The sequence below is a fragment of the Mytilus californianus genome, unplaced genomic scaffold (assembly GCF_021869535.1).
Source record: "Mytilus californianus isolate M0D057914Y unplaced genomic scaffold, xbMytCali1.0.p SCAF_11, whole genome shotgun sequence".
NCBI classification, from domain to species: Eukaryota; Metazoa; Mollusca; class Bivalvia; order Mytilida; family Mytilidae; genus Mytilus; species Mytilus californianus.
In genome coordinates, this window is record NW_026262593.1 from 8,013,069 (window position 1) to 8,157,247 (window position 144,179).

At 31.7% G+C, this 144,179-nt stretch overlaps 3 protein-coding genes and 1 long non-coding RNA gene across 6 annotated transcripts; 3 read left to right on the forward strand and 1 right to left on the reverse strand.

The window, feature by feature from the left end:
* Nucleotides 1–7,277: 7,277 nt before the first annotated feature.
* On the forward strand, nt 7,278–96,226 carry LOC127719478 (zinc finger transcription factor lin-29-like). The gene is made up of 5 exons (XM_052225627.1): nt 7,278–7,290; nt 16,835–17,019; nt 65,728–65,988; nt 88,926–89,110; nt 91,764–96,226. The coding sequence occupies exons 2-5, from the start codon at nt 16,845–16,847 to the stop codon at nt 92,688–92,690; spliced, it is 1,548 nt and encodes a 515-aa protein (XP_052081587.1). The 5' UTR covers nt 7,278–7,290; nt 16,835–16,844; the 3' UTR covers nt 92,691–96,226.
* On the forward strand, nt 42,846–50,579 carry LOC127719479 (uncharacterized). Of its 3 annotated transcripts, XR_007990325.1 has the most exons (4): nt 42,846–47,341; nt 47,660–47,776; nt 47,812–47,879; nt 47,948–50,579. It is a non-coding gene; the product is annotated as an uncharacterized LOC127719479 (long non-coding RNA). The 3 variants fall into 3 exon arrangements; XR_007990326.1 differs by lacking the exon at nt 47,812–47,879 and having other exon boundaries at nt 42,852–47,341; XR_007990324.1 differs by lacking the exon at nt 47,812–47,879 and having other exon boundaries at nt 42,855–47,341; nt 47,914–50,579.
* A 20,686-nt stretch (nt 96,227–116,912) lies between the features above and the next one.
* On the reverse strand, nt 116,913–118,907 carry LOC127720772 (cytochrome P450 1A1-like). The gene has a single exon (XM_052227525.1). The coding sequence runs from the start codon at nt 118,905–118,907 to the stop codon at nt 117,402–117,404; it is 1,506 nt and encodes a 501-aa protein (XP_052083485.1). The 3' UTR covers nt 116,913–117,401.
* A 13,040-nt stretch (nt 118,908–131,947) lies between these two features.
* On the forward strand, nt 131,948–135,555 carry LOC127720947 (uncharacterized). The gene is made up of 2 exons (XM_052227677.1): nt 131,948–133,222; nt 135,272–135,555. The coding sequence occupies exons 1-2, from the start codon at nt 131,985–131,987 to the stop codon at nt 135,363–135,365; spliced, it is 1,332 nt and encodes a 443-aa protein (XP_052083637.1). The 5' UTR covers nt 131,948–131,984; the 3' UTR covers nt 135,366–135,555.
* The last annotated feature ends 8,624 nt before the right edge of the window (nt 135,556–144,179 follow it).

Genomic DNA, 144,179 nt, shown 5'->3' on the forward strand with positions numbered 1-144,179 from the left:
AGTTGAACTTAGCAACCCCCATGCATATGTACATAATTTGTTTCCATTTTTTAGAATCACTTAGGTAGCAATATACAGTTATGAAAAAATATTAAATTTACTCCCATAAATTTTACCATCCCTTTTTCCTTGCTGTCTTGCAAATCAAGCTTACTGTTTGTGTCATATATGTGCATATGTATGTAATCAGTATCTTTCATAGATTTGATATCAATTAGTTAAAATGGTAAAATATAATTTCTTTTTTGTGTATCCATGGCAACAATTTGCATTTATTTGCCAAAAAATATTGCAAAAAGGGAGGTAAAGATGTCACATATTTCCCCAAAATTTGGGCAGAAGTAGAATTTCAATCCCTTGGAGTGATACCTTTTCTGAAACTGTTTACATATATCTATCAAGATATCAAATAAAAATCAGATGTCTTTCATCTCATTTTTTTGTAAAATTGCATCAAAAACTTTTTGTAGAAAAAAGGGTTTGTAAACATTCCATTAATTTCTGAACCTATGGCCGGTCTAGCTTTGAATATACAGACAGTCAAACAGAAAATAGCCCATAAAACATGTAAAAAATAATCTTGATGTTCTTAGTAAACAAACTTTGAAGGCTAATTAGTACTCAGCTGTCTTAAAATGAATTTTATTGCACAATAACTTTCATATTTGAAAAATCCACAGGGGCCAAAATGCGAAACCACACTCCTAATTGTGTATTGCTACCTTAAAGGTGCACCAGTAGAATTTCTGGTTTCTGTGAGTATAAGCTATAGATGTTTAAATGGAGTAATCCTGATTACTTTGAAATTGCAATACAATTTACTTATTTACTCAACTGGAGCCCTCTGTGAGGCTAGAAACACTATCTTGTAGTTTCCATTGACAAGAGATTTTGACAATAGATCATCTGAATGTTAGAATGGCCAACACTAAATTATCAACTTTTATTTTATTTTAGTTATGATTTTAATGGTTTTTGTTTAAGACATTATATTTCTGAAGGTAGAAGACTCAGATGCTTCATACTTTGTATATAGATGCCTTATGGTGTAATACCACCAAATCGTAGTACGTCACATTCAGTTTCATACGAAAAAGGGTTGAAAAAAAATATTCGCTTGAATTTGACAGTTTTACGAAATTAATCCTACATTTCATTGCAGTAAAAAATGTCTGAGTCATAAACATATATTTTAGGTGTTTCAAAAAACCATTCTTTTTTATTTGGTATTTTTATAAAATATTTGGGAAACTTGAGGTTACATGGTTACTAAAGCTTGTAAACAGGAAAAAAGGGGTGAAATTTTCGTTAACTTCCAGTGTTTTTATACGACCGCATTTTTTGCGGTCATATATTGGTATGACGTTGGCGTCGTCGTCCGGTGTCGTTGTCGTCGTCCGAAGACACATTGGTTTTCGCACTCTAACTTTAGTTTAAGTGAATGGATCGCTTTGAAATTTTACCATAAGGTTAAATACCACAAAAGGAAGGTTGGGATTGATTTTGGGGGTTATGGTACCAACAGTTAAGGAATTAGGGGCCAAAAAGGGGCCAAAAATAAGCATTTTCTAGTTTCCAGACAATAACTGTGGAACGGTGTATGGATCTCTGAAATTATACTACAAGTTTCCATACCACAAAGGGATGGTTAGGATTTGCTTTGGGGGGTTATGGCTCAAACCGTTTAGGAATAAGGGGCAAAAAAGGGGGAAAAACGAGGTTGTCCTGGTTAATGGACAAATACTTTAGTACAAAACATAATTTAAAGCAATGTAAGGGAGATAAATCAAATACATCATTGGAATTACCTCCCTTACACTGCTTTTAAATTATGTATAAAGTAATGGTTAATGAACAATTAAGATAATTTAAAACAGTGTAAGGGAGGTAATCCAAATACAACGTTTTGGTTACTTCTCTTACACTGCTTTTAAATTATGTTTAAAGAAATGCATATTTATAAAGGAAGACCAGTAAAAATATCTGCAAATGTTGCATCTTTTTTTTTTTACAAAAAAATCCATATGAAAGATTTGACACTATATTTTAAATTCTATTATAAAATAGATTAAGTTAGCACTATGGTAAATTTAAATGGGTAATTATGGTTGCAAACTCCATTGGAAATTTGAATTGAGAGTATGACCATATCTTGAGGGAAAGAATTTTTTTGGGGAAAAAAGGGGGGGGATAAAAAGAAATTGTGGGGGGTCAATTTTTTCTCATTTCAGTTTCAGAAATTAAAAAGAATTATTCTTCAAATATTATTTTTTTTTCAAATATTGAAAAATTTCAAGAAGTAATCTTTAATTGCACAGTATGGCGCATTAGATTTGTAAAATCTTTGACCACATTTATTTATTTGTTATGCCGAATCTAACCGTGTATTTAGATTTTTAATTTTAAGTCTGTTTTCAAATTGGTCTACATTAAGGTCTAAAGGGTCCAAAATTAAACCTTGTTTGATTTAACAAAAATTGAATATATGGGGTTCTTTGATATGCTGAATCTAAACATGTATTTAGATTTTTGATTTTTGGCCCAGTTTTCAAGTTGGTCCAAATTGGGGTCCAAATTTAAACTTTGTTTGATTTCAACAAAAATTGATTATATGGGGTTCTTTGATATGCTGAATCTAACCATGTATTTAGATTATTTATTTGTGGACCCCGCTATCAAATTGGTTCATATTGAGGTCAAAAGGGTCCAAAATTAAACTTCTTTTGATTTCATCAAAAATTGAATTATTGGAGTTCTTTGATATGCCAAATCTAACTGTGTATTTAGATTTTAATTTTGGGGACTGTTTTTTAAATTGGTCTACATTAAGGTCCAAAGGGTCCAAAATTAAACTTAGTTTGATTTTAACAAAAATTGAATTCTTGGGGTTCTTTGATATGCTGAATCTAAACATGTGTTTAGATTTTTGATTATGGGCCCAGTTTTCAAGTTTGTCCAAGTTAGTCCAAAATTAAACTTTGTTTGATTTCAACAAAAATTGAATATATGGGATTCTTTGATATGCTGAATCTAAACATGTATTTAGATTTTAGATTTTTGGCCCAGTTTTCAAGTTGGTCCAAATTGGGGTCCAAAATTAAAATTTGTTTGATTTCAACAAAAATTGAATACATGGGGTTCTTTGATATGCTGAATCTAACCATGTATTTAGATTCTTTATTAGTGGACCCCGCTATCAAATTGGTTCATGTTGAGGTCAAAAGGGTCCAAAATTAAACTTTGTTTGATTTCATCAAAAATTGAATTATTGGGGTTCTTTGATATGCCAAATCTAACCGTGTTTTTAGATTTTTAATTTTGGGTCCCGTTTTTTAAATTGGTCTACATTAAGGTCCAAAGGGTCCAAAATTAAACTTAGTTTGATTTTAACAAAAATTGAATTCTGGGGTTCTTTGATATGCTGAATCTAAACATGTGTTTAGATTTTTGATTATGGGCCCAGTTTTCAAGTTGGTCCAAGTTGGGGTCCAAAATTAAACTTTTTTTGATTTCAACAAAAAATGAATATATGGGGTTCTTTGATATGCTGAATCTAACCATGTATTTAGATTTTTTATTTGTGGGCCCCGCTATCAAATTGGTTCATATTGAGGTCAAAAGGGTCCAAAATTAAACTTTGTTTGATTTCATCAAAAAATTGAATTATTGGGGTTCTTTGATATTCCAAATCTAACCATGTATTTAGATTTTTAATTTTGGGTCCCGTTTTTTTAAATTGGTTTACATTAAGGTCCAAAGGGTCCAAAATTAAACTTTGTTTGATTTTAACAAAAATTGAATTCTTGGGGTTCTTTGATATGCTGAATCTAAACATGTGTTTAGATTTTTGATTATGGGCCCAGTTTTCAAGTTTGTCCAAGTTGGGTTCCAAAATTAAATTTTGTTTGATTTCAACAAAAATTGAATATATGGGGTTCTTTGATATGCTGAATCTAACCATGTATTTTGATTTTGGACATTGGACCATAATAGGTAAATTAAAAAAAATCAAGTTCTTAGACCACATTCTTTCTGTGTCAGAAACCTATGCTGTGTCAAATATTTAATCACAATCCAAATTCAGAGCTGTATCAAGCTTGAATGTTGTGTCCATACTTGCCCCAACTGTTCAGGGTTTCGACCTCTGCGGTCGTATCAAGCTGTGCCCAGCAAAGCATTTTATTTCTCTTTATCTCTTATATTTTGCTATAACAGAAAACTTTTTCCTAAGTAATACTTTAAGAAATATACAGTTATAAGTAAATGAAATTATTTAAGAAGCAGTAACAACAAATTATTCACTAAAAGGGAAGCATTTTATGTCCCTCTTTGGAGCGCGCCTTAAACCTAAGTTTTACGCAAGGACTTATTGAAACCTCCATGGAGACAGTAAACTTTTATATGGATAGTTTATTCAGCTTGAACACCTCAATTACTCATTTAATATCACACTTCTGGCATAAATGTGTGATAGTTACCCCAAAATTCTGATTTATTGGCCTAAAAAGTTGAAATTTTGAGGAAATGAGAGGTATAAATGGACCAAAAGGGACCTTATAATGAAGACTAAGAGGTCCATTAGAGGTATTTATCATCCTAGAGTCATCTTTTGTATCATATTAAACTCTTTGTATGCAGATGAGATGAATATTTGATCATTTATTGGTCCACACTATATTCTATCATGATGCAGTGTGATTTGGATTTTTCAAAGAAATATTGCTCAATTCTCTCAAACTATTGAACTGATTATGACAAAACTTGACAGTAATGCTTTAAATAGCCAGTAGTACAAAGGAAAAAAATCACATTCAGTGTATTGAACAATAAAAACTTCTTAGGGTGTAATACCATCATATCATAGTACGTCACATCTAGTTTATACCCCACGCAACGAGTTACGGAGGGTATAATGTTTTTGACCCGTCCATCTGTCCGTCCGTCAGTCCGTCAGTCCTGTTTCTTGTCATCGCAACTCCTCTCGAAGGGCCAAGTGAGCTTTTCTCATCATTCAAATTTAACCAAACTTGGCCACAATCATTATTGGGGTATCCAGTTTAAAAAACTGTGTCCGATGACTCCACCTGCCAACCAAGATGGCTGACATGGCAAAAAATAAAACATAGGGGTAAAATGCAAGTTTTTTGTCTATTATTTTGAAAACCGTTATAAATAAAGAAAATCTTAGATAGCAAATATGTTCTGAATGTTGCGCTCTACCAATTGTGTATATACGTCAAAACTGTCAGACTACTTCTTACAGGAGTTATTGCCCTTAAATGACAAATTTTACCATTTTTTTCACTTTTGCCTATTATCATGATTATCTTGAAAACTATACTAGATAGGGAGAAACTTTAAATTGCAAAAATGATCAGCAAAACAAGTTCTACAAATAAGGCTCATGGTCGAAATCGTCAGTCGATCCTTGTTAGAGTTATTGCCCTTTGATGATGATTTTTACCAATTTTTTGCACTTTTGCCTTATATCTTAGAAATTATAATAGATAGATAGAAACTTAAATAAGGAAAAATGATCAGCAAGACAAGATCTACAATTAAGATAAATGGAGGAAATCGTCCGACAACTGTTTATTGGAGTTATTGCCCTTTAATGACCTTTTGGAAACTTGAGGTTACAGGGTTACTAAAGCTTGTAAACAGGAAAAAAGGGTTGAAAATTTGATTGGTTAACTTCCAGTGATGGATATCATCTTATTTGCAATGAAATGTTATGTGAGATTTGGTCTGTAGTACTGGACAGGATAAAACTTTACTCATGCCTAGTATTTCTTTATTTGAAACAAAGATAAATTCTGCAAAATGTTTTGAAAAGTGCCAATTTAACAAAGACTAATTAGGGGAAAATCAATGGTGGTATTACTCCTAAAGTTACGAAGTTTTCGTCTGTCATATGTTCATTTTCCTTGACCTCATTTTCATGGTTCAGAGACTGCTAAGCTTTAAAAACTTTATAGATTTTTTTGTCATATAATTTTTCCCTTATAAGTAATTATATTTGGTATATACGATCATTGCAAGGTCTACATGTCTGTATTAATACGGGTTTCATTTGACCTCAACCGCATTTCATGGATCAGTGATTAAGGTGAAAGCTAGGTGATTAGGTCAATTACACATATACTTTAAGCAGTAGGTGATCTATATTTGGCATATAGATGATTGTAAGATGAACATGTCTGACTGGCAGTTTTCATCTGACCTTGACCTCATTTTCTTGATTCACTGGTAATGTTAGGTTTTTGTGTTTCATCTGTTTCTCATAGACTAAGTAAAATGTCATCTTTAATTGGTGTATGGAATGATTGTAAGGTGTACATGTCTGTCTGGAAGGTATTATCTGACCTTGATCTCATTTTAATGGTTCATTGGTCAATGCAAGTTTTTGTGCTGCTGTCTTTTACTTAGATACTATAAATAATACATATAGGCCAATGTACCGGTATTTGGTGTATGGAAGGATTTTATGGTGAACATGTCAGTCTGGCGGGTATCATCTGACCTTGATCTCATTTTTATGGTTCATTGGTAAATGTTAAGTTTCTATAGTATGGACCTTTTCTAAGATACTATAAGCAACAGGTCTACTGTTTGGGTGTATGGAATGATTGTAAGGGGTACATATCTATGTGGCAGGGTTCATGTGACCTTGAACTCATTTTTATGATTTATTGGTCAATGTTAAGATTTCTTGGTTAAGTCTGTGTCTCAGATACTATGAGCAATAGGTCAACTAGTCTATATTTGGTGAATGGAATGATTCAAGGTACATGTCTGTGTGGCAAGTATTATTTGACCTCATTTTCATGGTTCAATGATAAACATTAAGTTTAAGTGGTTAGCTCTGTTTCTATAAGCAAGAGGTTCACTATTTTTGGTATATGGAATGTTTGTAAGGTGTATATACCTTTCACTTTTAAGAATCTTATTATATGATACAATGGAAACCTACTTTTCTTTTTAGTTTTTTTTTCTATCTCAGTAAAACATGACCATTTACATTTGGTTGTACAATATGGATGAAAGAAGATGATGGGTATGAGATAGCAACCCAACAATTTTAAGATATTAAACTTAAGACTATATTTTAAACTTTCATATGTATTCTTTTTTATTTGGAATGAATGATAAAGATTTACACCGATACATTTATGTCAATTTAAGGAAGAAATGAGAGTAATTCTCTGCAATAAGGAACTATAAATCTGTGATATATTAGTTTCTTTGGCTTTTACCTGTAGATTTATATATAGCTATGTACGCATTACAGTAAGTTCAGAAATTATTTTTTTAAATATTGAGAAAATTGGGACAGAATGAAAACTGAAATCAAAACTTATATTTTAAATTTTGCTATTTTTATCATAGTTCATTTGAGTTCTATAATTCTTAGAAAAATATATATAATTCTTCAACAAATATGTATAATTAAAAAGCTTGTATGTGGTAGATGAATTTTATATCTATGATTTTTTATTGTTGAAAATAGGAACCCTGACAATTTTTTAAATGAAAGTATTGTCTGTAAATAAAAAAGCTGACCATTAGCTCTCTGTTGTAAATATGGTTTACACAATCTGTCCCCTATTGTTAAACAGAGAGAGGTACAGGTTAATAATGACCTTTACAGCCATTCACAAGTATGAATGAAAGTCACTCTTGACAAAGATCATCTCCATACATATTTAAATTATACTGTAGAATTATCAAAAGAAGAACACCTGACCAGTTGCTGTCAAGGTCAATTCATTCACTTAGCCAGTTATTTGATGTCCGTTAAAGAAAGTAACATTAAATCAAAATTGGACAACGTTAAATGTTTAATTACTTGAGCAAAAATTCTGAAATTTATGATCAGCAATTGCCATATATTCTTAGATGAATATATACTCCAAAATAAACAACATAATTTAAAAATCTGATTTTAATAAAAAAAAATTGAAGATTTATAGAACTCAAACACACTATACTACAACTTAATGTGCAGAGTTTTAGCATTTAACAAATTTGCATTATTGTTAATTGTAAAAAGTTATACAATTATTATAACAAATTTCACATGAAATAGAATTTATTATATTAAAAATTTTCATTTGCTACAAGGGAAACATTTTAACCTATCTGAACACAAAAAAAGACATAGTATTATTGGGTTATCTCCCCTATACCATTCAATTAAACTGTATTTTTGAGGAAAGTATTGGGTCATAGTATTGTGATGCAGAAAAAAGATATACAAACTGTTGATAGAAAATATATGACAAAATCTAAAGTTAATTGTTCAAGTGAGGTGATGAAATTTAAAAATTATTATCTTAGTTATAAATATTCAAAGAATCCAAAATGAATTAACTAATCAGCACTATCTTCTGTAATCTTAATAGAAAAGGATAAAGTCATATCAATAATAAATGCACTGTTCTGTAACTATATCTATATTATAATTTCCAAATATAGTTTGAAAGTGTTGTTTTTATATATCTGAACCATATTCTTTTTACTCTCCATAGGGAATATAGGTAGTGTTAATTACGATGATGGTTGGTGATAATGAACAAACTATATATTATCTATGTCATTAGTCAGTCTCAGTAAAGTGCAACAAAGTAACAAAGTTAGGGAAGAACTATTAGATATCCCCCCTGTGTCCATATGTGCTTTCATGTATAAATCTAGTCATATCTTGAGAACTTCTTGGCTTACAACCATCAACTGTTGTATGTATTAGCTTCTAAATGAATACTATATGAAAATAAGGAGATGTGGTATTATTGCCAATGAGTCAACTATCCACCAAAGTTCAATTGAAGTGGATGTAAGCAATCATAGGCAACCGTACGGCCTTCAACAATGAGAAAATCTAGTATGTGATATAAAGAGAAGGGCATTTGATTGCTATTTTATGGATTGTTGACTTTGGTAAATATTTATAACCTAAACCATACTTAAGTTTTACGTTTTACTACATATCTCAGCCAATATTCATACTATGATCATATAAGCTCGTGTACAAATGATATAATGAATGTTTTATCTAAGTGGATATCTCAGTGGTTGTTGTTTGTTGATGTGGTTCATAAGTGTTTCTCGTTTCTCATTTTTTATATAGATTAGACTGTTGGTTTTCCTGTTTGAATGGTTTTACACTTGTCATTTTTGAGGCCCTTTATAGATTGCTGTTCGGTGTGAGCCAAGGCTCTGTGTTGAAGGCCGTACTTTGACCTATTATGGTTTACTTTTTACACATTATGACTTGGATGGAGAGTTGTCTCATTGGCACTCATACCACATCTTCTTTTATCTAATCACTGCTGATGAAAGTCCACAAGGGTGATCATCTGACCAGTGATTCAATTTAAAAATAAGGAGATGTGGTATGATTGCCAATGAGACAACGTTCAAATGTCATGGATATAAGCAATGTTGAGTCACTGCACGGCGTATGGCCTTTGACAATGAGAAAACCCATACAGTATAGTCAGCTATAAATGCTGTGACATAGGTCCAGAGTTATAGAGTTGTTTTACACATTTAATTTTTTTTTATAAATTCTATGCTGATATTATGTTAGTTCCACAAAAAATGAGTTTATAGTCCTTTTAGGGAAATTTAATTGAACTTTGGAATGATTGAGCAGTGCTTAATGTTCAGTTGCAAATATTTCATGCATGTTCAGGACGATACATGTATGAACATTAGATATATATTTGGTTATTATTTTTAGTCTGAAGCTGAGCTCAGTATTAATCCAACTTTTGGTTTTGAAATTTTTGATTAGCTTTAATCTGAAAATGTACATCAAACATTATACAAAAACTTTGATTTATGAGAAAATTGAAATTTATTTTATAGAAAAAAAGACTTGAAGAAAATTAAGAAGAATCTGTGAATATATAGAAATTTTAGTTCCTAAAGATTTGCACAGATTTTCTGAAAATTCATTCAAATTCAAAAAATAAAATTCATATAAACATAGAAAAATTTGAAGTCATTATACAATTAAAAAAAAAAAAATGTCCATTTATTTTGGCATGATTGTTGGTCACATTGTCACATTTTTTGTTAACCAGTGATTTGTGTTGATACTGCCCATTGTTGGAACTCTCTTTCTATTTTTGTTCTTCTTGTATTGTTGGGTTTTTGTAAACTAATTTTATAGACTTATATGTTATGTATAGAAGTGCAGATCACCATCTAGTGTCAGGAGTAACACAATTCACCATCTTAGCAGTATCAGGGGTAACACAATTCACCATCTAGTATCAGTGGTAACACAATTAACCATTTAGTATCAGGAGTAACACAATTCACCATCTAGTATCAGGGGTAACACAATTCACCATCTAGTATCAGGGGTAACACAATTCACCATCTTGTATCAGGAGTAACACAATTCACCATCTAGTATCAGGAGTAACACAATTAACCATTTAGTATCAGGAGTAACACAATTCACCATCTAGTATCAGGGGTAACACAATTCACCATCTAGTATCAGGGGTAACACAATTCACCATCTAGTATCAGGAGTAACACAATTCACCACACTGTAAAAGTCGTGCTTAGAAATTAAACACTTGTATTACATGTTTAGATCTAAACGTGTTTAGGATTGTGTTTAATTTCTAAACACATTTCTCAGTAAGCACATAATATCTAAACATGTCTTGAATTTAAACACTTTTAATGTGTTTAAAAATGAAAGTGTTTAGAAATTAAACACTTTTTCTAAGCTAAACACGATTCTAAACACAATCCTAAACACATTGTACTGAGACACGTTTAGATCTAAACATGTAAAAAAAAGTGCACAAAAGATGTGCTTAGAAATGTGTTTAGGATCTAAACACCATTTTTACAGTGCATCTAGTATCAGGAGTAACACAATTCACCATCTAGTATCAGGAGTAACACAATTTTTGCCATATATGGAGCAGGAATTGCTTACCTTTCTTGAATACTTAAGTTCATGCAAATATTGTTTTTTTGTATGGTTTGTGTTGCTCATTCTTTTATTGTTATGTTTTAGAGCATTATTTGTCTTTTCTCTTTTCTTGTGTTGTCTTTCCTAGATCAATTTAAGACTTAATACCAGCCCCTAGTTATCTTCAAACTTTACAAGAAAAAAGGGGGATAATCATTAATTTGTTGAGACAAGAAATAGATTATCTTGGGTACAGTAATGTCATGTTTCTATCAAGGGACCATTCATTGTTATGTTTGATTATGTTTATAAGATTGGTGTTGTTATGTAATATATTGCTGTAGATCAAATGATCAATATGAAATGTATGAATTAAAAGTTTTATGCAGGACACAGTCAGGAACAAGATTTCATCTGTTTATTGCTATTTAATGACAATACTGTGTCATATGTTTGATAGTGGTAGTATAACATATGGTTATACATTATTGTAATTTGAAATTTGTTTTTGTATGTGAAGTTACTTCAAAAGGATTGAAAAATAATAAAGGACTGCTGTTATAAGAAAGCTGATTGATTAAGGATTGGGTGTTTTTTTTCTGTCTATTGAATGTCTCTGTTTGTCTGTCTGCTGACCCTGTATGTTTGGCAGTTTGTCTGTTTATAAAGTGTCTCAGTCTGCAATGACTGTCTGTCTGTTTAGTGTCTGACTGACAGTATATCTGACTGTGTCTGTGGAGTTATTCTTTCTGTCTGTTTTGCTGCAGAATGTATTTGTGAGTGTCTATCTGACTGTCTCTGTTGAATGTATCTGCCTGTCTGTCTGTCTGTCTGTCTGTCTGTCTGTGGAGTGTCTTTATCTGTCTTAGGAATATGTCTATATGTAATTCTATGGAGTGTCTCCGCCTGTCTGTCTGTCTGTTTGGCTGCAAAGTGTTTCTTTATGTGGGGTGTATCTGTCGATCTGCAGAACCTCTATATCTGACAGTTTGTGTGTTTACATATGGAGTTTGTCTGACTGTATTCCTGTTGAATGTCTCTGTCTGTCTGCTGTAATGTCTTTGTCTTCCTATAAATATATTCTGTCTGTGTTCTATGTTGCATTGTATAACTACAACCATGCCACAAAATATTGAAAGAAACTGTTGCCTATATCTATAGGTCTGTCTGTCTGTCTGTTGAGTGTTTCTGTCTGATTGCCTGTCTGTCTGTGGTTTATCTCTGTTTGTGGTTTATCTCTGTCTGGTTGTGTTCAATATGTCAATAGATACCTTTAAACCTGTCAGCAAGATATTGAACCAAACTGTTTTAATGGTCTTCATTAAATTAGTAAACATATTTACCATGAGGTAAGGATAACCTTATTCGGGTTAGAAGTCAAAGTTCCAGCTCAGTTTAAGAGTCAGATCAAAATGTTGTAAATACATTATAGACTTACATATTGCTAAAATAATTTGCTTAGAGACTTAAATATTTCTGTAAGCTAGAATTCATTTTTATTATGCAAAGTGTTTAGACATGTATTAAAGTTGTGCACATTATCAGAATTTTGATTTTCTTTTAAATTACTTACTCTTCACATGATGTTGAACTTTGCTATTTCTGTGCCCCCCATGACTAAAAGTCATCTAGTTTACCTTTGTCATTACATAAATAAGTAAAAATGCATTTACGATGACTTTTCATGTCAAAAATACACTTTTGAATTAATGTTTTATTAGTCCAACTTTTACTTAGAACAATTGTTAACTGGATATGGCACTCTAAAATGTACATATAAACATTCACAATATTTTTAATTCGTTATAAACTTTATAAATCTTGAGTTTTGCAGTTCAAAGGGAACAACAAAAATAAATTGTACTACATTATGGAATAAATCAAAACTGTTGTCTTTGCATCAAATCTGTCTATCAGAGGCCAAACTTTTAACTTCAACATCACTATTTACTGAATCTTTAGTCCACTACACTTTATTCAAGCCTGTTGTGGGGGCATCATCTTTGTCTAGTTAATTTTTTGTGTCAATTGTAACCTGTATTTTTGAAATTGTTAAAAAGTTGAATCATACTCTTTGTCATTATCAAAGGTGCCTCAATGGTGGAGTGGTTTATGGTAAACATAGATATTTTTCTATTCATAAACTTTTCACACAGGCAGGGTCATATTAGCACTTCTAACACACCCTTCACACTAATGCTGCTGTTTTCTAAAATTTTCTCGCTTAAATATTCTAGTGTATTTTCTATAATAGAGAAATAAGCGAAAAAAAAACCATCTCGAAAATTTTCATGTTTACAACTTTTACCGTTGTTGATCTACAGTGATTACTAGATCTACAGTGTCAGTGATTACTAGCAAGTCAGCACTGATTACTAGATCTTCAGTGATTACTAGTTCTACAGTGATTACTAGGTCTACAGTGATTACTAGGTCTACAGTGATTACTAGATCTACAGTGATTACTAGATCTACAGTGTCAGTGATTACTAGCAAGTCAGCGCTGATTACTAGATCTACAGTGATAACTAGGTCTACAGTGACTACTAGATCTACAGTGATTACTAGATCTACAGTGATTACTAGGTCTACAGTGATTACTAGATCTACAGTGATTACTAGATCTACAGTGATTACTTGATCTACAGTGATTACTAGATCTACAGTGATTACTAGATCTGCAGTGATTACTAGATCTACAGTGATTACTAGCCAGTCAGCACTGATTATATGAGTTTCGAACACCACTCCTAGAAAGCTGCACATGTTCTTGACTTAGAACTTATTTCATAAAGGATTGCCAGTTTTCCTGCAGAAACTCCATGGTAACCCCTCTCCCTCCACCAATAAAAACTAGGTAACCCCTCTCCCTCCGCCAATAAAAACTAGTTAACCCCTCTCCCTCCCCCAATAAAAACTTACTGTCAAAGATTGATGCTAGTGGTGGTTTACACCAATAGTTAATCAATCAAGGACAAAATGAATATATGGTTTAGTCCTTTTAAAGGCAATGCATACATTCATATTGTTAAATAAATGTGGCTGTTGTTTTGTAATAGATGTCAAATCAAAATAAAAAACTGTCATGTAAGAGGAGAAACAAGGGTGTGGCATGAAAAAAAAACCAATTTCTAGGATTAATTTGACAAGTCCAGTGAATTAAACACAATTTCCACTGATTTGTTAACAGCTGTTGTATTGTACACTTGTAGAATTAAACTACTAAATCATTTGTATAGCCTGATTGCCTACATTTCATGTACATGGAGATACATGAAAGTAAATCAGCTGTTGTTTTTTAGTATGACAAATGTAAAAGCATATCGTAAAAGTACATTAAAGTTTATTTGAATACCATAAATAGATTGAATTTTTCACTGTTCAAATCATTATTGTAATTGCATTTAATGAAATGTACATGTATATTACTTCAAAACCAATTTGTCTACCAAGCCTACATTCTGTTCTGCAGGATAATCACCCTAGTTTTATAATCAGAATACATTTGTCAAAACACATACAAGATTTGAGCTATTTTACATATTATCAAACCTTCAGGTCAAGTTAGACCTGAACATTTTGTTTTCTGTGTCCTTACGCTTGAAGTTAGGATTAAAACAAGATGTAGATATATGTGTGGGCAAGGATTTCTACCTCACGACATTTTTTAACCCACAACAGCAATCATTCTTTTTTTAAATTCTTGGTACAGATAACTTTTTTTGGAAAGCAATCTTAAAAAGACCCAACTAAAACCTAACCCCCTCCCCCTCCCTTAGAATTACATTGCTGCACCCTTAGACTGATGTGACTGTACTGCTTTACTTTTTCTGACATTTGGTTGGTTGTCTGATCTTAAACTGAACTTTTGACTTTTTTGGATTTCCAATTGTTTGCAGGGATGGATCCATGGTTCTCAGAAAGAGGGGGCCTATGTGTCTATAATGTTTAAATTCATTTTTGCAGATTTTATCAGAAAAATTTTTTTCCCATCAAAAGGGGGGTGCATCCCTCTATGCCTTCCCCCCATCACAACTGATTTGGTAAAATCCAGTATGATACAGATAAGACACAAATTGTCAAAATATTTATAATAAAGGACATTTTGTATATATACTTTATATCTAGTCTAGTGATCAGTGTTGTCTTTTCATTTCTTCAGCAGAGTAACTGTCTGGTGACAACGTTTTTAAAGCTTTTTGCTTTTCACTTTGATATAATTTTTGTCTGTTTTTTTTACTTGGTGCAAACATTTTTTTTCATTTTTCAAAAAGATGACTTTTTCCCTATCCATTTCAGGGTGAAATTTTAATAGAGGCCTTGTAACCAGATACCCTAAAGAATTAAGATTGGGTCCTGAAAATATATAATGGCCACACAGCCTTGAGTTACTGATAGACTGATACCAATAGTCTGTCTACCTTAGAAAATATTTGTATTATAAATCTTATTCCTTCTTCTCTCTCTCCCAACAATCCTTCATTTTATTTGTTTTTGATTTCCCATTTCATATTCTTTTCTTTGTAACTCTACAATTTCCTTTTTTCATTTAATTTCCTTTTCATCCTCATTTTTAATTCCCCACACATCAGGGAATTCCGTTTTCTTCATTTTAAAACCTTTTACATTAAGAATGTTTATTCTGATAATGAAGATTACATTATCTTCCATGACATAAATATTAAAATTTCATATTGAATGTTTTATCCATCAGAATCATGCTTGTGTGATTTAATAGTACACAAAATGAAAAGAAATGCATACTAAAATGCAGTTTCTTTGTATAAAACAAAATAATTATTTTAACATGAAATTGTATTCCCATTAGTAATTTTCACATCTAATTTTTTTCTCAAATATTGTTTCAATTGTATAACAATTTATTTCAAATCAATACAAATTTTAACATTTATCCCAACTGAATAAAAATTTGCAATTTTTATGCATATTTCTTTTCAATAATTTAAATGATTTTCATCAATAAGTAATTAAATCTTCATATGTGCAGGACTTGAGTTATTGATCCCATCTAATAAATGTTGTTACGTAATATTATATTTTTCTGTTTATCTTGTATCAAAAAAAAAAAATAGTTGGCAATAACATTTTAGTGGAAAAAATCATCTAGCTTCTCATGACTGCACAAAATGCACATTAAAAAACCCTAATCATTCAAATTTACATTCTATAAATAGAATTACACCTTGCACTTCACCATTTCCTGGTTTGGGGGATTTTAAAAATCTACATGCATGTCAAATTTTAACACAAAATTGATTTTTAAAACTTTTGGTTAGCTACTTGACTGCAAATGTATTTTTTGCCGTAGAGCTAGGATTGATTACGTAATCGTACTTCTGTAGTATAGGAAGACAAAATTGCAAACTCTATGCAGACCTGTGTTAAAATTGATTAGATGCACATTAAATGCAGAATTTATTATTCACAGTAGGGCATTTCCTTTCAATACGAACAGATGAAATTTACATTCAGATGATGGTTCTTTTTTATTTGAACTAGATCTTCAGTTAGTAATTGTTTAATTGAAATAGAAATATTAGGAAGGACCTATTAGTACTGTTATGATACTAAATATGTGTACAAGACATAAATCTATATAAGGTTGAATTAGTTCACTGTGTAAATTATGTGTAGTGCAGAAAAAAATGTGTGCAGCTGCAACGAATGCATGATTGGATTTAGTGAAATTACAAGTGCATTGCAGATCTGAATCGTAACATTGATTTTTCTTAAGGATATATTTAGTGTCACTTTGAAACTTTAATCATCTTACGCAGTAGAGAATAAGACTGGGTCTTAAGAGAATGAGATGGACCCATGGTTTGAGAACTTTAAATTGATGTTAACATATTGGTTGATGTCTAACAGGGATCCGACAATGGCTGAGGCAGCTCTGACGTCTAGAATGGCACAGCCCTATCTACAGTCGGCGGGGATGGACATGCAGCCGTCCACGACATCGAACCAAAACATCACAGCTGGAAACTTTCCCATCCCGACATCTGTTCACCACCGACCACCAACACCATCACAGTATCATCGACAAGATTCAGGTTTGTCTTCTCCTTTTTTTTTTAGAAAAAGGGGGGGGGGGATTTAAGGGGGACAGGCTTTACAAGAAATATTTTTTTTATTATAGAGAGATTAACTCTCCATTTATAAGTCAAAAAGAGGAACCTATTTGATATATGAAGTGTTTTTTACCAAAGAAAAAGTATGTCATATGAGTGATTTGAAATTACATAATCCACTTTACATTATGAAATATTTTCTCACCAATTTTATAAGTATTTTTAAACAGGTAAACTATCTATATTCTTTACTTGAAATTGATTTCTTGTGTAAGAACTGTCCCTGTTACTTTCCACCTCCTATATATTTAAGTTTTTTGAATTTTGAGAACAACACTTTTTTTTATATTTTACATATTTAAAAATTTTAAAATTAGAAAAATATACCATAGGTATTTTTGTTTATTCAAGATTCTGATAATGGTCGTGAACCTTCTTTTGATTTTGCTTTTATATTTTCTGAGTTATGTCAAATAAGCATGATATTTAATTAACTAGGGTATATAGATATATGTTTACGTGGATCCACCTGTCGGACATTGACCTGTGCTGTTGGATAGTCATTTTCACCCTACATTATAAATATGCTTTTACTTCTAGTCTGTTTAAGTACTTTTAAGTTAAAGTCGCTTGTTAAGAGAATAGGACCCCTCAAGTTAAACAATCAATGCCACAACTCTTTAAAGAAGAGTTTGAAATATCCCTCATACTGTTAAATTATAAGACATACACATGACTTTCATGTCTTGAGATATTTATCTATTAATGGAAAGAGATCTGATGAAATTGCTAATCAGCCGCTCTATTTACAAAAAATCTAAAGAGTAAAAGATCTTGTAAGTCATACACATTTCAGTATTACTTACGATTAATTTCAATTGTAAGATTTTTTGTGAAAAGTGTCGCTGCTCTTAAATTTGTAGAACATGGTGTATCCTTTAGTTTATCTGATAAGTAACTACAAGAATGTTCTGGGATATTCTCCCTATTGAAATGAGTCTTTTCAATATGTTAATAAGCCTGTCACATATATGTAGAAACCCATTTGGTTGTTTCGGGCTCCTCTTACTTTATTTTATTAGCTTGTTACATAAATACATTTGATATCCCAATACAATTTGACTGTTTAGAGCTCCTTGATTTTATTAGCTTGTTACATAAATACATTTGATATCTCCATACAATTTGAATGTTCAGAGCTCCTTGATTTCATTAGCTTGCCACATAAATACATTTGATATCTCTACAGAATTTGACTGTTCAGAACTCTTTGATTTTATTAGCTTGTCGCATAAATACATTTGATATCTCAATACAATTTGACTGTTCAGAACTCTTTGATTTTATTAGCTTGTCGCATAAATACATTTGATTTCCCAACACAATTTGACTGTTAAGAACTCCTTAATAATATTAGCCTGTCACATAAATACGTTTGATATCCCAACACAATTTGACTGTTCAGTACTCCTTGATTTTATTAGTCTCTAATGTATGATTCCTCAGAATATTGGACTGTTCTTGGGTCCTAAATTGATTTAATAATTTTTGTTAATTACCATGTAACATTTATGTTCAATGTATACAATTTTGTGAGGTTCTTTCACCTATCTTAACATGTACTTAAACATTAGTCTTTCATTGGAACTGTTTTATTACTAACTTTATTTTAGTCGAGTGAATTTTCAGAAGACAAAATGTTCCAAATGAGTGCAAGTCAGACCCATAGAATTAATAATCAGTTCATTATTGACTGAAATAGGATATAATACACATGATAAGGATGTGTTGATGTATGGAGGAACCAAATTAGAATTGCAGGTTTTGTTTGTCTGTATGATTAGCTGCTAGTGATAAAATTGTTGGTTAACAAGCAGGCCGAAGACTTGCAGTTTTCCTTAAGGGTCTGTTAAAATGGTAAAAATTATAATCATATAGACCTGATATCTGTCAAATAAATCTGGAACTAGGGTTCCTTAGAAATATCAGACTCTGGTGATAAGGTATACAAATTAATACTTTTTCAAGCTGCAATATTTGTTTTGGGAATGCAACTGAGCACTCACACCTTGAGTAAGTATCAATTAATAGTATATCAGTTCACATGTACCAAGCATCAAATGCTCGTAGATCAACTCACATCCACTTGGTAAAAAATACTGGAAAATCAACTCGCATGGACCAAGTATGAGATACTGGTAGACCAACTCACATGGACCAAATATCAAATACTGGTAGATCAACTCGTATGGACCAAATGTCAAATACTGGTTGATCAACTCATCTGGGCCAAGTATCACATACTGATTCATCAACTCACATGGACCAAGTATTAGAAACAGATAGATCAACTCATATGGACAAAGTATCAAATACGGGTAAATCAACTCACATAGACCAAGTATCAAATACTGGTTGATCAACTCACATGGGCCAAGTATCACATACTGATTCATCAACTCACATGGACCAAGTATCAAATACTGGTAGATCAACTCATGTGGGCCAAGTATCACATACTGATTCATCAACTCACATGGACCAAGTATTAGAAAAGTGATAGATCAACTCATATGGACAAAGTATCAAATACTAGTAGATCAACTCACATGGACCAAGTATCAAATACTGGTTGATCAACTCACATGGGCCAAGTATTACATACTGATTCATCAACTCACATGGACCAAGTATCAAATACTGGTAGATCAACTCATGTGGGCCAAGTATCACATACTGATTAATCAACTCACATGGACCAAGTATTAGAAACTGATAGATCAACTCACATGGACCAATATCAAATACTGGTAGATCAACATGTATGGACTAAGTATCAAATACTGGTTGATCAACTCATGTGGGCCAAGTATCACTTACTGATTCATCAACTCACATGGACCAAGTATTAGAAACTGATAGATCAACTCATATGGACCAAGTATCAAATACTAGTAGATCAACTCACATGGACCAAGTATCAAATACTGGTAGATCAACTCACATGGACCAATATCAAATACTGGTAGATCAACATGTATGGACCAAGTATCAAATACTGGTTGATCAACTCATGTGGGCCAAGTATCACTTATTGATTCATCAAATCACATGGACCAAGTATTAGAAACTGATAGATCAACTCATATAGACCAAGTATCAAATACTAGTAGATCAACTCACATGGACCAAGTATCATATACTGGCAGATCAACTCACATGGATCAAGTACCAAATACTGGTAGATGGTCACATGGACCAAGTATCAAATACTGGTAGATCAACTCACATGAACCAAGTATCAACTACTGGTAGATCAACTCACATGAACCAAGTATCAAATACTGGTTGGTCTTGTGTAGGCCAAGTATCACATGTTGATTCCTCAACTCACATGGACTAAATATCAAATACTGATAGATCAACTAATATGGACCAAGTATCAAATACTGGTAGATCAACTCACATGGACCAAGTATCAAATACTGGTTGATCAACTCACATGGAGCAAGTACCAAATATTGGTAGACCAACTTACATGTTCCAAGTACCAAATACTGGTAGACCATGTTACTTATACCAAATTTCAAATACTGGTAGATCAACTCACATGAACCAAGTATCAAATACTGGTTAGTCTCGTGTAGGCCAAGTATCACATGTTGATTCATCAACTCACATGGACCAAATATCAAATACTGATAGATCAACTCATATGGACCAAGTATCAAATACTGGTAGATCAACTGACACGGACCAAGTATCAAATACTGGTTGATCAACTCACATGAAACAAGTATCAAATACTGGTTGGTCTCGTGTAGGCCAAGTATCACATGTTGATTCATCAACTCACATGGACCAAATATCAAATACTGATAGATCAACTTATATGGACCAAGTATCAAATACTGGTAGATCAACTGACACGGACCAAGTACTAAATATTGATAGACCAACTTACTTATACCAAATTTCAAATACTGGTAGACCAACTTACATGTACCAAGTACCAAATACTGGTAGACCAAGTTACTTATACCAAATTTCAAATACTGGTAGCACAACTCATATGGACCAAGAATCAAATACTGATAGACTAACTCATATGGACCAAGTATCAAATGCTGGTAGATCAACTCACATAGACCAAGTATTACATACTGGTAGATCAATTTACATAGACCAAGTATTACATACTGGCAGATCAACTCACATGGACCAAGTACCAAATGCTGGTAGATTGTCTCACATGGAGCAAGTACAAAATACTGGTAGACCAACTTACTTATTCCAAATTTCAAATACTGGTAGTACAACTCATATGGACCAAGAATCAAATATTGGTAGACCAACTCAAATGAACTAAGTACCAAATGCTGGTAGATCAACTCACAAGTATCACTTACCAGTATGCCATGTGGCCACTGACCAAGACAAAGTACCACATTCTGGAAGTTTACATGGACAAAGTTTCTCATATCAGGAGATTGAGTGGCCAATCACCTGAGTATACAATAGTTTAAGGGCACCTCATTTGGACCAAGTATCACAAAGCAGAAAATCAAGTGCATCTTTCCTTACATTTACCTTAACATAGCAGTGATAGGCTGTAATTCTCTAAACAGGTAGTTGGCAACTAATTAACAATTAACTACTTAGTCTGAATTCAGATTTGTACATGTACCAGAATCTTAATCTGAAACTATCTCACAATAATTGCAATGAATTTTGAATTGAACTTAAAAGTTTTAAAGGAGTAATCTGATTGTCAGTCACTGTAGCCCATTTAATGGTTTTCTTGTGAGTCCTCTTTTTATTTACTGCCCTGTCAAATTTTGGCTTCTTTGAGTCCTAGCAGTTACACCAATTCTAGAGAGTTTAGTTTTCTTTCTGAATTAATTTTATATTGTACATTCTGTTTTATGTTTCTTTTGTTTTTCCAGTGATCAAGATAAAAAGTGTTCAGTACTAAAAACCTAGTTTATCCCCAACACTTGTTTAAGTGCTGTCTCCAGATAAAGATTGTATGTTTCCCTCTTCTGGATTGCATTGGGATGTTCTGTTTCTGTCTCATTGATGTATATATTATATGTCCTTTTATTCATATAACATTAAAATTATATGTATTAGTTACTTATGTGAAAAATTAATTCTTAGCTTATTTATACTTTTTCCAAACCATTTATTATTTTTTTATAATCGACATGATTTTCTTTTGATCTCGGAGTTCTTCATTGGTCTTAATTCAATTAAGACGTAAAATTTTCTTGCCTTCCTCTAAATTTTCTATTGTGATGTCACGAAAAAATGCACCCATGTATGCCTGATGATTTGACATCAAAAGAACACTTATTTTTGCAGATCATTGAAAAGGAAAGATAAAGTTTGCCAATATATTGTCTATAAATCATTAGAGGAAGAGATTCCACCACCAAATCGCATGCAATATGATATTTCTCTACTCTATTTAAAACACTCATCAAGTCTCGTCTTTAAGTTTTAACATTTAACTGCCACAAGTAGAGAGATGTTGTATCACACTGGTGGCAGTAGTAGAATATTTATAAACCCTGCAATTGAGAAACTGATTTGTTCAGTTATTTATTTTTAAAAAGCATTTAATGACCCCGGACCTTAATTAAAATCAAAGCATATTTATGTTATCAACTTTATTATTGACAGAGTTTATGATACTAAGTATGAAAATTGCAAAAACCTGTTATCAAAAGAAGTTTATTAGATGACTGCTGAGGTTTTTTATGCTTCCAGATGTCATAATGTTCACTTTGCATAGATCATCTGGGGCTCTTTGAATAATCATATGATCAATATTGGGCAACATTAATTCTGAAGACCAAAATCTACAAGTTCTTACAAGATATTGGCATTGTAGATTAAAGACTTTACCAGTTAAAAAAAATTGAGTCCAGTGAATATTTATTATAAATTCTTTATAACATTATCTCAATTTGGTTCTTAATTGATATGGATCCGAGTGAGTAAACAAAATCATGTTTAAATGGAAATTTAGAATTTGAATATTATTCTCACTTTTGAATGTAAAAAAACATAGTGACCTGCCTTTACTATGATAAAAAGTTGTTAATTTGATTCTTTTATACCTTTGTCAACCCTTCACATTTGTTATTGGAAGCTTTCAATATTTTTTTTAAGTGGTAGGTGTATAACAAGAGACCTTTAGTTATTTGAGGACTTTGAAATAGTAAAAATTGTAAAATTCTTCAATCCTTTCAAACTAAGTTAATTTTATTGATATATAAATAGGATTATACAGTTTGGTCACATTGGTGCAGAGATGTCATTTATGATGTTTAAAGACATATGATATTTGACAAAAAAGGCTGAGGGCTATTGTATACACATTAGTTTTCCACCCCCTTTAAACATCATGTTGTGACTATATTTCTAAACTTGAAAATGTTAACAGGATCATTTGTGTTACAAAAAAGGTGAAGGATACTAAATGGCATTCAAAATTCATAACTCGAAGAGAAACTGACAATGCCGTGTATATAAAAAAAAAATGACTAAAAGGCATGCAATGAAGTCCACAAAACACTATATAGAAGACTGAAGACTGAGCAACACAAGCCCAACAAAACAGGGGATGATCTTAGGTGCTTTTAATATAAGAATGCCCAGACTATATAAATCATTTTGGATAATTTCAAGTTTATCAATTAAAGAATTCTTTCAAAATGAATAATGATTTTAGTGCTAATAGTAAGATAAAGTATCCAAGAAAACAATGTGAAGCTGGTTCTGCAACACATCTCTTATAAAAAAAATACTTAAGATTTGAAAACTTGGCACTTTTGTATAAGGAATACTTGCTTTTTTATCTCCTCTAACTTAATGCTAACTTGATTCATGGTAGATAATAGATTGATTGAATGATGGGTGTTTGACATCCAGCAGGGAAATATGTTTATTCACTTCAATGATATAGATGTACCCTTTTCAGTACTTAACTCACAGATGAGCCTGATTTTAAATGCACAAGGTAACACACAGTAGGAAGACATGTTAACCTTTAACACTCTGCAGGGCAAGTTGTTTTACATCGTACACTGTGCCAAACAGTCTTTGTTCTATTTCTCCAGACCAATTATGTAGGGTTCTTATCAGAGATGCAGAAATACTGATTTCTTAAATTTTTGTTTGACCTTATAATTTTGACCTTTTCTTGTGTGATATTAAGATTGATTTTATGTTTCCTTAACTGCCAGTGGCAAATATTTCAGGCATGTTAAGAGATCAGCTGTTTAATTACTTTATATATTTGTTAATTAACATGTTGAAGGAATTAGTTGTTATAAACTGTATTTTTAGGCCCCCGCCTTAGACAATGGGGGGCCATTAAGTGTTTACCCTTGAAAGTCTTTCCTTCCGTCCTTCCATCCTTCCATCCGTCCCATTTTTGTTTCCGAACTCTTAATTCAAGTTTTACTCATCTAAATTTCATGAAACTCATACACAATGCTAAGAACCAAAACTCACAGACAGAGTTTGAATTTGGGCAGTGAGTCACTTACCGTTCTAGAGTTATGCCCTTTTCCAACTTGGAAATTTGCAATTTTTTTCATTTTCGCTCTCTAACTTAAGTTTTCTACATCCAAATTTTATGAAACTCATTCACAATGCTGAGAACCACAACATGCAGACAGTGTTGGAAATTGGGCTGTGAATCGTGTACCGTTAAAGTGTAATGCTCCTTTTTAACTTGTAAAATTCAACGCTTAAGTGGGGACATTCGTGTCCTCAGGCACATCCTTCTTTTATTTCAAATCTTTTTTTAAACTTCATTTAATTAAAAGTGTTAAGAATGAATCTGGTTGAACATAAAGGTAATTGTTAAAGAAATAGGGGCATTATTTTTCTTTTAAGAAATAGAGAAATGAAATCTGTGATGTTAAAATACTAAGTATGGCAAAGAGATTGTGGAAATATAATCCAGTGTGAACAATACACCATATTTGTTATGTAATATCTTGTACACATGCAATACTAATCCAACACATATTGATGTATTTTAAAACTTGACAATATAGGTTTAGATGGAACTAAATCAATTTTAAGATCTGTCATATTTCGTTCGTTCTTGTCAGCCTGGGAAACTAAACTATTTTGTATGTGGAAACTTTTATGTTTCAGGGGAGACTATTTATTGTGAAATTTTGAGAACTAAATGCAAGAGATGAATGATATACTGCAAATTCAGATATTATTGTGATCTTTAAAACATGGACAAAAATGAGAGATTTGTTATTGCAATTTCAGGAACAACTGCATCAAGATATATAATGTATCAGATATCAGAATTCAAGTTCTTATTATTGCCATCTTAACCCAGCCACATTATTCGCATAAATTAACACCTTGCAATAATTTCTGAATTTACAGTCATATTGGAAAGTGTTGTATAATTAGATGTGTGTATATTTTCCAGTACTTTAAATTTTAATTATTTACATGACTTTATTAGTGTAATCCTACATTAAGATTTTTTGCTTAGGTCATTTGGTTTTTATGAGCACTTAAGGTCAACTATGATTTGTCTGTAGAATTATTGTAAGGTGTATTTGTCTATTTAACAGGGATCATTTGATCTTTGACCTAAATTTTAATGGTTCAGTGATCAACAAAGATTTTGTGCTTTAAGGTTTGGTTCATAGGAAAACTATATTTGGTCAATATAATTGCTGTAACATGAATATATAATTCTGACCATGACCTCATTTTTATGGTTCATTGATCTACTTAAGTTTTCTTGATACATGTAATACAATCTTTATATCAAAACCTGTCAATAGCATCAATTTAGCAGGCATTAGACATTTCAGCATGTGCACTCTTAACTGTAACTAATGATTATGTGAATTTGTTCTCTTTCATAAAGTCATACTGTGCCAAGGTGGTGTTTAGAAGCCAACATTCAATCTGAGTTATTTGAGAAATTAGAATATAATCACTGTTATAAGATCAATAAAATTTAAATTCAGGTGGGGGTGTTTGATTGCCAAAAAATAACTTTTGGAATAAAAGTTCCATAAAAAATTTGGCTTTTGTATGCTTGCCACTATTTTTTTAGCATTATAGACAATTACACTTCACTTTCCTCAATTTCCTGATCTACCACTGTCTTGATCAATGGACAATTCAATACTGAATGAATTCATTGCATTATTTAAAGTCCAGTACTATAATATAAAGATAAGGAGATGTGGTATGATTGCCAATGAGACAACTATCCACCAAAGTTCAAATGAAGTGGATGTAATCAATTATAGGCAATTGTATAAAAGGCCCTGATATGAAAAATGTGAAACAATTCAATTTAGAAAACTAACGGCTTTATTTATATCAAAACAGACATGAACCAACAACAACTGAACTACAGGCTCCTGACTTGGGACAGACACATAAAGAATGTGGTGGGGTTAGACATGTATGTGAGCACTCAACCCTCCCCTAACCTGGGACAGTGGTGGAACAGTACAACATAAGAACAAACTATAAAAATCAGTTGAAAAAGACTTAACTCATCAGATGGATACAAAGCAGAAAAACATCTAGCAAAAACACAGATTGAATGTGGCAGGGTATTTATACATCCCTACCAAACAAACCAAAAAAAGACACAAAGTACAGATCTGAGAGTACTCACAGTTACTGACAGCTAGTTCAAAGCCAATAACACCTGATAAAAAAAAATCAGTTAACAATACAGAAATGATGTTGCATTATGGGGAGGTCACTGTTTTGGACATTCTGATTGGTACAAACATTATTTTCAAGAAAGAATTGTATTTTCATAAAGGAGGGGGTGGACAGCTTTTGAGGGAGGTGGGAGGTGGGGGGGCGGGAGGTGGGAGAGAAAAAAAGATTCTAAAAGTAGGAGGTGGGAGATAGGGGTGCAGGAGGTGGGAGAAGGGTACCCACCTGTCCATCCCCTCATAAAGACTTGATTTCGTGATTTTGACAAATTCTAAATAAAACCATATAGGAAATTGGTATTTTGATGGATGTTTAAATTTATAGTTCACCTCTACTCAAATAATCAATGAAAATTAGTACCCCATGAATAATTACGAATCCTTAGTTATACAAAATAGCAATATATTGAAATCAATTTGATGCCCCACATGTGCTATTAAAAAAATTATTTCTCCTAAGCTGTGTTCGAAATAAAATATTGGAAATCCCCAAAATATTAGACGTTTAGAACAGTTTATAGATTTTTGTTTTATCCTGCATTGTTGAGCATTGGATACCAGCAATCATTTTAAGTTGATATAAATGTACCTCTTGTTTGTTCATATGCACTTTTAGTTCTGACCAGATTTTTATGGAGTTTGAAGATAGTCATAGTTTCACTTTAAAATCAACTCTAATCAAGAACTTGTGTAGGATTTCTACAATTTAAAAATATATGGTAGTCTTGCCTTGTTAGTGCATTAGATCATCATATAATGGTTCAATAAAAATGCTATGTAATTAGTCATGCCCTGTTACAAGAATCAAACTTGAGCTAGCAGGGAACTGAAACCTTTGAAAGTATAATGTTTCCAAGTGTAAAATTTAATCAGCAAACAAACCTAATTACAACTTTAGGGGCATATGATTAGTGACCTTGGAAATTGTATTTTTTTAAGTATAATTCTGATAAAATGATATGGAAACTGACTATGATATTTTAGCACACAGTGTCATACCAATGATCCTTATTAAATCAAAAATTACATTTAGGCAGTTAGGAAAGTTGACTTTTTTGAGTTGAGCCATAATTTTGTTTAGCTTCACTGGAATGACACAATAATACGATTCATAGAATTCAACATGAAAAACTTTATTGTTTCTGAAGCATATTTCAGATCTTTGGTATATATGAATTAATTTACTTTAAACAGTAAATAAAATAAGATATTTATATTCATGACCAAAGTTAAATGATTTATGAACCTGCTGAGGTACCCCCATACAAAGCTAAAGGGTGCACAGGGCTTTGACAGGTTTTGTACATTTATTCAAGTGTCTGAGGACGCACAACTGAATTTACTAAAAATGAAAAATAGTAGATTATTTATTGTTTGACACAAACTAATATGATCAACCAATAAACCCTTCCCCAATTTATTGTGCCCCTAACACAAGATCCTGGATCAGCAACTTTATTGTTTATTACTAACAGAAGAATAATTTATTGACATGCAAGAGATGATCGGCCTGCCATAAATTTTAATGACAGTCTGGTATATGAGTTTTATATGGCAAGGTATTTGACCAATCAAAAACTTGCTATTCATTTAAGACAAAATAATAATGCTGTTTGAACTTTTTTATGAAAGACATCAGCCCTGAAGTGGAAATCAAGAGAAATAAGGCCTATAATTTGAAGAATTGTTTAGTAAAATTATTACAAGCTTTATGAAATAGATTTTAGAGGTTCAATTACAAACTCAATGTGTTATAAAAAAATATGAGGGGTATAGATTGGTGGCATATCATATCCTTCTTTTGATATTGACTAGGTAACAGTATACAAGCACTGTATTCTGATTAGTGTCATATCATATCCTACTGTTGATATTGACTAGGTAATAGTATACAAACACTGTATTCTGATTGGTGGCATATCTTATCCTACTTTTGATATTGACTAGGTAGCAGTATACAAACTCTGTATTCTGATTGGTGGCATATCTTATCCTTCTTTTGATATTGACTAGGTAACAGTATACAATCACTGTATTCTGATTGGTGGCATATCTTATCCTACTTTTGATATTGACTAGATAACAGTATACAAACTCTGTATTCTGATTGGTGGCATATCTTATCCTTCTTTTGATATTGACTAGATAACAGTATACAACTTACAAGCACTGTATTCTGATTGGTGGCATATCTTATCCTTCTTTTGATATTGACTAGGTAACAGTATACAAACTCTATTCTGATTGGTCGCATATACCTTATCCTTCTTTTGATATTGACTAGGTAACAGTATACAATCACTGTATTCTGATTGGTGGCATATCATATCCTACTGTTGATATTGACTAGGTAACAGTTTACAAGTGCAAAGTAAATATGAGGTTTTTAATAATCATGGGATTTTGAAATATCCACAGAATTGCCCTATTCATTTCACATCATATTACTTCCCCCCCCCCCCCCCCCCAAAAAAAAAAAAAAAACAACAAAAAACAAAACAAACAAAAAACACACACACATAAAACAGTTCAGTTAACAGGGTTGTATTATGTCCAGTATCAATGTTTCTACTTAATTAAGAGCTTGCATTTTATAATCAATACAATGTCACCTACAGCTGCACAATATCAAGGATGTTTTAACATGTCCATCACAAAGCAAAAGTGTCAGATAAAACATGTATACAATATGTTATTCATAACTTGTTCACTAATATTTGGGTTTTTTTTTTTTCATTATCGTTTCTGAATACAACAGGAAAATCTCATAAAGTCAAAGTGCTTAGGTATTTCAAGATGATTTATTTAAGGAGAAAACAGAAAGAGGAGTAAAGGATGAATATAGATTGGCTTTGATCAGGAATGAAATGTTTTCTTAACAAACTACAACATGTCCTTTTACATATCAGCTCTAATTTCTAGCAAAAGAAGACTGTTTCTTCTATGTCGGCCTTCTTCGTCTGTGTGTTTGATTTTTTTGGACATGTAGACATATAATTTTGCAATTTTAGATATTATATAACTGGCCTAGCCAGTATATAAAACCTCAAAAGAATAGATATTGGCGATTCTTAAAACATGAAATAAAAAGTTGGCTTTGTTGTATGTATAGTAAAACATTACCTGATTTTTTTTTTATTATATTTGTTTGAAAACAATAATTACATTTGTATGATTGATGTGTAGCCACACCCACCTAATTAATTTGTCATCAAGGTTATTTACATGCTTGGAATGTCTGGTCTGAGGGTCTGAAGACTTTGTTGATGTCTACATGAAATCTTAGTAGACAAATGGATCTGTTGATTCTTCAAGGTCAATATAAAATTCAACCTGACACCAAATTATTATATTCTCCTTTAAAAGAAATTTGTAGGAAGTTATAGCTATTGTATAATATGCAAAAATATTACTTTCCCATGCATGTTTTGCTTCAAATACATATGTACTGGTTATCGATGAATTTATCAATGAGTACAGATAAGTCACTTAGATTTTTCTGTTTGGTGTTAGCTCCTTAGACCATTATTGAAGACTTTAAGGTTTTAGCTCTTTAGATCATTGTTGAAGACTTTAAGTGTTAGCTGATTACCGTTATGGAATATCCATTTCACAGATGATAGCAGATATGTTTCAATTGTAGAAACTACAATCTTGTTTCCCTTTTCCCGAATATGACCTACAGAATAAGACTTATTACCTGGTTTGTACTAACATGAGCAACACAACTGGTGCCACATGTGGAGCAGGATCAGCTTACCCTTCTGGAGCGCCTGAGATCACCCCCAGTTTTTGATAGGACTCGTGTTGCTAAGTCTTTAGTTTTCTATGATGTGTTTTGTGTACTGTTGTTTGTCTGTTTGTCTTTTTCTTTTTTAGCCATGGCGTTGTCAGTTTATTTTTGACTTATCAGTTTGAATGGCCCTCTGGTATCTTTAGCCTCTCTTTTAGATCAGTGTTGAAGACTTTAAGGAGTTAGCTCTTTAGATCAGCGTTGAAGACTTTAAAGTGTTAGCTCTTTAGATCATTGTTGAAGACTTTAAAGTGTTAGCTCTTTAGATCATTGTTGAAGACTTTAAGTGTAATGTCTTTAGATCATTGTTGAAGACTTTAAGGTTTTAGTTCTTTAGATCAATGTTGAAGTCCTTAAGGTGTTAGCTCTTTAGATCATTGTTGAATACTTTGAGGTGTTAGCTCTTTAGATCATTGTTGAAGACTTTAAAGTGTTAGCTTTTTAAATCATTGTTGAAGACTTTAAGGTGTTAGCTCTTTAGATCATTGTTGAAGACTTTAAAGTGTTAGCTTTTTAAATCATTGTTGAAGACTTTAAGTGTAAGCTCTTTAGATCATTGTTGAAGACTTTAAGGTGTTAGCTCATTAGATCATTGTTGTATACTTTAAGTGTTAGCTCTTTAGATCATTGTTGAAGACTCATTGAATCATTGTTGAAGACTTTAAGGTGTTAGCTCTTTAGATCATTGTTGAAACTTTAAGTGTTAACTCATTACCGTTATGGAATATCCATTTCACAGATGATAGCGGATATGTTTTGATTGTAGAAACTACAATCTTGTTTCCCTTTCCCCAAATACGACCTACAGAAATAAGACTTATTACCTGGTTTGTACTAACATGAGCAACACGACTGGTGCCACATGTGGAGCAGGATCTGCTTACCCTTCTGGAGCACCTGAGATCACCCTCAGTTTTTGACAGGACTCGTGTTGCTCAGTCTTTAGTTTTCTATGATGTGTTTTGTGTACTGTTGTTTGTCTGTCTGTTTGTCTTTTTTTTTTTTGCCATGTCGTTGTCAGTTTATTTTTGACTGATCAGTTTGAATGGCCCTCTGGTATCTTTTGCCTCTCTTTTAGATCAGTGTTGAAGACTTTAAGGAGTTGGCTCTTTAGATCAGTGTTGAAGACTTCAAGTGTAAGCTCTTTAGATCATTGTTGAAGACTTTAAGATGTTAGTTCTTTAGATCAATGTTGAAGTCGTTAAGGTGTTAGCTCTTTAGATCATTGTTGAATACTTTGAGGTGTTAGCTTTTTAAATCATTGTTGAAGACTTTAAGGTGTTAGCTCTTTAGATCATTGTTGAAGACTTTAAAGTGTTAGCTTTTTAAATCATTGTTGAAGATTTTAAGTGTAAGCTCTTTAGATCATTGTTGAAGACTTTAAGGTGTTAACTCATTAGATCATTATTGTATACTTTAAGTGTTAGCTCTTTAGATCATTGTTGAAGACTCATTGAATCATTGTTGAAGACTTTAAGGTGTTAGCTCTTTAGATCATTGTTGAAGACTTTAAAGTGTAAGCTCTTTAGATCATTGTTGAAGACTTTAAGGAGTTAGCTCTTTAGATCATTGTTGAAGACTTTAAGGAGTTAGTTCTTTAGATCATTGTTGAAGACTTTAAGGTGTAAGCTCTTTAGATCATTGTTGAAGACTTTAAGGTGTTAGCTCTTTAGATCAATGTTGAAGACATTAAGGTGTTAGAACATTAGATCAATGCTGAAGACTTTAAGTTGTTAGCTCTTTAATTTGATTTTTTGATATTTGGTGTTTTTACGCCACTTTTAAGCACAGCTTTTGGGCTTGTTAGCTCTTTAGATCATTGTTGAAGACTTTAAGGTGTTAGCTCTTTAGATCATTGTTGAAGACTTTAAGGTGTTAGCTCTTTAGATCATTGTTGAAGACTTTAAAGTGTAAGCTCTTTAGATCATTGTTGAAGACTTTAAGGAGTTAGCTTTTTAGATCATTGTTGAAGACTTTAAGGTGTTTGCTCTTTAGATCATTGTTGAAGACTTTAAGGTGTAAGCTCTTTAGATCATTGTTGATGACTTTAAGGAGTTAGCTCTTTAGATCAATGTTGAAGACATTAAGGTGTTAGAACTTTAGATCAATGCTGAAGACTTTAAGTTGTTAGCTCTTTAGATAAGTGTTGAATACTTTGAGGTGTTAGCTCTTTAGATCAGTGTTGAAGACTTTAAGGAGTTAGCTCTTTAGATCATTGTTGAAAACTTTAAGGTGTTAGCTCTTTAGATCAGTGTTGAAGACTTTAAGGTGTTAGCTCTTTAGATAAGTGTTGAAGACTTTCAGGTGTTAGCTCTTTAGATCATTGTTGAAGACTTTAAGGTGTTAGCTCTTTAGATCATTGTTGAAGACTTTAAGGTGTTAGCTCTTTAGATCATTGTTGAAGACTTTAAAGTGTAAGCTCTTTAGATCATTGTTGAAGACTTTAAGGAGTTAGCTCTTTAAATCATTGTTGAAGACTTTAAGGAGTTAGTTCTATAGATCATTGTTGAAGACTTTAAGGTGTTTGCTCTTTAGATCCTTGTTGAAGACTTTAAGGTGTAAGCTCTTTAGATCATTGTTGAAGACTTTAAGGTGTAAGCACTTTAGATCAGTGTTGAAAACTTTAAGGAGTTAGCTCTTTAGATCAATGTTGAAGACATTAAGGTGTTAGAACTTTAGATCAATGCTGAAGACTTTAAGTTGTTAGCTCTTTAATTTGATTTTTTGATTTTTGGTGTTTTTACGCCACTTTTAAGTACAGCTTTTGGGCTTGTTAGCTCTTTAGATCATTGTTGAAGACTTTAAGGTGTTAGCTCTTTAGATCATTGTTGGAGACTTTAAAGTGTAAGCTCTTTAGATCATTGTTGAAGACTTTAAGGAGTTAGCTCTTTAGATCATTGTTGAAGACTTTAAGGCGTTAGTTCTTTAGATCATTGTTGAAGACTTTAAGGTGTTTGCTCTTTAGATCATTGTTGAAGACTTTAAGGTGTTAGCTCTTTAGATCATTGTTGATGATTTTAAGGAGTTAGCTCTTTAGATCAATGTTGAAGACATTAAGGTGTTAGAACTTTAGATCAATGCTGAAGACTTTAAGTTGTTAGCTCTTTAGATAAGTGTTGAATACTTTGAGGTGTTAGCTCTTTAGATCAGTGTTGAAGACTATAAGGAGTTAGCTCTTTAGATCATTGTTGAAAACTTTAAGGTGTTAGCTCTTTAGATCAGTGTTGAAGACTTTAAGGTGTTAGCTCTTTAGATAAGTGTTGAAGACTTTCAGGTGTTAGCTCTTTAGATCATTGTTGAAGACTTTAAGGTGTTAGCTCTTTAGATCATTGTTGAAGACTTTAAGGTGTTAGCTCTTCAGATCATTGTTGAAGACTTTAAGGTGTTATCTCATTAGATCATTGTTGAAGACTTTGAGGTGTTAGCTCTTTAGATCATTGTTGAAGAATTTGAGGTGTCTTAGAGCTCCTTAAATCATTGATAAAGACTTTAATTTGTTAGCTCTTTAGATCATTGTTAAAGACTTTTAAAATGTGTTACTCTTTAGATCAATGTTGAAGACTTAAAGGTGTAAGCACTTTAGATCAATGCTGAAGACTTTAAGTGTTACCTCTTTAGATCAATGTTGAAGACTTAAAGATGTTAGCTCTTTAGATCAATGTTGAATACTTTAAGGTGTTAGCTCATTAGATCAGAGATGAAAACTCACAGTTAGCTCTTAAGATTGTTGAAGTCCTCCCTCATTTGTCCAGTTGAAGAACAGCAATAAAAGTGCATGTCCTATGAAATTTTGGTTCTTTCATGGGATTTTAGTAATGTGCTTGTGCATACAAGATCCTTTCTTTTACATTTTAATGTTTGTCAATGTATTTTCAATTATTTCTAATTTTATATTTTATGCCCTATTTTCTACCACTGAGTGGCTGTGGCATGAAGTGTTACACATTTACTTATAGTTTTTTTCATAATTCTCTTGTGTTGTTTTGCTATAACATTGATATATAACCTGTGAGAGAACCACATCTTAAAGAAATTAAATCCAGCTTCTCCGATTGAGTGCTGCATCCCCTCTCCAACCCCCAAAGGGTGTTCTACAGTTTTGTAGGATGTACTTCAGAAGGGATATGTATGATTGGCCCATGTTGTTTAAGTAGTTATGCTCTTAGCATGGAAAGACCCTTGAGATATGCACCATTTATAAAGAATAGGCTTTTTTGTTTGAGTAGGTTGTTGATGCTTAATTTCAAACCTTACCCAATTCTTAACAATTACTTAGACACCCAGGGGCGGATCCAGCCATTTTTTAAAGGGGGTTCCAACTATACTTCCCCATTCAAATGCATTGATCGTCAAAAAAGGGGGGTTCCAACCCCCAGCACCACCCCCTGGATCTGCCACTGACACCTGTCTTTTATTGAATACTGTATGTTGTCCTTTAGATGTGAAATATAAAAATAAGAAGATGTGGTATGATTGCCAATGAGACAACTCTCCACAAGAGACCAAATGACACAGCTTATTTGTGTCATTAGGATGATGTTTCATTGGCTTATACCTTACATTTCCTTTTATTTCCAATTTCCATATTATATATCTTGTGGCATTCAAAAATAATTTCCCTTTTGTGTACTATTCTACCCCTTTTCTAATTCATTCTTGGTCATGTTCATTATATATATCTTTGATTTAATTTTCTCCTATAATTTACATGAATGTAATTTTTGTGCTGCTTTAGCAAGAACTAACTATCAATCACTGACATATATTCATATCTCCTTCTGAGTCGTGTTGCAAGCAGTATCAATATATAATCTCCAAAGTACAAGTAAATCTGTTTGAATATCATTGATCAATGTGACTTGGTTGTATGTTTTTATTTTAGTTCTGTTCAAGTATAATTGTCCAAGGTCAATGTCAAGAAATTAAGGTCAAATATATGGTAATGTCAAGGCATTTGAAAATTGATTCTCCACATGGAACTGTTATACCATATAATAGATATATGAAGATGTGATATGAGTGCCAATGAGACAACTCTCAATCCAAGTCAAAATTTAAAAAAGTAAACCATTATAGGTCAAAGTACGGTCTTCAACACGGAGCTTTGGCTCACACCGAACAGCAAGCTATAAAGGGCCCCAAAAAATTACTAATATCTGCTTTGGTGGTCTTTGAATGTAGCATGTTTTGGGTAGAAGCAATGACAGGTTATGTCCCTTTATAATGACTGTAGAAAAAGAACCCTCCCCAAATTTGAATTTTTTTCAGATATTTTCACTTGTGAGTTTTCATCTTAATATTTATCAAGAGAACAGTCTGCAAAAACTAGAAATAGAAAGGTTTGATGATAGATATGTAAAAAATTTCTTTGTGTAAAATGCACTGATGTGTGCATTAAATATGCACAAAAAATGCACTTTGTCTGATGTTATCAAGAGAAATTTAAATCTTCAAATATAAATCATTTTACCTGTCTTTATAGTTTTTGTGAGGTACAAAATGGGTGATTTATTTATTAGTATAAGTTTTATTTGTGGCAGTTTGTCAATATACATTAATAGTTAAAACTTATTATTATCAAATACTGAAGAATAAAAAGCACAAAATGAAAATTTACATTACAAAATTGTGGACTTCTTGCTGTAATGAATTTAAAGGGGAATTAAAAAGTATTAAATATAAAAACGTGTTATTTAAGGAAAGAAAAAAAGTTGTTTCCTGTCACCTGCCAGAAAAATATATTGTAGGCAAAAATGATTTTATATTTGAAAAATATTTTACATATACTATATGGGGAAATATTTGAGCAAGCTTAACCAAAAATTTATGAACTTTTAAAAGTGATCTTAACCAAAGATGACCATAACAGAGAGAAGAAAGATAACAAAGGGACATTCAAACTCACAAGTCGAAAATAAACTCACAACACCATGGCCAAAAAAAGAAAAAGACCAAAAGACAAACAACAATTATACAAAACACAACATAGAAAACTAAAGAAATAGAACCCCACAAAAATCCAGGGTGATCATCTCAGGTTCTTCTGAAGGGTAAGAAAATCCTGCTCCACACGAGGCACCTGTCATCTTGTTAAAATTGGCATGACATTATAGGGTAAGTGGGAAGGCAAGAATCAGCTACCTTCTTGGCCTAACCTGATACATGTAATATGAAGCAGTGATCTGCTGTTAAATAGTACATACAATATTCTGTGATGAATATGAATATTACATATCATGGCTCCACAAATATCTATGTAAGCTTTTGATTTTGACACACAGTTACTCATTCAAAATTTTTCTGTATTTATACTTTCTCCAAAAACCTTTGACTGTTCACATGAAATCTTGCAAGGAAAAAAAAGACCTTATGAGATCTCCCAAAATGGTGCTTTAATGCCAATACAATCACTGTAGCATTTGATTGGTCACATGACAATTCTCGCAGCAAATGTTCAAACCTTGCTTCTATAAAAACAATTTTACAGGAAACACATATTTTAGAACCTAATCTCCTCTAAAATTAAGGGGCAATATTTGTTGATAAATCTTGTGAATTATTGGTAGTGTCTTGGTGTTATAACATGGCTAACTATTCTGAAGTTTATATTAAAACCTGTTGGTGCAAATTTGTAGTGAAATAATTATAGAATAACTAATCTAAGAATTAAAATATCAAAAAATATTAAACTTGTGACTGAACAACACTGATAATTAACTTGTGTGCTTATAATGCACATTCGTGAATTAATATGTTGTTAGGTGACACTGGTTGAATATTTTTCTACATTTGAATTTTACGATTAGTTATTCTTTTCATTACATTGACCATTGGGCTTTTTAATGGAAGAAAAGAAGAAAATACAATAACTAACTATATCTTTGTCTTATAATGCACTCCCACTGATTTGTTTTGATGCAACGTCATCAACAATGTCTTGACAACACACATCGTTGTATGTCATCACAGGAGTTAAATTTTCGGATTTATTTCACATGTGACATTATCGGTTTTTATTTCACTGTGAAATTTGCAACCAATTTAATAATAGTTTTTAATTGTGACTCAATTTCTACATCGGTAGAATTTCCCATCACTTATTTTAGTTTTAGATCTTTAGAGTTTAAGGAGGCAACATGAGATATTAAAATAATTTTAAATAAAAGGGCAAGTTACAGCCGAATATGATGCACAATTGATTGTTTGTAATGGAGTAGAAAAAGAAAGAAAAAACGTTTTTAAAATTTAGCTTGATTTTCATGATTAAAGGAAGAGCAAATTATTGCAACTTAAATTATTTTGAAAAGTGAATCTTTTTGTGAAATTTGAATATTTGCCCTTCAGTGATACTTCTGACATTATATAAAAATATTTTATTATATAATTTGGACATGCTTGATTGAATTTCCAGAGTTTTTGTATTTCTAGATATAATTTTAATAGCAGTGACTACTTTTTTGCAATACAAAGCTGGGTATGCTGAAATTTTTAATATAATTAGAGTTCATGCAAAACAATTCAATCATTTAAAAAGGAGGTTTTTGAGGAATCACTGTCATTTAGGATAGAGCCTGATAAATGTAGGATATCTGAATTACATCATGGTGTAGGTTATGCTATCCCCCATTGGGCTAACACCTTCAGGGATATATCTAACACATACATTAACTGCATGAATAAGATGATGATGATAATGGATGGCTGTTAAATGTCCTCCAGCTAACTAAATGCATATTCAGGACAAGAACATCATAATAATGTGATATCAAAATGAACACAGCTTTGTTCTTTTTTGAAATGCTAAGCCAGATTTTCAATTTGTAGTTTACAAGGTAGCAACAGGAAGACATTTAACCCTTCTAAACACATTATTTTGACCCCAAGCTGACCAGTCTCAATTGCTCTTACTCCTTAATACTGCATGTTGATCACTCGAGGGGATCATGCTTCCACAAGACCACAGAGGCACGAATAAGAGATGTGAGTAAATATCAATGAGATAATCAATTAAGTGCACATACCATAATGTCAAATGTTTCATTGATGTTTTATCCCCTCAATTCCTTTTTATGCCCCCAACAGCAGAGGGGCATTAAGTGTTACCCTTGTCCATCTGTTCGTCCGTTCGTCCGTATGTCTGTACATCCCAAAATTGGTTTTCGTTCTCTAACTTTAGTTTGCCTCAACTAAATGTTATTAAACTTATACACATTATGCTTATTACCACAAAACTCAGACTAAATTTCGAAGTGGCATCACTTTTATTGTTCTTGAGTCATGTCTCTTTATAATGTTATATGCAATTGGGGGGATCATCTGTGTCCCATGGACACATTCTCCATTTATTTCATATTTAGAAAAAAAAGCTACCACTGACCATATGAAAAAATGAACATATGGGGTTATACACTTTATGAGACAGCAATCCATCATTACAAAGAAATATTGTTCAAGTGTTAGATTTTCTGTGTGTTTTGAAAAAAATTGTTAACAATAGACTGTTGATATAATTGGCATTACAGCTGTGGCATTATAATTCCTAGATCTTAGTTTGAATTTCACTTCAATGACTTAAATATTCACATTCTTCATATATTTTCTTATATGTGCTTATTGTAAAAAAAAACTCATGTGTTTTCTGACATGTGCTTATATTGTGATTTAAAACTCATGTGTTTTCTGACAGATGTGCTTTAATAGTAAATAAAAACTCATGTGTTTTCTGACATGTGCTTATATTATAAGTGAATAAAACCCTGTGTGTTTCCTGATCGATGTGCTTATAGTAAATAAAAACTCATATGTTTCTGACAGATGTGCTTATAATGAATAAAAACTCATATATTTTCTGACAAATGTGCTTAAAATAAATAAAAACTTATATGTTTCTGACAGATATGCTTATAATGAATAAAAACTCATATATTTTCTGACAGCTGTGCTTAAAATAAATAAAAACTCATATATTTCTGACAGATGTGCTTATAATGAATAATTAAACTCATATGTTTCTGACAGATGTACTAAAAATAAATAAAAACTCATATGTTTCTGACAGATGTGCTTATAATAAATAAAAACTCATATATTTTCTGACAGATGTGCTTAAAATAAATAAAAACTCATATGTTTCTGACAGATGTGCTTAAAATAAATAAAAATTCATATTTTTCTGACAGATGTGCTTATAATGAATAAAAACTCATATGTTTCTGACAGATGTGCTTATAGTAAATAAAAACTTACATATTTTCTGACAGATGTGCTTATAATGAATAAAAACTCATATGAATCTGACAGATGTGCTTATAGTAAATAAAAACTTACATATTTTCTGACAGATGTGCTTATAATGAATAAAAATTCATTTGTTTCTGACAGATGTGCTTATAGTGAATAAAAACTAAAGATAGACCATTGATAATTTTAATGCTATTATGCTAGCATCATAATAAATATATTTAATTCCTTATTTAATTCAAAGAGGTATGCCCTTTACACCCTCACTTATATCCTCCATTGCTTATTAAGGAATTATGTTAAAATTTAGTAACTTTTTGATTTATTAATTTCACCAGTATTATTGGCTGATTAGGGTTTCAGTGAAAATGAACTGCACCAACATTCTGTATTATTGTTCAGATGCATGGTCTAATTATACTAATTGTTTGCTTCTAAATCCTGAAGGCTATGTAAAGTATTGGACTACATACTATGCATGAGTGACTTATGGTTGAGAAGATTTTTTTATATTCATGGTGACACAAAAAAAAAAAAAACTGTTAAAATATGTACATTCTTAAAATGCATGGCGGATAAATTGCAAATTCAATTTTTGTTTTGGTTAAGATTGAAGTTTTCTTTGTACTTTATGTAAAGTTATAGGATTTTACAACAAATGAAGTTTGCATATATTTTAATTTTAAGATAATGCTCCTAAACAATATTTCTAGTCAAGAAAACATAGCACAAGCAGTTACACTAGCACTATAAAACAGTTAAGATTTTCAAAGAAATTTTTTTGTGTCAATGAACTGAATGAAGAATAAACAAAATTTAAATGGATGTAGATTAATAGCTGTAGAAGATTTACAAATCGATTTTCTTTTATAAGAAAAAGGGCCTCTGCTGGAATTTTTAAATTAAATCCTGTATCAAAAATAAAAGATAAAAGAAAAATGTTGCAATTTTTATGTGATTTGGCTAGCTTGAATAGACACAGATTTATAGTTTTACTAAAATAGAAATGGTAAAAAGAAGCTTACAAAAGATTTCATAAAAGTGCAGTTGTCCCTGTAATTCATAACTTCTAATTTTATTAACATCAACTGTTGTTCAATCCTAGAGACTGTGGAGTTTGGACATAGGATTTTGAACTGGACCTTATTTAGTTTTAGATGACATGGATTTCTTATAATCATATGCAATAGGTGAAAATTTTGACAAAGCAAATTATATTAGACAGTGACATTTTGGAGAACTGAATAAAGTTTATATATGGTATAAAAAGTCTACTTGAAGGAGATAAGTGGCCTCAAAAATGATTTACCAACAAATATTTGTCAGTTAGTAAGTGATTAAAAGAAAACCAATTGTTAAATAGAAAGAAACTTTTTACAATTGTTCACATATCAAGTTATTGAAAAGGGTCTACATTTCTTGAAATACATTTGTTTTCTTCTTCAAGTGAATAAGCTGTACAAGAGTAGCCTCCCTTTTCAGGAGTTTAAAAATATGCCCCTGTTAAGCTTTAGGTATAGAATCTGGAATAAATGCAGATATTCTCCATTCCTCAACAAACAATCAGTGACACTGAGTTCATAATCTTTCTGTTCATTACTATGTTGCATTTACTTTACTAAATATTTAATGGAGTATTGTAGAAGAGAGGCGAAGGATACCAAAGGGACATTCAAACTCATAAGTCGAAAATAAACTGTCATTGCCATGACTAAAAAAGAAAAAGACAAACAGACAAACAACAGTACACAAAACAACATAGAAAACTAAAGACTGAGCAACATGAACCCCACCAAAAACTGGGGGTGATCTCAGGTGCTCCGGAAGGGTATAAGCATGAACAGAACAGATATGAGATCAGGGATGAAGTTTGCTGAACAAAAATACATGGAATCAATAATTTGTAGGGGAGATAACCTGCTTTCTGAATGAAATCTCTAAACTTGAAAACAGAAAAGCAAACCAAATTTTACAGTGAATTTGTGGAAGCGAGATTTAGGTGTGCTGTTTCCAATGATGTCAGTGTCAACCAATGTTATAAAGTTTGTGATTAAGTCTGTTTAAGTTATGTCAATGATATTTAGTATCCAATTGTGATTAGCATTTCCATGGAGATTATTTGGCCCTATTCCTGCTCAGTCATGGTCCTTTAATTTGGAAATTTTTTTAATTTTTATTTACTATCCAAATTACACAAAGACGATACACATCTTTGTATCAAAGTTGATATGATTTCTAGAAAAGCAAATTTTATGATAAAAACTTGTAAATTAAGATAGTGTATGTTTTTATCTCAAATGTCTCTATTAATATTGCAAATTAAGACATTTATGTATACATTTATTTATTGCAATTCACAAGAGACTGCTCAAGTGTCATTTTAATTTTGTTTTTGTACAATTTTCATGCCATCCAATTTGTACAGTCTCAGTTAATGACATATGGAACCTAATACCCATCTTTTTTATTTATCTATATTCTAAATTTTATCAAAATGTTTCATAAAGAAGACAAATATGCAGTACATAATTATGGAAATATGTAGTAAAAATTTGTTTTGACATTCAGAAACTTGCGTGACATTAAAGCTTACATTAATCCTGGACAGCAGTTGCAGAATGTTGCACAGAAATCACATGGTAATGTGCACATCATTCAATTTTTAGTAAGAAATAAAAGACTTGTTAAAAATGTACACTGGGGGGTATAAATGCACAGTCTTTTGAATTTAAATGTGTAAGCTTTCAGATATACCAGATTTAAGCTTTTTTTATGTCAAGTTTATTAATGACATATTTTCTAATAAATCCCAAATGGGACTATAAAGGAAAGAGCATTACCGTATAAGGCTTGATTTTTTTTGTGCTTTTTATTCATATTTCAAATTTCCTGAGAAATTACAGAAATTATAATAGGAGTGGGAATTCCATATTGGAGTAGTTTAACCCTCTACTTTATATTACACTTCATTTTTTTTATTACAGATATTTTATTATTAATTCTCCTAGTGTGATTAAAATTTAATCTCTTCATTAACCCCTTTGGCAAATTCTCTGCATTTGTACCAAATTTTCATCTTAGAAATCATAGCAGTGACATTAGAAATAAGAAGATATGGTGATCTACTAATTTGAATTTAATTATTAATTTTTTATGTCCTGTCAGTTTTGAAAATTTGATGGCTATTCTCATACTTTTTGTATGAAATTTGAATCCTCCCTGTACTCCAGGAGTTGAAGCTCATTATAGCAATCTCCTAATTAATCCCTTCTTCTGTCTGTTTGTCCAACCAATATTTTTATTACACTTTTCTCAGAACTACTGATCAGAAGGACTTGCTATTTGGTCAGCAACTTAGTGAGCACTTTACATCTGTCAGATAGGTATTTTCTGTTTGCCGTACTAACTTTGAATGTTTCAGTATGTTAAATGATTGTAAATTTTTTCGACACACATTTCTCCAATATTTCTTGACAATGAATTCATATTTGGTCAGTAGTTTAAAAGTAATGAGGTGTAATATGTGTGCACTTTAAGGAACTGTGAGACACCTGCTTCCTGTTTTCCAATACTTTGAGTTACCGTTGGTGATCATGCTTAAAGCACAACAACGTGTGCATTCTTATTCATCTAGAAAATTTAATTTAGGTGAGGAATATTAACTGTATTTAACAAGTCAGTGCTTTTAATAAATTTTGTATTAACATTCTATTTTTTTTTTTAAACTTTATGATTGTTTAAGATAGGTTGGCATTATTGAACAGAAGAACAGGTTATTTAAAGATCAATTGATGCTAACATTAATAGACACTAGAATTTATTTGAATAGAGATAAAACAAAATTGTCATTCAAAATTTTAATTAAAAGAATAGATACTCATAGCTTATTTTTTTAGGCAATATGGAGTTCTATCTAATATGTATATGTTATACAGGGAAAATCATTCAATTATAAATCAAACAAGGGCTTATTGGTAGAGTTTGATTATACTATTCGAAAAGATTATTTAGTTAAATCTCTTGCTTGAAATAAAAGGAAAATAAAGTTACCTGTCCATGTTGTTTAAATGACAAAAAAGTGTAAAGCTGGTTCTTAAATGCACTAATATTCTGTTTTACATTCTCCATCTCAATCTACAGATTTGTGTAAATGTAACCGTTCTTGCCCAATTGTTACCTTCCTTATTTAGGTGTTATATAGTAACTTTCCTTGCCCAGATGTTACCTTTCTTGACCAATTGTAACCTTCCTTGTCTAAATGTTAAATTCCTTGCCTAGATGTTGCCTTCCTAATTCCCAAATGTTACCTTCCTTGCCCAAATGTAACATTTCTTGCCAAAAGGATCACTAATTCTTGATTAAGTTTGAATGTATAATTCTGGTGTTTATTTAACTAAAGAATTTTAAAAAAATGAATTAACTGTTTTAATCAGTAGCAAGTAAATAATAATTTCAAAGATTAGACTTAATAAATTTTTAAAGGTATGATACTGACTTTTGAAACACAGGTAGTCACAATATGATATATTCAAAATTCTCTAATTCCTCGTCAATTTTTCCCATTCTGCACCCATTGTATAAAAAAAATTTAATCAACGTGTGGTTTGTTTAATCTCAGTTCTTCATTGGTTAAAATCAGATTATGACGTCGAATTTACTTGCTTTCCTCTGAATTTCCTATTGTGACGGCATGAAAAAAGGCGACCATGCCTGATGACGACACATCTTTTTACAGATCATTCGAAAAGACGGAATAAGTTTGCCTGCATATTGTTTGAAAATCATTAGAGAAACAGATTCCACCGAGCAGCGAGCCTCGCGTTTTAAATTTGAAAATTTAACTGTCTCGAGTGGATAAATATCGTATCACACTTGATGCAGTGGTAGAATCTATATTTAACAGTATATACTTCAAATCTTCCCTTTAGAATTAAATATATAAATTCCATAACATCTAAAACAAAAAAGTCACAGGAACATAATGATCAATTTTTCTGCTGTCCCTTAATTGTTCTATATCACATATTGTCTAATAGAAAAATAAATCAGTCTTTCCATTACAGATTCACAAACTCTGATTATAATAGGAGGAAATATTTGTGTTATCAAATTATTTTCTAAAAATGTACTATATTCATGTTTGAGTGATAAAAAGATAAATAATTGAAAGATGATCTTTTAATGCATTTCTTGCTAAGAAAATGCTTGTGTTTGATTTTAAAGCATAGATAGACTAGACACAGTAGGGAATTGTAATCAAATTTAAAAGTAATTAAAGAAAAAGACCATGATTCAAAACTAGGAAAAGGAGTTGTACATGACTCCAAAGTGGTCATGTATGGAGAAGTTTGATTACTTAAAGTTATACAAAAAAGACAAAATATATTACAGGGCAGAAAGGTCATTTGTATTGAATATGTAAAACTGTTTAAACAACTATAAAAGTCCTAACCATTCACAAGCTCTGAAAGGCTCAATTCTAATTAAATGAATGAAGAAGATCGTAGATGTTTTTTTTTTTGTTTCATTCCAGGATGGCTGTCTCATAAAGATACCTCACATATCTATTTATTCATAAAGTATAAGTAAAAATAATCAATCATGAATCTGATTGAATGAATTTAACTACTGTGAATTCAGTTATTTTTCTTGGTTACCAATTTTTGTGGTCTGAGGAAAAATTGCAAGCTTGTTAATATTTTGTTATTGCCAAAGTCTGCATACAAGCCAGAAAAAAATTGTACTTCAGTGGATAATTGAATTCATGGTTTCCTTAAACCCACTAAATCCAAGAAGATTGATATGCCACAAATAATAATGAATCTGTTCAGTACTAAGTGTTAATGGTGTGATAAGTCTCTTTACAACTTGCCTAGACTTTAGGGTGATTTATTAGCTGAAATATAGTACAGATTTGCCTATTGTTGAAGACCATATGATGACCTTCAAATGTGGTTTTGGGATTTTTATATTCCTATAGACTTGTCAATAATGGACGTATGATGGTTAACCACTGTCCCTCCATCCGGTTGACGTAAACATGCCTGGAGCCATTTACGTCAAACATAACAAAATTTTTCAGATTTGTGGTCTGAGGTTGTGTATTAATTTATTGTCAGGGGCCCTTGATTGGAAAATTAAGAACTTTGAACTTTGAACTTATACTTTTTGACAATTTTTTATATGGTTTTAGAGTTATGGGACTTCAATCTTAACTTTACAGCTCAGATCAAGCTGATTAAGTCAGAAGTCATATGAATAATGTTTAGAAAATTTGGAAATAAATTATGGGATTAGTTAAACTTAACAAAAAATCCATATTTTTCAAAATTTTCACAATACAATTCATATTGATTGCTGGGGACTGACATATCACATTCATGGTCCAGCAGTTTATTATGTTTACTTTGTTCTGTCTCAGTGAGTATACCCCCCACATCTCTTAAGTTTATTCATATAACATGATAAAGGAAACAAGGACAAGCACTTCACTACAGTTTTAGATGACTGCTAGTGACAGATATATTTTGAAGTATTTCTTATCTTTATAATATTGAAATTATATGGATGGCATTCAGAGAAACTATTGTTTCTGGACATTGTATCTAGGCATCTGTAATGTTAAATATTGACCTGATTAAAATACAGATTCTGGCTTTGTTTACATTAGGATCTGACATGATGCTTCATTCTTCTTTCTGCTCTGATAATTATTATGTCAATCAATTAAATTTCTGGCTCCATAATTTTGAATGTATGTATCATTACGACAAATCCCAAGGATCCTAAAAACATTTTCGGAACAGAAAATTAATCAGATCGTTGTCCAATCTAAAAATATTATAAAGCATAACATAGACAGAGGATAGATTGTGTTAACCTATTTCTATAGTACATTTTCATAAAAAGACATTTAGCCTAAAGTTACAACGTATGACCAAACTATCAATCTATCCATCAAATAAACTTATATTACAGAAGTATTATTACCAAAAATACATTAAAATAATGTTAAACATTAAAATATTGTTTACAGCTACCATATTGTATACATAATGTAAGTCAAGAACCTTTGACAATTTTAAAGATTAAAAGATGTCTGATATTCAGGCCGGAATAATTTAGAATGCAGTCTATTTGACTAAATTGAATGATGCATTCTTGACATTATTAAAATGAGACAACTGTTGAGTTTGTTAACATATCAATGTTGAATGAAAGTATCCCTGAGCAGTATTTAGTTATTATAAAAAGGAAAAGATAGCAATATGGTTACAATTTAAAAAGTAAAAGATTGCAGTAGGGTTACAATTTAAAAAGTAAAAGATTGCAGTTGGGTTACAATTTAAAAAGAAAAAGAGTGCAGTTGGGTTACAATTTAAAAAGAAAAAGATTGCAGTAGGGTTTCAATTGAAAAAGAAAAAAGAGTTGGGTTACAATTTAAAAAGAAAAAGAGTGCAGTTGGGTTACAATTTAAAAAGTAAAAGAGTGCAGTATGGTTACAATTTAAAATGGAAAAGATTGCAGTTGGGTTACAATTTAAAAAGGAAAAGATTGCAGTTGGGTTACAATTTAAAAAGGAAAAGATTGCAGTTGGGTTACAATTTAAAAAGAAAAAGTTTGCAGTTGGGTTACAATTATAAAAGAAAAAGTAGTTAGGTTACAATTAAGAAAGAAAAAAAAGTTGGGTTACAATTTAAAAAGGAAAAGAGTGCAGTATGGTTACAATTTAAAAAGTAAAAGATTGCAGTTGGTTTACAATTTAAAAAGGAAAAGATTGCAGTTGGGTTACAATTTAAAAAGAAAAAGTTTGCAGTTGGGTTACAATTATAAAAGAAAAAGTAGTTAGGTTACAATTTAAAAAGAAAAAAAAGTTGGGTTACAATTTAAAAAGGAAAAGAGTGCAGTATGGTTACAATTTAAAAAGTAAAAGATTGCAGTTGGGTTACAATTTAAAAAGAAAAAAGTTTGCAGTTGGGTTACAATTTAAAAAGAAAAAAGATTGCAGTTGGGTTACAATTTAAAAAGAAAAAAAGAGTGCAGTTGGGTTACAATTTAAAAAGAAAAAAGTTTGCAGTTGGGTTACAATTTAAAAAGAAAAAGTTTGCAGTTGGGTTACAATTTAAAAAGAAAAAAGAGTGCAGTTGGGTTACAATTTAAAAAGAAAAAAAAGTTGGGTTACAATTTAAAAAGAAAAAAAAGTTGGGTTACAATTTAAAAAGAAAAAAAAGTTGGGTTACAATTTAAAAAGAAAAAAGAGTGCAGTTGGGTTACAATTTAAAAAGAAAAAAGAGTGCAGTTGGGTTACAATTTAAAAAGAAAAAAGAGTGCAGTTGGGTTACAATTTAAAAAGAAAAAAGAGTGCAGTTGGGTTACAACACCAATTATTTTGCTTTTGATTTCTTTTGTTTTTTAGTTGATTTGTTGTTTTTGTTTTGTTTTCTCTTTGGGGGAAGAAGGCTGTTGGTGTATGTTGTTCAAGTTGATATAATGATATATAATGTATAGTATTTCTTATAAAGTTCCTAACTGGGACCAAAATGTTTCGTATCTACAAGTCATATATCCCCTTTGTACCAGCCTGTGACTTCCATGATACAGAAAACACATTCATAGAACATCCCAGCTAATAGATTGATTAAGTCCCTAGGAGAAGTCATATTGGAACAAATTGTGTTGTAAGTTTTAGTAACATTGTAACATGTCAAAGTTTTAGTAACATTGTAACATGTCAAAGTTTTAGTAACATTGTAACATGTCAAAGTTTTAGTAACATTGTAACATGTCAAAGTTTTAGTAACATTGTAACATGTCAAAGTTTTAGTAACATTGTAACATGTCAAAGTTTTAGTAACATTGTAACATGTCAAATTCATTGATTTTTCGGAATTTTCCATAAGAAATCTGTTTGGTTTGATTCCTAGGCAGACATGCATTGATCATTGTCATTTCGCTTAGTTTCTTCTGTTACCTATTCTAACATCAGACTTGGACTTCTTCTAAAATGAGTTTTACTGCGTCTTTGTTTGTTCTACGTTGGCTAGAGGTATAGGGGGAGAGGGTTGAGATCTCACAAAACATGTCTAAACCTGCCACATTTTTGCGCCTGTCCCAAGTCAGGAACCTCTGGCCTTTTTTTAGTCTTAAGTGTTTTTTTTTTATTTTGGTTCATTTCTATGCTTCAGAGTTTAGTGTGATGTCCATTTTCTCTGAATTTAAGTACACATTTTTGTTTAGGGGCCAGCTGAAGCCTGCCTCCAGGTGCAGGATTTTCTCGCTGTGTTGAATACCCATTGGTAGCCTTGGGTTATTTTCTGCTCTTTGGTCGGGTTGTTGTCTCTTTGACACATTCCCCGTTTCCATTCTCAATTTTATGTGTATAAAATAAAGTTGGTTTTAAACTGGTGAGTGAATGCATCATTTTCAACTAAAAGTAGATCAAAGACTTAAATGGCCTGGTTGTGCATAATGTTTCTTTAAAACAATTGAGAATGAACATTTAAATGTATGGAAATGTATAATATAAAAATGTGAAAAAATCTTTAATCAACTTTAAAATGTAATGAGCACAACCACAAGATGTTTGCAAACTTTCTGAGAAGTTCCAAAGATCTAGTGAGTAAAAAAACAAAAAATGTTTACTATCTTTTGAAAATTTTACTGAAGAAATTCCCAAGTATGGAAAAATGAGAAAAAATCCTCAAATTTTAATTCCATGATAGTATAGCTGCAATATCCTTGTAAAGTTCCAGGGATCTAGGTTGAAACCGTAGGACAATTTGGTTACACAGAACTGGTGGTACTTTATTTCATAATTTTGCTGAGTTCCCAAGTCTGGAAAAATGGGGAAAATTCGTCAATCAATTCCATAATACCAGGCTCACAACTTCAACGTGTATGCAATCTGCCTGAAGTTTCAGGGATCTGGTTTGAAAACTGTAGGAGGGGTTGATTACACAAAACTGGCACCCAACCACCCACTAGGAGGGGTTGATTACACAAAACTGGAAACCCAACCACCACTCACCAGACCAATATATAAGCAGGTGCACTATTTCAACATGTGTGCAATCTTTCTGTGAGGTTTTAGAGACATAGGTTGAACATATAGGAGGAGTTTATTACACTAATTAGGTTCATACTTTTTCCCTGGTCCATCTAACTGCCCAGCTCCTGACATCACCATACAATAAGACTGTTTCAGACTTCGTCCAGCCTGGCCAAACCCTGATAGGTATCTAAATGATATTATTCCACTGTTTAAACATATTGATAGTTTAATCAATATTTGATTGGTTGAGACTATCCCACGTGTCATTGAACAAATCTTCATATTCCATTCTGAGGATCATATTCCCCTCTGAAATGTCGGGATTACTTCGTGCGACGTTACGCGCGGTTAATGTACATAACGTTTTGAACTTCTTATTCTTCTTAAAATAACGATAGCAAAAATCATTATCATGTTCAAATTTATTTCAGACGATAAAAAAAAAGACTTATAATTAAATTTTGATCGTTATTGTTTATCAATGGGTATGTCGTGTTTAGTTTGACTTACAAAAACAAGCGGATAAGAAAAAAAATGTATGTAAAATAATATTTAATGTATTGATAGTAAACAAAGCATAGGCAGTGGAATAAAACATTCATTTCCCTTTGCCTCGGGAGATATGAAGATTTGCTCACCCTCGAAAAATCATATTTCCCTCGGGCAGAGCCCTCGTGAAATATGAATATTCTTGGGTGAACAAATCTTCATATCTCCCTCCGGCACGGGAAATAAATGTATAAAGTTATTCATGACAGTATGAATCAAACTTGCCATAATGGTCGAACAAATATGATCAATGTATAATAGTGTCAGTGTATTTTACAAACTTTTTTTTCTGTGTTATCAGTAAGAATGGACCCTGAAACTTTTAGCGCTCTATTTAATTTATAATTTCTATTTCTAATTCTTAAGATTTCCAGCTATTGAAAAAGAAAAGCTGTTCACATTTTTGTAATCTGAGTGGAAACGACTTTCTTTTTTTGAAAAAATCTTTTTAGATATAAATAGCTTTAAAACAGCTCTAAAACACTTTTGTTTAGAGCTATTTTACTGCTATTGGATTTTTGGTCTCATTCAAGGAGCACCTGTGATACATTGCATTAGGTATAACCTATAAGCACTGATAGTTAATTCCATTATACTAATGTGCACAGTGACCTGTCAATGAATATATTATTGATCAAAGGACAATTGATTTGTATAAACTGTTATATAGGACACTGTGACCTTAATTTACAGTGTACTATTGTTGGAATATCAATATGCAACATGGTTGTCACTGTAACAAGCCGACCAGTTAAAAATTTGATTTATTAAATAAAAAGAAAAATTAAACAAAGAAATAAAAATCTATACACATTATATTCTAAAACTTTTGTTTTATTTGCATTTCAAACTTTAAAACACAAAGCAGACAGAAGTTCAGTGTTCTTTCGTCAAGGCTTGGTACTATGAGGATATGTATGATCGAATCGTTATGGAAGTTATTTCCCTTTGATTACGACTTTTGGCTAATTTTCATGTTTTTGCCTTTTAACTTGTTATAGATACCTGGTATATTGAAACTGTTAAAGACAAACTGATTAGCAATTTGAGATCTCCAAGAACATCAATATGACTGGAACCATTTGATGACTCTTTAAAGGATTTTTTGGCTTTAAATGACAATTTTTAATTAACCCTTACCATGCTGTGCCCGTCATATGACGGGATTACCCAAATCACCGTTATTTGGCTCCAATGGCTCTCCATACTTTTAGAGGTCAACTTTATGATACTTATTTCGAAATTGATGCATGTTCCCTCACACTGAGGCTATCTATTGTCATGTTTCTGATGTTTTAAGTTGCATTTTGAGCTCAAATACGAACTTGGAAAATTGAAATCGGATAAAACTGGGTTTTCTGGAGGGGTGGGCTTCCCTTCGGTGTCTTACACAGGAAGTTCAGAGGCCTAAAACTTTCAAAAATAGTGTAAACCCAAAGGCATATATCTAATGATCATAATTATTATTGAAATTCGCATAGGAAACAACTACTTCTGGTTTCAGGTCCAGTTGAAGTCAAAAATCAGAAAAAATCGTGAAATTCCGTATTTTTGGTCCAAATGACCTTCTTTAAACTGGTGTTCCCAGATCAGTTTAACTCCAACCTAAGAACTGTTGGGGTTAATGTGTTTACTGAGGTCCACTGTACATGCAGAATACAGCTGGATACCTATATCAGCATCCCTCGGTCTTTTGGGTCAAGAAATAGGATGAAAAATCGTCAAAATTGACGCTTTTTGCACCTGATGACCAACTTTGGGGCGAATTCCCGCCCACCAACCCCCGCTTCCTCACCTCAACCACCCCGCCCCATGATCCCTACCTTAGATTTAAAGGAATCAATATGCTTCAGCAGCAGTTTAAAGCACATTGGCATATAATTTGCATATTTTTGCAAATAAACGAAAATTAGATATTTTCTGAAAACAATTCAGCATGGTAAGTGTTAAAATTTTCTTATTATCTTGAAAAGTTTAATAGACAAACAGAAATTGTAAACTACAGAAGGGGTCTACCATACAAGATCTTGAAAATTGCTGGTTTGACTGAAACCATCAAGTGGCGGCAAAATAGAGTTATTGCCCTTTATGGTGATTTTTAAGAACTTTTGATGTTTAAGGATATTATATTGAAACAGTAAAGAATATAGAGAAACTGTAAAAAGTAAACTTGAAACATTAGTGACTTGAGATCAAAAATCATTTCATTGGTCTTTGAAAGTTCTTGATTATTACAAAGAGGACGGTCATTTGAATATAACTTATTCCCATTGATTTAACTTCAGTGCTCTCCAAAAGTTGTATATTTGAAAAGAAATAATTTTCTTCTTTTAAAAAACAATTTTAATTGTTAAAAAGGTAGAAATAAATATAAAATTGCAATATTTTAAAGTGAGCAATTCAGACTCTTTTAAAAAAAAAATTTACAATAAAAATTGATGGTGAGTTATTATACTGATATTAAGATATTTTGTGAGATGTGTCACATGCTCTTCCAGAGCCTCTTGATTGTGAAGTCATTGGGAATCAACCTAAAGTTTATTTTGTCTCCTCTAGGTCTGTAGTTTTTATCTTCCCTGTTGTCTAGACTGTTAACTGCCCAACCCAGTTGTTGATCACTCTCAGAGATCTTAAACATTATTGTTTGAATAAATATAAATAAATGTAGATGTGTGGTATTTAGGTCAGTAAGACAGCAACCAAATGATACAGAAAAGAAAAGACATCTGGAGGTTGCCATTCAGCCATTAGACAGGTGCCAAGCACAGCAAGACCAACAGACAAACATTATAGTACACAAAATACAACATAGAAAACTGGAGACTGAGCAACACAAACACTATGACAGTAACACTTAACAACATGACAAGCAGTAATTTTTACACCATAGAAATAAGAAAGCAATGCAGTATCTCAAGCACAGTATGAAAAACTCATAGACCTAGAGTCGCCATAAACTAACACGGCAAAGACAGAAAGTCAAACAAAATCATAGTACTAAAACTAAAAACCTTGAGATGCAGTAATTCTAACACCACAGACATTATAAGACATTATATCAGTATCTCAATTTTACTAAGCATATTCCAGTTTTAAAGGCTTTGGTTTGATCCTGTTGGGCATTGAACCCTGAGTTATAACCTTGTCTCACACAGTTATCTTATAATTTTAATATTATTACGTAAAATAAAGTGTAATAGATTGTCCCTTGTGTGATTCGCTCAATATGATAGTATAAATATACTATCTACATGTCGTTATTATCTTTCTGTGTCATTTCAATGTATTTTACAAACCATTTAACCAATTACCTTATCTTTTGAATTAGACTAAAATCACATGTTTTCTTTCATTAAACTGTCTATTTTTTATCTTAAAACTTAATTATGATGATAATTTTTTTTATATTCATGCATCTTTCATCAATTATGCCTGTTTTTTTTATCTTTAAACTTATTATTATAAGTATGATAAGTTAATTTTATTTTTACATCTTTCGTCAATTTGTACTTTTGGAAGCAGCATGTAGGATATCGATCTTGGTTAAGTAATCCTCACAACTTTGTCGTTACATAACATAGCAGTACAAATATTTTGTAGACTACAAGTCTGGCATTTCACCACTCCAACTAAGTTGAGTAGGTATAAAAAATGTACTGGACAACATATAGTTAGTTTAATAATGTCCCTGTTTGATTGGTAGATATCAATAGAATTGATAGACAACTTAGAAAAGAAGAGAAACATTTTCTTAAATATCAGTAATACAAAAAACGTACTCAGCAACTTTACAGCAATATGTTAGGTTTACAAATATGTCAAATAATTATAGCAGTACATGTATATGTAAAGAAATGAATTTGATAAAAATTAAACATGGTTTTAGTTGCAATTGTTATCCTCTTCTTTATTCTTACCTTTCAAATCTTAATATAGAATTACTAGATGTGGTATGATGGCGTTGTCAGTTTATTTACGACTTATGAGTTTGGTATCTTTCGCCTCTCTTTTGACTAATTCAGACAAATACTCACCCAAGATCAAATGTTGTAGATGCTAGAAACTCAACTGGCCTTCAGCAATGAGTAAATTCCATTCATTTTAGAATTAGAGAATCATGTATAGGTTAACAAGTTAATGAAAGTACTGTGTCTGATTGAATCAGAGACTAAATGTTTAACAGATCATGTACATAATGATGGTCACCCTCAACTATATATACTTGTATACTATTGAGTCATCAAGTTTGTAAAACTGTAAATTAAGAAACGGATGTTGAATGTATTGATCTTTGTAAATATAAGAAGAACAAGATGTTTTATTTCCTTTAAATGGGCTGACAAGGAGCATAGTACAATGTAAGACATTAATAAGACAATAACAAAATAAAACAACAATAGTCTTTAGTATACATACAAAGAAAAGACATGAACTACACACATAACATCATGAACTACACACATATATAAATATACGTTCAACAGTGTTTCCCTCCTTCTCAGGTACACCCCAACATGAAAAAGTTCCTAAAACAAATTGGAAATGTATTGGATATTTAACTTAACTCAAAAGCCACCAAGGGATGGTGCTGCATGGCAAGGTGGGAGATAGATCACGCACATGGTATACATGAATGTAAAATAGATAATTGGTTATGATATTATGAGCAGATGCACAAACCTTGTATGTCATCCTCGTTCCTGATGCAGAGGGGTTGATACATATTGTAAGATGACCCAACTGCAAGAGGCACCAAGGGACGATGCTAAATGACATGCCCAAGTTTTCATAGTACAAAATAGAAAAATACTTAAATATAATGTATATGGGAATAATTCTGATTGTCAATGATAAAATGAATACAAAAAGGTACATTATTATTATTATAGGTGAGGCTAGGTTACTCACCATGCCATCCTCTTGTCTGATACAGATAAGCTAGATCTATATTTTACCTTCATCAATCAGATCACAAACAGATATTAATATATCAACATTCTCTACATTAAGTAGCCAGATTAGTTTTTGGCTAGGAATCAAGTGCTTAAAGTTAGGACACAGTGAGTTGATCATGGAGTACATGCAGTTTTTTCCTTGTTAAAGATGATGTACATGAAAATAAAAAATGTTTTTCATCATCAATTTCATTTGAGGTGCACCTGAGACATATTCTGTTTAGTCGAGAAACACCATGATATCTACCTTATTTAATTCTAAGTCTATGTGATGAAATACGCAATAGAGTAAAATTTCTATATATATACTTGTTATATTTGAAAAATTAATAACGAAAAAACACAAAGAATAACATGATAATAACTGTTAACTCTTTCTGCTGTCTATCAGCTGTTCAGACAGTTTATGAACATTACTACGTAGTAATGTAGGGACAATTTGGTTTGTGACATCCTTCAGCAGCATTTTACTTTTACTTACAGTTTAGCTTTTGCTTCAATTTCCGAATAAAGTGTTTCTATTTAGCTATTCGGAAGGGCTATATTTTCAATATAGATTTTTAAAATTGGAAATATGCAGAATTTTCCAATTCCACATTGATCAAAATGTTCACTGCAGGGGGTATTTCTGACTGAGGCGTTCACTTATATGTTGTTTATACACTCTGAACCTGTCAAAGAGGGCATCTCCTGTTTGCCCTTTATAATTTTCTTTGCATGTTGGGCATGTTGCACAATATAACAGATTGGGAGTTGTACAAGTCATTCATGCATGCATGTACTTTAAAAAATATCTCTCCATATTTAAATGTCACAGAAATCAATAAAAAATTTGTATACTTGTATATATATCCTGATTTGAACTGTTAAAATGTAAAATAACAGACAAACCAACAGCTGACATTATTCTGGTCATTAAACTATATATACTTATATACCAATGGGTCAGCAAGTTTGTCAAACTATAGAATTTATAAGAGATACACTATTTAACCATCACTGACATTATGTTGGTCATAACTAAATAAACATGTTGCATTTTTCTTTGGAATTCGGTGTTTTTGTTATTTTACTTTTAACCATCTTTGACATTATGATGGTTATAACTAAATATACTAATATACCGATGGGTCAACAAGTTTGTGAAATTGTAGGATAATAGTACTAACAGTCTAACCATTTTCTAACATACTGTTGGTCATAACTAAATATAATTGCATACCGATGGTCAACAAGTTTGTTTGGATTGTTACTAAGAGTTAAAGACAAACTGTTTAACCATAGAACATTTTTAATGATGGTCATAATAGTATATGCTTGTATAACAATGAGTCAACATTAGTTGAATAAGAGATAAACTTTTTAACTGACAACTGACATTATGATATCTTAACTTATGATAAATACAGATGGGTCAACAAGTTCTTTAAGCTGTTATATAACAGAAAAACCTTTAAACTGCGGACCAACAATAAAATGGTCATAACTGTATATATATGTATACTGATACATTAACATTACTTAGTTTGTCAGACTATAGAACAGCTAAGTATTATGTTTCCTTCAGTATTTTTTTTTGCCTTTTAATCTTGCCATTTTCATGTTTTGTTTATAACATTAGTTGGCCTTTGAAATCTTATATAACACTGCACAATGTTTTTATATGTCTATTATAATTTACCACTGGCTGAATTCTATGCTGTAGATCGTGTAATCTCCTCTCTTATGAAACATCGGGGAAAATCAATGCTATTTCTTTACAAATTGATGGATAGAAAAAATAAAGTAAAAGTTTATTGCATCAAATCAGAATGACAAGATTCTGCAGAAATGTTTTTTTTTATTTTTGTGTAATATTAAGTTGCACATATTGATTTTCAAGAATAAATTCATTTATACATAACTTCAGATCCTTATATCAAGACCATCAATTCTAAATTTAGGCTAATCAATACAAATTTGTATTAATAAAATTATTATATTTTTATCTTGATTTTCATTGAGGTCAATTCTTAAATGAGTTGAGTTACAGGAAGTAATTTATATTTTGAAGGATAAGTAACTTGACTCTATGGTTTTGTATCTAAATGATTTATATTTCAAAGTTAACTTAAGAATCTCTTAAATACTAATAAAAATTGTAGTTGATTTGGTAAGTTGATTGGTTTATGCTTTCATTGAGAATTGACAGTTGTATGTATGACCTGTAATTGACCATTTTAAGAATTTATCTCAATTCTACATTATTCTTTGAAGGATTTGTAGCTGTACTCAAGGCCCCCTATATATCTATACTCACAAAAAACTCATAGTTATCAATTAAAAAAGTAAAAAAGAAAATTAATTGATAGACTATTTATAATCATTTTTACTTTACGTGTTTGCTTAACACTTCTCAATGTCAAGCATAGAAATTAAACTAAAATAGAAACTGTAAAGTGCTTTATTTTCTCAGAGATTACATTTTGCAATTTTAAGCTCTTAACCTGTTTGCAAAGATTTTTTTCACGTTTTTCTTGTCCCTAATTTTAATCCCCCACAAATATCACATTTCTGTGGGGGAACAACCCAAATAATAATTGCAGGAGATATGAAGATTTGCTCAATGTTTTGTCAACACTACTTCACCTCCCGTGTCAGTTCTTTGTAGTAAATCTTTGCCTTCTACTGTCAGTTTGTATGACTCTTGTGACACCACCCTCGTTTTTTGTAATTTAAGAGCTTATTTAACCTTTATTAGATTTATAACAGAAAGCTTCATAACCTTATTAGGTAAGATGAATGGTCATGACCTAGTGGAATTGGTTATAGGTGTCAAGAAATCAATGCTAAAGATAAAAAGGCAAACAGCATGGAATCACTTGACGTAAATTTCAATTTCTGTTTAAATTTCAATGTTAATACTACCATTAAGTTAAGAGGAGTGTTATGAGTTTTAGTAGGCAGGAAGAAAGCCGGGAGTAATAATTAGTTTTTTTTCAAGCGAACAGAATGTGCAGCGTTTAAATTAACTTAGGATCCAGACAATGTTTTAAGATCTGGTTTTTCCAGAAAATAATCACGGAAAATCCCACTCTTAATACTCGTAGAAATACTATAGGAACGCCACAGAAATCTGTAATAAACAGAAAAAAGAATGATTGCTTTTAAGTATGATAATTTAAATGTCTTTAAGATATTTGATTAAGTTTTTTTCTGTTGATAATCAATTATTGGCTTAAATTTTTTTCCCTTATGCATTTTTGCACAAAAGTTATCAATTACCCCGGGATGATTTTGCTCTAATGATGTCAATGCGTTTATTAGCTGAATGACGGAGGCAAAACTATTTAGTTAGCTTTCAGTTACAGACATCAATGCTCAGGTTTTGACAGTGAATGAATTGAAAACTTTTATGATTCTTTTATTTTTACAAAATGGATAAAAAAAAAAATCTAATTGGAAATATATTGATGATTAAAAGGAAATAAACATGTGACGAAATAAAGGTCAAGATCGTTAAATGATAAACAATCACAACAACAACAACAGATCCTGGTTTTACTAAATCCTAAAGTAAACCATTGCAGCAGAAACCATACGCCACTACCATCAATTCATTTAATTTTCGTGGGTACCAATTTTCAGGGATTAAAAAATAATTGAAATTTTGTGGATAATTGATATAGTGATTTTGTCAAAGTTTTCATACAAGCAATGAGAAGATATGTACTTAAATTTTGTCTATAATTTCACAAGAAATTCACAAAATTGGTATCCTCAGTATTTCAATTTTATCAATAGATATTCAAATATATGTTCGGTGATGAAACCTTAATTACTTAATTGAAATTATGCTAATTTTTATGGTATAAAAAGTGCAGTATTGCTAGTTATAATTTATCTAAGTGCAGGTAGTTGTTTGTCCTCCAGGAGGTGAGACATACCTAAGTGTAAAAAGTTTATTGAAATTTACACATGGAATAGCACAATAATGTACTTATCTAATTAAAATCTTGAATTTTATTTATCATTTTAAATTGTTGGTCCTTAAATAAATGGCAGATTTAAGTTTTGATAGTTGGTCCTCCTGTAAAAGTAATCAATAAATTATATCAAACAGTATATGTGTTTGAATCTCTAGGTTTTCATATTTTGTAGAAATAAAGCTAGAGTCCTGATTACTTGTACAAGTTTTCGACTTGTGAGTTTGAATGTCCCTTTGGTATCCTTCGCCTCTTTTTAGCTCACCTGGCCCGAAGGGCCAAGTGAGCTTTTCTCATCACTTTGCGTCTGTCGTCCATCCTCGTCGTCCGGCGTCGTCTGTTAACTTTTACAAAAATCTTCTCCTCTGAAACTACTGGGTCAAATTTAACCAAACTTGGTCACAATCATCATTGGGGTATTTAGTTTAAAAAATGTGTCCGGTGATCCGGTCAACCAACCAAGATGGCGGCCATGGCTAAAAATAGAACATAGGGGTAAAATGTAGATTTTGGCTTATATCTCTGAAATCAAAGCATTTAGAGCAAATCTGACATGGGATAAAATTGTTTATCAGGTCAAGATCTATCTGCCCTGAAATTTTCAGATGAATCGGACAACCCGTTGTTGGGTTGCTGCCCCTGAATTGGTAATTTTAAGGAAATTTTGCCGTTTTTGGTTATTATCTTGAATATTATTATAGATAAAGATAAACTGTAAAAGCAAAATGTTCAGCAAAGTAAGATCTACAAATAAGTCAACTTGACCAAAATGGTCAGTTGACCCCTTAAGGAGTTATTGCCCTTTATAGTCAATTTTTAACCATTTTTCGTAAATTTTTGTAATCTTTTACAAAAATCTTCTCTTAAACTACTAAGACAAATTTAACCAAACTTGTCCACAATCATCATTAGGGTATCTAGTTTAAAAAATGTGTCCGATGACCCCGCCCGCGAACCAAGATGGCCGACATGGCTAAAAAATAGTACATAGGGTAAAATGCTGTTTTTGGCTCATATCTCTGAAACCAAAGCATTTAGAGCAAATCTGATGAGGTTAAAATTGTTCATAAGGCAAGATCTATCTGCTCTGAAATTTTCAGATGAATCAGACAACCCGTTGTTGGGTTGCTGCCCCTGAATTGGTAATTTTAAGGAAATTTTGCCGTTTTTGGTTATTATCTTGAATATTATTATAGATAATAGAGGTAAACTGTAAACAGCAATAATGTTCAGCAAAGTAAGATCTACAAATAAGTCAACTTGACCAAAATGGTCAGTTGACCCCTTAAGGAGTTATTGCCCTTTATAGTCAATTTTTAACCATTTTTGTAAATTTTTGTAATTTTTTACAAAAATCTTCTCCTCTGAAACTACTGAGACAAATTTAACCAAACTTGTCCACAATCATCATTAGGGTATCTAGTTTAAAAAATGTGTCCGATGACCCCAACCGCGAACCAAGATGGCTGACATGGCTAAAAAATAGTACATAGGGTAAAATGCAGTTTTTGGCTCATATCTCTGAAACCAAAGCATTTAGAGCAAATCTGATGAGGATAAAATTGTTCATAAGGTCAAGATCTATCGGCCCTGAAATTTTCAGACCAATCAGGCAACCCGTTGTTGGGTTACTGCCCCTGAATTGGTAATTTTAAGGAAATTTTGCCGTTTTTGGTTATTATCTTGAATATTATTATAGATAAAGATAAACTGTAAACAGCAATAATGTTCAGCAAAGTAAGATCTACAAATAAGTCAACTTGACCGAAATGGTCAGTTGACCCCTTAAGGAGTTATTGCCCTTTATAGTCAATTTTTAACCATTTTTCGTAAATTTTTGTAATTTTTTACAAAAATTTTCTCCTCTGAAACTACTAAGACACATTTAACCAAACTTGTCCACAATCATCATTAGGGTATCTAGTTTAAAAAATGTGTCCAATGACCCCGCCCACGAACCAAGATGGCCGACATGGCTAAAAAATAGTACATAGGGTAAAATGCAGTTTTTGGCTCATATCTCTGAAACCAAAGCATTTAGAGCAAATCTGACAGGGGGGTAAAATTGTTCATTAGGTCGAGATCTATCTGTCCTGAAAGTTTCAGACCAATCAGGCAACATGTTGTTGGGTTGCTGCCCCTGAATTGGTAATTTTAAGAAAATTTTGCAGCTTTTGGTTATTATCTTGAATATTATTATAGATAGAGATAAACTGTAAACAGCAATAATGTACAGCAAAGTTAGATCTACAAATAAGTCAACATGAACAAAATTGTCAATTGACCCTTTAAGGAGTTATTGCCCTTTATAGTCAATTTTTACAATTTTCATAAATTTTGTAAATTTTTGTAAATTTTTACAAAATATTTTCCACTGTAACTACCGGGCCAAGTTCATTATAGATAGAGATAATAGTAAGGAGCAAGAATGTTCAGTAAAGTAAGATCTACAAACACATCACCATCACCAAAACACAATTTTGTCATGAATCCATCTATGTCCTTTGTTTAATATGCACATAGACCAAGGTGAGCGACACATTCTCTTTAGAGCCTCTAGTTTTATTATACGACCGCAAAAAATTTTTTTTGGATAGTATAATGGTATGATGTCGTCGTCGTTGTCGTCGTCTGCGTCGTCGTCTGAAGACACATTTGGTTTCCGGACAATAATTTTAGTTTAAATGAATGGATCTGTATGAATTTTTTTAAAAAGGTTCAATACCGTATTAGGGAGGTTGGGATTGATTTTGGGGATGATGGTCCCAACCGTTTAGGAATTAGGGGCCCAAAACAAGCATTTTTCTAGTTTCAGGATAATAACTTGTGTATAATTTTTTTGATTGCTCTGAAATTGTACCACAATGTTTAATACCACAAGTAGAAGGTTGGGATTCATTTTTGGGGTTATGGTGCCAACAGTTTAGAAATTAAGGGCCAAAAAGGAGCCAAAAACAAGCATTTTTGTAGTTTCAAGACAATAACTTGTGTGTGAGTGTATGGATCTCTCTGACATTGTACCGAAAGGTTCCATATCACAAAGGGAAGTCTGGGATTGAGTTTAGGGGTAATTGCCCTTAACATGCAGGAATGAGGGCCAAAAACAAGCATTTTTCTAGTTTCCAGACAATAACTTGTGTTTAAGTGAATGGATCTCTCTGAAATTGTACTACAAGGTTCCATACTACAAAGTAAAGGTTGGGATTGAGTTTGGAGGTAATTGTTCCAAGGAGGGATTCAAAAATGGTGGGGGCTTCCAATTTTTTTAAGGGCTTCATATTTTGTTTTCAAAATTTTTACAAATTTCAAATTTTTGAAGTTTCAAGAAGAAAGAAGAAACCTTAAATTGCACAGTATTGCGCAATAGATTTGTAAGATCTTTGTCCACATTTATTTCGTGTCAGAAACCTATATTGTGTCAAAAATTTGATCACAATCCAAATTCAGACAGTATCAAGCTTGAATATTGTGTCCAAATTTGCCCCAAGTGTTCAGGGTTCAACCTCTGCGGTCGTATCAGGCTGCACTCAGAGAAGCATTTTATTCCCCACTCTTTTCCCCATTTTTGATTGATTGATTGATTGTTGCTTGTTTTCATATCATATCATCCAGTGGCAAATATTTTGTGCATATTCAGGATGAGAGCAAATAAACAATTAATGCAATAGGTATGTTCTCTAAGGTAGGTCGACCAGGATGAGAACAAATAAATAATTAATGCAATAGGTATGTTCTCTAAGGTAGGTCGACCAGGATGAGAGCAAATAAACAATTAATGCAATAGGTATGTTCTCTAAGGTAGGTCGACCAGGATGAGAACAAATAAACAATTAATGCAATAGGTATGTTCTCTAAGGTAGATTGACCAGGATGAGAACAAATAAACAATTAATGCAATAGGTATGATCTTTAAGGTAGGTTGACCAGGATGAGAACAAATAAACAATTAATGCAATAGGTATGTTCTTTAAGGTAGATCAACCAGGATGAGAACAAATAAACAATTAATGCAATAGGTATGTTCTCTAAGGTAGGTTGACCAGGATGAGAACAAATAAACAATTAATGCAATAGGTATGTTCTTTAAGGTAGATCGACCAGGATGAGAACAAATAAACAATTAATGCAATAGGTATGTTCTTTAGGGTCTTTAAATGCAGACACCTTGGCACTCCCCCAACACAAGGCATCAGATTGAACATCCTCATTTTAAGCCCCATGGCTGCATATTTATACATCCTACAAGGCAAAACACAGCCCATTTTACCAAAGGTTTTACTTCTTTGGTTTCCCGCTTTTTGAAGGTAGCAGTATATAGTGATGGTCACGTTTCAGTCAGTTCCTCCATCTGTTCCACTTTTGTATTCACTACTTCTACTGCTCCTGAACTACTCGATGTTCTTTTGCACTTAAAAAAATCATATTTCAGTCCTTTATTCAAATGTTGTTTGGGGTTTACATTGACATGAAATGTCTCCATACTACATACAGTACACACATTTGTAACTGCTTCTCAACCTTAACGCATAATTAGAATTTATTGAAACTTTCTCAGAACCTTCTTCACCATATAATACCATCAAGCATCGGGGTGGGTTGTATTTTATTGTGCTCATGGTATATACTTATCATATTAGTTTGTTGTGTATAACTTTCAGTACTGTAGTGTCAGGAAGCCTAAATGAAATGTCTGTCATCAAATTATACATATACAAAGTATAATTAAAATCTTGCCAATTGTTGTGGTTCTAATCAGTGGGGGATCCAGAAATTTTCATAAGGGGGGCCTGCTCCAGTCGTGCTTCAGTGATTCCCTAAATATTCAATCAGATTTTTCCCACAAAAGGGGGGCCCAGGCCCCCTGGAAAACCCTCTAAATCTGCCTGTGCTAATACATATTAACCAGCAGCTAGACAATATTTAACTTATTCTTTTTGATGTTAGAATAAATTGTATAAGTCAATAAGCTGATCAAACATGCAAATGTATTTAGGACTTCAAAAAAATTTAAAATGTAGTGCAAAGTTACGTTTTTGGTTTATCTTTAAGAAAGTTTGTACATACAAATAAGCTTGTAACAAAGTTGACATGTTACTGCTATATCATGCAGGGATGGTACCCATTATCAATATGTTTTTTACAGAACTAGTTGAACTAAGTGTCAAATGGCAAAATGGACTGGTACATTTTTAAACCTCCAATTTCTTATTCCAATATTAAAAGTGATCGTTGTCAGTAAAATGTCACATGACAATCTTTACACCAGAATTTATGTCAAACAGGACATCACCTTACCTTTTCTATTGTTCTTTTATCATAGATGAGGATCTTTGGTTGGCTCCTCATGAAGTATACATTTCTTAGACATGTAGTTAAATATGTGCATGTTTATAGTGACATCTTAAGGTTTCAATTTATATAAAATTGTCTTTACTTAAATTCTTTTACTAATTAGCATAAATTGTTCAAATCATGTTACATAATATTTTAACACAAATATAAGGATTTAAGATTCCATTGGTAGGAATTTATTACAAAATACTATTTCACACCAAGCCACTTATGGTTATAGTGTCCCAAATTTTTCTAATCCTATCTTATTTGTTTAATAAGATTATTGCCAAAAGTTCTAAAGAAGTAGGAGGGCTTAAATTGACCCTAAGTTTTTAACGTTTTTTTAATCAGGCCAAGTTACTCCAAATTTCACAAAGAAAAATAGCAGCTCCTGGTCCAGAATTTTTTTTTCTTCTAGGGATTCCATATGATTATTGGCACCTTTCGGTTACAGAACATTTGGAATGTAGGTAGCAGCCACAGTAAAGCTTATAAGTCAAAAAAATGCACAAAATCATCATATTTTGACAGTTTGTCCAAATTGTGCAGACTTAAGAGCCTAAAATTTACTCTTATGAAGAGATTTGTTTTATCTCAAAAGGCTTTTGAAATTGGTCAATTTAAGAACCAAATTATGGCCTTTTTGATATTTTATGATAAAGTTGAAATTCAAGGCCATATCAAGACAAAAAAAGTCTGTAATAATTTCACACTTCAAGCTTGCTTTCATTAACTTGGAGAATAATCAGTGTATTATATGTTTACCATTTTCCTTCTACCGCAGTGTTTCCTTGATCATAACACTGACCACTAACTAAGCTATAAACATGTTGCAGTAGTTAATACATATTATGCAATAGTACAGTAATTAATACATATTGTGCAATATTGCAATAGTTAATACATAGTACCATGCAGTTGCATAGAGTGTCTATGTTTTCAAAGCTGTACAGGTTTCTTCAAGTGTCTAGTCATTCACCCTTTATTTGTACATTGACGGCTTATGTGTTTAATTTGTGATCATTTTCTTTATCATTATATTATACTTTCATTTCTTTTACAGATCTTCAAAGACAGCATATAACAAGCTCAGACTTGATACCTAATGGCACAGCACATCACGACTTACAGGTCCAACCTGAATCAACGACACAGTTAGATCGAAATCATCTATGTCCAACATGTAGTAAAGGCTTCAAAAGCAAGCAACAGTTAGCTCAACATAGTCTAGTCCATACCAATATACGCAAATATGTCTGTTCATATTGTGATAAAGCTTTTAAACAGTTGTGTCATCTACAGCAGCATGTCCGTATTCATACAGGTATGCTTATAGTATTAAGTGTGACAAAAGTTACATCTCAGGGGCGGATTTAGCAGAGGGCATAGAAGGCTAATGCCCCATTTGATTTCATATTTTGCATAAAATCGTCAAAATGTTTTCTTCTGCTTGCTAGCTTGGCGATATTTTTTATTTACTAAGTGACAGTGACCTATATTTTTTTTTTCTGAATTGAATTTTAATAAAGTTTACATAAGAGTTTTTTTGGTGAGAAACTCTTGACTTAAGCATGTTTATATAAAGATTCGATTCAGTACGATCAAATATAGCCACATGTTGACATTTTAGTTACTGTTAATGATGCCAAATATATCTTCCATTTCAATATTAAATGACTTCCCTGGGATTATAGAGCCAATTGAGGGAACAGTTTTGTTTTCCTTGATTAGATGAGTTTGTATTTTTGATGCTGTTATAAATACAACTTGGCTATCCCTGTTGATAAAAAAACGTGTGGCCAAGGGCGAAACTAGGTCTAGTAACCAGCTCAACTCCATCTGTCCGTCTGTACGTCTGTTCGAAAGACCTTGGGTAGGAAATTTTCATCAAAGTTTTCTTAGCATTTTTTTAAAGGGATTGATTTAATAGTTGGTCTGCAGCTTGATAATGTTGAGTTGTAGCAATTAAGCAATTTTTACATCCATCTAAAGTGAAGCCACTTCCTGTCTACCTATTATGCTATAGTTTGATATTTTTCATCTTTTATTGTACAAGGACAATTTTTGTCAAAGTTTTCTTGGCTCTTGTTAAGGGGAATGATTTAATATTTGGTCTGCAGCTTGATAATGTTGAGTTGTAGTGAGTAAGCAGTTTTTACATCCTCTGTTTGACAATAGTTTGAAATGTTACATCACTCACTGTACAAGGAAAATTTTGGTTAAAGGTTTTTTTGCCTTTATGAAGGGGAATATCTTAATAATTGTCCTGCATCCACTGCACATTCACTTCCTATGTGTCAATAGTTTGAAATTTTACAGTACTCCTTGTACAAGGAGAATTTTTAGAAGTTTTCTTGCCTTCAATGAAAAGGAATTATCAGTTATGCTCCAGTATATTGTTACCTCATTCAATTGCATGCTGCAGGTCCAGACCCGGTATTAGTCTTGTTAAAGTGTATTCTGAAACTTAAATGCAGGTATATATCTCCTGAGTGCCCTATACACATACAAAATCAAGATGAGGCTACTTAAATCCTTGAAAATAAAACTGTCATCATTTTATGTTAGATATACAGCTATGGTTAAATGGAGAATGATTCCTCCTCAATCTAAATGTCACTAGTACTGGTAAATGATTTGTTAGGGATGGCTTTGCAAAGACAAGCTACCCTCTACCTTTTGCAGTGTGGTTGTCAATAGAAATAGAGAGAAATCTTGGAAGTCTTAAGAAAAAGGATAATTGTCAACAATACAGCCAAATGTAAAAGATATCTCAGTATTTATTACTTTTAGAGGGGCACATGGGCAAGAGTAATCCCATTTAAACAAATGGTCCATCACAGTATGTGAGTTTAGGCAATTAAATTGTCAAATAAAAATATATTAGATAGTTTAAATGACTCATTTAATTTGTTAGAATCTATCAAACAATATTTTAAAATACAATACGTTTTTTAGTATTTTTTAGATTTTCATATATTCTTGCCTTGAGCACATGAAAGATACATTAATTGTCTAAATGCACATCTGGTGCAATAAAATTGGTAGTTATTGTTATTATGAAACAATCCCAAGAAGATTTACACCAATTTTAGAGTGATATTGTTTTGAGATAACATAAAGAATTGTTGTCACAGGTTGAATAGAGTGGAACTGTACATTTTTTTAGAATTAAATATACAAAAATAGTTAATATGAATTAAAACAGAACAAATTATTCCATTGTGTTATGTAACATGTCGACACAGTCTGTTGGTTCCGTTATAATTACTTATGTGTGTGACATTCAAGGACGTGGCACTGTGTAAACATGTGCTAATATGAAATTTACGATGGAGATTTTCCTCAAGCTGTAAAAAACCCATAAACATATTCATCCTCATGGTATTTTTATATGTATGACTGGCTCATCCTTATGTTACAACTTCTAAGATATTTGTGGTCTATTTCTTTTTCTGATTTTTGGTTATTTTTTGTCAAGGATTCTTGATTTTGATATAAGTAGGGCATATAGAAATTGAATGGCTTTGCGTTTAAGATTGAGTTTAAGGTTGGTCCAGGGGCTGAAACACGTGAAGGCACAATGAAAATTCAACATTTCTTTAATGGTTATAAATAAATAAATAATATTAATTAAAATTCTTTATTTAAAGAAGGTAATTCATTTAACAATGACATGTTAATCTTCCCTGAGGCCTTCAAAAACTATTAATACAAATAGAAAAAAAAATACTAACAAAACAAAATACATATATAAAGCAGCTTAAATATTGAATAAGCACATATCCATTCAATAGAAGAAGAAAAATACATTAGATTCAGGTATCTTCATTCTGTACAGTTAAAAAATAGTTTGAACATTTGATTTGATGTTAAATGTATCTAAATTATTTATTTCTATAATATTATTTGGCAAATTATTCCAGGTTATAAGACCAGAATATTTAAATGTTCTTTTAAAAAAATCAGAATTAGGTCTTGGTACATGAAGAAGTCCAGAATTTGTTGTCACCTAAGGCATAATTATAAAGATCAGTACAAGCAGTAAATTTATTAGATAGATAATCAAGTGCTAGACCATTCATACATTTTGAACATTAAGACAGCTTATAAATATTGTATCCTCGTAAATATAGTCATCCATTCAAGCTTTTTAAACATTAAAGTTGATGGAAAATCAAAAGAAACAGATAAAACTAATCTTGCAGCACTTTTTTGGAGCTTATGAATCCTTTCCGGATTACAGTTTATAGTAAGACCCCATACTGTTCAACAGTAGTAAATAATGGGTAATATATAGCTATTATAAAAAAGAATAAGATCCTTTGACGGTAAATAACGTTTCAACCGTTTTAACAGGTATATTCTGGTTGAAATAGTTTCACATATTTTAATTTATCAATTTGATTTGACCATGATAGATTTTTATCAATAAGGATTCCAAGAAGTTTTTCAACTTCAACATTATCTAAAGCGATATTATCTTGTAATAAAACACATAAACATTCATTGCAGCTTTCCAGTTTTCTGTCTGGTCCAACAAGCATACATTTTGATTTCTTGTTATTTATCATCATATCATTTTCTTTACACCATTTAATTACATTTTCTAAGTCTTTATTCAAACATGTATTTAAATTTACAATATGCAAAGTTGTATCATCAGCATATAGATCAGATTCTGTATATTCTAAAATTAATGGTAAGTCATTGATATAAACAAGGAACAATAAAGGTCCAAGTATAGAACCTTGAGGAACTCCAAAAGTTACAATTTTATATTCCGATTCAGTGGTTCCTAACTTAACGTTTTGCATTCTCTGAGAGAGGTATGATGAAAACCATTTTACAGAGTGGTCATCACATTTGTATAATTTTAGTTTTGACAAAAGGATATTGTGATTTAGAGTATCGATTGCCTTCTTTACATCTAAAAAAAAAGGATAGCAGTAAAATTTCCATTGTCCAATTCTTCTAACCATTTATCAATTATTTTAATGAGTGCTGTATGACAAGAATGTTTTTCTCTGTGTTATGCCCCCATTACATTCAAATCCTGTATTTGCGCCTGTGGTGAAACAAATGCGAAAATGTCAGAAGCAGGGGTTCACATCCTGCTGAGGGAAGACCACAAGTTTGAAGATTTAACATTGTTGGGATAAATTTCATATGAAGTTATGATAAATGCGTTATAATAGTTAAGCGACAGATGTAGTAAGGTTTGATGAGTACATTAATGTTACTTGACATTTTCAAACTTCACATGTTTATTAAGGAGGAAAAACTGGTTTATCATTGGTAAAAAAGTATTGGGATTTGAAGAGAGTGTGTTTTCTAGGCTTTACTTAAATGCCATTGACGTTTTTTTACTATTGTGTTTTATTTATTAAAAATGTCAAACCACATTTAGATTTTTCCATGATAACATCTATTGTTTAATAGTTTGCCCCAAGATCAATTCAGAAACCATTAATATAAAAACAGTAATAATCTTCTACTGTCTGTTATTTGACATATTATATAGAGCAACAAGTTTACAACTTCTTGCAAAATGACTGAATTTTTACATTAGTTTCTTGAGTTATGTCCCTTGAAAATGAAATGAAAAATCATCTTTTGTAAAGGTTCTGACTAATTATTATAATGTTGCTACAGAGCTTCAATGATATTATATTTGCATGTTTGTAGGTACCATTAATGTATATTCATATGGTGTGGAGATGATTTGCACTCCTGTAAATGTGAAAAAATACATGTGTTGGGATGAGGATCTCAACCCAACCCCCAACATACACACTCGTGCTCACTCATACACTTGTTAATCAAAATCCTGGATCAAATATGCATGCTGCTATACAAATAATGTTCATATGACAAAATGAAATAACATATATACACAAAATCATCAAATTTAAAAAGCCATTGGACTCTTTGCAGTTATCAATCCATCTATCAATTGATTGAAAAAGAGTAGTATAAATATGATCCTCAAAAACAATCTCATTCATGATGAATTACAAATTTATGATGGCTGCTGCCGAAATTCCAATTATCTTTAAGGAAGGTTGGCTTATTTCTTCAATAAAACACAGCAAAACAAATAGTTAAAAGAATAGATAATACAAATGCATAGACAATGGAAAATAGACACTATCACGCACAGAAGCAAAGACAATAGATGATAAACTTAACTTTACCATACACAAAAGCAAAGACAATAGATCAAAGACTATACCATAAACGTAGGCAAAAACTATAGATAAAAGACTATACCATACACAAAAGCGAAGACAAAAGATAAAAGACTTAACCATACAAAAAAGCAAAGACAAAAGATAAAAGACTAACCATACACTAAAGCAAAGATACTAGATAACAAAATATACCATACACAAAGGCAAAGATCATTGATAACAGACTATACCATACATAAAGGCAAAGAATAGATAACAGACTATACTATACACAAATACAATATATAACAGACTTTACCATACACTAAAGCAAAGACACTAGATAACAGACTATATCATACACAGTAACAAAGACAATGGAGAATACACTATATCACACAAGCAAGCAAAGACAATTGATAACAGACTGAACCATACACAAAGGCAAATACAATAGATAACAGACTATACCATACACTAAAGCAAAGAAACTAGATAACAGACTGTACCATACACAGGAGCAAAGACAATAGATAAAAAACTATACCATTCACAGTAGCAAAAACACCAGATAACAGACTATACAATACACAGTTGCAAAGACAATAGATAACAGACTATACCATACACAAAAGCAAAGACAATAGATAAAAGACTTAACCATACACTAAAGCAAAGACACTAGATAACAGACTATACCATACACAGTAGCAAAGACAATAGATAACAGACTATACCATACACAGTAGCAAAGACAACAGATAACAGACTATAGCATACACAGTAGCAAAGACACTTAATAACAGACTATATCATACACAAAAGCAAAGACAATAGATAAAAGACTTCACCATACACAGTAGCAAAGACAATAAATAACAGACTATACCATACACAGTAGCAAAGACAATAGATAACAGACTATAGCATACACAGTAGCAAAGACACTTGATAACAGACTATACCATACACAGTAGCAAAGACAATAGATAAAAGACTTCACCATACACAGTAGCAAAGACAATAAATAACAGACTATACCATACACTAAAGCAAAGACACTAGATAACAGATTATACCATACACTAAAGCCAAGACACTAGATAACAGACTCTACCATACACAAAGACAAAGACACTAGATAACAGACTCTACCATACACAAAGACACTAGATAACAGACTATATCATACACTGTAACAAAGACAATGGAGAATTCACTATATCACACACCTAAGCAGAGACACTAGATAACAGACTATACCATACACTAAAGCAAAGACACTAGATAACAGACTATATCATACACAGTAACAAAGACAATGGAGAATACACTATATAACACACTTGAGCAAAGAAACTAGATAACAGACTATACCATACACTAAAGCAGACACTTGATAACAGACTCTACCATACACAAAGACAAAGACACTAGATAACAGACTATATCATACACTGTAACAAAGACAATGGAGAATACACTATATCACACACTTGAGCCAAGACACTAGATAACAGACTATACCAAACACTAAAGCAAAGACACTAGATAACAGACTCTACCATACTCAAAGACAAAGACACTAGATAACAGACTATATCATACACTGTAACAAAGACAATGGAGAATACTCTATATCACACACCTAAGCAAAGACACTAGATAACAGACTATACCATACACTAAAGCAAAGACACTAGATAACAGACTATATCATACACAGTAACAAAGACAATGGAGAATACACTATATAACACACGCAAGCAAAGACAATAGATAACAGACTATACCATAAACTAAAGCAAAGACTTCAAACTCCAATCTCGATTTTCAGTCTTCAGTTTTGACTTAAGACATCTCTGTCAAAGGTCTGTTAAACAACTACAATTACATTTTGTTCTTTGATTTTGTTGCACTCTGTTGAAGTGCAATATTATAGGATGTACTTTTAATTCACTTTGTACTTCATTTCATACATGTTATGCATTTAAATATGCTCCTTAACCAGTAAAAACATGCATTTGAATTTAAGGAACATAATTGGAAGATTAAATGATGCCATTAAAACTCAGATTAATATTACATGAAGATATAAAATTTTGTAGTAATTATTACAAGTATCAAAATTAAAAATGAATTTGTTGAAGTTAAATTATTCATATAGAATTTTAAACATTTGAATATAATATTATAGAAGTAATAGTCTAGAAGCACAAAAAGACCACAATAATTAAGATATGCATTTGATTTACACCAGGGTATGAACATTATCAATTTCTTTGAATCTTGTAGGATATGGGATTATTATTAAACTTTATTGACTATGTTGTTGTTGATATATTTTTGTGAAAGAGCTTTATTTTTGATGGATACTTATATTGATTGAATTGGTACCGTATTTGAAGAGTTCCCACAATCAATTAGGGATTTGATGATTGCAAATGCAGTTTTACTGGCAAAAACACGTAGCAGATTTAGTCAAATGGATATTTACAACCGAGGGTGACAACTTGTAATTCCTATTCTAATGCAATACTCTGAAAATGCTAAAAATTAAACATTTCAAATATCCCGTAACAATTGACTGTGATTGCGCAATGTTGTTGCCAATGACTCTGGTCGTCAACCCAGGAATTGATGGCAGACATCATCCAATGAAATTTGTCGTTACCTGCCAAACTGCATTAGAATTAAAGGTACTGGATACTTTCCAATCATTTTTCATATTCAATGTGTAAAACCACAAAGAAACCCAGTGATTAAGGTATTGCAACAAACCTCAAAATTAAACACATTTATGTAATTCACAGTATGTTTGTTTGTACTATTCACATGTACTCTTCAATATTCCCAATTAAGTTACATTTATGCCTTAAGTGCTGACGGGATTTCTCATGATCACTTCTAATATAATTTTTAATTCAATATGAAAAATATACAATTCAAAATTATAAATACATATGCGAATATAATGTGCCTATTTATATTTATGGCACTGACAAAAGAGGAGAAATGACTAGGATGGCAGCCTTCAACAATGAAGCTAATTTCAGGCATATGAGAATAGAAATGAGGTCAAGGCCAGGGTAACTGTTGTTACTCAAATACAGTCATGTAATATGTCAGCCATTGTTGTTTGTTAAACATTTTTATGTCTTTGCATTTGCATTTTGTTTTTATTGATATAAATTAACAACCAAAAAGTTTCATTTGCTTGAGGCAGAAAAGGATATAATTTAAAATAAAAAAAAAAAGAAATTTGTAAATGATTAAGTTTTTCTTTCAAATATGGTCTAACAGAAATATATTCAGGCGCATTATTTTAATATATCATTGGTTTATGTAAATGAAATTATATTTTGGGTGTATGTTGATGATACAAAATCTAACAAAAAAACCCGATAGTCAACTATTTATTTGATGAAATAATGGTGATATCTATTTATTTAAAGAAATGTAGAAGCGATTGATATCTATTTATTTAAAGAAATAAAGAAAAAATTGATATCTATTTATTTAAAGAAATAACAAAACAATTGATATCTATTTATTTAAAGAAATAACAGAGAAATTGATATATATTTGTTTCTATTTAAATAAATCTTGGAGCAATTGATATGTATTTATTTGAAAAAATAAAGGAACAATTGATATCTATTTATTTAAAGAAATCAAGAAGCAAATGATATCTTTTTAGTTAAAGTAATAACAGAGTAATTGATATATATTTATTTAGAGAAATAACAGAGTAATTGATATATAGTTATTTAACGAAATAACAGAGTAATTGATATCTGTTTATTTTAAGAGATAGCTGAACAATTGATATCTATTTATTTTAAGAGATAGCTGAACAATTGATATCTATTTATTTTAAGAGATAGCTGAACAATTGATATCTATTTATTTAGAGAATAACATAGCAACAGATATCTACTAATTTAAAGAAATCCTGAATCAATTGATATCTATTTATTTAAAGAATAACAGAGATATAGATATCTATTTATTTAATGAAATATAGGAGTAATTGATATATATTTATTTAAAGAAGAACGAAATAACCAAACAATTGATGTCAGTTTCTTTTAAGAAATAACAGAGTACTTGATATCTATTTATTAAAAGAATTAAAGGAGCTACTGATATCTATTTTTTTTTTAAACAAGGGAGTAATTGATATCTATTTATTTAAAGAAATAAAGGGACTACTGATATCTATTTTTTTAAAGAAAAAAGGGAGTAATTGATATCTATTTATTTAAAGAAACAAGGGAGTAATTGATATCTATTTATTTAAAGAAACAAGGGATTTATTGATATCTATTTATTTAAAGAAACAAGGGATTTATTGATATCTATTTATTTAAAGAAACAAGGGAGTAATTGATATCTATTTATTTAAAGAAATAAAGGAGTAGCTAATATCTTTTTATTTAAATAAATAAAAAAGTAACTGATATATTTTTATGTAAATAAATAAAGGAGTAATAGATATCTATTTAATTAAACAAATAAAGGAGCAATTTATATCTATTTATTTAAAGAAACAAAGGAGCTACTGATATTTTTTTTTAAACAAGGGAGTAATTGATATCTATTTATTTAAAGAAATAAAGGGACTACTGATATCTATTTTTTTTAAAGAAAAATGGAGTAATTGATATCTATTTATTTAAAGAAACAAGGGAGTAATTGATATCTATTTATTTAAAGAAATAAAGGGACTACTGATATCTATTTTTTTTAAAGAAAAAAGGGAGTAATTGATATCTATTTATTTAAAGAAACAAGGGAGTAATTGATATCTATTTATTTAAAGAAACAAGGGAGTAATTGATGTCTATTTATTTAAAGAAATAAAGGAGTAGCTAATATCTTTTTATTTAAATAAATAAAAAAGTAACTGATATATTTTTATGTAAATAAATAAAGGAGTAATTGATATCTATTTAATTAAACAAATAAAGGAGCATTTTATATCTATTTATTTAAAGAAACAAAGGAGCTACATATATTTTTTTTTTAAACAAGGGAGTAATTGATATCTATTTATTTAAAGAAATAAAGGGACTACTGATATCTATTTTTTTAAAGAAAAAAGGGAGTAATTGATATCTATTTATTTAAAGAAACAAGGGAGTAATTGATATCTATTTATTTAAAGAAATAAAGGGACTACTGATATCTATTTTTTTAAAGAAAAAAGGGAGTAATTGATATCTATTTATTTAAAGAAACAAGGGAGTAATTGATATCTATTTATTTAAAGAAATAAAGGAGTAGCTAATATCTTTTTATTTAAATAAATAAAAAAGTAACTGATATATTTTTATGTAAATAAATAAAGGAGTAATTGATATCTATTTAATTAAACAAATAAAGGAGCAATTTATATCTATTTATTTAAAGAAACAAAGGAGCTACTGATATCTTTTTTTTTTTTTTTAAACAAGGGAGTAATTGATATCTATTTATTTAAAGAAATAAAGGGGTAGCTGATATCTATTTATTCAGTTTTAACAAATGACCATAGTGTGATAGTATATTGGAGTTGAATGATTGCTAGTAAAAGTTTAAAATATTCAAGTAAATCTAGAAGTATTTATTTAAATTATTTGATAATAATTTTTAGGTCGTAAAAAATAAATAATTTTAAAATAGTAAAATTGATTTTATGTAAATTTTGATGAGCTCCTTATTTTCACAATGTTATGTAATATTACTTTTTATGTAATCCATGAAGCATGATAAAAGCCAGACAGATATTTTTATTATGATTTTTATAATGCATCAAATCTTACAGTCAATTTTACAGTCTGTTACAACTACTATATTTAGAATCAGTTGACTACCTTGTATCCTTTGTCCCGGTTTTAATATCTGTTCAAGCTGAAAATTTTGACTTTAAGTTATGTGTAATTTTATTGGCAGTAGTTGCAAAGTTTGCATAAAAAATATATTAAATAAAATGCATGGTAAAATGCTACTATCAAGTTTACTTTTTAACATAGTCATAAATCAAATGAGCATATACTTAAGAGATTAATAAAATAAATCTGAAGATGGCCTTCGGTCATAAAACTTTTGAGTACGATTATCGTACTGACAAACTCAGAAATCAACCAATCAATAAACTGGATTTGGTGTTTTGAGCACAAATTTAATACTCCCAGTACTGAGTATAGACTCATGGGTTAAGAAAGACACCTATTATTTTGGGGTTAATTTATCAATTTATCAAAGGTCAAAGTCACAGCACCTTTTAGTAAAACAAACCAGTTTTTTTATTATTTCAGATGTCATCTTTTGAACCAAGTGTCAAAAGTTCACCAATCTTTGATTGAAAATGTTCCATGATGTGAGGAAGGGTCCTATTGATTTTTAGTTAATACATAAAAGGTCAAGGTGAAAAGCAGCAATTGGTAGACAGAAATTTGGACAAAGTTTGGTTTCCAATCTTTTGAACTATATTTCCAATTTTCACCAATCTTAGTTTGATAATTGTCCATGAAATGAGAAAGACCCTTATTGATTTTTAAATTCTATTTAAAAAAAAATTTTAAGAATCTCTCTCTCTCTTTTAAGTTTTTGCAGGGTGACTTCATGATATTAATTGTATTCATAAAATGATTAAATAACATATGTCTTATGAAAAGTGTAATAATGCAGAGGAGAATCATTTTGGGATCCCCCCCCTTCCCCTTATCTGCCATTGCAATTGTTTATGTGGTCATAAATATTTTTTAGACAATTGAATTGACTAAATCTATCATTATTATATAGCCTTTTTCCAAGAAAGACAAATGATGTGTTTAAATATTAATCATAATTAGTATGACAGATTGAATGTAACTGTACGACTTATCTTATATAGGAGAGTTATAACACTATAGGTGACACTGTCTTCATTGTAGGTCTTATTTACGTTTTATATGATAATGTATTACTAGTACATGTGTCCATATTCTGGTTTTAAAAGCTTAAATAATCAGCAAGACAAGACCAACAAATAAATCTTATGGACAAAATCCTCAGTACACTCATTTTTAGAGTGATGGCAATTTGAGTTGATCTTTACTAATTTATAGTGTGTTTCTCTATCTAAAAACTATAAAATAGATAGATTAGAAACTTTAAATTGCAAAATGATCAGCGAGACAAAAAGGCTTACCTATACATTGAATGTTCTTTTATACTAAGACACCATAAACTTTTGTGGGGGCATGGGTTTTTTCTCAAGTCAAATAATTTAATTCCAATGTTTTAAAACTCAATGTGGATTATTCCATCCCATTCTCAATGGAAACAAACTATCGTTTTCACTCTTCTTCTGAAACAATTTTCAAGAAAAATTTAGATTCAAAGAATTTATATTTAAAGAAAAACACATGCCTTCCCCCCCCCCCCCCCCCCCCAAAAAAAAAAAAGATTTTCTAATGAATGGTTGGTGCCTATCTGAGCAAGGTAATTTTCTTCAATATCTATAATACTGAGTTGGGTAAAACTTTTCAAAACATTATTATGTAACTTCTTTTTATTCTTGTTTTCAGGCAGCAAGTTTATGATAATTAAATATGTTGCTGATATGTGAAAGTGAAAATGCTCTTTCTAGAATACAATTTTAGCTACTGAAAAATACCATGTTTAGATAATGCAGGTTTATTGCTTCACAGGAAAGAAGAACTCACTATTTGAAAACTTAAATAACCTTCGTTGTCATTTAAACAGAACATGCAGTTGTCTCCCATTGATTTTCTTGATTTTTACATGTTATTTGTTTGTTTGTGTTTTATATTTTTGAAAAGTTGTAAAAAGAATAGCATTAGCATTGATGTACAGAAAGAATTAGATATCTACAAAATAGTTTGCATGTTATTGACTGAAAGATGTTTGACTCGGGCAAATAAGTCAAATTCTTACACCATGAAGTACTTTAGTTTACATTGGCGAACAAGAAAGGCTGCCAGGCATAAACAATTTTAGAAATTCATCGATATATTGGAAATAACATAACCAAGAAGACCAATCAAGTTCCAATGTTTCTTAAACGTGCCCCACTTATACAGTGATCCCAGGGAAAATACTTCCAGAAAGCATAAGGTGAAAAGCATTAGTAGGTGAAATAAGATAAATTTTGCTATAGGCAGAACATGTATAAGTGATCAGCCATTCTTCGTGGTTTTTCCTGAAGCATCTATTTGTATTTTGTTTGGAACTATGTACTAACAGGTGCTTGGATAGTTCTTGATTGATCAATCAGGGTTATTGAAGCCATTCACAAAAATCAGCAGATATATGTCAAATTGAAACACATACATCTTTAATGATCAGATATTTTGTTAAGGTGGATCATCAATATATTACCTGAAATAGAATTTTCCAAAATGTAGATTTTACTATGTTTTTTCAAAAATATATTAAAAAGTAAGGGTCACCACGCAATTTTTCAAGCTACCAGGAATTTTGCATAGATTATTCATTAAAAAAAACACTTATTGTGAAAATAAGAAATCTATGGGATGGAATTTGAAATGAAATATGAAGAGATAGGTTTTATAATATCCTTTAAGAAAAAGAAAATATGGTGTCACCGAAATTGTTTTCTTGTTACAAATAAAAAATAAAAATTTCTTTAACATTTCCTTATAAAATTTTAATCAAAAGAGTTATCTCCCCTTATATGGCTTAGTTAAAAAAATTGAATCAAACAGAAACAAATATTTGGTATTTGTTAAAACAGTCTTAAAAATGCAATAAATCACTTTAATTGCCAATCTGTCTCAAAACTTGCAGATTTTAGCAAAGAACTAGACCGATTGTGTACTGCTATTATACAACCAAAAACGGTGGTATACAATTATTTAATTAACTACAAAATGGGTCCAGTTGTGTTAAAAGATTATTTTATTTCTTGTGCAAAAAGAGGTCCCAACTAATATCGATATAATAGAGTGATTTAAAGTAAGGAGATGTAGGATGATTGCCAATGAGACAAATTTCCACAAATTACAAGCAGGTCACCTTCAGTAATAAGCAACACCTATAATGTATATAACTCATAAAATAGCTATACCTCAGGATAACAAAATGTGAAATAATTCGATAGAGAAAACTAGCTATTTAAAGTCACGAACAACTATTATGAGAGACAGTGACCAACAACAACCAGTTGACTATTAAATAGGCTCCTGGAATGAGACCGGCCTTTAAAGAATGTCATGCAGGTTAAACATATTTGTGAGCCCCGACCTCCCCCTTACTTCGGCCAGTAGTGTAACTGCACAATATTAGAGTATAAACTGTACACATCTTATAAAAAGATAAAAAGACACAAATACATACTGTGCCAAAATGTAGTTTTTATCCTTTATTTTTATATGACCGCAAAAAATTTTTGCAGTCGTATATTGGTATGACGTTGGCGTCGTCGTCGTCGTCGTCGACCGAAGACACATTGGTTTTCGCACTCTAACTTTAGTTTAAGTGAATGGATCTCTTTGAAATTTTACCATAAGGTTCAATACCACAAAAGGAAGGTGGGGATTGATTTTGGGGGTTATGGTACCAACAGTTAAGGAATAAGGGGCCAAAAAGGGGCTAAAAATAAGCATTTTCTAGTTTCCAGACAATAACTGTGGAACGGTGTATGGATCTCTCTGAAATTATACTACAAGTTTCCATACCACAAAGGGATGGTTAGGATTTGCTTTGGGGGGTTATGGCTCAAACCGTTTAGGAATTAGGGGCAAAAAAGGGGGAAAAACAAGGTTGTCCTGGTTAATGGACAAATACTTTAGTACAAAACATAATTTAAAGCAGTGTAAGGGAGATAAATCAAATACATCATTGAAATTATCTCCCTTACACTGCTTTTAAATTATGAATAAAGTAATGGTTAATGAACAATTAAGATAATTTAAAACAGTGTAAGGGAGGTAATTTAAATACAACGTTTTGGTTACTTCCCTTACACTGCTTTTAAATTATGTTTAAAGAAATGCATATTTATAAAGGAAGACCAGTAAAAATATCTGCAAATGTTGCATCTTTTTTTTTTACAAAAAAATCCATATGAAAGATTTGACACTATATTTTAAATTCTATTATAAAATAGATTAAGTTAGCACTATGGTAAATTTAAATGGGTAATTATGGTTGCAAACTCCATTGGAAATTGGAATTGAGATTATGACCATATCTTGAGGGAAAGAATTTTTTTGGGGTAAAAGGGAGGGGGTAAAAAGAAATTGTGGGGGGTCAATTTTTTCTCATTTCAGATTTCAGGAATTAAAAAGAATTATTCTTCAAATATTATTTTTTTTCAAATTTCAAATATTGAAAAATTTCAAGAAGTAATCTTTAATTGCACAGTATGGCACATTAGATTTGTAAAATCTTTGACCACATTTATTTATTTGTTATGCCGAATCTAACCGTATATTTAGATTTTTAATTTTGGGTCCAGTTTTCAAATTGGTCTACATTAAGGTCCAAAGGGTCCAAAATTAAACTTTGTTTGATTTTAACAAAAATTGAATATATGGGGTTCTTTGATATGTTGAATCTAACCATGTATTTTGATTTTGGACATTGGACCATAATAGGTAAATTAGAAAAATTCAAGTTCTTAGACCACATTCTTTCTGTGTCAGAAACCTATGCTGTGTCAAATATTTAATCACAATCCAAATTCAGAGCTGTATCAAGCTTGAATGTTGTGTCCATACTTGCCCCAACTGTTCAGGGTTCGACCTCTGCGGTCGTATCAAGCTGCGTCCAGCGAAGCATTTTATTAAATTTTAATAAAAAAATAAGTTGTCAACTTGTTTTTTTCAAGCTTCAGTATGTGAAAATTTCAAAATTCCCTTAGTTTTTGTAGGGCTATGCAGGGAAAAACACATCTATTAAAAAAAAAAGAAACTATAGACAATACAATTAAGAATATTCAGAATTTTATATACATATTTGATTTTCAGAAATAAACTTTTGTTACATTATACAGGTATAACAATTAGAGTAAAATAGGTAATCACACAGTAGAATATCAGGGAAATTAAAATCATTACAATGACCTCACCTCATATTTATTTTAATTTCAAATTTAAAAAAATGACATATCAAAGAAAAAAAGCTTTTTAATTCATGAAAATATAAGCATGTCAGATGTCTCAATTTCACTCTTAAATTCCATATGAAAATATATGCAAATTTATTGCATTTTTACATTCAAGGTTGCTCAATGCGAGTAAAAACATATACCAATAATTTTATAGTCACCCCAAAGGTTAGACTTTAAGGTCTTTGGTTGATTATGTTGTCTCATTTGAATATTTCGAATTGCTAAGGATTGTCTACCCCAGGAATAGATTACCGAAGCTGTATTTGGCAAAACCTTTTGTAAATTTGGGTCCTCAATGCTCTTCAACTTCATACTTTATTTGGCCTTTTTAACTTTTTTTTATTAGAGTATCACTGATGAGTAAAGCACATTTGGCATACAAAATTTTAATGAATTAATTGGCAATCATACCACATCTCCTTATAATGCCAATAATTATGCTACCATAGTAGAGGGCATTATGTTTTCTGGTCGTTGCTTCTGTCTGTCCAATATTTCCTTTTTCTGTTCATATATACCATCCCATATTAGGTTAAATTTTAGGTCAAGGTTCTTAACCATGTAGTTGTACTCACATCAACTTAAAACATAGTATGCATGTTTATTATGATGTTAGACATTTTTGTTAAAGTACATTTTTTGTAGATTAAAGATAATGTTAAGTTTTTTTCATCTTCATCATTATTTTATGTGTTTTTTATGGGTTTTTTTTAACAATTTTTATTAGGCATTAAGGGCTATCACTTTTCCATGTTCAAATGTTAATCTAATGAAACTAAAAGAAATATATCCTGAGAAATTAAGAAATTATTTTTGGCAGCTGGTTGATTTATTAAGCAAAAGTTTTTTTTTTCTGAATAAATTACAATATGATATGGCATAATAATTAAAAAATTGGCTAGTGGTCATAAAGCAACATCATAGATAGGGTGAGATTGCTCTCACGACGGCTGACAGCCTTTTTAGTACTTGTAAGGCCGTGAGCAATGACAACCACTAGATTGCAGGTTACTATCTTTGAACGTGAGCAATGACAACCACTAGATTGCAGGTTACTATCTTTGAACGTGAGCAATGACAACCACTAGATTGCAGGTTACTATCTTTGAACGTGAGCAATGACAACCACTAGATTGCAGGTTACTGTCTTTGACCGTGAGCAATGACAACCACTAGATTACAGGTTACTGTCTTTGACCGTGAGAAATGACAACCACTAGATTACAGGTTACTGTCTTTGACCGTGAGCAATGACAACCACTAGATTACAGGTTACTGTCTTTGACCGTGAGCAATGACAACCACTAGATTACAGGTTACTGTCTTTGACCGTGAGCAATGACAACCACTAGATTACAGGTTACTGTCTTTGACCGTGAGCAATGACAACCACTAGATTACAGGTTACTGTCTTTGAACGTGAGCAATGACAACCACTAGATTACAGGTTACTGTCTTTGACCGTGAGCAATGGCAACCACTAGATTACAGGTTACTGTCTTTGACTGTGAGCAATGACAACCACTAGATTGCAGGTTACTGTCTTTGACCGTGAGCAATGACAACCACTAGATTACAGGTTACTGTCTTTGACTGTGAGCAATGACAACCACTAGATTGCAGGTTACTGTTTTTGAACGTGAGCAATGACAACCACTAGATTGCAGGTTACTGTTTTTGAACGTGAGCAATGACAACCACTAGATCGCAGGTTACTGTCTTTGAACGTGAGCAATGACAACCACTAGATTACAGGTTACTGTCTTTGACTGTGAGCAATGACAACCACTAGATTGCAGGTTAATAACTTTGAAGTAAAGAATAAGATTCTTGTTGAAGATGTTAAATGTATTGGTTAACTTCATTCTTTTTAAATTATAGAATGTAATTTTGCAATCATCAAAATGTTCAGATGCGGATCCAGGATTTTGAAAAGGGGGAGGTGGGCTCAAACTAGGTAGCTTTAAGAATGGGACATGTAAAAAGTCTATGCATTAACCATATATGTAGCTCTATAATGGGGGCCTGATACCCTCCCCACCCATCCACCCTGTAAATCCACCTCTGATGTTTGATTAGAATAAGAATTGGAAATGGAGAACCATTTTCCAGCTAAGGATGGTTTTTATAAATATCATATAACTATAATCATGTCATATGGGTAATTTCACCTCATTTCTATATAAATATCCCATAATTATTCATATTGCCTTGGTAAAACACCTTCATTTCCTGATTACCTTAAAATTTGAAATAAGGTTATGCCTTTTTAATATGTAAAGTCATTATGACTGTACATTACCTTTTAAAAAAGATTAGCTAAAAATTACACATTTTGTTAACTTGATTGTACAATGTACCACTTACTTGTTGATACCCTTTTTCAATATTCATAAGCCCTTGGAATTGCAAAGTGAGTCTTAATTGACAATTATTTGTTTTTCAAAATGTCAACTTGAAAAGATTGATGGAAATTTTTTTATAGAAGGTACTATATACGGTGATAAGCCAATTAAATAAAATATATTGTAATTTATGGAGTTCAGATACCCTATGTTTTTGTTCTTTCATGACTTTTTCCATAATCGAAGGTCGGTGGTTTTCTCTGGGCACTCCAGCTTCCTCCACCAATAAAAACTGGCCGCCACGAAATAGCCCAAAAGCGGTGCTTAAAAGTGATGTTAAAACACCAAAAATCAAAATCAATCTTTCATGACTTAACATATCCTTTTAATTTCATGTGGCCATTATGATGTCAGATGAGCTTTTGAATAATTTCTTGTAAACTTAAAACAACAAATCAGTTGTAAATAACGTATAACATGCCATTTTGAGAAGTCAAAATATTCTTATTTTGAAAAATACCAACTTCAATTTTTAACAAAGGGAGGACTTCTAAGTTATTTCAGACTGTATCCCTGTCAATATACATGCAAACCGTATATGCAAGGAGCTCTAGTCTTTATGTACAGAAGCTGTTGAGGATTTTCATACCGTTACCTTCTATTTTCCAATATTCTTTACCATATATGACTGATGCACAAACAATGAGAAAGTTATTGTATAATTCTACACCATGCATGTGCCATAGACTTTGTATAGGCAGGGATCTAGTTTGTCTAACCTAAGGAATTTTACAAATAAATCTAAAATTGGAAATATAATTGATAATTTGAATTTGTTCAAAAAATTAAAACATTAAAATTGAATCACATTTTTCTTTGAAAGTTTGAAAGTTACTTTCTTCTTTTTTTGTCATGAAAAGAGTTTTTGTTCTTGGTATGAGAAATAAACTGTCATTGTCGAAACAGGTTGTGTTGTGCAAAATAGACAATGTAATATACTAGAAGTTCTCCTTAAAGTTATACCTAAAAACTCAAGTTTAATGGAAAATCATATAAAACAAGAAATTATTTGAATTTGGAAGAATTTTGAATTCTGGAAATAAATTGATTGTAGAAATTTATAATGAAAACATTAGTCCAACTTTATATATTTGTAATATTCAATATCTCCCCGATAGAGACACGAATTTGGAACCAGCTATATTAATACAGAAGTAGTTTTTTTATTATTGTTTCCAACCCATTAGTTTTCATTGCATAGAAAAATATGTTACAACCAAAATTAAATCTACAATACTAACAAATTATATTTAAATTTATTTCATTTTGAATAAAACAAAGCAATTTTGAAAAATAACAGCTGTTCAGACCAAAATTGCTCATACAGAACTTACATAAATATTAGGTACACTCATCCGAAGCAAGCTGTCTCTCCTAGGCAATATTTATTTAAATACCAAACAATCATTAGTACTATCAGATCTGTACTTTGTTTCTTTTATGTTTTTGTTAGATTTTTTGTGCTTTGTATCAATCTGATTTTTATAGTTTGTTCTTATGTTGTACTGTTACACTACTGTCCTAAGATGGGAGAGGGTTTGGCACCAGCAAACATGTTTAACCTTGCCTCATTCTGTATGTCTCTGTCCCAAATCATGAATAAATGAATACTTTATTCTCTTAAAACAATTGTTACAGAGAACATATACATATTAACAATATACAAACTTATAGTGCATGTGTGAATTACATTTACATGTATAAAGTAATACTAAAAAGTTCTAACCTGGAGGAACGACCTTCTCTTAGACGTTGTTAATAAATTTACACAGTTTTTTAATATTATTACATTGTTGGAAGAAAATAGCTGTTCAAACTTATAAATGTTAACATTTTCATGACAAAAAGGGGGAAGCAGATTTTGTCTTGCATTATTAAAGTAGCTACATGACTACATGACATAATATAGTGGTATTCGTCACCGATATCCATAGAGTCACAGAGAGGGCACACTCTTTGGCTTAGGAGCCTGTAATTCAGTGGTTGTATTCTGTTGCTGTATATCATATTATTATTTGTTTATTGTTTTGTACATAAATCAGGCTGTTAGTTTTCTCGTTTGAATTGTTTGACATTTGTCATTGCCTGGCCGTTTACAGCTTACTTGGCGGTTTGGGTTTTACTCATTGTTGAAGGCAGTACATGACCTATAGTTGTTTACTTCTTCATCATTTGGTCTCAGGTGGAGAGTTGTGTCATTGGCAATCATACCACATCACTTACTTTTATATTGTTGGTGATTAATGTCACTTACACCAACCTTGACTTTATCAAGGTAACTGTTATAGAGGAAGCCAGAGTACCTGAAATGAACCACAACCTTTGGCAGGAAACCTTGTTAATTAAGATCCAAGTCAAACACACCTAAGCCACCAGCAAGGGCTAGTGATCACTGTAGATGATCTACCTAGACAGTGCAGTCACTGAGGCCTAAAAAAATGTGTAAATAACATTAAATATGATCTTTTGGGGAAATTTTACATGCACACCTTGAAAGTTGGAGGATACTGATTCAATCATTGCTTGGGTCAAACCAAAAACTCTAAAAATGACATTTGCTGTGTCTGCACCAAGCATGCACCACATAGGATTAAGAGCAAATACCATTACACTTTGAGCCAGGATAGAGTGACAGTGTAGGGTAATTAACATGTGTTCTGAGTGTGAGCTAGGACATTAAAACTACCACTCAATGTTTCCATCTACTACTAAATAGCCGGATGTCTTCATACCACATTAACATGTCATTTTCCTGCATGTACATTTTGTTACATCTCAAACATTAATCATCATCAGTGAATCAAAGTATGTTTCAGATCATATGTTAAATGGGAGATAACTCTTACATTAAAAAAAAATTAATTCAGCTTTGGAATTTGCGGATAGATCATGTGATTAATAATTCAAGAAGGAATGTTCTTTAATGTTTCTATTTATATTCCAGAATCAGGGCTAAATTATCTTTCATCAAATTCATGGATGAGTCTCTTTCAACAATTGATTAAACTTGATAAGTCCAACCGTTCAGTCATAAAACTTTTAATACTCAGTACTAGGAGTACAAAATTTATGTTCAAAGCACCAGATCCTGTATTTTGATTGTTTGATTACTTAGTTCGATAATCATACTCCAAATTTTTATTACCACATGGTTGGATTACTGGAATAATTTCGGTATATAAATGATTGATTCTTTGAATTCTTTGAATCAATTGTTTTCATGAATTGAGGAATACACAGGTTTTTTTGTTATAATTGACTAGCTTTGTAAATATAATAATGGTAGTCTATTGTTTTTGGTTGAGATGGAGACAATATATGAACAGTCTCTGAATATAAGTGCATTGGTGTCCTATTTAATCTGCATTCCATGAATATCTCATGTTCCAGCTTGAAATATTCAGTTTTGAATTGGTTAAATTAAGTTATCCTTACAGAAGACATTTTTTATTTAGTATTTCTGGAAGCAATGACATATCTAGGTATTTAATTCTGATACAGGAGTTCAATTAATCTTTTTAAGGTACACTCACTTGCTTATACTACCAGAGGGTTTCAAATGACTTCGGCTATCCATGGGGGTCACACACATTCTGTAAATGCCAATATGTATACAACAATTTGATAATGATGGTTCATTTGTTAATTTAATTATGCATTTAGCATAAGTAAATTTTAAACAACTAGGCTAAGGTTTTCTCAATTGAATTGTTTCATATTTTACATGTTGTGGCCTTTTATAGCCGACTATAAGATATGGGGTTTTCTCATTGTTGAAGGTCGTATGGTTGCCTATACTTGCATATATCCACTTCATTTGAACTTGGGTGGATAGTTGTCTCATTGGCAATCATACCATATCTCCTTATTTTTATAAGGTTTTCAGTTGTATTTTTGCAACTTAATATATTATGATATTGTGTAAAAACCTTTTGAGCAACCTCTCTCCTATATCTTTCGCCACAAAATCCACAATTTCAATAATAATGCAATATTTATACTGTTAAGTATAGAACAGGCTATTATTTGAACTTGGAGTTATTTTTAATTATGGAATTTGCATAATTTCTTGTGCTGGAAATTTTTAATAAATTCCATGTTTATTCTGTACTTTAATGTTCTGTGCTGTGCACAACACTTTCTATTACACAGAAGATAGTACATTTCCAAAGAATGTATTGTGCCGCGCACAACACTATCTATACAAAATACATTTTATGGAAAGTGTTATGAACCACTCAAAACATTATAATAACAAATAAACAAGGATTTTATCAAAAAATTCAAGCACAAGAAATTATGCAAATTCCATAATTAAAAATAATTCCAAGTTCAAATAATAGCCTGTTATAGAGAAATTTTCACTAAGTTCATGAATAAGATAACAAAAAAAACGTAAATATTCTCTCATGTAAAATTGATCTTTAAGAAAGGCAAAAGTCAGGAACAAAAAAGGCAAAAATTAAGCCTTGCTGAATGATGTTTGGACTTTCAAATCACAAGACTTAATCCCCACAAGGATAAACTATTTACAGTATGTATTTTTGCTATTTTTCAGGAGAGAAACCATACCGGTGTTCATTTGAAGGTTGTGACAGAGCCTTTGCTCAAATGGCTAATCTCCATCATCATATGAGAAACCATGACGAACATCTCAAAAAGTCTCAGACCAAACAATTCCAATGCATGATCTGTCATAGGGCATATACCAACGAAAGTAGTCTCAAATCTCATATGCTCAAGGTGAGTCAGACATCTCAAAAAGTCTCAAACCAAACATTTCCAATGCATGATCTGTCATAAGGCATATAATGAAAAATATCTGATCTCAGACCAAACAATTCTAATGCATGATCTGTCATAGGGCATATACCAACAAAGTAGTCTCAAATCTCATATGGTCAAGGTGAGTTAAAAGAAGTTGCAAATTAATTAATTGCAATCAGGTCTTAAAATTGCAAAATTTAATCTGAAGGCGTTCAAGATGAGCCAAAAGTAACCTCAAATACTCAAAAGTGAGTCAAATATATGTTGAAGTTGAGACAAATGTAGTTTGAGATATCATATGCTTAGGGGAAACCAAGTGTTTAATCTTATATGTTCACAATGGGGGAAAAGTAGAAGAAGATTTTATAAGGTCATGGTGAATCAAAAGAATATTTAAAGCTATATGTATTAACACTGTCTAAAGAAAAATGTAGGCAAATTTATGTCTGATTTAGTCTATTTTGAAACTATAGAATGTCATTATTTTGATTGGGATATTTTACATAGCTCAAATATTAGGCAAAATGTAGGCTTTCCTGGTTCAAAATCTTTTATTTGCTGTAGAAAATATAACATGTACTATATTAACTTAAATATACAGTTAATGATAAATATCAAATACTATGTAACAGACAGTTTTAATATAATGTTCAAGCTGAGAAAATAATTACAATGTATAGATAGGGAATACTAATAAAAAATATTCCACATTACTTCAGGTGCTTAGTGGCCATTAAAAATATTGAAAATTGCATTGGTATATTTTTAATATCGCTGTGTTTGTTGACAAAAAGTAATTTTCTGTTTGTGCAGATCAGTGAATCACATTACCAGTATCTTCAATATAAAAATAAGAAGATGTGGTATGATTGCTAATGAGACAACTCTCGACAAGAGACCAAATGACACAGACATTAACAACTATAGGTCACTGTACGGCCTTCAACAACGAGTAAAACCCATACCGCATAGTCAGCTATAAAAGGCCCGAAATGACAAATGTAAGAGCCTTGCTCCTTTTAATTGTAGAATATACTCTTTTACATATTTTATTGATTCTTGAAAAAATTTATTGGTTAATCCCAAGAACTTCCCTAATGGAAACCTACTCACTATGGCATTGTATTAATGCATAGATAGTGACACTAATAACAAACAGGATAAATGCATTGAGAGTAACACTAATAGATAGTTTTCCATATGATCTATTTCAAGATGGGAGTTATTTCCCTTGATACCATGTTGGAGGGCAAACAAGTTAAATAAACTTTGTTTTCTTATTTGACTAACCCAATTAAAAAACATGAAGTATATTTAAGCAACTCTTGTCAAAGATTCTAACTGGATTGTAATGAGGTTTAAACAAATTAAAAATGTTCATAAAAACTTTCCTAAAGTCAAAAGGTCAATATAATAATTTGAATTTGGTTGAATCATGAAAAAAATTGAGCACTTTGACCTCTTACATGATGGCAAAAGAAAGCACCACTTAAAGATATATCAAGCAAAAGCTATCTGTAAGCTTTGGATTAGGTACCACCAATAAACAGATGGTAGGCAGAAATATTCTGCTAGTATAAGGGAAATAACTCTGGTTAAAAAAGAAGTCAGTTGACTTGGTAGCCAACTTTAAATGAATTTTTGTGAACATAACAATAATAAGCAGGAAAAATTGTGTGTAAAACTTTATTAGTATAGAGTATAAATAGATTCAGTGACTTATGCTCAAACATTCTTATCAACTTCAAAAGCTTGAAAACATTTCTAGAAACTAAATTCAAAAATTCTCAGCGCGAATTTCAGTTTTTTTTAGTTCCATTTTAGATTCAAGCAGTTGAATTAATTAGTTAATTGGGAATTTAATTTAGAAAATTTAAGCTTCTGTTAAACATTTTATGACAAATAATAAAGTTCAAAGAATTGTAAAAACTTTTAATTCAACTTAGCAATACGTTCTGGTAGATTGAAAGATATTACAATTGATATTTTTATTTGTATTTATTAATTTTCATTCTCAGCTAATTTATAAAACCACTCATTGTGATTAGATTATAACAATATTGTTAATGCAGAGGCAAATAAAGCTATAACTCAACAATTTCTAGAAACTGTAAAAAGTTCTGCTTTAACAGATTTAAATGTGATGTATTCAGATAGATTTTTTTTTTTAATTTCAACACTTAATTAATTTTAGAATTGAGTTTTATTTAAAATTGTAATAAACAACCATTCTTATTGATGTACCTTCCATCTCATATTAAAAGTAACTTATTAGATAAATATTTGTAAGGACTCTTGTCACATTTTGAGGTGATGCAACATTAGTCCGTAATCTACAAGTCATAATGACAGGCTTACCATCACTGTATATACAATGGTTTTTAGTCCCCTACCGACAAAGTCGAAGGGGACTTTAGGTTTGCACTCTGTCCGTCTGTCTGTCTGTCCATCCGTCAGTCCGGCAAATCAGTTTTCCACACTTTTTTTTTTAGTTTGTTTTTTAAAGAAATAGTTGAATATAGTGGGAAACAAAATTTACTGAATACTTTTGTTCTATGGATATATATTTTAAACTGGTCTTGATCAGAGAAAAAAATCAGTGACTTAAATCCACTTTTTTCTTTTATAGATGCATGTTCATCTAAAGGCAATAGATGGTGTTCAGTCTGATCTTATCAACCGAATTCACAAACCAAAACCTACACGATTACCTAGCAATGGTATGTCTGGCACTATAGATCTTACATCAGAAGAACGTGATGTGAACTCTGGTGACAGAATGGATGACAGAAGAGCAGACAACTTTAGATTTACCAATTCTCCGCCACTAGATAGGGCATTACATCAAAGAAATGATGAAGTTGCCAGATTCGCTCATCTTGCTGTTGCCAAAAGATTCGATCAAACAAAAACCAATGAATTCAGATTCAACAACAAAGGCGCTGAAGGCATGGAAATTGATAACAGGGGAGATAATTATAGGTTCAGTGACAAACGTTTAGATGAACGTGATTTACATAGAGCAGACAACTTCAGGCAATCTGCCGATCGACTAGATACACAGAGAGCAGATTTTAGATTTCCTGATAAAAATGCAAACGACAGACTGCAGGATCAGCAGCCAGAGAATTATAGACTATCGGAAGAAAATCTAATCGTTAGAGCAATGATGAGTCGTGATCAGCAGAATCTAGTGTCAAGTAATACATCTTCTCTGTCACCAGCAGATACACAGATCAGAGGTCAAGAGGTCAACAATAGGTCAAATGTCAACTTAGCAGATAATTCAAGAAATAGAAATGGAAGATTGAGTTTCCCTCCTATGATGCCATTTGATTCCCCTAGGGTGGACTTTTTTCAACGACCACCACTAGGGTCTCAGTCTCCTAGAGCCAACAGCTATATTAATGATATTCAACAATTCAACAAACTAAATGGTCATGGTAGCCTACCTAGCAACCACAGCAGTCAAAGATCTACATTTGATCACATGCCACAAGCAACCAATCATATCAGTTCTTCATCTTCTTCTTTTGTCAGCCAGCAACCCATGTGAAAAAAAGAATTCACCCAACTATTTCAAACTATTTATGTATTTGTATAATTTTTTATGAAATTTTAAAAGTAAAGTAGGTAACAAGCATTGATATTTTTCAAGGAACTGGCTACAATTACCCTCAAAAAGTAACAATAAGAAATAATTATTATTGGCCTCAAAATGCTACCTAAGTTTACACACTGAATGAGCAGGAATAGCCACCAAAATAAAAAAGCTAAAAGAATTCTAAATATGTATAAATGTGCTTTCAATTTATCATTGCTATGTTCAAACAATAATTTTCTATTCATATAAATTTTTTTTGTAAAACAACGTATAACGGTCAATGACACAAACACAGTGCAAAGTATCAAGATGCTATACACAAAATACAAACATTTCAACAATTAGTCACAATAGTAACAATAATTATTTCTTATTATTGCTTTTTGCGGGTAATGGTAGCCAGTGCCATTTTTGTAACTACTAGATAATATATTGAAATGAGGCTATTTTTACCAAGCATTGTTAAACTGTCAGTATTTTATCTATTTTTGTATTTATATGCAAAAATATCTGAATGTAGTCATGTCAACACAAACAGTTTAAAAAATGCTAATTAATTATTTGTTATTAGAAACCACTCAGAAAAGAAGATCTATTTTATCAGTGTTGAGCTGTAATGTCGGTTAAAACCATACCGACTCTAAATAAAGCTGATTTATTAAAACTAATGAAACCACTTTTCAAATCTCTATGACACCTACTTCTTGTAAACCTATACTCTGAATTTTTCAATATGTTAAAACACACTTTTCTCAAGAAATACTCAACAGAATGATTTATATTTGTTCAGCAGCTAGCCTGTGATGAGATCTAATGTGTATGCACTTTTAAGATTTGTCAGACACCTTCTTCCTGTTTGCTAATACTTTGAATTACACGGTATACCTAACTCTACAGTTATGTTCCAGACTATATGAGTATTTGGACCATACCTGTATGGTCATGACCATATGTACCGACATACGCGAATGGGGCTAATAATTAAATGATGATTAACTTTGAAAAAGTGTCCCATAAGTTTAGAGTTTCTTTATTCAATCATATGGTAATCATTGTTACATGATTAATGAAATGAAGCGAGTTTTATGTAGTTAGAATTATAGGAAAGTCGTTTTTTACATGGCCACTATAGATTGGTCCTTATGAAACACAATATGTCAACTTTGGAAAATAACTTCAAGAAATTCTAAACGAACTGTTAAACAAGTAGTCAATTGCTTAATAACCAAACGAGTATAATACTCATATGGTCCAACCATATGAGTATACACATGTCGTCAATATGACCTAAAAAATACAGAAATTCTTTTTTTAATGGTAAGTTATTGTTTATGTATAGTTTTTGCTGTTTAAACAAAATACAATTGCAGTTCAATGAAATTGCTCAATTTAATGTTTTGTTTAGAAACTAAAATTTTAATCTTGTTATAATCTTAAAGGGTAGAAGGATTAACCTATGAATTTATCTGTACATATGTCAAGACAAATTAAATAGTCTGTGGAAAGCAGCAGGTTTTAATTATGTTCAGAACATTTTATGTAATTATGCAGTAGCTTAAATTTATAAATTATATTCTTGTCCTCAATTATGCATGAGATATTTCCTGCTAGATGTTAAGCATACAACAATCAATCAATCATTAAGTTATGATGTGAATAGAAAAAAGTATTTGTTGAATGTAGATTTTATGTTGATATTATTTCTAGATCCCTGGTATCAATAAAAAAATATGGCTGCATCACCTAATATCAAAATTTTAAGTTAATTGGATTTTCGGTTTTCAAATATTGATAGAAAAAGAATTTGAAACAAATAGTTCCAGCACCTACAGCAATATCACTTTGTTCCTTAATCCATAATGTAAATATAAGAGGATCGAGCCACATGGCCCTTATAATAGATGGTATTTCGTGACATAAAAAGACAAACATTATTTTTTTAAATAAATCTGCACCAATTTATAAGGAAATGGTAAAAATGAAGAAAGTAAAATAATTGTGATAATCAGATTGTATATTAGAATTTAAACATTTTACATACATGCACTGTGTTTAAAACTTATTGTATTCCTAACTGTACTAGTCTCATCATGTGGATGAAATATTATCTTTACTGCAATGCTTCTGATATTGACTTTGTGTTTAAGTTTGATTGTGAAATTATATGTAACCATATTTAGCTCAAAGTACCAGTTTGAAATATTGCTATCCCATGGTTTTATCATTCACCAACATCTTAAGATGTGTTTTCCTCTTGAGTAACCGTGTAAGTTTCTTCTAAACTTGTGAACAAGAATTGAGCATTAAATTTTAAAGATGTTGCGACCTTAAGCCAACTTGGCAGGCAACCCTTACTTAAAAACAGAAAAAAGTTTATTGTTCCATAATTGGTCCTTTATTATAATAAAGCCGATTTGACCAAATATTGATAAATGTTCTTCCTTTTAACATTTATTATAGGACCCCTGTCACCTATTAAGATGGTTGCCTTTGTTATCACAACAGAGTTTTGATATCTAACTCTGTAATAGGGTCTTTTTTTTCTGCAGTGAAAGAGCTGTTTTCACCAAACTGTTGTGAGATGGCTTTTTATATGACCGCAAACATTTTTTTGCGGTCGTATATTGGTATGACATTGGCGTCGTCGTCGTCGTCCGAAGACACATTGGTTTACGCACAATAACTTGAGTTTAAGTGAATGGATCTCTATGAAATTTTACCATAAGGTTCAATACCACAAAAGGAAGGTTGGGATTGATTTTGGGGGTTATGGTACCAACAGTTAAGGAATTAGGGGCCAAAAATAAGCATTTTTGTAACTTCCAGACAATAACTTGTGTTTAAGTGTATGGATCTCTCTGAAATTATACCACAAGTTTCCACATCACAAAGGAATGGTTAGGATTGGCTTTGGGAGGTTATGGCTCAAACCGTTTAGGAATTAGGGGCATAAAAGGGGAAAAAACAAGGGTTTCCTGGTTAATGGACAATTTAAAAGCAGTCTAAGGGAGGTAATCGAAAAACAAAATTGTACAATGTTGGATTACCTCCCTTACACTGCTTTTAAATTATCTATTTAAGACTTTTATGATGTAATTATATCCCATGCAATGAGTTGGGGAGGGTATAATGTTTTTGATCCATCTGTCCGTCCGTCCGTTAGTCCTGTTTCTTGTCATCGCAACTCCTCTCAAACCACACAACAGAATTTCATGAAACCTTTTTAGATAATAAGGACATACTATGTAGTTGTGCATATCGACAGGAAATTACGATTCAATTATTTTTCTAGGAGTTACGTCCCTTTGAACTTATTTACTTTAATGTACTACTGCAACAGTTTGTCATAGCAACTCCTCTCAAACCACACAACAGAATTTCATGAAACCTTTTCAGATAATAAGGACATACTATGTAGATGTGCATATCGACAGGAAATTACGATTCAATTTTTTTTCCAGGAGTTACGCCCCTTTTTTTGGGGGGAGGGGGGGGGGGGGTCAATACATATATTCAAGCGCGAATATTGTGTCCATTTTCGCCCCAACTGTTCAGGGTTGGACCTCTGTGGTCGTATTCAGCTGCGCTCAGAGAAGCATTTTATTAAATTTGTTCCCCTTTTAAGAATAGTTTACTGATTCAAACATAATATCTTTCACAACCAAGTGAGTGAAACAGTATCTTTTTTAAAATTTTTGTTTTAGAGATTAATTAAAAATAAATTTAATGTATTCAAACGTGAATTACACATAAATGGTGTTTTGGACTGAAAATGTTTTTACGAGATAGGACTTAAGTTAGTGTTCAGAGTCTTTTTTCTCTAGTTGAAGTGCAATCTATTAATATTTTTATTTGTATAAGTGCATGGATGCTTAGTTTTATTAATATATTTTAGGGAATAGTTTATATATGAATATTTTTCATATGATTTGCATAATTATAGGAATCTCTTACTATGATTGGTTAGAAGAGCTTGTCAGGTAGTGATATTTTGGCAGATTTTTTTTTTTTTGGCAAACTTGTTTTTCCAGACTACTATCATTATCAATATAAATATAGCAGAATGCATTGAGTGTGTAGATAAAGGTATAATCTTAGGTTAGCTTGCTTGTTAGCTGAACCGTGAAGTTATTATTAGGTTAGGTATACTACCCTCCTTTCTGAGTAGTCTAGTCCTACAGACATATAGATTGGTTATCTGTCGGACTAGTCTACTCTTAAAAGAGGGTAGTTTACCTAACCTAATAATGACTTCATGGTTCAGCTAGCAAGCAAGCTAACCAAAGATATTACCTTTACCTACACACTCAATGCATTCTGCTATAACATGACTGCTTACCCGTGATGATTCCACGTGCATACTTGGGATCTGCGGATTTATTTATTTAAGTTAAAAGAATATTAGGATTACCACAATTTTGTTTGTGAGTGAATTGGTCCAGTTTACACACCAATGAACTACAGAAAAAAATGTGTTTAATCCTATTATGATATATGTTTAAAAAAACAAATGGGAATTGCCTGATCAGATAACACCATAAAATGGAAATTATACTAGTCATATGTACCAATAAAGTTAATTACTGTAAATTCAGAAATTATTGCGTGCATTTATTATTGCGATTTTGTAATTTTAGACTAAAATGCGATTTTAATTTTTGCGATTTTGAGAAAAATCCTGTTTAAGTCATATAAAAAATTTCAAAATGCGAGTTTAAATTATTGCGATTATAACCCTGTCGCATTTATCGCAATAATAAAAACTTCGCAATAATTTCTGAATTTACAGTATTGGATACTTTTTTATTTCCTCGATTAAAATCTTAAGTGAGGATATTTATTATCTCCCTTAGATGGAGGATAGATGATAAATGAGCAACATTTCCCATTCCTAAACAAAAATGAAAGTAACTTTAGAATACTTTTAATGATTGAAAAAACGAAATATTACATCATAGAAACATACAAAACATAGTGTTCTATATGACTGCCATTACATGTTTATATATATATATGCTTTTTTTTTAAAACAATCCCCATAATTTGATAAAATGAATGAAACAGCTGGTCTTCAAGTTCATCTAAGTATAAGTCGAACAACTGATCAGTGCAAAAAAAAAAGGAATATACTATTAGGGCTCTTACCATAAATAAAAAAAAGCATGCCATAGGTTAATTAAGTCTGTGTACCTTCAAGGAATATTAAAGCAATCTGTACAAATATCATTGTTTTGTGGACTTAACAGAACTTAAAAGACGATTTCAGTAGAATAAAAGATTTTTGTACTAGATGATTATAATACTGAATTATATTTTACATGCTTTGCTAGAATTTTCTTTTAAACTTTTCATATTTTTATATTGAACAGATCTAGATTTAACGATCTCTTTTAAAGTAGCAGCATATGATTAAGATTGTCTTTCTAATTTTTTGTAAACATTCTATTTCTCTCATAAAATTTACTCATATATTTTTTGTTTTAATATTTTATTCCTTAAAAAGGAGAATTTTGCATTTTTTATGTTCATATGTGATTTGTATATAATGATTGTTACCTTGGACGAAACTATGGAAAGTAGCAAATTTGTTGCAGTCAAAAAATGATTGTTTGTTTGTATATTCTCCCCCCCTTTTTTGTAAATATTGTAAATGTCCATTGTAAATCCTTTATCTGATAGAGGTACATGTTGTTCTTAAAAGAAAACATTGTGTTAATTGTCTTTGTTAATAGTATATGTATTGATGTTAAACATCTTAAGGTTATTTATTATTGAAAATATTTTCTTTGACATTATATATTCTATTTATAGTTCATCTATATATAGAAGTTTTGAAACTTTTGGTTGTTATTGTATACAATGTAGTGCTATTTATGTTTGTTATAAATTTTGTATTTCTATATATATTATTGGATCCAATGTTAATAGAATGTTACAGAAGCTCATTTTGATGGAGTTCAACTAGAAAATGAGTCAAAATGATTTCTGTACATAACCACTTGTATGTATACACTAGTTATATATTAGATCCTAAACAACATATTACTTTTGAAATCGGCTGATTGCTCTAAATTGGGAAATAGTCATGAGTTTTTAGACAAGGTGTAACAAAAACAGTAAACAAAAAATCTTATGGAAAAATCAGGACATTAGTCACAGAAACTTCAATTTAACTTAGAATGAAGTTTAGTTGTCTAGAGTTTTATTGGCGAAAAAAACAGAACTGCTAACATTGTAGTTGTCATTTTGCTGTGTTGTATGAATAAACAAATATTTATTTGAAGAAAGGCTATAGATCTAAGAAAGTTGATGATGTCACAGATTTTTTTAAGATTTTTTATACCACAGGCATGTTATAACACTTGTCTTCTTTTCCAGTCTGATTTTAAAAGTAATATATATTTGTATGAAAGAATGGCAAAACTATGAAATAGATTGTTTTTGTACAGTAATTTATTTTGTTTATCTATAGTGCTGTAAATTATCTTCAAAAGATAAATGTAACCTGCTTTTACTGTAAATAATGGTGTAAATGTGTAGCTACAGTAAAATCTTTATATACAGTTTTATTTGTGTTCCTTGTACAAATGATAGGACCTAGTATTGAGGTGGAGCTGAGTCTGAATCAGTAACACACGTTTATGTTTAGTTTGAAATTACTGATGATGTCTAAATATGAATCTACGACTAAATGTTTCAAAGAGAATATAAGTTGCGTTTCAAATATTTTGAAAGAAATTAGAAAACGCTTATTTTTCATTTTTTTTCATTGATTTGTTTTTAATTTTCTTTTTGCAAACTGAACCGGCTAAAGCAGTTCATGGATTTAGTTTAAAAAAAACTCAGCTCCAACAGGCATTTAAAGTTGGTGTGTTTAAAGGTCTGCTTTGGTTTTTGTTCTCCCAGATGTTACAATATTTTTTTTTATTTTTGTAGGTTTGTGCTAAACATCTCTTTGAAATTTTTTTGGTGATTCCAACTGAAGAACCCATGATGACTGCCATATTGGAGCAAGTTTTTTACATTTGACCCTATATATAGAAGTACATGTAAATTGCATCTCCCTTGATAAGATTATGGTTCTTCATGAAAATTGGTTAAGTTTTCAATTACAAAGCGAAATTAGCTGTAGCCATCAGAAATAATTTACATAACACGTACCATGGGTAAATTAATATATTTATGATATGTATGTATCAATAGCACACCTATGCTTAATTCATACATAATTATCATGGACAACATCTATTAGATGTATTATTGTTGTTCATTCCATGTTTCTATAATATAAACCCACTAATACATAGCCCCATTACTTTCTATGTTAAATTTGGCAATTTCAAGCATTCATAGCTTATTTGTTTGATGTTTAAAAAAGTGACTGTCATTTCTTGTCAAAATCCTACCTTATCCTGGTTTATGCTGAAAAATCTAACATACCTTTGATTGTATATTTGTTCCGGAAAGTGTGGAAGTATGAAAACAAGTACTTTTGATCTGAGCAACAGGCTAAATATGGTTCATTCCACTAGTTTTACTTTGCTGCATTTTGTTCGTTTTATTACCAAGTGATGAATAGACAACATTTAAACATATAGTGCTCCTTTAATAATTTTTTAAAGACTTTTTTCTGAAATTTTCTAATTTTGCGTGGACATTAGTTTTTAATACCAGTGATGTTTATCAAAAAAATATCACATTACAAGTTTTGACTTTATATCAGGATTTTACTGTACTTTTGGAAGTGCTTTAATGTCATGTTTGTTTTTATATATACCGGGAATCAAGTTTAACCTTGTTTAAATTTAAATGTAAAAAAAAAAAAAAACATTTTTAATACAGATAAGTTAGATGTATGATTAATTACATTGAATATGTGGAAAACTATGAACAAATTATTTTTAATATTTATGTACGACTTAATTATAATTAGTTTTGACACTTTTAAAAAAAAAGACACTCAGATGCCAAAGTAAAAAAAAACAATAATACTTTAGGGAATATAGTTTGAATATAGTGTCTTGCAGTACATGTATTAACCAACAAATTAAGAAAAAAAAACATATTATCTATTAAATATTTTTCATAAATGGTTATGAATGTAAGACAAATATTTTATGCCTAGATCTGTTATTGATATTGAAAACTCCAAAATAAGTATCCTATTCATATTTTAATATCGTAAATAAAAATTGTATAAATTTTCTCTCCTGTTGTTCATCAGTTATGACATTACTCATTATAATTTGAGGAAGTTTATCTAAATATTATGACCTTGGGAAAATATTATAACCTTGAAGGCATTTGGACTTTACTATTATTCTCCTGTTATTTTATTATTCATTCATTTTTTAACATATTTTACCCTTAAAAACATCTAGAGTTATTTGACATTTAAAATTGTTACTTTTGGTGAATTACATTATATTTCTTAGTAAAAATTTTCTCACTAGAATATATGAATTTTTGTGAAAAAAAGTCCAGGTTCTTAATTAATCTTTTTGGTTTCATTTACAGTTTATAACCAACAGTCAGACAAATTGTTATTTGTAACCACACTATAGAGAAGATCAACCAGTAATAGGATAAACAACCTACTCTTTTATTTATTAATTATAGAATAACTAATCGAAGAATTCAAATAGAGAAAAATATTCAACGAGTGACCGAACAACACATTAATTCACGAATGCGCGTAGCGCATGAGTTAATTATCAGTGTTGTTCGGTCACGAGTTGAATATTTTTCGATATTTGAATTCTTTGATTAGTTATTCTTTTTATTACATTGGCAAATGGCTTTTTTAACGAAATTAATGTAGAAAATGTAAGGAACTATATCTTTTTTCTACGCATTCACAATTTGTTTTGATCCGACGTTATCGACGTCTTGACAACGTCTATTGTTGTATGACGTCAGAGAGTGAAATAACCACATTTATTTCACATGTGAAATTATCGGTTTTTATTTGACTGGGAAATCAATGTAATTCATTGCTACCAATGTAATAAGATCATATAAAAAAAAGTTTTCAACAGATATAATTTTTTTAGCCTGTTATGTTACTATGGTTACTGATTGTTTGTGTTAATGTTTGCTTGTCTGAATGTAAGAAAATAATATTAGATCTATTTCAGCTCATAGTTCTTGACTTATTCTTGAAAAAAGATATACATGATAGATATATTGAGAACAAAACAATCACAGCTTACCTACATCTTTCAGCAGTAGTGTCTATATGTTGTTGTTTTTACCTGTTTTGCCAACAGCAAAAGCAGCTCGAGTGACTGCTTGACTCTGTATGTCATTCTGTCTGTCCGTCTGTCTGAAAGACCTTGGGTATAAAACATTCATCAAAGTTTCCTTGCCTTCATTAAGCAGGAATTATTGTATGTTTGGTCTCCAGTTTTATAGTGAGTGGTAAAGTGTGTAGGCAATTTTTACATCTGATTTGCAAACACTTCATGTTTGCCGTTAGTTTGAAAATTTACAACACTAATCGTAGAAGGAAAATTTACATCAAACTTTTCTTGGCTTCAATGAAAGGGAATGCTTTCATATTTGGTGTGCAGCTTGATAATATTTAGTTGTAAGATGTAAGCAATTTTCACATCTGCCTTGCAGCCACTTCTTACTGGACGATAATTTGAAAAATTGATTCACTCATTATACCTTGAAAATTTTTGTCAAAGTTTTCTTGGCTTCAGTGAAAGGGAATGATTAGTTATGCTTCAGGATACATATTAACTTAATCAGTTGCATGCAGTCAAGCAGGTCCAGAGCAGGTATTGGTCTTGTTCATCCTTGAATTATTTGGCACAGCATAGGATTCTGACACAGAATGAACGGGGTCAAAGAACTGAAAAATTTAAAATTGGACTTTTACCTGTTATGGTCCAATATCCAAAATCTAAATACATGGTTAGTTTCAATATATCCGAGGACACCAAGAATTTTATTTATTTATTTATTAATTGACAATATTAGCTAATTTTTTAAGGGGTTTGCTTCATCAAAATATAGCATTCTGAAAATTCTGATTTATACAGAATAACAAACAAACTTACCACAAAGCTCTATAAAAGATTCACAAAAAAAATGAAAAAACAATTGCAAAATTTCATTACTCATTAATACAATGTCTTTAAAAATTTTATAAAACTTACCTGTAATTATTTTTCCAAATATCTAATAATGAACAGTAAATTTTAAACTATATTTTATGCCAACGTACACCTATTTTGTTAATCTCAGTTATTCTTGGGGTTCCCCATACCAAATATAAAAATAAGAAGATTTGGTATGAACTCGCCACCAGAAACAAAATGATATAGCAGGTAACAATTATAGGTCACCGTTCAGCCTTCTACAATGAGCAAAACCCATATCGCTTATAAGCTAGAAAAGGCATGGATTTTGCAAGGGGTGGGGTATATTTTTGTGAGCTATGCTCACAGTAGGCCCTACCTCTTGTTCTTCTTGCACTGCATCAGTTCATGCCTCCATCACATTTTTTAAAACGAATTACACCAAACTTTCTAACATATATATGCACAATCAACTATACCCAATAAACTTTGATACATGGTTAAATAGTACATAGTGCAGGTTATTGTATTTGATGTATTCTCTAAGTTATATAGATATGCTGGTATTCGCGGGTTCAAACCTACATGGGAATCTTTCCATGTCTCCACTTATTTGTCATATTTTGTTGGACACTAAAATAAGTGGATAGATTCTTATTGTAAATGGATCCAACAGTTATCTGTTGAATTCAAATTCATGCTTTGGTGATTTTAAGAAGTATTTAAAATTTGTTCAAAAGTGAAGTATCAAAATAAGGGGATTTGGTATGATTGCCAATGAGGCAACTATCCACAAGAGTCTAAATGATGGGGATGTAAGTAACTTCAGTCTATACTATAAAGTACAGTTATAAATAAGCACTAACGCTAGACCATTGCTAGATTAATTGTTGTTTACAGAATGTCCATTAGCAAATAATACATGCATATTCTGTATGACATTGATGTTTGACATGACGCTGCATTTGTAATTACATATAACATTGATATGAATACGGCATACATTATAACCAGTGTTTGGGACAACAAACGATCTCATTCCTCTTCTATCATGCTTTACTCCAGTATTTGGGACAACATAAGATCTCATTCCTCTTTTACCATGCTTTACTCCAGTGTTTAGGAGAGCATAAGATCTCATTCCTCTTTTACCATGCTTACTCCAGTGTTTGGGAGGACATATTAAGATCTCATTCCTCTTTTACCATGCTTACTCTAGTGTTTGGGAGGACATATTAAGATCTCATTTCCTCTTCTATCAGGCTTTACTCCAGTGTTTGGGAGGACATATTAAGATCTCATTCCTCTTTTACCATGCTTTACTCCAGTGTTTGGGAGAACATAATATCTCATTCCTCTTCTACCATGCTTTACTCCAGTGTTTGGGAGAACATAAGGTCTCATTCCTCTTCTACCATGCTTTACTCCAGTGTTTGGGAGAACATAATATCTCATTCTTCTTCTATCAGGCTTTACTCCAGTGTTTGGGAGTACATATTAAGATATCATTCCTCTTCTACCATGTTTTACTCAAGTGTTAGGGAGAACATAATATCTCATTCCTCTTCTACCATGCTTTACTCCAGTGTTTTTGTGAACATACTATCTCATTCCTCTTCCATCATGCTTTACTTCAGTTTTTGGGAGAACATAATATCTCATTCCACTTCCATCATGCTTTACTCAAGTGTTTGGGAAAACATACGATCTCATACTTCGTCCATCATGCTTTACTCCAATGTTTGGGAGACTATAAAATCTCATTCCTCTTCCTTCATGCTTTACTCCAGTGTTTGGGAGAACATACTATCTCATTCCTCTTCTACCATGCTTTACTCCAGTTTTAGGGAGAACATATGATCTCATTCCTCTTCTACCATGTCAGAACATAATATCTAATCCCTCTTTCATCATGCTTTGCTCCAGTGTTTGGGACAAAATAATATCTCATTCCTCTTCCATCATGCTTTTCTCCAGTGTTTTAGAGAACATAATATCTCATTCCTCTTCTACCATGCTTTACTCCAGTGTTTGGGAGAACATAATATCTCACTCCTCTTCTACCATGCTTTACTCCAGTGTTTGCGAGAAAATAATATCTCATTCCTCTACCATCATGCTTTCCTATAGTGTTTGGGAGAAAATAATATCTCATTCCTCTTCCATCTTGCTTTACTCCAGTATTTGGGAGAACATACTATCTCATTCCTCTTCTGCCATGAGTACTCCAGTGTTTGGGAGAACATAATATCTCATTCCTCTTCTAACTTGCTTTACTCCAGTGTTTGGGAGAACATACTATCTCATTCTTCTTTCATTATGCTTTACTCCAGTGACTTGGAGAACATAATATCTCATTCCTCTTCCATCATGCTTTACTCCAGTGACTTGGAGAACATAAGATATCATTCCTCTTCCATCATGCTTTACTCCAGTGTTTGGGAGAACATAATATCTCATTCCTCTTCTATCATGCTTTACTCTCGTGTTTGGGAGGACATATTAAGATCTCATTCCTTTTCAATCATGCTTTACTCCAGTGTTTGGGAGGACATATTAAGATCTCATTCCTCTTCTACCATGCTTTACTCCAGTGTTTGGGAGGACATAAGATCTTATTCTTCTTCCATCATGCTTTACTCAAGTGACTGGGAGAACATAATATATCTCATCCCTCTCCTATCATGCTTTACTTGAGTGTTTGGGAGGACATTAGATCTTAATCTTCTTCCATCATGCTTTACTCAAGTGACTGGGAGAACATAATATATCTCATCCCTCTCCTATCATGCTTTACTTGAGTGTTTGGGAGAACATCATATCTCATTCCTCTTCTATCATGATTAGTTCCAGTTTTGGGGAGAATATAAAATATCATTTCTCTTCCATCTTGCTTTACTCCAGTGTTTTGGTGAACATACTATCTCATTCCTCTTCCATCATGCTTTACTCCAGTGTTTTGGAGAACTTTATATTTCATTCTTCTTCCATCATGCTTTAATCCAATGTTAGGGAGAACATAATATCTCATTCCCCTCCCATCATGCTTTACTCTAGTGTTTTGGAGGACATAATGTCTCATTTCTATTCTACCATGGGAGAACATAATATCTCGTTCCTCTTCTAACTTGCTTTACTCCAGTGTTAGGGAGAGCATAATATCTCATTCCTCTTCCATTCACGCTTTACTCCAGTGTTTGGGAGAAAATAAGATCTCACGGCATACATTATTATCTTTACTCCAGTGTTTGGGAGAACATTATCTCCTTCCTTTTCCGTCATGCTTTACTACAGTGTTTATGAGAACGTTAGATTTCATTCCTCTTCTATCATGCTTTACTCCAGTGTTTGGGAGGACATACTATCTCATTCCTCTTCCATAATGCTTAACTCCAGTGTTTGGGAGAACATAATATCTCATTCCTCTTCTATCGTGCTTTACCTAATTGTTAGAGAGAACATAATATCTCATGGCATACATTATTATCTTTACTCCAGTGTTTGGGAGAACATGATATCCCATTCCTCTTCTATCATGCTTTACTCTAGTGTTTGGGAGGACATATCAAGATCTCATTCCTTTTCAATCATGCTTTACTCCAGTGTTTGGGAGGACATAAGATCTCACTCCTCTTCCATCATGCTTTACTCAAGTGACTGAGAGAACAAAATGTATCTCATCCCTCTCCTATCATGCTTTACTCCAGCGTTTGGGAGAACGTGATATCTCATTCTTCTTCTATCATGCTTAGTTCCAGTGTTTTGGAGAACATACTATCTCATTCCTTTTCCATCATGCTTTACTCCAGTGTTTGGGAGAACATAATATCTCATTCCTCTTCCATCATACTACACTCCAGTGTTTGGGAGAACATAATATCTTATTCCTCTTATATCATGCTTTACTCCTGTGTTTTGGAGACTATAATATCTCATTCCTGTTCTATCATGCTTTACTCCAGTGTTTGGGAGAACATAAGACCTCATTGCTCTTCTATCTTGGGAGAACATAAGATCTCATTCCTCTTCCATCATGCTTTACTCCAGTGATTGGGAGAACATAATATCTCATTCCTCTTCCATCATGCTTTACTCCAATGTTAAGGAGAAGATAATATCTCTTTCCTCTTCTATCATGCTTTACTCCAGTGTTTGGGAGGACATAATATCTCATTCCTATTCTACCATGGGAGTTCATATTATCTCATTCCTCTTCCATCATGCTTTACTTCAGTGTTAGGGAGAACATAATATCTCGTTCCTCTTCCATCATTGTTTACTCTAGTGTTAGGGAGAACACACTCTCTCATTCCTCTTCCATCATGCTTTACTCCATTGTTTTGGAGAACATAAGATCTCATGGCAGACATTATTATCTTTACTCCATTGTTTGGGAGAACATAATATCTCATTCCTCTTCCGTCATGCTTTACTGCAGTTTTTAGGAGAACATAATATCTCATTCCCCTTCCATCATGCTTTACTGCAGTGTGAAGGAGAACATAATATCTCATTCCTCTTTCACCATGCTTTACTCAAGTGTTTGGGAGAACATAAGATCTCATTCCTCTTCCCTCATGCTTTACTGCAGTGTTTAGGAGAACATAATATCTCATTCCTCTTCTATCATGCTTTACTGCAGTGTTTAGGAGAACATAATATCTTATTTCTCTTCTACCATGCTTTACTCCCGTGTTCGGGAGAACATAAGATTTCATTCCTCTTCTACCATGCTTCAGTATATTTGCATATTTTATTTATTATATTTCGTCCTTTTCCCGTCATGTTTCAGAGACTTTGGAATTATCATGTTTCTTCACATGTCAAGGGTTTTCTATTAAGTTTAACACAAACACAATGATCTTGTTTCGCACTTCATATACTTGTACAGAAACACTAGAGCTGGTCTTGTTTTGCGCTGCACATGCTTGTACACCGAAACGACACTAGAGTCTCGTTTTACAATGCATTAACTTGTATAGAGAAACGCTATAGGGTCTTGTTTTTCACTGTACTTCACAAACACAAGGATTTTGTTTCGCACTGCATATACTAGTACTTGTACAGAGAAAAACTCGAGTCTTGTTCTGCGCTTCATATATTTTTCATAAACACTAAGGTTTCGTTTTGCGCTGCTTATTATTGCACAGAAACACTAGGATCTTGTTTTGTGCTGTATATACTTGTACAGAAACTATATAGTCTTGCTTTTTACACTGCAAATACTTATACAGGAACGTTCGGGGTTTATTTTGAACTGCCCATACTTTTACTGAAACGATAGGGTTTTGTTTTACACTGCATATACTTATACGGAGATATTAGAGTCTTGTTTTGCTCTGCATCAACTTGTACATAAACGCCAGGGTTCTCAGACACGTGACATACTTGTACTATGGCATGTTACATTCCGGGAAATAAATATTATAAGCAAAACAAGACCTCACTGTGACTTTGAGATGAAGAACAGCAATAAAAGCTCTGTTCCTTTGCTTTTTGTGTGTGTTTTTGCTGTGAGTGTACTGATTTTGTGTCATGGATGCATGCACACTCCATATCCTTTGTTTTCTTTCTTAGTACTTCCCATTGCACTTGCTTGTTGACCTTATATTAACCTGCGTATTTGCAGTAATTTGTTTTATTTGATTTGAATTTCCCATGAAATAAATTAATTTTAAACACTGACGTAAATTTCCACATCATCCCATCCGTATTTCATTATAAAACCAAAAATGTCAATTTTTTGTTGATTTTCTCATGCAGATTTTCTTAACCTTTCGTACTGTTTGATAAATCACTGGTCAAATAAGTACTCTGCCCGCACTTCATGGTCATATACAATTTGATATTTCCTTTGATATTAACAAAAACTAATTTATGGCCTCTTTAGGAAGAACTTTTAAGTGGAATGATTGAATGGTGAACTGTAGATTAAGAAATTATTGATATAAATCCACTTCTTATTGTAGATTTACTGCATGAAGAGGGTACTCGGGTGGTTTTAAATTCTCAGCGTATTATATATAACGCCAGTCAAACAAATCATTGATCAGTTTATTCATATAGCCATAACCAAAAGTGACGACATCGTTCATCTGTAAACGCAACTAAGAAAAGAACCAACAATCACGTGTGATCTTTATTCGTCGTTAGGATAACTTATATCAGATCTTGTTTTTACATCGACCTGAAAATGATGAAAACACAAAAACTTTGCTTTCTCCTGGCTTTATTGGTTTGTTTCACTACGAGTTCTAGAGGTTAGTTTGATTTTTATTAATTAATTTAGAGGTTTTTTCAACCTGTTAGATTATGGATTGACGCTTCATGACGAGTGAGCGCCTGGTAATTATATGTATACATAGCACGCCTTTTACGAATTTACAAAAGGCCAAAGTACCCCCTCATCCTAATAGTTAAATGGTCAATAGTTTGAGGTCAAATGGTAAACATAAAAATATATTTCTTTCTTAGTCAACTTACCTTGAGACTACTATAGTAGCGTCAGACTTACCAGATCTATTTTAGTATTACTCAACTGCAATGTCTAGCGGGGTGATTCAGCTATAAAATATGTTATTAATTAACTTGTTGGTAAAACCTAAAACTATCTAAAACATGAAAATCCTAATTAGTAATTATTTTTTTCTTTTTAGCAAATCCTATTGAATCTGACGAGACTAAACACTGGGGGCATGGTGGACATGGAGGTTAGTAATTGAAAGATTCGGTATAGTAAAACAAATCCTTGGTAATTGATATGAAGAATATAGGGTTGATATTCATCATACAAAACTCCCATGAAAATTAATAATTGATTTTCACAAACACAGCGTTTCTTATTTTCTCCCGTTTTAACATTCAAAATTATAGTTGAACATTTTTCACATAGGCCTAATCCAGATATAATTCATATTCTAAATATGTTGTGCCATATGCATACGCATGACTTTAACATATTTCGTATCACATTAAAAATGAAACATAGCTGTTTTGTAGGACTTATCATAATCAACATATTATTTAACACATATTTCTTTCATGTCACTGAGGACCCTATTGATTTTTATGGACCGTTCGGTAATCATCTCAAAACAATTAAGACCTCCAAGTTTGCATGGTCCTTATGCATTTGCGGAGATATTGTACTGCACGGTCCATAAACTGCATGCAAAAAGTAAAATAACAAAAACACGAACTCCATGGAAAATTCATAACGGAAAGTCCCTTAACAAATGACAAAATCAAAAGCTCAAACACATCAAGCGAATGGAAAACAATTGTCATATTCCTGACATGGAATCATTTAATATGGCTCTCGGTGACACGAATTTTAAACTGTATGCATGTGTTCCCTCTTTTTACAGATTGTTTGACTCACCGTGATTGTGGATGTTTGGGTGGAATTCCTATATGTCACAACCATGAATGTGTTTGTTTACACGGAGGATTGTATGTAGAAACATCTAATGTAAGAATCAACTCTATTTACATAATAAAAAAAAATATTTAGTAGATCAATTACTAATATTAAAAAAAGGCTGGCATAACAAGTCATTATAGCTTTTCATTATAATGGGCAAACGACAGTGTTACAATAGATATAAGAAGATGTGGTATGAGTGCCAATGAGACAACTTTCCATCCAAGTCACAATTTATAAAAGTAAACCATTATAGGTCAAAGTACGGTCTTCAACACGGAGCCTTGGCTAACCGAACAGCAAGCTATAAAGGGCCCCAAAAATTACTAGTGTTAAACCATTTAAACGGGAAAACCAACGGTCTAATCTATATAAAAAACGAGAAACGAGAAACACTTATGAACCACATCGACAAACGACAACTACTGACCATCAGATTCCTGACTTAGGACAGGTGCAAACAATTGCAGCGGGTTTAAACGTTTTAATGGTACCAAACCTCAAACCCGTTAAAAGACCCTCATTACAATAATCCATATGTTAATATTTAAGTTGACACTCTCTCTGACGAAGTAAACCATTGTTGAATTTAACTTTTAGATACGGATTTCTGAGAAATAAAATCTTGTAATTATACATGTTTGTCTTTCCGAACGTTGACTCATAGGATTCCTAGTGAACATATATCACAGGAAACTCTTGGTGTTCCTCGCGAAATGTTTCCTTGGAATTGATGCTCAGAACTTAACCTTGATTCTGGTTATGGTTCTACTATGCATTGTCGTAACAAATGCAGTGTTTATGATATCATAATGCAAATGATGTTGTCATTGTTTGATGAAATATTATTCAGTTGAAAATATATGCCATCAAATCGAAGCTCACAAAAAATGAATCAACTATCTGGCAAACCGTTTTCTTTTCAATTTTTTTAGTGTAAAAATGAAATGATGTGGCATGATTGCAAATGAGACAACTATCCACCGGAGTTAAAATTAAGTTGTGGTAAGCAATTATAGGCCACGTGTTTTTTTGTGTTTGCAATTGATGTTTTGTATGGTATGGCAATAATGAAAAATACACCAAATTGTAAATTATTTCCCAGTTTAGGTAAGAATGTTATCATAACTATTATGACATGAGTTATGTTAAAAAGTATTGGAGGCCTTTGACGTACGTGAAGCGCGCACTGTATGACTGTATGTGTAAACAATATGTATTATAAAATGATGCAAGAGATTAGTAATGGCCTTTATCGTACACGAAGCGCCCATGTTGGTGTAAAATATTTACATAATTACAATTTTTTTTTCTAATGACAATTGTTTAATTCAATAGTAATAAAACATCCTCTTTTTTTAAAAATTGTTAAAACGTTAGATATCTAAAAACCGGTGGAGGGATGGATTGGTGTGTAGCGTCCAGTGACAAATATTACACACATTTTCATGAGCTCTATTAAATATTTACAGACTCTTTGAAAATTATATACTGTTGGAAAACAAATTATGCAGGAAAGAATTTGTCCTGCCTCATACAACACCTAAGATAAACGTCGTGAAAATGATATTTAATCTTTAAATCTGATATGTTCTAAGCTATGTATTAGTAACGTGACTTTAACCCATTTTTATTAGAACCTAAATGAAATTCACACTTCAAAATTTCTGTAAATCACATACAAATTAGTATTTCAGAATATAACACGATAAAATGATTTTATTATAATTTTAGGGAGTACTTATTGAAACACAAGCACCTGACACAGTCACAGAGACGTCAGAAATGATTATGGATTGATAATATGATAACATACATTTTATCTTACTAAAGGGTATAATTGGTAACGATAATGATATATATAAGGGTATGCAGAGACTAGCTTAATTTATTATGTTATGTGAATATGTTGCACATGACTTGTTCAGTCCGTTAAAAAATCAAAACCCATTACAATATATACACATTAGCTTATCACAGCGGCCACAAGAAACAGATTAATTTCAATGTTTCATACATGTGTAAATAAATAGAGACTATTATATGTTTTTTTTTCAATATCACATCCGTATCAACCGGAGACACCAATCTAATCCTAAGAGCTCTGCTCGAGGGATTATATTGGTTGAGGATTTGTGTGATATTGAAAAAGCCATATCATATACACTTTATAATACTTAGTATATCGCAAGTAGATGTTTTTTCACGTGATGTGACGTCATACAGATTAGGGGTTTGATAAAGCTTTTGCAACCGTGACTGATATCGTTATCATCACGGATGGGTGATACAGCACGATTGCTATTGATCTTATTACTTATACAATTTACATGTATTTACTGCTAAGTATATAATTAATATATCATATCAAATAAAGTTATTACAATGCCTCATACATGTGTAAATAAATATAACACTCATATCAAATACAGTAATTACAATGTATCATACATGTGTAAATAGATACAACATATCAAATAAAGTAAATACAATGATTTGTTTTCATTTTTCTTGATTACAATAATGGAAGCAGTACTATTAATTATATCACCCCCTATCGATAAACCTTATTGCCGAAAGGTACATAAATATTATCAAGGAGAAAATTAACAGCGTCAATCATCTCATCACACCTTCAGTAAGTATATCTAGCATATTTACCTTTCTCATTAGAGAAGAAGGCTTTAAATGAATTGCAACAAATAAATTGGCATTCAGATTTACCAAACGACTTACTAAAGGCCGAGATGAAACGATATTTTACTGGTTTTTTGTGTAGTTTAGGTAACCAATACATGGTAGAGACTTTCAAATGTTCAGAAGAGGCCTTAAGCTGTGATGTGGTAATGATATGATTGTTAACTATATGACTCTCTGTGGAGCGTACGGACTTGAATGTAGAAGAATTTAAAATTTCATTCTTAAAAACGTCCGTGTAGTATTTACGGCATACCACCACCACATTGTTGGCTGCTTTGTCGGTCGGTACAAACACAAACCACTTTGAAAGTACTTGAAGATTGTTTCTTATTCTCGAAATAGGCGTATTATGTACTCTTTTATTTATTTCTAATTTTTTTCAAAATCTGATATTCGAATATCCACAACATTCATACATTTATTTAAATAAGAATCAAGATATTTTTTATCAGATTTTTCCCGTTTACACCAATTTTTACAATACGACGAAAGAGCGTCTTTTGTGACCTGACGACACTGTTTCCAATCTATTTTAGACGGAGGACGATATTTTGGTCCAATTTTCAAAAACCTTTCGGTCTTGAACGATATGAGGTCCCCGTAATAACATGGCCATAGAGATCATATCTAAAATTCGACGAATCACAGTCTCAAGTTATAGGAGTATTATTTTTTACATGGACGTCTGGTGTTTCTGACGTATAATTGAAAATTAAACTTCTGCTGTTTTTTTTTTTTTTTTTGTATGTATACGAAATTATAGGTGGTTCTGTGTTATCAAAATAGGGAGGTATAAAGTTTTGAATGGTAGAGTCATTAAATATACTTGAAAAGTTGATGAAATCAATATCTCTGTTAATATATTTAATTTTCAGAAAATGCCGTTTATGATCTTCAAGTTTATCGATACTCGGGAACAGTCTATGGTGGCAAAAAGCTGTAATTATACGCGAATATTCATAGAATGGGCTGAAGAACGAGATTGTGTCACACTCCTTGAAAATATCATGTAACTTACTAATTGGTATTTGATCCAGTTTACATAATAATTGATGCCTACCATTGTTTTTAAACATAGATAGATCATAATTTATACGATGTTTAATTCGTTGAATTCGATTGATACGTTTGCCATGAGACCTATTACTACGTTGTCTTTCAACAACAATATTCATGATATTGAAAGAAGAAGTCCCAGTATATTGTCATTTAGACCCAGGGGATATGCTGTTACAGTAACTCTGTGACAAAAAAATCTATAAAAATCAAAAGGGAGCTTACGTCAATATATATAAACAATTCACCAAAGTTTCATGAAAATTGTTAAAAGTTTTTTTGAATTATAGTCAGAAAGCTGGAAAATCCCTCAATTAATTCTTATGAATAAAGTCCAATAACTCGGAAACAAAAAAATCGAAAATTTAAAAAAAATCAAAAGGAAGCTTACGTCAATATATATAAACAATTCACCAAAGTTTCATGAAAATTGGTCAAAGCGTTTTTGAGTTATTGTCGGACAAGTTGACGACGGACGGACAGACAGACGGACAGACATACGGACGGACGGACGGACGGACAGACAACGGTATAGCATAATACCGGGCGTATAAAAACATCTCTTTGATCTGAATATCTCCAGCTGAACATTTTCATTGTTTTTTTTTTATCTTGCTTAAAAGTTCACGGTTCTCAAATAATGAGATATAATAATGTATATGTACCACTTATTGTATTTATTGATAACGTAGTTAGAAAAATAAAAGTAAAATTAAAAGTATCTATTACTTCATGAAAAATGTACAGAAACCTTTATGGACCATAGATATTATTATATATTTATTGATTACATGATCAAGTCTTCAAACAAAAACAAAAACAAAAAAAAACCCCAAAAAAACAGACGAGAAAAGAAAACAACGCTATAACAAAAAGAAAAACGACGAAAATGCAAACACCAGTCCGCTAAAAACCGGTAAAATATGAAGTGCTTTTTGCTAGTTCCTTAACTACTATGAAAGAACTTATCATCAACTTTTATATAAAATAAAAAAAACCAAAACATATGAAAATAGTTTTAGATAAATTACGTGCTTTTGATGGTCCTTTTGATTCGGTTGACAGTTTTGACCTTTTAATTCTTTTCACTACACTTCCTCACAATCTTCTGTAAATATATTTGCTCCAATTCATAGAAAGCCTTCTTCTCTAATGAGAAAGGTACTTAATGCTAGATATGATAACCACAGGAGGTGTGATGAAATCATTGAAGCTGTTTCTCCTTGACATCATTTATGTACGTTTCGGAAATAACGTTTATCGATAGGTTGTAGGTATTCCTATGGGCACAAATTGCACCCTTTTTATAGCAGACTCGTTCTTGTATTGTTATGGATCACAGTTTATGGCCACAATCAGTAAAGACCCGTCTATTTTGTGTTAAATTGATATATTCAATAACACCTTCTGTTCTCTTGATGATATTTCTTCGTAAAATAATCAAGAATTTTCTAAATATGCTGCCGAAATTTACCGGAAGGAACTTACTTTTAATAAATCAAACGTAAACGGTAATAACTGTCCTTTCCTATATTTAGATATTTCAGTTTGACACGGGAAACTCTACACAAAAACTTACGACAAAAGGGACGAGTTTTCGTTCCCTATTATTAATTTCAGTTTTTGGACGGTGATGTTCCTTTTGCACCATCTTACGGTGTTTATATATCACAACTCGTTCGCTATATACCCATGTCTGTAGTGACGTTTTGAATTTCAATGAACGTTATCTATGTATTACTGGTAATTTATTGAGTCAAGGATTTCAATACAACAAATTTCTAAAAAGTTTTACTAAATTCTTCCACAGATACAAAGATTTGGTTCGGAGGTTTGGTCGTACCTGGAGAAGACATATTACATATATTACGGAATAGCACATTCTATTTTTACGGTGATGTTGTTTATGGAGTCCGAAAATTTAGATACGATCTAAACTTAAATAAATAAACTTATTCTGAAATGTTACCGATTCAAAACTGTAATTAGATCTTTGAATATTGTTTTTATTGGTATAAATATTGATTTTGTTATCAGTAAATTAAAACCATACTATATATTAATGTTATACACATATACACAGTCACGGTCCTTCAATCTGTTGACACCTATATTTTTGCATTGCACAAGGGCATGTTATTCTCTGACTGTTTATGACGTCTTTACACTAATTCCATCGGATGTTGGATGTGTACTGATTGATATTTTAGTCTTAGATACATTATTTTTATAAGTTGTTATTGGCTTTGAACTAGCTGTTAATACTTTGTAACTGTGAGTACTCTCAAATTTGTACTTTTTGTTTTGTTGTTGTTAGGGATTTAAGTTCCCTGACACGTCTGATCTGTGGTTTGTTGTTTTTTTCTGCTTATATCAATCTGATGAGTTAAGCCCTTTTGAACTGATTTTTATAGTTTGTTCTTATGTTGTACTGTTACACCACTGTCCCAGGTTAGAGGAGGGTTTGGCGCCTTTTAAGATGTTTTACCCCGCCACGTTCTGTATGTGCCCGTCTCAAGTCAGTAGCCCGTAACTCCGTGGTTTTCGTTCGTTGCTGTATATCATATTTCTTTTTCGTTCATAAATCAGGCTGTTAGTTTTATCGTTTGAATTGATTTACATTTGTCATTTCGGGGACTTTTATAGCTTACTATGCTGTATGGATTTTACTCATTGTTGAAGGCCGTGCGGTGACCTTTAGTTGTTAACTTCTATGCAATTTGGTCTCTGGTGGAGAATTGTCTCATTGGCAATCATACCACATCTTATTTTCATATATGCAGTTCAAAGTAAAAACTAAAGGTTCAGTTACAAACGTGCTCCAGAAGGGGTAAAAACCTCCTGCTGCTCTATTAGTTGCACTAGTCGTGTCGCTCATTGGTTGTAAAAATTCAGTGATAAGTCGCATTCGTATATATAGAATCTTTTAACATAAAATGATATCGTTAATGTCAATTGTATATCCATAGATATGTTGCTGATTCTTGACATACCTACTTGACATATACGTGTTTGTGACGAATAATTAGAGGATAGAATCAGATTTCATGTTATGAAATTCAAATTTGAAATACATAAAAAAAACTAGTTTATTTAGTCAATATATTCATGAATTTGTTCCACGTTAGTAGTTGTCTATTTTTTCATCAGAATGATTTATGTAAATAGGAAATTTGGTGACGTTGGCAGATATTTGATAATTTATTCACAGCTTTCCCAGATCTTTGGGCGTTTCTGAGCTTGACATGATTCCAGGCTTCACATTCTTTAAAGTCATTTATTTTCTATTGAATGATTAGATATGTTGATCTCTTGAATGATATATACGGTTTAATTTTTTAAAAATCCAATCGATATAGAAAAGCTTCCTGAAATAACACTAAAATGAAATAATTATTAATATCTTTGATTTACTTGTATTTTATAAGGTGTAGGTTTGCAGTTCAGATTAATTATTCGTCCATAACTTGGATCAGAACGCAAGTTAGTATCCAAAGCTTGATATATACTTGTTATAAATAAAAAGAGTTCCCGTTTGGACAAAGTATCTCCTATACATCGCCTACGACCGACACCAAATTGTGTTGCTATTATATCTGCTCTCTCATGTATAATTGTGTTATTCTTGCTTAAGAATCTCTCTGGTCTAAATGTGTTGGGGTCAATCCAAATATTTTGATCCTTAAATATGCCATAAATATTACAGAAAACAACAGTCCCTTTTTTGATCTCATAGTTTCTTAATTTAACATCGCTACTTGTTGAATGTGGAATATTGAGTGGCGCAACTGTTCCATGTCGCATTACTTCTAAGATGGTTGCTTCCACATACGGTAATCTCCCTTGGTCTTGTAGTGTTGCTTTCCGTCCTCCAAGAATGTCATCTATTTCATGTTGCATTTTTTCTTGAACGTTAGTATGTATAGACAGTAACAGAATTGTCCATTGTAATGTTATTGAGGTTGTATCAATTCCAGCACCAATGAAATCCCGTATAGTGGAGTAGATCTGACCCCTTGTAATTCCATCACGATGAACTTCTTTTTCAGCGTATTTATTTGCGGCAGTAATTAGACCATCAACCATACCACGTTCGTGATTTTTATCGTATGATGGTAGACTCTCACTTATGCACTTTTCAGCAAATTTTTTGTTCAATTCCAATCTTTCCAAGAGTTGTTTCACTTTTGACGGCATTATGAATCGTATCCATGGCAACATATTCACAAAATTTCCTGCACTAGCACCTTCGTTAATAGTTTTAAGGTTTTTAACCATATCAATGAACGTTTGATCCGAATGACAGTTTATATCGGAACCGAATAATAACTGATAGATAACAGCACCTACTGCCATTTCAATATCATGTATAGGATTGAATTCATTGTCTTGTGACTGCATCCATGTTTGAATAAGTATATCTGATTCCTTTCTCACCAAGTACTCAGTTGGGGCTGATTTACTTGTCGCAAATTCTTGCAAGACACCGCTTGCTATTTTACGATGTAAACGCAATCTTTGTGAATATTCCCCAAACACAAGGCCTTTCATTTTATGAATTGCGTTTATAGAATAAAATTTTGGACGATCGGAGAATATTTCAGGCATTCTAGTTAAAGCCTCGTCGATTGCCTCCTTACTATTTAGTACTATAGTCGGCCACTTACCCATGCGTATGAAGAAAATGTCACCATATTGAATCGCCATTTTACTGAAGGTTTCTGCAGGATTTTTTCCAAGTAATGTTAGATGTCCGATGAAAGGATAACCCCATGGTCCTGGAGGTAGCTTTCGTATTTCCCAAATTTTCTTCAAAATTCCAGTTATTAATAAGATAGCAGAAAATATTGCTATACATAATTTCAAATCAATATTGTCAAATGATGTGAAGTTGGTCTTCATCTTTACTCTGAACTTGTACGACTATTTACTTAATAGTATTATCTGTATGATTACAAATTCATATACATGTACAGGTTGTTATAACGTAATGAAATGATTATGATATGTATAATATGATACGACCGCAAGATACGATAACAATTCGATTCGAATAAGTAAGTACTTACGATTGCAAGGTACAACGAACAAAGTTTATGGGAACATTTACAGTTAGCTCCGAATCAGGCAGTAACTCGTTTGACACAGTAATAAACTGAAAAACAATAGATATAAGAAGATGAGGTATGAGTGCCAATGAGACAACCCTCCATCCAAGTCACAATTTATAAAATTAATAACTCTGTATATTTGTACAGCGGAAAACAGTAAGAGCCAATATAAATATATTGAAACATATAAAACAAGTCATTCGATATATTTTCATCAAACACAGGACATATCTATAACTAGTACTAGACAATAATAATACCTGAATGTTTTCTCTCACTCTAACGCAGGTAGTTTACCGATGTCATGTCTATAAAAATTCATAGCCAACAGTTATACTTGAATGCTTTCTCTCACTCTAACACAGATAGTTTACCGATGTCATGTCTATAAAAAGTCATAGACAAATGTTATACTTGAATGCTTTCTCTCACTCTAACACAGGTAGTTTACCGATGTCATGTCTATAAAAAGTCATAGACAATAGTAATACTTGAATGCTTTCTCTCACTCTAACACAGGTAGTTTACCGATGTCATGTCTATAAAAAGTCATAGACAATAGTTATACTTGAATGCTTTCTCTCACTCTAACACAGGTAGTTTACCGATGTCATGTCTATAAAAAGGCATAGACAATAGTTATACTTGAATGCTTTCTCTCACTCTAACACAGGTAGTTTACCGATGTCATGTCTATAAAAAGTCATAGACAATAGTTTTACTTGAATGCTTTCTCTTACTCCAACACAAATAGTTTACCGATGTCATACCTATAAAAGGTCTTATACAATAGTTATAGATATAGAAAGATGTGGTATGAGTGCCAATGCGACAACTCTCCATCCAAGTAACAATTTATAAAAGTAACCATTATAGGTCAATGTACGGCCTTCAACACGGAGCATTATACCTTGTCTTTCTTTTACTCAAACACAAATAGTTTACCGATGTCATGTCTATAAAAGGTCCTAAACAATAGTTATATCTTGTCTTTCTCTTACTCAAACACAAATAGTTTACCGATGGCATATCTAAAAAGTCCTGGACAAACTCATATTTGAATGCTTTCTCATACGCCAACACAGCTTTTAATGAGAAATGATTAAAGTAAAACACAGATGCATCATACATTAAATGTAACGGTCACTCAGACTGTCTGCTACAGTTCATCAAAACAATTAACCTAGAATTATTTAACAACTATGACCTTATCAATTTATTATCGTCCATTCAAACTGATTACAGATAAAGATACAATTTATGAAATTACGGTTCCATGACAATTGAATGTTTTCTGATACTCAAACACAAATAGTTTACCGATGCAATATCTATAGATATTACATGACGAAATTATACTTGAATGCTTTCTCATACGCCAACACAGATAGTTTACTGATGCAATATCTATAGAAAGTATTAAACTAAATTATACTTGGATGCTTTCTCATAAGCCAACACAGATATTTTACCGATGCAGTATCTATCGATACTACTAGGCAAACTTATACTTGAATGCTTTCTCATACCCCAACACAGATAGTTAACCGATGCAATATCTATAGAAAGTACTAGACAAAATCATACTTGAATGCTTTCTCATACGCAAACCAAGACGCCAACACAGATAGTTTACCGATGAAATATCTATAGAAAGTACTAGACAAAATTATACTTGAATGCTTTCTCATACGCAAACCAAGACGCCAACACAGATAGTTTACCGATGAAATATCTATAGAAAGTACTAGACAAAATTATACTTGAATACTGTCTCGTACTAAAACACATATAGTTGACCAGGAACATATCTACAGAAGGTACATATCCTTGACAGCATTATGCCTATATATGCTCCCATACCCAAACACAGTTAATTTCAGTTGCCTTGATTTAATTTGTTCTGAATATGTATAATTGTTATTAGCTTACATACACAAAATTTGCACATGCAGTGCTTTGATCAAGTGTCCCACACATGCATTATATGCCATAACATGAGGAATTTCGCTCTGTTCGTGTGTCCCATAGGCAGTATATGAAAAAATAAACATTCAGCTCAACAACTATTTCTATTTCTATTTAAACGAAATGACTTCCATGTTTGCAAATTTCAGCTGGCTTCCCGTAGGATGCATTTAATTAAGATAAAGCACTATTGATTTTGGGAAAGTTTAAACATTCCTTTTACCAAAAATGTGACATAATATATATTAAAGAAAAGGTTCCTCGTTGTAAATTATAGGACATATTTATTTTCTTAAACTATTTTCTTACTGTTTCAAACAAACTGAAGTTTAACTAATGCTTTGAAACCTCTCCTTTATTATTATACCATTACGTCAGATATTCCTTAATGTGTCCTGATCAACTACTTTGTTTAAAGCAGCATTAACAAATTGAGTTATCTTTCTTAATATTCAGAATTGTAGGTTAGTTTTTGTACAAGAATAATGATACCACCCAGCAATTGAAATTTTCCACAAAACATGAACAAATTCGCAATATCGCCTTTAATAGGAGTCTGTTGCACTGAATAACATTTTGATTGTATTAAAATAGGTTTAATTGGTAAATTAATAAATAATATGTTGAAGAATATTATAATAGACTCGTCAATATTCGAATTTCAATAAGTTTATATCGACTTTCTGTTTTTGTCGCTGTCAGTGAAACAATATAGGGGAAATCGCCCCAACTATTTTACGAGTTTCCTTAAAATTCCAAAAAACAGTGCTTTTATCTTCATTAGTGGTATTTATAGAATAAACAAGATCAAAAGTGTTGCCAGTTGGATTGTATTCATTATCTTAATGACATAAAAAGCCAGAAAATACATCGTTTTTCTTACTTTACAAAGTAATGATAGAAACGATGAGAAGTTACGCAGCTTAGAAGAACAGGCCTAGGCAGACCGTATAATTGAATGGAGGAGGGAGATTTTGTAAACAGAATATTTTATATTTAAAGAATTGAAATAAGCTTCTATTTTCCCGGATACTATAATTAAGGGTTTTAAACTTAATGCTCTAGATTTTTATAAATGTGGCTATAATTTATATCAGTTATACTTATTTTTCTTATTTTCCCATTATTATTATTGTGTAATTTAGGTTGCCATGGAATGGAAGATATTGCAAGAGAGACAAGTGCCTGTGGCTATCGCTATTTGAATATATCAAGGACCAATGGCCACAGGCGGTTGTCTCTGTTAAAAATACCTATCATATAAAATAAGCTATATACTTTTACTGAGAAAAGTACCTGTAGCGATGGCAGTGCACTTAAAACGTTAAAAATCTATTTGGATACTTTATCTTATTTTTCCTTAGTGTATGCGTTTCTGCTCTTAACCATTCCATCTTGCAATAACAATCATTATACCTGCTGTCGCTCTGCTCTTATTTCCACAGAAAATTTAAGAAGAATTGCTTTATTCAATCACCAACAGTCTTCACACATATGAATGGCAAAACAACTGGGCTCTAGAACTGGTGCCGACAACTATCCATGTAACTTTTCTAATCTTTAGATAAAATCCGTATAACCGAAAAGAACATTGAAAACCAAGCAGGAAAACGATAACCAACGCGATGTTTAAACGGAAAGATAGTATCAGGAAAACAGAGTTTTGATTTTGCTGGTATGGTTTGTGTTGTCGATGTGACTATCAGGCAATAATCGCAAGAGGTATTTCGCAAGTTTCTTTTATTATATTTGTATGGCTTAAAAGGTTACAAGAGCGCAATCATTTTCAATGAACTTTCCATAGGGTACACAATGCGTTTTAAAATTTTATTTCTTGAAAAATGAACAAACCAGAAAAATATGGTAGCAGTTCATGTTACTAGAATTAATATACTAAGCGTATTGTTACAGCAAAAAAGTATACGAGGTTGTGGCAAAAGTTGATATAAATGTCAATTGTAATGGAAGCTTCCAATTTCTGCACTTAATGATAAAAGTAAATGTTGAATACTCTAAATACATTTTTGACACTTTGTAAAATATGGATTTAATATTCATCCAATTATGATATAATATTCATATTGCCATCTTGTGGAAAAAATTGCTTGTAAAATGTAGACCAATAAATGCGCTGTTATAACCCAGTAATACTTGCAGTTATTCAGATGCAAAACATATTAAAACAAAAATTGGTGCCAGAAACACTGAACATGCATCATATTGATCCCTCTGTGTTATGTTCAAATTACTGTTAATTTAGGGTCTTCTTTGCGGTCCGAGTTTAAGTCATGTCGATTTCATTCTAAGACAAATTCAACGATTGGGATGGAAAAAAAACTATACGTTTAAGCTCAATGTAAAATTGCAGAATAAAAACAATATTGGTACAGTGTAGGAAAATATAAAATTATCTGACAAGCTTAATTAGAAACAGAGAGAAAAGCGAGGCTCGCAGAGATTTTCTCCGGTTTCGTAGCGAGTACAAATGAGCAACCGAAATTGAACTGTGATGTAAACAGTATTTTGAACAACCGAACAGAACCAAGATACTAGGAGACTATTAAAGTCTAGTATACGTTTATTGCGTCGTGTTATTTGTACACCTTTATTTGTATAGTCGATTGCAGGATAAATTATAAATACTTGACACACCCGCACATAAAGGTGAATATCAAAAATGTGGACGATTTTCCTACTTTATAAAACTTTATTTCAAACTCGGAAAAATTTAAAGCTTCGCATATTGAATAAACACTGCTGGGAAAAAATTGTAAGCAGGGGGTTTGGGGGACGGCAGCCCCCATAAGCTGAACGATTATAGTAAAATTCTTACTGAAAAAAAAGTTTTATAAAATTAGTTGTAAGCACATGCTTACAATGCTACACCGGTGCTACGCCTCTGGATGTTTGACGATAATCAAAATCTGCCTTTGTTCATTTACATAGGAGTGTTATCATTTATCAGCAAAAAGTTCATGTTTTGGCAATTAAACCAGAAAAAGACAAGATAGAACAGATATTCATATTGTCATACAAAACCAGTGATAAGGTATCAAATTGATGACAGAAAAAATAAGGCTATAAAGTTTTCATTCCAAATCCATTACTATAAAACATCTTCTGAAAGTGTATCTGCGTCTGGCAAATCTGAGATAATGACACTATTCCTGTTTTATCAAAACAAATTATCTCAAATTCTCCAGATGCAGTAACACTTTCAGAAGATGTTTTATAGTTATGGATTGTGAATGAAATCTTAATTGTGTCAATTTTTCTGTCATCAATTTGATACCTTATCACTGCTTTTATATGACAATATGAATCCCTGTACTATCTTGTCTTTTTCTGGTTAAATTGTCAAAACCTAAACTTTATGATAACACTTCTATGTAAGATAAAATATAAAATAATTATTTATTACTTCTATGTAAATTATATATAGTCCTCCCAGATCTAATACTTACATATAAGGGTTATCATTTATCAATTAAACCAGAAAAAGACGAGCTGGAAAGTAAAACAACACAAATACCGAACTCCAACGAAAATTCAAAACGGAAAGTTCCTTAACAATTGGCAAAATCAAAAGCTCAAACACATCAAACGAATGGAAAACAACAGTCATATTCCTGACTTGGAACAGACATTTTCTTATGTAGAAAATGGTGGATTAAACCTGGTTTTATAGCTAGCTAAACCACTCACTTTATGGCAGTCGCATAAAATTCTATTATATTGACAACAACGTGTGAACAAAACAAACAGACATAATAGGTAAAAATGTCAAAAATAGGGGAACAGCAGTCAACATTGTGTTATAATCTCAATCATTATATAAACAAACAAATAAGTCAACAAAGAAAAACAAAATGGCAAATAGACAAAGCACATACGCCACATTGAAACACAAGAATACAAAAAATGGCAACAGCACAAAAACACTAGAAAACCAGACTGAGTGATCAGCTAACGCCACTAAGATATGAGAAGACTACATCTAATGCATATTATCTTTTTTTATCAAACAGACATTGTTTTGCTAATTAAGAAGATGTACTAGTTTGAATAATTACGGCTGTTTTTGTTAAGGCTCCTATAATGAAGCCGGTATCATTTTTATCCTATGTCTTTTAGATTTTATATTTGATAAAACAAAGTTTGTACCTCAGATTAAATGTATGAACACTTTAACTAGTGTCAAGTATGTCGAATTCTGAATATAAATCAGGTGGAAACGTAGATGTAAAAACAAAGCCAACATGGCGGACACCAGTTACACCTATTCTCCTGTTAGTGTAGTTTGAATTACTGCAGTGAAAACAAGTTAGATTTTGTGTTTTATCGTTTGTCATCGGATGTTCAGTTTAAGAGAGGGACGAAAGATACCAGAGGGACAGTAAAACTCACAGATCGAAAACAAACTGACAACGCCATGGCCAAAAATAAAAAGACAAACATTGGCATTGGCACTCATACCACATCTTCTTATATCTATAAACAGACAAATAAATAGTACAGATGCAGGTTTATGAGTGATTATCTACCTTTAATCATTCAAACAGTTTGACGTTCAAACATTCAAAATATAATAATTACATTGGATGTATGTTTCATTTCCTTAAATATGATTAGCTGACCACAATCATGAGGCACTCCAATATCAGATTTTATTTCTATAACTGTAGGTGCTATCTGTGACAATGCTAAAAACAAACGAAACGCTTGATAAAACTCTTATAATTTCATGGTCGAAGCATAAAAATGTAATTATTAGAATCGAATGCTTCTTTTTAAAATTTTATAGGGTTATAGAAGCATCGATCGTGCGCACTTATTAAGAATGAAGCGTTTGTTAAACATTTTTAAGTATTTCCTTAGATTTGACGGTTAATTAAAGATGACAAGGCGAAACAAATAGACTTTATATGCAGAATTCCTCTTCCATTACTTGTCAATTGATTAACGACCAATAGTGGGGCTGATTACTTTATAAGTATATGTCTGTCTTAATAACAGAGTGAAGATATATAGATGGGTTATTCTAACTATCATGTTTATTTCAAATATTCAGCACGAATGAACATAAACATGTAAATAACTTATAAAATGTGATTAACAGTTTTGTTCGATCATATAGAAATACAAACAATATGTTAATAAGAGTGCATACTCTAAAATGTCTCGCCTGCTTTTTAGTTTATTCTACCTTATAACAATATCAATAATATGATAACAAAGAGAGCACGCGCTGAAATATCTCGCCATATTTATTTCAAATATTCAGCACGAATTAACATGTTGTGACCTAACAGATTAACCTGTGCATGGTTGAGTTGTGTTCTAACAGTTCTTTTTTGTATCATATAAAACATTTCACAATTGTTATCAAGAGTGCACATGCTGAAATGTCTGGACTGCTTTACTTAAAGTGATTGAATTTATATCGAAAGCCTGTAGTATGAAGGTTCTACTGCAGGTTTCACATGAATTTAATATTATCAATGATCCATGCAAATGTGGTAAAGGTAAGACGAACCCTGCCAGACAGACATGTACACTTTACAATCATACCATACACCAGATATAGTTAAACGTTTGAATATATCATCTGCGAAACAGACTTTATCACTAAAATTGTACATTGAACAATGAACCATAAAAATGCGGTCAATGTCAGACGAACCCTGCCATACAGCATGTACACCATGCAATCATTCCGTACACCAAATAAAGTTGACCTATTGCTTAAAGTATCTGAGAAACAGACATAACCATGAAAAATTAACATCAACTTATGAACCATGAAAATGACGTCAAGGTCAGAAGAATCCTATCACACAGACATGTACACCTTACAATTATTCCACACACCAAATATAGTTGACTATTATTGCTAGTAGTATCAGATAAACAGACAAAACTACTAAAGTATGCAACATCCAGGTCTAATACCTTAAGATATATAAAGATTAATACGAATAGTGTCCGCAACCGCCGGATAGTGATTCCTATATCTCGCATTCCGGCGAGACAATAAAACCATATTTATCATAATATTTTGCTAACATATACCTATTTACCTTTAAAATGAATACGTGCAAATGTAATGATAATTCACGCAAATGTGATGTACCGTATAAAACAGTTTTTAAGGATTATCTATCAGAACACATCGAAGTATTCATTATATTTTTCGATCAATGAATGGAGACAAGGCGAAACAAATAGACTTTGTATGCATAGTATCTCTTCCATTAATTGTCACTTGATTAACAATCAATAGTACTGAAGATCTTATAATTATCTGTCTTTCTAAATAACATGATGAAGAAACCACAGATGCGTTATACTGATTAACCTTATCATTCAAAAAGTCACATTAATTTTCCACTGTTTATTATAAATGTCATCTTTTTTATGGTTAATCATATACATTGTAATGAATGACTTTGCTTTAATACAGAATTGCTTAGTAACGATTACTAAAGACTGATAAGTAATTATAATGATGAATATAAGTAATTGCTGTTATCATCCTAAAAGGCAAAGCTGAGTAATAACTACACTTATTTCGGAAGTCCTAAGCCAAATAATGTAAATGTCGTATTAGATTTGTCTTACGAACGTATATATAGATATAAGAAGATGTGGTATGAGTGCCAATGAGGCAACTCTCCATCCAAGTCAAAATTTATAAAAGTAAACCATTATAGGTCACAGTACGGTTTTCAACACGGAGCCTTGGCTCACACCGAACAGCAAGCTATAAAGGGCCCTAAAAATTACTGTAAAACCATTCAAACGGGAAAACCAACGGTCTAATCTATATAAAAAACGAATAACTATTAATGCACAGGTATTAAAAATAAGGGATTAGACAATTTTTACTTTACTTTTACAATAAATAAAGGCAACAGTAGTATACCGGTGTTCAAAAGTCATAAATCGATTGAGAGAAAATAAATCCGGGTCAGATATAAAAAAGAAGTGATGCTCGTTTGCCAAAGTAAGTATAACCGATTGACAGAACTGCAATATCGGCGAATATAAACAGAACAACTTGTGTTCAAAGATACTTAATATAATTCAACCAGAAGCGATACAGTAGGCCTGTTTCTATAGTTATCTAAAAAAGGAAGAAAACAAATTAAAAAGGTGTGACATACTAAGTTTAAAATAGTTCACGCATCGGTGTAAATATAACGGAATTTGATAAGACTGTCGTACAAGTGAGAGGTTTAGCGCTATAAAACCAGGTTCAATCCACCATTTTCTACATTTGAAAATGCCTGTACCAAGTCAGGAATATGACAGTTGTTGTCCATTCGTTTGATGTGTTTTGTCATTTGATTTTGCCATGTGATTAGGGACTTTCCGATTGAATTTTCCTCGGAGTTCAGTATTTTTGTGATTTTACTTTTTAAATCAATTCGAAAAACAGTCATAAAATGAATAGAAAGTAAAACACGATTTACAGTTCACAAATCTAATGTTAAGACTTGTATAAACAGTCCGTATGTATCTAAAACACGTGTAATCAAAATTAACGGAGCCAAAGAAATATATTAAAACAGTTTGTATTCATGAAGGGAGTTTTTCTCAATGTCAACACTAAGAAAATGAGGAGAGTGAACCGAGAATATCACACTGTATGGTTGAGATATTTAACTACGTAAATATTGTATATAATAACGGACTACGATCCAGTACATATACCCGTCTGAAATCAGTCTGCAAACACTATTCCATAAATAAAATACATCAAAATATACGATGTCACTATATTAATTCATTATATCATTCAACATGTGTAAATGAATGTATAAGACGAATCGTCACTCTATATAAATATATTACACAAAATTATAAACAATCGTTCTCTTCGAGAATCATACCCAAGATTTGACGCGGGTACGTGATCAATTTCTCATTTACGATTGTGTTTGCTTCCGCTTTGATTGTGGGAACTTTTAAACAATGCCACTGGGTACAACACAGGTTTTTTTCCTTTAATAGAAGTGACATCACTGGCAGATCTTGTTGTTAGAGTGTAGTCCTCCGGTACGTCGAATATACTGAGTAGTTGAGGTGAGGTAAGATACCAGTTGCTCTGGTCAATAATAGCGTACATTTGGATAGCCTTTATCCGATTGTCCTGGCGATACACATTCACTGGTAGCATCTTCGCACATTATTCGGATCCTTGTTAAATTATAAATAGGTTAAACTTGCAGATATCAACTTGGTTACAGAAGTTCTGCCTACCCGTCGCCACCTCTTCCGGTCGAACTAGACTGAGATCTTGCATGTGGTTGCATCCTAGTGATGGGTAATTATAATGTATGTTGTTACAGTCTCACACAACTTACAACTGATCCATGCATTGGAATCCTGACTTCTGTGTGCGGTTGTCTTAGTTAGATGAACCTCTGTTAAGTATTTTTAAATGTCTTATTTCTATAGATTGACCATCGGTCTTGTTCCCTTAAGATCATCTAATACTCTCCAGTTTTGTGTAACTGAAATTATCAAGACATCTATATACTTTTTTTGTTCCGTTTAATAGACTTGCTTTTCAAAAAACACTCGACATTTCAATGGAATCCAAATTCGAATTTTGACTTCTCTTCTCGTCAACCTACCCCTTTGTTCGTTTGAGATAGACTACGAGGAGCAGATCAGAACTTAACTTTACGACATGAATATAATGTTTTAACTTGTTAGCTTTCATTTGTTCTCTTAATGGAGATTTATCTCTTTTTGATACCGAAAATGCATTAATATCATTATAATGCTTATCAAGCTAATTGTTCCAGAAAATATTTTCCACATCGATAATCGATAATTATGGTACAAGAAATGATGTTGTGTGACCTTCTTATTTAAAAATAATGCTGGAAAAAAAAACTCAAATTCAAGAAATATAAATGAATTTGACAGAACTCGTAAAACTTGATACATCATAATGTATTACGCGCTTATATCACAAAAATGAAAGTAAATGCTAATGTTTGCAATTTTCCATCCATATAATGCTTTGTTATAGGTATGATATTTTCCGTAATAACCAAATGTGATAAAATTAAAAGGGAAAACCAACTAATTGAGCTATAATACGACAATAAACGATTTTATTTAATCGCAGATAACCAACCAACGACATTCAATGGATTACGTGCTCCTTTCTTCAGACATGACACATAAAGAATGTCACAGGTTTAAACATATTTGTGAGCGCTTGGCCACCCCATAACCTGGGACAGTAGTGAATGGAGTACATTGTTACTTTTAAACATGCTAAATATATAGGATGTATTGCCTCTTCTCTTATTGTTTTTTTTAAACCCTCAGAGAGACTTTAACGTTTAAGATGTTATCTATATGCACGTTCGGTTTTTATATTCGCAACGTTTTCTAAGTTTGATTTCCCAGAATTATGACCCATGTGTACATAGCCATCGATAACATATTCATAAATATTGCACCATAATAAATTCTTTTTTAAATAACGTCTTCCAAGTGGGAAAATAAATGTGTCCGTGAAATGGCCTATACATTATAGGAATGGTAAATTCAGTAAATTCAGAGAGATTTTGCGTATAGCGTATAATTACATCTATGCGATGTAATACTGTTTTTCCCTAATCATTGTAAAGGTATCAGATCTTTGATAAGACACGAAATCATTACAACTTTTAATCAAAATGTCAACAAACACATTTGCCAATGTTGATTAACTTCATTTGTAAGTGCTATCTCGGTATACATTGCTGTAATTCCAATTTCTTTTTGATGCACTGGCCGTAACATTTCTATAAAACAAAGTTAGATAGGTTTCGTAATAAGACATTGTCCCTTGTGGCCGCCAATGTATGGAATAATTGTGTTTGTGTCAGCTTTTTATGACATTGTCAAACTCATCAAAAGAGTGTTACAGAGTTATGGACCGTTAAAATTTCATTATGGAAGTTTTCTCTCGATTAAATCTTCATTTTGTGTAGTTAAGTCAGCAAATGTTTTCGAATGTTTCGTTATTGTAAGGAACAGATTAATATCTAATGATGAACTTAAAGAACTCGTCAAGCTTAATGTAGCCGGAAGCTTTATGTCAAAGGAACAAAATTACCCATAATCCAATAAATTGGGTCTGACTATTTGTGGAAATGGATTAAGTGTTGTACGTTTAGGAGCTATAATTTGTAAATGTCTAGCGTCCGGTGATTGCTATAGACAAATTATCTTATACTTTTATTATTGTATTTCCGGCAACGATACATGGTGAACTGAAAATACGATGCAGAAGCAAACAGAATGTGTTATTTATGTATTTGTCCGACATTTGATGGTTTTGTGATGTACTGGAGAAAGCATTTATCAAGGTTAATTACAAATACCCTTTGGTCATTTCGCTACATTAATTGGTACTTTCTTTTATTTATTTCCAACTGTTTAGATGTAAACATTGTGTAATTCTTGATAATCAATCAGACACCAATATATAATTTTGTCATACTAGGATGTGCTTTTGATACCTGTCAAGACTGTGGACTGTTAGTGGATTAATTCCTTTTTTAGTACTTCTTCTAGTGATTAATACCGGTAATTGTGGCCGTTAAGTGAGACGTGTCCTTCGCAGACTGTGTGATGAATGTATGAAGGGCCAGATAGAGTTTTCCTGATAATTGTTTTCATAAGAGCCATGTTAAGCAACAATACAACCTTTTATATGGATCAAACACAATCCGTGTATGGTATTCCAAACGAAACTGATATGAAATATTGTTGTTATGAAGCTTTTCTTACTCATAACTATTTATTTGCATTCGTATATCTAATAGCCTATGTATATGGGATGTTCTTGATTATTAAGTATGTGAAGCTTTTAATTCGACAACGTCTGATGTTTGCTATTTTAGTATTAGCCATTATATCTGAAGTTTGCACCATAACGTTTTTATTGATTGATCCGTATGGTCTTTTGAAGAGAATGCCAGAAATAATCTTAAGTTTCCTCTGGAAGATCCCAGACACTATAATGCTATGGAATTTTTTCTTACTTCATTACTTTTTATCAAAACAAACTCGATTACACATCGGTACGCCGAAAATAAAGAATTTTAATTTGTTGTTGGTGTGTTGTATAGTCGAGTCAGTGCTTCTAGCAATACGTATAATCTTGACATGCTTTCAAATTACTACTTTTCCGCTCCCAGTTATCAACGACGGAATCGTTACCATTTTTGCTTTTCTGTTACTGTCTGTTTTTATATATGGAGCACCACAACTATCGCAATACATAAGGGAAACAAAGAGAGCAAGCAAAAGTTTTAATGAATTTAGCTCATACAGGAAAAGAGAGTTCAAAATTTCTCAGTCATTCGATTGTAACCAGAAACGGCTGCAATTTCCAAAGATAAGGAAATCCGAAAGTTCTTTTAGGAAGATATCGCTAACAAGTTTTTCCGACTCCTCTGTGATTGAAGGAAAAGTACAAGTCGAAAAACATCAGGCAATATTTTCAAAGGTGATAAAACGTCCCTGCAATTTAATTATAAAGCCAAATAGTTTCACCGATGACATACTAAACTTCGGAGGAAATTCACAAAGTAAGGAGGTGAAAAAGGAAGATTTTATACCCGATATTACAAAAGATAAACTAATAAATCCAAATACTGCAACGGACTCTGTGTATAAAGAAGGACCTCAAGAACAATGTTACTCTGCTAAATTTCTTGTTCTCGACAATGAATTAATACCCAACGACTTCAATGACGTAAGACAAGAAAATTCAAAATCTACTTCAAATGAGCAAGGGTACTTAGCTGATGGTGAATGTCACAGCCATATGTCTGAAAATAGTTCAGACTCTAGGAGCAAATCATTTGATAGTCAGCAAACAACGGAAGCGAATCGTAAAAATCAAGCAGGATTTCCGGTGTCGATTTCATTTTTAAGTTTATACAGAGTACGACAATTTAAAATGTTACAACGAATGTTAAAAGTATGTTATATCCAAACATTTTCTTTGGGAATTTTAATCATTTGTAAGCTTTACATTATCTTTAGTGAATACGGAGGAATATTTTACACCAGACGTTTGAAACCTGTAACATGGCTTGTGTTCCAGTCCTTATACAGGTAAATATAATACCACATAGCAATTAATTTATATTAAAAATGCTGAAGACAAAAGTATATACTATAATATTCATCGTGATTGAATTATAAGTCCATTTTTCTTTTCTTGCTTAACGAAAGAAAACATATCAATTGTAACAAATCTTATATTTTTGTGATGTAAATATAAATATTTTCTGTACATTGCACTCTTCCCGAACTCCGAAATGGCCAGTGTTTGCTCTTACTACTTAATGTTGCTTGCATAGCGGAAAAGCAGCAAATACCGAGTTTAAATCCTAGGTTTGACACGGAAAGGATCAAATCCTTTGGTAAGCACGCTACCATCGAGGTAGTTGTATCTATTTTAGAGACTGATCAACATGTAGCGAATCTTTTATTAGCATGCACATACTTTTGTACAGAGCTTTCTCATTCAGAAATGTATAGGCAACCGTACGGCTCTCAACAGTGAGAAAAAACAATACCGTATAGTCGGCTATACAAGGCCCCGACATGAATAATATGAAACAATTTAATCGTGAAAACTAACGGCACACTAGTAATAAACAAAATAATTTACGAAAAACAAATATGACAGACATGACCCAACGACAACCACTGACCTACAGGCTCCTGACTTGGGATAGGCACATTGGAATGTGGCGGGATTAAATTGAAGGCGCCAACCCTCTTCTAACCTCGAACAGTCAGGTAACAGTACACCATAAAACAAACTATTCAAAATCATTTGAAAAGGGCTTAACTCACCAGATTGCTACAAAGTAGAAAAAAACATCTAATAAAAACACAGAACGGACGTGGCAAGATATTGATAAAGTCCTAAAAACAAGAAAGACACAAAGTACAGATTTGATAGTTATCGTAGTTTCGAAGGCTAGTTCAGAGCCAATAAATACTAAAAGAAAGTCATATATCTAACACTAAAATATCAAAGAGCACACCTCCAACATCCAATGGGTCTAGTCTAAAGACGTCATTAACATGTCGGGGAAAACATGACTTTGTGTAATGCCAAACTATAGGTATCGACAGATTGTAGTACCGTGAATGGGAATATGTGTATAACAATAATATTTGATATGGTTTTAATTTACTGACAACAAAATCAATATTTATACTAATAAAAAAAGTAATAAAAAATCTAATTACAGTGTTGAATTGGTAACCTTTTAGAATAAGTTTATTTAAAGATTGATAAGTTCACCCAGATCGTATCGTATCTAAATTTACGTGCTCGGTAAACAACATCACTGTAAAAACTTTTATGTGCTATTCCGTTTGAAATAAGCTTTCAAACCAAATCTTTGTATCCATGGAAGAATTAAGTGAAAAGTTTTTAGTGATTTGTGGTAACTTAATCCCTGACTTAATAATCCGTCCAAAGAAGGGAAAATTAACAATAAGGAATTAAAAAGTGTCCCTTCTGTCGTAATTTTTGTGAAGAGTTTCTCGTGTAAACTGAAACATCTAAATCTACAAAAGGGCAGTTGTTGCTGTTAATATTTGTTTTATTTAAAGTAAGTTCCATAGGGTAACTTTCGGCAATATATTAAGAGAATTCTTGATCATTTAACGAAAACACATCATCAAGATAACAATAAGTGTTGTTGAACTTCTTAAATAGAATTTAGACGGGTCCTTACTGAGTTTGGCCATAAACTCTGATTTATAACAGTACAGGAACCAGTCCGCTATTAAAGTGTATACTATAAACACGACTAAGACAAGCAAATGGAAATTTTTGTTGTTGAACAATTATTATCGTTATTAAGCAAACAAAATTGTATCATAGATTTAAAATGCATTTGTAAAATGAATCTGTTTTTTTTTTTAAATATAATAGTTTTCTGAATGATGATGCCTTGAATTCTTAGTAAAGGACTGTATTTATCAGGTTTTTGATAGATTTATCAATGAAGATGACAAAAATTAAATCTATCCAAATATTGTCATCAGCTACCATAAACATTTCATAAATGTAATGATTGCACTGAGCGAATCAGCTAATCATGCACACAGCCTCATTTTAACTTTATATTGTTTCAGAACTGTGGAGTTTACAATAAGCCTTGTTTATACAACAGCAGTTCATGTGTATACGTCATCAAAACCGTCTGGTCAAACGAGGAAAAGAAAATAACAGCTATCTTCAATGTTGCATATCAACTTTCATGTGCACACGTCATCGAAACATGTTGGTCGGATGAGGATCAGAAAATAACACCTACCGCCGATGTTGAATATTAATTTTCTTGTATGAACTTGTTCTTATTGTCTAAAATCTAGACTTTTTAATTTGAATACAACAAGCAGCTTATTTGCAAATTATCTATAAACTACGTTTTGATAGAAATTTCTTTTCTTTGAACATATCATCAGTAGTATTAAAGTATAAAGTATTTCTACATTGGTCATTATTAATTAATATAGACGCAATTTCGGCTAAAGTTTTGTAAGTTTACAACACCAAAGTCCATGTGATGTTGATCTTACCTGAGGCTACGTGGCAACTGTTTTTATTGGGTTCCTTTCTTACCCGAGGCCATGTGGCCACTGTTTTTATTGGGTTCCTTGTTTTGTTTTGTGTATAGTTTGTAGACTGTTGCTATCCTTCCGTCTGAATTGGTTTTGGTCATGGTATTGCTTTTTTTCTTATTTTACTTTTGACAGCCAAAATCTAAATTCATTTACTGCCTGATGTTTTTGAAAACTACCACCATAAACAGTTGAAAAATACAACACAAACAAACAGACATACTATAAGTATGCACAGTATGTAAATGTATGGATCCAACGGAGGACATCAACACTGACACAAACAATACATAACAGAAAAAAAAAATTAAATTAAAAAAAAAAAACAGGTAAAAGATAGAAACTGTAGAAATATAAAGCATAATTTGTCGGGTTACTGAAGCCAATAAGACAAACACAAGTATCAAACTATCTAATATTTATGTAATTCAATAACAGTAGAAAATTAATAGAACAATCAATATACTAATGAACTTATAACTGTTAACTTTTTTCTAACAGTTGCGTCTGCGCATTACCCTGTTCGTGTTCAGTTGACGGACGCTGCCATGTTGTAAGTCATACGATTTCCCACAAATTTGTATATCTGATAACAAAAAAGAATAATGACAACATAACAATAAAACTAAAATTCGTAGTACGGACGTCGTCCTCTTTTACAGGTAATACCTACCTCATATTATATTTCAATACAGTTCACTTCAATTCAGGGCATCTTAACTTTTTTCTTTGATTGAATATTGAACAGCAATGATAATTTTCAATAAGTCTTTCAATCTTTACTGAAATTTGCAGTATCACGTGTGTACTTTGAGATTCCAACAATGTTTTGGCTTATTTGTAAATAGATAACCTAATTAATCGCTCGATGACCGTTAAAAACCACAAGTTTTACTGATTTGTGGCAAACGTTGAATATCTATAATACAAATGTAAAAGAAGGACATTCTTAACCAAAACACAAATTTTATTGGAAGTAAAAATAATATTTTCTTTCAGATATAAATTAATTCATTTTCAGTAAAGACGGCCTGTGTTACAAAATTAAAAAACTGAATCCTGTAAATTTGCAATTTGGTATTAAAATTCGTATACAGCGACCTTAATTTTACAGCGAAATAATATTTTTATTTTAAGGAAAAATGTAAAACTGTTGAACAATGTTTTAAGTTTACGACTCAATATAGACTCTTTAATATTCCTCGTCCAGATTATGCATTTAATTTGTCACTGGACGTTAAACAGTCATCCATTCATCCATCGTTAATATTCAAATTCCAGCAAGATTGACAGTTTTTAAATTTTTATCCATTTGAGTAAAACTTATACTCGGGAATATTCCGCCCTCTTTGAATAAAATAGGATGCTTAATAGATATTCGTCTAAAAATGAATGGTAACTCTTTTTTCGTTCCTATTTTATATACATAAGTTTGCACATATTACATTCCTAAACGACTCTTTATCAATGTTCTCTTACGTGACCTGTAATGGTCTGTCTTATTCGCCTTTTCATCCTTTTCATATATTTCTTAAACCTTCCTTAAATGTTTTATATTTTTTCAGAAGATGTTACACAATTCAGTCATTTCAATCCAAACAATATGTGTTACATAGATGCAAAGTAACTGTTTGAATGACAAAAATGCACTAACTACTTCAAAACATTTATAAGAGTTATCTCCCTTACGCTAAGTCTACCTTCTTAACACTCTTAAATTAGTATACCGCAATTTTTTTATTTTAAGCTGAAAATAAAAAACAATTGACATTCCAATGGATACCAACCGTGCTCCTCTTCTTTCCAACTAGTTTTCATATGAGGCATACTTTCCTGGAAAGAATAAAAAGAAGCTAGCATTATTCTTTAACTTCACATTTCGTTATGTAATGATGTCCTCTCAATTAATAATTTAAAGGTTGGTGCCTATGTTGAACGCATGTATACCGTCGTCCTTAAAATAAAGGGTACAACAGAAACAGGTAAGTCTGCCTTATATCTTTATTTACACCTAGAAATAATTGACAATGAGGGTCGGTTGAGAACAAAACTTAACGAGTTAGATTTTAGCTTCCTAATTATGACCTTTCCCTTTTTATGTAACAGCATTATACATCACGCCATCACGAATTGGTTGATCTTTTTGAATATATGTTTCACACATATGTTCCAATTGTCGTACCCACAACATCGTCCTCTTTTCCTCGCATTTGACATCATCACATTAGCCAGGTCAATTATCACTGTGATTTATTTTTAAGTTATGTATATGATTTTGAAAATGTCATTGCACAAGATAACCAAATAAAAAATCTCTTAGTAATACGAATCAAAATTATTTTGTTATTTTAATTTTGATAAAAAAGTAAGACTGTTGAAAATCTATATCAAATTGGCCTTTAACCTTGACGTTATTTCGTTGATCTCAAATCAAGAGATCACAAGTCTATATGTATGGTTATGAAGTTATCAACAATCCGTAGGGAAATTGTAGGGGAGAAAAATCCTATAAAATATCACCTAAGCTCTTTAACCCAAATGTATTGGCGTTGCGTCAACTCGTAACTTACATTTTGACAACAAAATTTATCTCGATAACCTTTACGGTTTCTTTGGAGTTGCGATAACGAGCAATGTTCAAAATTTAGAAAATGACCTTAACCTTTGACCTTGATCTCAAGTTTCTGTTTATCGACTAATGACAAATCAAAATGACCGTTCGGTTAAGACTAAAATTCTTTTACTAGTGTATGCATTTAGCGTGAATACTTATGTTATAAGCTGATAAAGAGACAATATGATCGCGTTCATGTTTCTCTATTCATCTATTTTCTGTTCATCTCTTTTCAACCCATTAGTAATAATTGTATTGTTAGAAATCAAAATAAGTTGACATTAGCATTATTATCATCATTTATCACGAAGCTTTTAATGTGTCTGCTTTTTAGTCTTAAAAAAATTAGCACGGGTTCATCACAGTAGTAATTGGCCCTGAACACCTGGGATTTTTCAAAAGTTTCCAGACGACGGTAATCCTAAGTAAGGATGGATAATCATGGCTTCGATTTCTAAGAAGGCGACGAGACATTGAAATCGTTTTATATACATTTAATCAGTATTTACGATACAATAGTGATATTTTTTATTCATAAAAATCTGCATATGTCGTCAAACTTGTAATTATCAGTATTAATCCCAAAGCTTCTGTTGCACAAGCTTTTGATTATTGTTATGAGAGAGAGAGAGAGAGAGAGAGAGAGAGAGAGAGAGAGAGAGAGAGAAAACCAAAACACGATTTCGTTTTTGTAAAAAATTGAAATTACCCAAACATTCCTTGGAAATTGACATAATCAGTATGCTTGCATTATTGTGTTGAAAACATATCGACATTTTTTATAGAAAACCAGCTGGTACTCATCTCATCAACTCGTTCCATTTTTTGTATTAAGCAGAATGTTTACAACGGTGACTTTAAAAATCCATAGGTTTGGTGAAAATGTTAACTCGAATAGATCTATCTCATTAAAATTAAAACATACACAATGAAAAGAGAGGCGCGAGACACTAAAGTGACAGTCAAACTCATAAGTCGAACACGAACTAAAAATGCCAAGGCAAACTAGAGGCTCTCAAGAGCCTGTATCGCTCACCTGTATCTATTGTGGTTTTGGAAATCATGTAAAATAAGGTTAAAATCATAATAAATAGTATTAGATACCCTAATAATGATTGAGGCCTAGTTTGGTTAAATTTGGCCCAGTAGTTAAATTAAAAAGCAGGTCATCCCATTGTAGTCTTACAATAGTTACTGAAGAACCCTTATCATTATTTAAATTAGTTTTCAAGTTGTGACCATTTGAAATTGTTTTTTTACAATTTTCCCTTAGACTTCTATAGTAAACCCCTATGTTCCATTTTTAGCCATGGCGGCCATGCTGGTTGGATGACAGGGTCATCGGATACATTTTTCAATCAAGATACCCTATTGAAAATTTTAATTCTATTTGGCCCAGTAGATTAAGTGGAGAAGATTTTTGTAAAAGATTACAAAAATTAACGAAAAGTTTACTATAAAGAGCAATTATTTAGCGGTCAATTGACAATTTTGGTCATATGACTTATTTGTAGATCATACTTTGCTAAACATTATTGCTGTTTACAGTTTATCTCTATCTATAATAATATTTAAGATAATAACCAAAAACTGCAACATTTCCTTAAAATTACCAATTCAGGGGCAGCAACCCAACAACGGGTTGTCTGATTCTTCTGAAAATTTCAGGGCAGATAGATCTAAACCTGATGAAATTTTTACCCAATGTCAGATTTGCTCTAAATGCTTTAGTTTCAGAGATAAAAGCCAAAATCTGCATTTTACCCCATTGTTCGATTTTTAGCCATGTTGGACATGTTTGTTGGCAGGCGGGGTCATCGGACACATTGTTTAAACTAGATACCCCAATGATGAGTATGGCCAAGTTTGTTTAAATTTTTCTGAGTAGTTTCAAAGGAGAAGATTTTTGTAAAAGATTACAAAAATTTGCGAAAAATTGTTAAAAATTGACTATAAAGGACAATAACTCTTTAAGGGGTCAATAGACAATTTTGGTCATGTTGACTTATTTGTAGATCTTACTTTGCTGAACATTATTGCATAAGGGTAAGCTGTGTAGGTCACTGACCGAAGAAATAAAGTTTGATATTTGCAGTTTAACAAAGTCGCGTTTTGTTTTTCTCTAGATTTAAACTGATAATATCAACTTCTATAAACCCATTCAGAATTTGCTTTCGTCTTGAAACTGACAAATATTAAACAATATTGACAAATGTGATTATATTAGTTACTCTTAGAAAATCTAATTGCATTCTGGGAACGAAAATACTGAAATATGATATAATTTATTCCAATTCAATCTGTTTTTGTGAAGTTAGTAACTTTTGTATAAAGACATAAATCTAGTTATAACCGATAATTTTTTCTTAAGGGATTAAATAGTATGATCGATTTACAGTTAACTGCCTCTTTTGATATATTTTTTTCACTATTTACGAGATAACATAATCATGACTTCCCTGTGGGACATCCTTGTATTGCATGAAATATTAAAAAAAAATACAGAACGTGGTCAAATAGATTCGTAATCTCTTCAAAGTTATGATTGTTTTGATGTCTATAAACACACGTTGGTCTATACAATTTCATCTCTTACAGTTGTAAATATGTTTACTGCTAGCAGTCATGAATAAAGGAGTGTATGTACACAGCTACTTTTGCATTGGTACTATTTCTGTACCAAAAATCTGTAGTACTGGAAATCTACTTTTAATATTCAGTACTATTTTGTTACTTTAAAATTATTGTAATATTTAGGTAACGGTATTTTACAGTACTTGATTTGTACTTAAAATTTAAGTACTACAGATTTTTGGTTACACCATTACATTTTTAGCATTTAGAAAGTTTGTCCATTTCAAATCTCTTAAAGTTATGATTTTCAAACATGGAATATTGTGATCACTGTTGGTATTATTTCTGTAACAAAATTTTAAGTACAAATCAAGTACTGTAAAATACAGGTACCTAAATATTACAATGACTTTAAAGTAAAGAAATAGTACTAAATATCAAAAATAAATTTCCAGTACTACAGATTTTAAGTACAGAAATAGTACCTATGCAAAAGTAGCAGTGTACATGTCTAGCTTTTATACGATACTCCATCAAGAGTCAGTAACCAGTACATAACACTTCATTTTGCTCGTAAAAGTACGAGCGTTGGGACAAATGGAAAGTTTAACAATCGTAAATAACGTTGAACAGTCTAACTGTTCATGGTGAAGTTCCCATGAGGCAATACGATGTCTGAATATGTCCATTTAACTGTGATACATTGCGAATCGTATACAAGTTATCAGTGAGTATATATAAAACAAGGGGACAATTGTCAATATAAAGAACACAGGAAAATGCAGGGCTTTGATGTAAATATGCACATCTGAATATATAGAAAAAATCAAACTAAAGGCATGAAAAAGGATAAAATAATCAACTTGATAAAACTGTATTTCCAAAGTGAAACATTGCTTATAGCATTCTAAAATTCTCTGTATGCAACAAGAAATAATTCCTTTATAATAATTATTATACAACATGTAAAAAATGCAAAAAAAAACAATCCAAGCGGAGTATGATGCAAACATAACCAAAAACAATTTATTGAAATATATAAAAATTTACACATACTGTCATCTTCTCTTGGTTGCCTTATATGTCACATTTTATTACTTGTCGGTGTTGCATTTGAATGGGGACATATAGTTACCCCCTCCCCTTTATCCTGGGTTAGGAACCCCCTTTTATAAATGCTGGATCCGCCCTGTGCAACCTTAGTTTTAGTAAACTCCACGACCAATAAGCTTGTTTCAGTCATTATATATCATTTGAATTATAACGCTGCCTACTGGACTCATGGTACATGGGACTAATAGCCCTCCAAAAGCGGTACCAATCCAGTGTCAGTAAAAAAATGTATGATAACGATTATAAAATCAGAAATACCCAAACACAAAAGCGAAAACCATATATGGTCAATTTTTCTTGAGGGAGAAGCAACTTTAATTTTTGTAAAAATTTATGAGTTTGAAATAAAGACAAAATTTTAAAGTGGAGGTCAAATCTATTTTCGTCAATTTAAAAAAAAAAGGCTGACAAATACCAATGGCCGTAACTCTGGAAAGTATTCTCCCGGGACTCACCATTACATACTTATGAGGCAGAATTAGCTGAATTTCTATTGGCATTACGAAAAAAATGTCTGATGAATGGTTGGGATTCCGCGCGTATGTAATGGACGTTTTGAGAACTGGGCATCGTATTTAATATTTTAAGAACATTAGAGAGAATGAGATTGATCTAAAATCACATTTCTATAGGACAGACTGCAGATCAACAGCGCGTGCACGCATAAGAGGTATAAGACGTGAAATTAAACTGAAATTGCTGATTTACTCTATTACATTTGCATGTATCAAGGATTATAAATCCTTGCGTGTATCACATAAAAACAGTTTACAGGACGACCAAAATCACATATATTTGGCTGCATGATTTATAAGTTCAACTACAACGGAGATCCAGGAACATGCACAGATATGCTTGCTGTATAAACCCCCCTTTTTACTATTCTGTTTTATTTTATTTTCTCAATAACAAAAAGACTATGTTTTTTGCTATCATAAACACAATATATCTGGAGGGACAGTTTACACGTGCCTACCATTTTCTCTTATTTTCTATGTATCAATAAAAAAATCTTGCAAAATTATATAACGACTTGATTGGAATCAAACTTCAATGAAATGATAAAATTCAGGATCTTCTTTTGGACCTATAGATGTCCATGAAATCCAAACATCACTGGCCCGAATCCTAAGTTTGCAGGAAATTCATTAGTAGAACATAAAAATCTTTAAATATATATATATATATAGATATATAAGCCAGGGAGAAAAGAGAAAAAGGCTAGTTGATGGTCTCTATGGAAGTTCAATCACAAATTAAACGAAAGATTCAAATTAATTGTATGACATCAAAATGATATAAATTGGACAAAATAACATCAAATGTCAAGGATATAGATTCCGGCTTAGTATATTTCTAGGATTCTGATTGGTTAACGCACGTCGTTACAAAACCCATAGCCCCTGGGTGTTGCTAGGTTGGTTCCCTCCGTAAAATATCCAGTATGCCTTCGGAATATACAAATATTAACAAGTTATTAAGTATTTTCAAGAATTTCAACAACGGCCGGGTACCAGTCTAGGGTGTTGCTAACCCATATCCCCGGACGTTGCTACCCATTACATCGGGGAATTTCACGCGCGTTTTCCTTAGTTCCATGGTTGTTCCTTATGAAATATCGAATTCTGTAGATTTTCCATGATGTCTGTATAATTAAATATTTAATCCACTAACGATTTTATCTTATTATATCGATTATTTGCACTCATTTTAGTAAATGCATCACTATGCAGCCACATTGTCAATGAATGGTACTACTGACCTAGCTATGCAAATGACCCACGTTGACGTCACACCGTTTATGATGTAACTCTCACAACATTGCGCGCCAAATTCGACCTATTTCAGTTTCTCGGTCTCTAGTTTAAAAACGTCTTATATTTGTCTACCTGTAGGGTTCTACCAAAGGTAGTACCCTACACCCCGTTAAAAATATGTCAAATTCCCAAATTTCAATAAAAGATATTTAAAAAATGAAAAAAACGTTGCTTTCACGTTTAACTTTGTGGTCGAATTTCTCTAAAAATCGCCAGATTTAGACTAAGACCGGGGATAAATTCGTTATCTACGTTTATATCCGTAGATATGGATATTTTAACACCCTTCAGTACCCTGTAC

What these genes read in the sequence shown, in the direction of transcription:
- LOC127719478 (XM_052225627.1), top strand. Translation starts at nt 16,845, where the DNA reads ATGGCTGAGGCAGCTCTGACGTCTAGAATGGCACAGCCCTATCTACAG. An exon ending in GCATGTCCGTATTCATACAG is followed by an intron (nt 65,989 to 88,925) that starts GTATGCTTATAG and finishes GCTATTTTTCAG; the next exon opens with GAGAGAAACCATACCGGTGT. An exon ending in TCAAATCTCATATGCTCAAG is followed by an intron (nt 89,111 to 91,763) that starts GTGAGTCAGACA and finishes TTTCTTTTATAG; the next exon opens with ATGCATGTTCATCTAAAGGC.
- LOC127720772 (XM_052227525.1), bottom strand. Translation starts at nt 118,907, where the DNA reads ATGAAGACCAACTTCACATCATTTGACAATATTGATTTGAAATTATGT.
- LOC127720947 (XM_052227677.1), top strand. Translation starts at nt 131,985, where the DNA reads ATGTTTGCTATTTTAGTATTAGCCATTATATCTGAAGTTTGCACCATA. An exon ending in GTGTTCCAGTCCTTATACAG is followed by an intron (nt 133,223 to 135,271) that starts GTAAATATAATA and finishes ATATTGTTTCAG; the next exon opens with AACTGTGGAGTTTACAATAA.